Source organism: Bidens hawaiensis, unplaced genomic scaffold (genome assembly GCF_021521415.1).
Source record: "Bidens hawaiensis isolate Kalapana, Puna unplaced genomic scaffold, B.hawaiensis_p1.1 tig00027122_1, whole genome shotgun sequence".
NCBI lineage: Eukaryota > Viridiplantae > Streptophyta > Magnoliopsida > Asterales > Asteraceae > Bidens > Bidens hawaiensis.
In genome coordinates this window covers 98,881-242,615 of record NW_027494382.1, presented here as the reverse complement: position 1 = coordinate 242,615, position 143,735 = coordinate 98,881, and the positions used below count along the sequence as shown (strand labels likewise).

The window sequence follows — 143,735 nt, the reverse complement described above, 5'->3', positions numbered from 1 at the left end:
GTCTTGATTTGGTTTTGAAAATTGGGTGTTACGGTAACTCTCTTCTCTTCCCTCTTTGTAGTTTGTTAAATATTAGGTTGGGGTACACACTCTTCTTCCTTTACCCCTGAGTCCTCGCTATGGGCGGCGTGGGGGGTGGTGTTGGGGGAACACTGTCGAGGGGCGGTAAACAGCGGGCGGCAACGGGGCGGTTTAGGGAGGATTGTCGGTAAAGGGGGTGGGTGGCGGGCCCTCCTTCAATTTTTTTGGGTTAATAGTTTTGGGGTTTTAAAGCCTCCAGTGCCCACGTCACGTTGATATGGCACTGTGGAGAGACTTTAAAGGCCCCCGCCATTAGGGGTGTTCATCGGGTCAGCTTGATCGTTTCGGGTTAATCGGGTCGGGTTAGTCGGGTTTTCCTTAAAGAATATTTAACCCGCAACCTGACCCTATTAAGGTTTGGTTTAGTCGGGGTCGGGTTATTCGGGTTTCGGGTTGGGTTAGTCGGGTTAACCATGTTACTTTATAAATTTAAGTTGTTTTTGTGTCAGGTTGCAAAGTTTCTCATTCCACTCACATTTCAATTTCTTTTACAAATAATTATCTTATCTATAATATATATAAACGAAGATCCAAAAATCCTAGGTGTCGCGATGTGGTCGCTCCCCCTTTTTTTGGAGTCACCATATTTGCTTGATTTTTAAATGGAGGCTTCTCATGCATTTGACCCGAATTCATAGGTATGGATCTTAGCAAACCCAGATATTCCTTAAACGGGTTATAACATCTCATTAAATAAAAAATTATTCTCACCAAATTATTGATGTAAAAATCCTATAAAATATGATACACTAAAAATTAATATCTTATTTATTTTAAAAAAGATATATACATTATTTAAATTAAAAAACCAATTTTATAGTAAAACAAATAAACGGGTCTTGGGTCTCATCAAACCATAAGTATATTATTAATTTTCATAAATATTATTTATAATTAAAAAAACCAATTTTATAGTAAAAAAAATAAACGGGTCTTGGGTCTCATCAAAACCATATAACTTTTAAACCGGGTTGTAACATCTCATTTATTTGTGAAACAATTTATCATCAAACCATAAGTATATTATTAACTTTGATACAGTAAAAAAATATAAATTCAAAAATAAATAAATATTAGAACAAACAATATAAAATAACCCCGTAATACGGGGGATAAAAACTAGTTTAATAAATAAAGCTTTTTAAATGCCGCATGTCATCACTATGTTGAGTCTTACAAAATTTGCCTTCCTCCCTCTCATATTAAATACATTTCTCTTTTTAATATTTCATTTACAATTTTTAATAATACTATCCTAATCTAATAAAATTAAATACCATCATAAATATGTTAATTTGTTTAATATAAAATATATTGCATTAGTTATTAATATTGGATTTTTTTAAGTGACCAATACAAAACGGGTGGGTTTCTTTAACCAGTTAAATTATCAAACATTGTTCATGTCAAAATAGTTTAAGATTAAAATGAGTTTTGGTCCACGAGTTGGTTTAAAAAAGTAGTCATTTACAACTAAATTTTGATATATAAAATAACAAAGAAAATTTATGATTTATGAATTTTCTAACAACTTTTTATTTTCAAATTGCGTAATGTGTAATATTTTACCGTATAATATATTTTTATATATGTGATACATTTTTGTATTTCACATTATGTTATTATTTAAAAAAAATATTATTTTAACCCGTGTGCTACACGGGTTACTAACCTAGTAATTACATATATAGGTCTCTAAACGAATCGAAAAGACTTGAGCAAAGGCATGCTCGTGTTCGTTCATTTAACTTTTAACGAACACGAACACTTAATCGAACACATATTTGTGTACATGTTCGTTAGTTAAAAACTAAACATGTCCGTATTCGTTTATGTTCGTTCATTTAAAATCTAAACGAGAATTTCACGAACATACATGAATATAGTTAAATAAAGATAAATGAACATGAGTGAAGGATCATATATGTACATACATTAGCGAACACAAACATACATAAACGAGCATAAATGAACGCATTTAAATAAACACGAGAAAATATCAGACATATTGTCACACCCCAAAATCGTTAACTTGGCAACGAAAGACTAAATTTTGTTAATTTGGGCGGTGACAGACGCTGTTCAGCCAATCAAATTCAAAATAATGAACCATTAGTTGGACTTTATTAAATATCAGAGTTTTACACGTTTCAAACATGCACGGTTCTATTTTAAATTACAAGTCCAACTATCATTCATTCAAAAGCACAACACCATTTTCCCGAATCCTTCACGAAGCATCCATTTTCTTCATTTACCTGAAAAGTATGTTAAAATAATTTTGTCAACACGAATATTGGTGAGTTTCTCAATTAAAAACCAGGATGTAACAATTCTCAACTTTACTCCCGTTTATTCATCATTATTTTCAATGATAAATTTCATTATTCACCATTCTTTTCAATGGGAATTTAATTTCCACTTTTCCAAACATAGCAAATATTTCTTAAACAAAACGTGTTAGTTGTAAACGAGCAAAGAGTACAACACATGTATGACTATCATTATAATAAACTCGAAACATACCAAAATCAAAATATTCCCACCTTTTCAACCAGAGCGACTGGAAGAGTGGGGGGCGTCGCCCCGATAGATCTACCAATATTTTTAGGCCCTTTCCCTAGGTTAACGGTTTTTCCTTTTATAATGCCTCATCCAATTTAACACAATTTGTAAAATATATAGCCCTTTCTTTACATACTATTCCCCCAAAAATATTTATAAATCATTAAAACATTTAAAAGTGGGGCTTTACGAGAAAACTCACCTTTGCCTCAGCTCAAATAACATTTATGTGTGATAATATGCCAATCAACGTCAAGATCTTATTAATAGTCATCCAAATGATAACCAGATTTCTATGTTTAATACCAAGTATATTAACACATAAACATAGATACAAATGGAATCCTATCGTAACTTAATTTATTTATCCTCACGTGTCTTATTTATTATAATTTTAATAACTAAATTACAAACTTTTATTGTTTAGGAAAAATCGTAACTGAATTGAATGTTTTAAAATATCTTATAAATATATTGGAACACCATAGTTTCAAATAATCGTTGTAAAATTAATATATGATTTTGAAACTACACTTGGACGTTATTTAATAAAAGTATATATAGTTATTTTTAAATATAATATTCTTTTATTAATAGACGAGTGTTTGAATTCTGACAAATATATTATATACCACTTTCTTAACAAAACATAATATAATCGTTATTATTATTTATACCGAAACGTGTTATATTAATATTCTTAATATAAAAACTTTTTTTCATATTTTATATAAAAATTTACATTTTCTAAAAGTATATATTTATTTTTAATATTAATTGTGGTCACTATCCGGGTAAACTATTTCAGTCCAAATATCGTGTTTATAAATATATACAAACGCACGAAATCGTACAAGTCTCAATTGTACCATTTTTATCACTCGATAGTATCTAGCGGTTTTCTAAATAATTATTAACAAGATTTTCATTGTCCAAGTTATTTTCGATAACATAATTATATTAATTTTCTTGTTATCAAATTCTTTCAACACTTAAAGATATAAACGATATACCTCTTCGCGTACGGTTCGAGTCTAGAAATCTGCTCAAAACCCGCATGCAATGCAATGCGATGCGGATACGTCAACGCATTCATTTTTGCGTCACGAACGTTTCTCCGGTCTCGGATCGTCCGTACGACATCTCAAAACCTACATGCAACTTGTTTTAAGAAACTATTTTCGTTCTATAATCTGACTAGTAACTTACTAATCTTATAACTATCTAAAAATCTGATCATAGATCCCTTCAGTGGAATCAAATATCTATATGTTAGAAAGGTTCACCGAAAATTTCAGCTCGATCCGATGGCCAGATCTCCGGGAATCTGCATTTCTTTAGAGCTGTGTTTTCAAAATCCGCCCAGCGAGCTGAACAATAAAACGGGTTTAGAAACCCAGCCTAAGCAACTCCAATCCTCATCTCCACCGTTCAAAATGATTATCTATGGGTTATGAACCCTCTGTAAAAATATCAAGATGATCGGACCGTTAGATCTTCAGTTATAGACCGATCTTTGCGGACATGCAAGACTAATACAATCTGTCCAGAATTTAAAACGAGTTTTTAATGAACTTAAGCTCAGATTTAGGACAAACGGAGCTTACCATCGCGTTCGAGACGTCGAAAAATGGTTCCGGGTAGAAGAAGGGCTTCGGCCGCCACCGGACCACCACCGGCTGCCGCCGAACCGCCATGCTCCACCACGAACCACCACCGGAATTCTCTGCCTTTTCTCTACTCTCTCTCTCTCTCGAATTGCATAAATAGGATGATATTATGAGTCTAAAGTGGGGGTTGGCCCACTTATATAGTGCGTTTATAAACGCGTTTTGTGATCGTGTTTCGATCTCTCGCTTCAACGAACCCGCTACTTAAAGTGACGTTATATTTTCCAAATATATTTCTTCAAAATGTTTATTTCAATCTCGACTTAAAATTGTCTTGATAGCTTATGATTTTCGCTAACAAATTATTGACGATCGTTACCGGTAGCCCTACTTTGGTGTTGGATTTACTCATAAACACGGTTCTTAATATCAGAGTTAATTAAAACATTCGCGGAACATTAAAACTTCAACCATAATATAGTACATAATCTTCAAATCTTGTCTTATAAAAACATTCATAGTCATTTAAAACAAAACAAGGTCTTTAAAACATCACAACATTTCTTCGAGATGCCAGTCTCTTCGATTCCATGCCATGTGTCTTCAATCACGCGAGCTGCCACAACCTATTTGCCTGCGTGCATACTAAAAGTCAGCTAAGCTGAGTGAGTTCTAGTTAATCACATCACTTACTTTACATACACATATACGTGCCCGAGGGTACGCATTACATACTTAACCTGTCCATCAATTATCATACGCAATCGTATCTAACCTTACGTAGAGCATTCGCCCTACATACCTCGGATATTATTAGGGTCCGGTACCCTCCATCCTCGGATATTATTAGGGTCCGGTACCCTTCATCCTCGGATATTATTAGGTTCCGGTACCCTCCATCATCGGATATTATTAGGGTCCGGTATCCTCCATCCTCGGATATTATTAGGGTCCGGTACCCTTTCTTCCATACCTCCTTAACATACTTTCTATATACATAATCGTAAGTTTGGCACATACATGCATCATTCATTCTTCATATTACAACATACATATAACATCAACCATTTCCTGGCAGTACATGCAATTTCTGAAGATCGTTCATGTACCGGCAAGAAACCATTCATACATTTCACATAATAATACATATATGGCATACACTTATCACTTAGGATAAGTGTATTAACTAATCACATCGAGTATGCACACAACCCCGAAAACGTAACAAGGAATGGGGCTAGAAACTCACGTGAATGCGGTTACGTTCACCGTTTATGGTTATTCCCTTCTTGAGCTGTGCACGACTAACTGTATAACAATTACACGTATCAATTAACTATCACTTTCTATAACGTCTTTCTAGTCTACTTATAACCCACAACGAACGGGGGTCCGGGGGCAGCGCCCCTGGCAGCGGGGTCTAGGGGCGGCAGCCCCTAGCAGGGTCCAAGGGGCAGAGCCCCTGGCTGGGGTCGAGCTGGAAAAATTTTATTTCTATTAACTGTCGTAACACATTTTCCATTAGGATTTTTAAATCATTATTTAATTCGCTAACTCAAAAGTTCAAGGGCTTAATTGTAATTAATTCATTCTTTTTCTAAGTTCAGGGACCATTCTGTCATTATGTTAAACCTCTAGTTCGTCCCAGCCCTTTAACGGATGGGGTTCATAGCGAATGAACCCATTCATTACTTTATAACGAATCAGACCTTATTCGTTTGGTCTGGTTAACGAGTTGAACCTTATGACGAATTGAACTCTTATAATGAACCAGTCCTCTTAACGAATTAGATCTTTTAGCGAACTGGACTCATAACGAATTAGTCCATAGCGAACCAGTCTATGCAACGAATTGGACCTTCCAATTCGTTATCTTTTAACTATAGCGAATAACGGGTAATTCGCTATCTTTTCTCCTTAACGAACTGAAGCTAATTCGTTATATTCCCTTACGAATCAGCTAGCGAATTATTTCTGATTCGTTAGTTCCTCCTTAGCGAACTAGGGTTAGGTCAGCGAATGTCAGAACATTCCCTGACACTCCTCTTAACCTCGTACCACTTTCCGGCACTGCCTTTCCGCGCCGTCATTGCCGGAAAAACGCGTTTTCGCCGGAAAAACATGTTTTAACTCGTTTTTCACCGTTTTTCGTCCCGTTCGATCCAGATCTGAGCTAGGGTGACCCCTAAGCTCATCTTAGGTTCGGTTTATACCCGATTCCACCCGAATCTCGTGACTTTAACGATGTAACGGTGTCGGCTCGTTGTTTCGTAACTAAATATAACGAGTTTAAGTTAATAAAACATCATACTGGTATTACCTTGGGTCGGTGCTCGGTTTCCTTCTTGGTTTCGGCTAGAGAAAAGGAAGAACTAGAGAGAAAGCTTAAGTGCGTGTTTTGGATGGTGTATGGAATATGTGAAATGAATGATTAATGGATGATTAAAGGTTTATATATTTAGGGATCATGGGCTCAAGCCCATGGACTCTACTTCTTTCTTTTATACCCAAAGTCCATAACCCATATCCATTTAACTCAACACTAGCCCAACTCATTTCTATTTATCTAAACCGATAACGACCCACAATAAAATAGACGAAATTTATATTATTATTATGATCAAAAGTAGGATGTTACAAGTTATATTTTATTTAGAAAACTATATAAGGAGTTTTACGGTTGGTTCGTTTATATATTTTATATATATCAAGTGAACATCGTATATATTTTGAATGAATATTAGATTAGATGTATAAAACACACTAAGCCTATGTGCATTATTCATTTTAAAAATTATTATTTAATTAAAATAGTAAGTATCCTTAGTCATATTGAATTCTGTTAAAAAAAATAAAAACAAACAGCATGCACAGTTGCTTGTTTATGTATTTTAATACATTGCATTCTTTGTGTATGTATTATTATCTTTAGTGTTTTAAGGTATTATTTATTTCTTTTTAAAAGAAAAGGTTTCATGTATTTACCAAACAATATCGGAATTCCTCTATAAACATTGACTGTATTATATAGTTTAAAGGATCTTTAAAGTTGGTAGGTAAATATATAATATGTAACAAAAAGATAACTCTTCAATATTCTCACTTTTATATGGTTATTAATTTGGGAAGTGAGTGCATATTATATTACCATTTATTGACATATAGAAAGAGTTCATAAATTATAAAACGAAAATTGTCATAAAAGTAAATAATTATATGAGTAAACAACTTTTATAGTTATTAGGTTATTTTACACATAACATTAAGTAAAAAGTGATCTTACTTATTATATGTATGATATCAATTTTGAGGAAAAAGTTGTTTAATAATAATAAAATATCATCCAACTTGTCTTATTCGTTTCAAGGATGATAGTAGCACATCACATATGTTTTCATATTTTAATCAGTATATTGAATTTGCATGAAAAGTTGGTGTTTGATCTCCTGTATATTAACTAATTATAAGAATTTAAACCATGTTGTATCCATAAGATGGTTTAGCTTAAACAACTGAGACTTATGAAGAATATAAAAGAGTATGCAGGGGATGGGTTTCAAACCCCTGACCATGTGTTTAAGAGTTTCGTGCTTAAACGATTTAACTAGGCTCAGATTTAATAAAATGAAGGAATGATAAGATAAAAAAAAAATAAATAAATAAATAAACCTTGCTACTACTCCTTCTTCTTCACTAGTTCGCCGGAGAAAACACAGGTTGGTCGGAATTCGTTTTGAGTTCTACGAGAGCTCCTTACGTTAAAGTTCAACGATGGTTCCGCTGTGATGTCGCGTGGTGGTTCAAAAGTGGTGGGGACTGGTTATGGAGTGAAGATGGTAATTGATGGTACTGTTGTGTTGTTGGGTCCATATCGGTTTGTCGGAAAAATTGTAAGTTGCCGGAATTTATAACCGTAAAGTATGAGTTGGGTAGGAGGGTGTGTGATTATTATTATATTTAGAATTACTATTCCTTGGTAATGAAGGTAAAGGATATGGATGGATGATATTACCTCCCTTGAATAAACTTAATTCTATTTCAAATTTACATTTGATCTTATCCCTATTGTTTTTTGAAGAGGTAGGTCCCAGCAGAGCCCAGTTGGTCCCGCAAGACTCACCTTGAACAGGGACGTGTGCGCAAAGGCCATCTGCTCCAGCAGGACCCACCATGCTCAGAGAACCTTACGCGCAGTACGCAAGCTGTACACGCAGGGAAAGCCTCCCAATGGTGAAGTACCCCGCCTGTTCCCGCAGTTGCGGATACAAGCCATCAGGGAAGGCTACCCGCAGACAGCAGGGCTACACGCACAAGACAATAGCTACTTCAGTAGTCACATGAAGGAATGAGCAAGGCGGGAACAATCCCGCCAAAATGAGCCAGTCCGTATGATTCTGAAAGATCTTTTGTACTATACCTACCAAGGTATGGATAGGACAGACAATCTGACCAGAACAGCCCATGAGCCAATCACAGGGTGACAGCTCACCGACAACAGTACGAGGAGGAGCACCCTCTAGTACTGTTTGTCACTATTAGCCGCTGCCTACTCACCAACTCTTACTGAGGGGCGTGCGCAGCCTACAGTTGGTAGAATAGTGTTACTATTGGCCGTAACCTATTCACCAACCAGCATGGCCTGCGTATAATCCACAGTAGGTGGGACGTGCATAATCTACAGTTGGTGGAATAGTGCAGCCGACTTTGTTACTGTTGGCCGTAACCTATCCACCAACCAGTATGGCCTGTGCATAGTCCACTGTTGGTAGAACAGGAATACTATTCAGCCGGCTGTACCTTCTAGGAAACCTACCTTCGGCTATAAATACTCCAACATCTTGGAATGGTAAGATCATCTGATATCTCAATCTTATCTAGCAATCTCTTAATATACTCTTATATTCAGAGCAACCTAGTCTGATTCTCACGCCGGAGGGTGGTCACAAGGAGGAACCCCCCCCCCTTCTCAGTGACGAGCTTACGGTGTTTGTTTTGCAGGTCCCCTGAAGAACAACCGTCTCTGTTGGACCTCATTCTCGTGGGAAACATTACTTAACCCCCAGATTATCTATAATCTGTCCAGGGTTCACTTAGTGTTTCTTCATTGGCGCCATCCGTGCATAAAAGCTAGAACTATTTTAGTTTTTTCAAAATTTCTGAAGAAATGGTTAACGTTACTCCGGTCCAAAGGCCAGTAACCGACCAAGAAACCCCGATAACCACAACCCCAGCAACTGGGGGGAACACCGGCGGTTACACAAATCTTACGAACACTACCCCGACTTCCCAAGCCGGGGCAAGTGCAGTAAATATTCCACTGGGGTTCACTGACACCCAGTTGGAAAAACGAACAAGGGCCCCTCGCCAAACACTAGATCAAGTGAAGGCGTGGGCCGAGGCACGTTAAAGAGAATTCCAAGCCGAATTGGATGAACGCTTGCGTTCAGCCCAACAGGCTGACGAATTCGGTAGTACTCGCCAACACCTCAATATGAGCAGTGAGTGCGAGTACTCAGACGACGAGAGGGAGTCCGATACCGACGCAAACCCTCGCCATAAGGCGAAAGGGAAGCGTAAGGAGACGGACGTCCAACCAAAAAGGAATTTTGGGGAAGCTTTTAAACCAACTGCGGAGAGAAACCCGCGTGACTTCTCCAAAACCTTTAGACCAACTGCTACAAATGCAGGAAAGTCAAAATTCGCAAGGGACATTGCGGAAGCAATCGCCCCGAGAAGTGCCAAACAGATGTCCAACATTGGCACTTATGATGGTCTATCCGACCCAGACGACCATTTGAACAGGTTCATTGCGGGGGCTACCGTCAGCAACTGGACGGAACCCACGTGGTGCTACATGTTCCAGATGACTCTGGTCGGAGCGGCCAGGGCATGGTTCGATCGTTTACCGATCCACCACATATATGACTGGGCGGACTTTCAGAACAAGTTCAGCCAGCACTTCAGCCAACAGAGGAAGTACACTGAAGAGCAGTCGACGATCCTCAACTGCGTGAGAGAGGAGGATGAATCTTTACTAGACTTCATCACCCGCTTCAACTCCAAAAAGCTAAGTCTCGGCAACATAAGTGAGGATCTGGTTCGCGCCGCTTTCATCCAAGGCGCCGAATACCCAGAACTTATCCGCACATTGACGGGTAAGGATGGCATGCCATCAACATGGGATGCCATCATGACGGCGGCAAAGCGCTTTGCCGAGACGGAAAAGCAACTGGGAAGGGATCTTCCCCAGAGTACACACCTCTACACGCAGAGGACAAGAGAGAACAACGTTAGGACCGCCCGGCAGTACAAAAAGAGGCGGCTAGGTATTTGGCAGTCAAGGGTAAACTTTGACACCTCATCCAGCTCTCGCCCTCTTGTTGGCGGAAGGGACAACACACACCCTTCAAACCGAAAACACCGGTGGACGCCACTCACCAAGAGCATCACGGAGATATTTGCCACGGAAAAATTGCCATGGCCAAAAGCCCCATTGATCCGGCAGAAACCTAATGCGGATCAAAGCAGATCCTGTGATTTCCACGGGACAAAGGGTCATGGTACTGAAGAGTGCACATCCTTGAAGGATATTGTTGAGACATTTGTCAAGGATGGAAGACTTGCACATCTCGTGGCATCAATCAAGAAGGGAGGAAGGAATGACAACCGGTACAGAGGTAACGGACGAAAGCCCGTCGACATCAGCATCAACATGGTTCATGGCAAGGTCAGAGGAAGAAAAAGACGAGTGACAGAACCATGCGCGTGGAAGGAAGCTGATGTGCGCTTCCCGCGAGTGCTAGGAGGCTCCAGCAAAGAAGGCCCCATCGTCATCAGAAGCCAGCTGGGGCATTACATCACTTCCCGCACTCTTGCTGACAACGGCGCTTCGTCGACAGTGATGTACAGGCAGTTCTTTGATAAGCTGGATGATGAAGACAAAGAACGCTTGGAAACGGTCTACGCTTCAATGGAAGGGTTTGACGGCAGTACAGAAACCCCCCTGGGTATCCTATCTTTCCCCGTTACTCTTACCGATGGGAATCATTCACGCACAGAAGACGTGGATTTTGTCGTGATGAAAAAGCCACACCACACGTACGACATCCTATTCGGAAGAGACGGGATGGCAAGATTCAACGCCGTGGTATCTTCAGTCCACGGCATGATGGGATGGCCAACAGCTGAGGGTGTAGCGATGATCACTGGCATTCCCCAGGTATGCATCGCATCTGTCTCATCTAAACCCAAACCGAAAATGGCTAAACCAACCATCACCGAACCGGAAAAATGAGCCTTCAATGGCAAATACCCCGACCAGGCCGTTACCATTGGACCAACAATCGTTGATCCCACCCGCACCCTACTCAAACGCTTACTGCAGAAAAACGCTGACATCTTTGCGTGGGCACCAGCTGACATGACTGGTGTACCCCGAAGTAAGGCGGAGCATAAGCTCAAGTGCGATCCGGCTGTTACGCCAGTCGTACAAAAGCGCAGAGTAATGGGGCCTGAACAAACTAACGCGTGTAGAACCCAAGTCAAGGAACTCCTTGACGCAGGCATCGTACGCGTTAGTAGATATCAAACATGGGTTGCAAATCCCGTAATGGTACCGAAGAATGACAAACAATGGCGCATGTGCATAGATTTCAAAGATTTGAACAAAGCATGCCCCAAAGATTGTTATCCGTTACCAGAAATTGATCTTAAGGTGGATTCGTTGGCACCATTTCGCCTTAAATGCTTCTTGGATGCGTATAAGGGGTACCATCAAATCCACATGGCCGTAGATGACCAGGACAAAACCGCATTTCGGACGCCCGATGGTACATTTTGTTATAAAATGATGCCATTCGGACTTAAGAATGCAGGGTCCACGTACCAACGACTGATGGATAAAGAGTTTCATGCCCAAATCGGGAGAAACTTGGAAGTCTATATGGATGATTTGGTCATCAAAAGCCCCGAGCCAGAAGCGATGTTGAAAGACATTGAAGAAACTTTCAACACGCTCAGAAAGATAAACATGAAGCTCAACCCGAGCAAGTGTTCATTTGGGATGGAAGAAGGGAAGTTTTTGGGAGTCATTGTAACTAAAGATGGCTTCAGAGCGAACCCTGAAAAGGTCGAAGCCATTGTTAAAATGGAATCACCTACCACCATCAAACAGGCTCAGACACTGAATGGACGACTAGTCGCACTTAATCGCTTTTTGGCAAACCATGCGGATAAGTCGTTTCCTTTCGTGTCAACATTGAGAAACTGCTTAAAGAAAACGCACTTCCGCTGGACACCAGAAGCGGAAGCAGCTTTTCAGGAGATTCGGTCACGCCTGATCGAACTCCCAACACTTACAGCACCACAAGCGGGAGAGGAGTTAATTCTATACCTTTCCGCAACAGATAGAGCAACCGGGGCAGTCCTGCTAATAGAACGAAAAGGCATCCAGATGCCAATCTATTATGTTAGCCGTGTACTAACAGACGTAGAAACCCGGTACTCTACCCTCGAAAAATTGGTCTTAGCACTTATACACGCTTCACGCAGGTTAAGACGATATTTCCAGGGCCACCCAATCACCATTCTCACCAACTTCAAACTCTCAAACGTTCTAGGCAAACCCGAATTATCGGGACGTCTAGCCAAATGGGCAATTGAATTGGGAGAATATGCAATTAAGTACAAGCCAAGACCAGCCATAAAAGGCCAGGTCCTGGCCGATTTTATTGCAGAAGTCCCCGCTTCGCGGGAGAAAGAGTGCCAGGAGGAGGCTCAACCTTCCCCAGCACAGGACATCAATGATGTCTGGCGACTCTACACTGATGGAGCAGCAAGTAACGAGGGTTCAGGCGCATGGTTAAAATTAACCAACCCAGCAGGCCAAGAATATACTTACGCTATTCGGTTGGATTTTCCAAGTACGAATAACGAAGCCGAATATGAAGCATTCTTGGCCGGATTGAGAATTGCACGTAAGATGGGAGTGAAAAACTTGGAAGCCCACGTGGATTCCATGCTGGTGGCCAACCAAATAAATGGGACGTACACGGCTGTGAACGACACAATGGCCCTGTACCTCGCCCAGGCAAAAACCCTTATGCGTGATTTTAATGATTGTAAAGTCATACACGTCAAGCGCAGCGAAAACAAATCTGCGGATGCGTTAAGCAAGCTTGCATCACTAGCCTTCACCCATTTGGGAAAGGACATCCGCATTGAACTCCTCGAAGCACCATCAGTCCCGCACAAGGAAATTTGTGTCATCCAAACCGGTACAGAAACGTGGATGACACCAATAATAAATTACCTTGCAGCAGGAACACTACCAGAGTCAAAAACACAGGCAAGAAAACTACGCTGTAAAGCACTGAATTATCAACTCGTCAATGACATCCTTTACAGACGTAACTTTCTTGGCCCACTCTTAAGATGCGTGGACAACCAAGATGCTGACTACCTCCTAAGGGAAGTACACGAAGGCATCTGTGGAGTACACGCAGGTCCCCGCGCTGTTGTAGCCAAGCTAAACAACGCGGGATACTTTTGGCCGGGGATGCATAAGGATGCACTGGCATACATCAGAAAATGCAGGTCTTGCCAGCTTTACGCACCCAACACGCACCGCCCGAAGAATGAACTGGTTCCAGTCACTTCTTCATGGCCATTTCAGAAGTGGGCCATCGATGTGACAGGCCCATTTCCTACAGCAGCAGGAAATGTTCAGTTCCTAGTGGTAGCCATCGACTACTTCACCAAGTGGATAGAAGCAAAACCTTTAGCCCAAACAACCGCGAAACATATCAAAAAATTTATTTGGGAATTTATTATTTGTCGTTTTGGACTTCCACAGAATTTGGTGAGCGATAACGGCACCAACTTTGCTGACAAGAAGCTACAACAGTGGCTAAAAGAACTTCAAATCACCCACACCTTTACCTCAGTGGCACACCCGCAAGGTAATGGTGAGGTGGAAAGGGCAAATAAGAGCATTGTCGAAGGCATCAAGAAGAGACTATCGGAACACAGATCCGGCTGGGTGGACGAGCTTCCGCACGTCCTTTGGGCAAACAGAACGCTGAAGAAGGCCAGTACGGGAGAAACCCCGTTCAGCCTCACTTATGGCACTGAAGCCATGGTCCCGGTCGAAATTGGTCTACCCTCACCAAGGGTCTTGAGTCAGCCAGAAGACAATGATGCGGAAAGACGGTTGGATCTTATGCTAACCGAGGAACGCAGAGACTTAGCCGCAGTGCGTGAAGAGAACTACAAACGACAAATGCAAAAGTACTACAACACGCGGGTAAAACTCTGCAACTTCAATATAGGAGACTACATACTGCGTAACAACGAGGCTTCAAACCAAGAGCGCCCGGGAAAGCTGGCCCCGGTCTGGGAAGGGCCATACATTATCAAAGAAGTCCTGGGAAAGGGCGCATACCGGCTCGAAAGGCTCGATGGCACTCCCATCCCAAGAACATGGAATGGAGCTCAATTACGCAAATGTTATATGTAGATCAATTCCAAAACTTGTAAAGAAAAGGCCTAGAGCCACTTCTAATGGAAATGATTCTCCTTTCATAATGTGTTTACCTTTATACTTATGAACTTCCCACTGGTGCCGGTATTTACCGCATCAACGGGAAGAAGTAAGTCGTTACGTGTGGAAGGCGGCAAAACCCGCATAAACACAACGTTAAAAATAAGGGAAACCTACACGCAGGTCAGATGTAAGTAAAGTTTAGCCATCCTTGTAAGTGCAAGTGACGGTCTTACCCGCACAATCACGAACAAGGAAGCAAAACTTCAACCTATCATCTACCACGTTCAAAGGTTATCCTAAAAAAAAAAAAAAAAAAAAAAAAAAGATGAGGAAAACCTACACGCAGGTCAGATATGGGTAAAGTTTAGCCATCCTACTAAGTGCAAGTGACGGTCATACCCGCACAATCACGAAAGAGTAAGCAAAACTTCACACCTATTATCTACCACGTTCAAAGGTTAACTTATCCTCAAAGATGAGGAAAACCTACACGCAGGTCAGATGGTAAAGTTTAGCCATCCTACTACGTGCAAGTGACGGTCCTACCCGCACAATCACGGAAGAGGAAGCAAAACTTCACACCTATCTACCACGTTCAAAGGTTAACTTATTCTAAACACTTGGAAAATTGCTAATTTAAACTAAAGTATGTAAGTCATATAACGTTTATAAAGCAAGGAATCCAATGAATCAAGCGGTCTTAGCCGCGCAAAGATTTACATTTCATAAATATTCGTTACAAGAATGGCCGGGTAACTACCCGCCTACAAGAAAGTAAATCTATACAAACTAAATCTATCCTAGCAGCGGGAAGGGATCTTCAGGATCAGGCTTCAGGGCCACTTCCACTTGGACCAGCGCCGTCAGTAGAGCGTGGCTGTTCAAGGTAAGCCTTAAGGATAGGTAGCCCATCATCAGCAGCAGCAATTTCATTCACCTTCTCCACCACCGGATGCGGGAAGGCGGCGTATTGATTTACTGCTTGGTCATATATGGCTTCGGTATCTACATTGTACAAAGGGAAGTTGGATGGCGGGACGCCTTTCTCAACAAACCCTAGACCAAGCAGGAAGCCGACCCGTTCCCCATCCTCGTGAGAAGCGTTGAGGGCTGCGCTCATTGCATCGTCGTAAGATGTCTCTGAGAAGACCCGATGCACAACCTACATAAGAAAATATACAAGTGTCAACTCCCTATTTACAAAGAAAAGCGTGAAGACATGAAGATAGACTTACCTGAGACAACGCTTCTCGAAGAAGCCATTCCTTGGCAACCAGAGCTTCTTGAAGGGCGGATTGAGCTTGGGTGCAGGCGCGTTCGGCTTCGCTTTTGTTAAGGTTGGCAAGTAGAACTTCCTTTGCGGCAGCCTCTTCGACGCCCTTAAGCTTCCGCTCGGTATGGTCAAGCACGCCCCTCTGGTCCAAGATCTCCTGGAGCTTCTTGGCATCTTCCATCGCCAAGGCATCATGAGCACGTTGGAGAGCCTCTAATTTGGCCTTGAGCTCCTCATTCTCCACGCGTAAAGGCTCAGCAACGGCTTCAGCCTTGGTGGCCCTCTCGGTTGCGTTCCTCGCAGTCTCCTTAGCCAGCCGAAGCTGTTCGTTAACAGCTTGGGCAGCCTTGGAGCGGGCCTCGAGTCGCGCTTGAACCTCAACCTCGAGGGCCTTGAAGGCCTTCTCCTTCTCCGCAGCAGCTGCGGACAGCTTTTGGTTCTCCTCCCGAAGAGCCCGCGCTTGAGATACTTCCTTGGCGCGAGCTGCTTTCAACTTGTCGTTTTCACGACAAAGCAGCTCGACGCGCGGCTGCATCCGGGCTTGGAGAACCCGAAGCTCGTTGGTTAGCCTACCTTCCTGGTAGCTAGCCATGGCTTCCCCCAACGCACCATGGGGAGCAGCGTGGCGAGCCCATTCCACGCACTCCACAGGGGTACGAAGGGTTGTTCCTAAGCGTATGTTCCATCGCGGAACATACACTTCATTGGAATCCGACACTGCAGAAAACAAAAAGCAGTTAGGAAAAGATGATAAAAAATATATGTAGAAAAATGGGCCAAAAGAACCCTACGCACCTGTAGGGTCAATTACAGACCGATTGCCGCCGAACCCATCACCTGAACCCAATGGAAATCCATCCAAGAGGTCAGGCAGATGGGAAGGTGGCGGAGAGATGCGAGAAGCCCCACGCGTACCTGATGGGCCGGCCGTCGTTGCCGGTGGCGGAGGCATAGTAGCGGCCGCCGTGGTCGCCATCGTGGTCGCCGCCGCAGAATCTGCGGCAATCGTAACCGCCGGCTCAGTGAAAGATGCTGTAAAAATTGCACTTACCACCGGCGGCGACGTCATCTCGGCTGGAACAGTCGGCTCAAAGGAGTGAGCAACTGAACCAGCGGAAGCAGGCGCAGGCGCCTGGGTCGACGCCTCAGGTAGGCTGACCAAGCCTACCGTCATTGGCGGAGAGGTAATACTCGGCCCCTGACCCTGGAATGCGCCAACATCCACGCCTGCGTAAAGAAGAAAAGTGTTAAAAGACAAGGATTAAACTACGAAGATAAAAGCTAAGAGAAAGTTGTACTTACGGGTTTTCTTGAGCTTGAACGTACGGACGGGCGGGGACGAACCCGATGGAGCCGGTCTCTTGATGCCGGTCACCGTCGTCGTCATTGGTTCTCCGGAGGTAACAGTCGTAGCCTCCGGAACAGTGGTCTTCTCACCACCGGGGTTCCCCGCCACCTCTTCACTATCTGACTCAGTGTCAGATAGAAGCACTGGATCGGCTGTGGAGGCCGCCTTCTCCTTCCCTTTCCCGCCGGCAGCCCTCTTCTTCCGCACTAACGGAGGACCATCTGCGGATTCCTCAGAAGAAGACAGGATGTCAGGAATTCCAGCAGCGGGTACAGCACTGAGGGGTGGAGGAGAGAATAACGCCTTACCTGGCCGCCGGTGGCTCAGGATCTCGTGGCCCAGCGGATAGACCTCCACAAACCGATCCGCTGTTTGCTCCAGGATGGGCAACTCGTTCTCGTCAAGAGCACGAGTACCCACCCGCACCGGACCATCAGCTTCCCGCGGGTACAGGAGCGACTCCAAATCGTTCCCCTCTGAAAGAAAAGGAACAGTTAGAAGACAAACTCATATCAGCAAGAAAGACAAGACATAACATAAGGAGTAGAGTTCAAACCGTATTCGAGAAGGATGGGAACCTGAGACGCCTCCTTCCATACCCGGCTCATCCCCAGCATCACCATCCCGGACTCCGCAAACCGGTAAACCGGAGATTGGACCCGGGATATCTTCGCAAACCATTCCGCCTCCTGGTAGTTGGTGGCGTGGTGGCTCAGAATTGCTTGGCCATTTTTAAACTTCATGGCAATGGGGATGGCGCGGGCAGAAATGTAGAAGAACTCCCACTTCCACGATCGGAGACTGCGCTCGGTCGCGCAAATCTTCAAACCCTTGATCCGGGTTGTCAGGGTGTACCACCCCTGGATGCACCTCCAAGTATAGAAGGTCATCAGGCGGTCCACATAGGGCTCAATGCCCAGAATCCGGCACACCCACTCGAAATGGCGAATCTTGGCGATCGCCATGGGGTGCAACTCGGTCAGATGAACACCATGCCTCTCAAGGACACGGTAAACAAACTTTGTCAATGGGAACCTAAGATTCCCATAGACAAAGAATGCTGCATAAACCCCGATCTTGCCTCTGGGGGCATTGTACACGGTCTGATGGGGTTCAGGAAACTCAGGCTCGAAAGGATCGAGCATGAACTTTCTAACAACATACCGGTACTGATCGCCGGGCAAAGCACACTGGCACTCACCAGCAGTACTCTTATCATCGGCCGAAGACTCAAGATCACGAGAAGACATTTTGCAGAAAGAAAGCGATTTCGGGAAAATGCTTGCCTGAAAAGGGGAGTATTTGCCGGAAATCGCTAGGAAGAAGAAGAGAAGGGTGAAGGTGTGGATTGCAAAGAGCCCTCTCCCCCTTTATATACTAATCGCAATTAATGCGATGAATTTAATGCGGAGGAGAGAGAAATCGAGGGTGCAATGAAACTATGACACGTGGCAAAAAGCAGGCTGGCAACAGCTGTTGACAGGACGCGTACCATTAATTTCGCGGCCACGCGCCCGAAAAATCGCGCCCACGCGCCTGAAAAAGCGTCTGGAATGACCATGTACTGTCACGTCACCATAACTTCCTGCACGTCCTGACACAGTCAGAAGAAACCGTCGCACGACGTTTCAGATGTTTGGACTGTTCCTATCTTTCCACCAACTCTTCGAATTTCGAAATTCAAAATTCAAAAAAGATTCAAAAGTAAGCGGGAAAACACCCCTTACCTTGGCAAACAAGTAACCATAAGCCGGGTGCGGGTACAGTGTTAAGGCAAAACCCTTCACATACCTAGCACCCGCAGGGAATTGAAGCCAAAAATACCTTGGCAACCAAGTAACCATAAGCCGGGTGCGGGTACAGTGTTAAGGCAAAACCATTCACATACCTAGCACCCGCAGGGAATTGAAGCCAAGAATACCTTGGCAACCAAGTAACTATAAGACAGGTGCGGGTACAGTGTTAAGGCAAAACCCTTCACATACCTAGCACCCGCAGGGAATGGACCCCAGTACCTTGGAAGTAAAGTAACCGTAAGACGAGCGCGGGTAGTGTTAAGGCAAAACCCTTCACATACCTAGCGCCCCGCAGAGAATTGAAACCAAGAAGGATCTTCTGGGCAATGCTTGCGGATAGAGGAATAACACCCCCGCATAACGGGAACGTCGAGAATTATATTGTTTGAAACTCCGTGATGGAATTGGTGGTCTTAGCATAATTGATCACTATGTTGAAAACCACCAGAACCCCATGGAGACTATATACAAGTAAGACTCAACGCTCCTGACTTGCGAGAAGGTTACATACCTACCCGCATCATACCCAAAGATCAAGCAAAAAAATCGGGAATTTTTGCAAGTGACATTAGGAAACCCGCGGGAAGAATCCCCACGGAGAACCTTAAAACTAAAAACCTTTTTCAAAACCCCTTGCTTAAAGTCCAAAAGTTCACCTCACTTTATTAAACATTCATGAGAAGAACATTGGACTGGGGGGACTTGAAGAGGTAGGTCCCAGCAGAGCCCAGTTGGTCCCGCAAGACTCACCTTGAACAGGGACGTGTGCGCAAAGGCCATCTGCTCCCGCAGGACCCACCATGCTCAGAGAACCTTACGCGCAGTACGCAAGCTGTACACGCAGGGAAAGCCGCCCAATGGTGAAGTACCCCGCCTGTTCCCGCAGTTGCGGATACAAGCCATCAGGGAAGGCTACCCGCAGACAGCAGGGCTACACGCACAAGACAATAGCTACTTCAGTAGTCACATGAAGGAATGAGCAAGGCGGGAACAATCCCGCCAAAATGAGCCAGTCCGTATGATTCTGAAAGATCTTTTGTACTATACCTACCAAGGTATGGATAGGACAGACAATCTGACCAGAACAGCCCATGAGCCAATCACAGGGTGACAGCTCACCGACAACAGTACGAGGAGGAGCACCCTCTAGTACTGTTTGTCACTATTAGCCGCTGCCTACTCACCAACTCTTACTGAGGGGCGTGCGCAGCCTACAGTTGGTAGAATAGTGTTACTATTGGCCGTAACCTATTCACCAACCAGCATGGCCTGCGTATAATCCACAGTAGGTGGGACGTGCATAATCTACAGTTGGTGGAATAGTGCAGCCGACTTTGTTACTGTTGGCCGTAACCTATCCACCAACCAGTATGGCCTGTGCATAGTCCACTGTTGGTAGAACAGGAATACTATTCAGCCGGCTGTACCTTCTAGGAAACCTACATTCGGCTATAAATACTCCAACATCTTGGAATGGTAAGATCATCTGATATCTCAATCTTATCTAGCAATCTCTTAATATACTCTTATATTCAGAGCAACCTAGTCTGATTCTCACGCCGGAGGGTGGTCACAAGGAGGAACCCCCCCCCCTTCTCAGTGACGAGCTTACGGTGTTTGTTTTGCAGGTCCCCTGAAGAACAACCGTCTCTGTTTGACCTCATTCTCGTTGGAAACATTACTTAACCCCCAGATTATCTATAATCTGTCCAGGGTTCACTTAGTGTTTCTTCATTTTTGTATTTGTTTTTCATCGCCTTTTGTAATAAGATTTCTTTCATTCTATGCATATTTTATTAGTATTAATATATATATCTACGGTGACTAACCATTGTTTTCCTTAGACATTATTATTATTATATTATTATTATTGTTATTGTTACTTTAAATATAAATATATGAAAGTAAATATTAAAAGTTTTGGGCATTACAGGTCCACCCCACAAGATTGGTCCATCCCACCATAACTCTTTCTCCACAATGAAAATTGTCAAAGTCTATTGTTTATTATCATAAGCAACGAATTTATTCTTTAGTATCTCACAACATATACATACAAATAACCGATTAAACCGACCAACAAAGTAATAACCGAACAAAAAAATACATTTAACAAAATAAAATTGGCACAACTTCAAAACTGAGTTAATTAAACAAAAATCCAAATCACTATCGAAAAACTGATAACCAGTTTAAATTAAACATATTTGTTAATTTTACTAATAACTTAAGTTTTTGGTTTTTGGCTCGATGTGAAGCAATTAAATAACCTAACTGGCTCACTCTAGCCCCTACGACAAAGGTACTCCGCTAACCATGGAGTAGAAACCACTAACAACTAGGACAAGACTAGAACAAAAAATTGACACGACCATTTGGAATTAAGGATATTTGCCATTGCAAACACGGAACTCTAAATGATTAATTTTAATAAATGCGTAGTTTGGTGCAACCTAAAATCTCACGATGGGTACGATTTTAGCCTTCATGCGGACCATTTATTTTGGCATCATAACTAGGCTACACCCCTACGTGGTCATCTACCTCGATGCATATGGTACAGTGTTCTACAGTTCGATTGTACTCCATTATCTTCAAAATAGGGACCATTTACATGTCCTTTTTGCTTGAACGAAGCAAACATGTAACTTTTTATATATTTATATCTGTCTTGTTTTAGATTTCTTTCTTCTTGATATTTTTATATGAATAGAAATTTCAAAGATTTGGTAAAAGAATATACCTCAAGGACAAACCAACTTTGTTAGAAAATTAACTTTAAAATGGGCAATAAAAACCTGACCCAAAGGTACCTAAATCCTAGTTATTCCTAGTTCAAGTTTTACAATAAATCTTATATTGTGGCCACACTCGGTCCAATTGAGCTCACAACTCAAATTACTTCCATACATTCTATGCTTAGTATTGCTTACTTCCTACTTTTCAAAATTTTTGAATGTTTGATAACTAGAGTCCAAGAATTATGCTTAAAAACGTAACTTTCTTTCCTATTGTGGAATGGCTGGTGTATGAAACAATATACGTGGTATAAAAACCGTTATACGTAGTAATAAGAAAGAGCGGATGCGTGTTATATATGTGAAACCGAACCAAATTTCATACATTATATACACATACATATATATTTGAGAAAGATATTAAAAGTTGAATCATAACATAATATATGTGATTATCATTGTGTGTATTTCTTGATCCTAAATTGTAAACCATTAATAGAATTTTAGTTAATTCCCCCCACTAGAACGAAAAAAAAAATGCTTAACATTTAAAAACCAAAACATTGTAATACGGATATACATTTTTTAAATCCACCGTACTAATAAGATTTGAACTTGGCTTCTATTTTGTTTTGAAAGGTTATTCAGATCACTAACGTGTCACTAACTTACCCGATTATTTTCATTTTATCCTCAGGAGAAAACTCACTATATACGAGAAAACCCCCTGAATCCCTGACCTAACAAAGTTTTTTGTTTTGTTTTTTTTTTGGTCAAATGTGATACTTGAACACAAGATCTCTCTTTAAATTGAAATCTTTTGATGTCCTACTCAATCAATTGAAGTAGAGGTCGACATTTTTGAGCGTAAGCTACTTGCTAGAAGAAAATTCCAAGAAAGAGAGGTTGTTGCGTGAGACCCAAAATCGATAATGTTTCCTTCCATCCGTGTGATGTGCCGGGTCCTTTATTAGATGTATACTCTTCATTTATTTTTTTATTGGGATTGATTTTTTATTATAAATTCAAAACATCAACTTTGTTCTTAGGCATTCTGTCGGTGGCCAAAAAATCTATTCATGGCTTTCTAAAAGATAATAATATTATATTTGTATGCATAATGAATATCCATGAATGTGACTTGTCTATCTGATCTCGATTGATATTACACAAGTCAGAAAGGTTTTATTTAATATACTTAAATATGTTTTAAGTCTCACTTGTAAATATATAATGTTAACAAAGAAACTTGTACATGATGTTTTAGAAATTGTGTCTTTGGCTTTAAAAGTTGTATGTACTGCATTATATGATGTATTATTTGTTGTACATTTTAAGTTGAGTTTTGAGCTTTACACGTGTTGTGTGTTGCTTTTATAAATATCAAGATGCTTAAATATGTTAATATAAAACATAGTCGGTACATCTATAATTATATACATCATATCAGAAAACTAATAAATTAGGCAAGTGGGAACTTTTCATTTTCAAAACACGTCTTCTAAAAAATTCTCGAGTTTTAGCAAATTGTTGGCAGTGACGACTTGATAACCGCAAAAGTTAGCGCCATGGGATATATCAAAAGAAATTGTCTAAATTGTTAATCGGATTTGTTTTGCGTTCAGACCATTAAAAAGTACTTGGTCGGTCTGTTTAGAAAGTTTCAAATGAAACCGAACAATTTGTTTTACGAATTACATTATTAAAATTAATGTCTAGACCGAATTCTAGGATTTTTGGCTATGTAACTTATATATTCTATTTAAATGTTTAGTTAATTTAAACCGGATATATACTATCGTGCTATGTTTTAAGACTACATTACATGAGAGTCGGTATTATTTGAATGACCAAAAAGTTTGATTTGATCAATATTGATTTTGTTATATATCGCGAGATATTGTCGGCGTCGTGACGATGAAACAAATGGATCTGGAATCCGGTAGGCGAGTATAGAAAGCAAATTGTCGTGACACGTGTGAGGGTCGCAATGGGCTGTTGTTTAATACGTGGTGGAGACCACTGGTGGGTTGCATTTATTGACTGTTTCATTTCTGCCAGTCGGACTCGACTTCACGTTCGGTTCGAATCTTATATATGTACTACCTTACATGCAGTACGTACATCTCTTTTGTTTTTTTTTTCCTGTTTACCATTCACCTTATTTTTTATTTTCATTATTAGTTTTCATCTTTCATAGAAAATAACAGTTTAGAAAGTGTAAATACAAACACACTTTTCTTATCCAATCATGATTGATTTCACTTTTTACTTTTTTTTTGGTTTTACTTAATCATGAGAATTCTCATTGATTCAAGGATGTTTATAGGATTAACTTTGTATAAATTAGGGCTTCTGATGGTATTGGATTAACTTTTTTAAGAACTGACAGGTATTGGATTAACTAGTTCAATTATGTATAAACAAACATAAATTTACTTGATCCCAACCTGAAAATGATTTCTTTATTAAACGAGTTAAAAGTGTTAACGAGAAAATGACTTGCATATTAGCATGTTAGACATAATAAAATAAAAGTCGATTGTTTTCTTGTGTTTTAGATCGTATAGGAAATTAACATCCTTGTTATGAAAATGACATAGTGAGATTATGACTTTTTGTTTATATATACTTTTCCTCTATATATAAAAACACTAACAAATTTCAATGGACAATGAAAAATTTCTAATCCTATTCATTTATATCATCAGCTAAACTGTAAACAACAAATAAACATACTAATTTATACTCATAGCAACTTATTGATACTATCTAAAAGAGAAGAATGAGCTCAAGCATGTCCTTTATTACTGAAGATACATAAACTGTGTCTCTTGTTCCATTTTGCTATAGCTATAAACAAGTTATACTCCCTCCGTCCCATTATGAGTGTCATAGTTTGATTTTTCAAGTCTTTTTTGTTTAACTTTGACCGACAATATTTTTGTTTGTGTTATATAATACTTGATGTAAAATATATGAATTGATTGAGTTTTAAATGTATTTTACATAATATAATTTTCAACAAGTATTATATGACACGGACAAAAATATTTACGGTCAAGGTTGCAAAAGAAAGACTTGAAAAGTCAAACTAGGACACTTATAATGTGACGGAGGGAGTATATCTTAATAGTTCTATGATCAATATGTTAATTACTTAATTATGATCATATGTTCTAAAGCACTTATTTAATTATCACTTAACTAATTAGCTAGGTTTCGATTATCACCGTTTCGTTTCCTAAAATACAATAGTTTACTTTTGAGCAATAAAAGATATACACCATTTATTAGTAAACCCGTAAATGTCAAGTTGATATAAATTGGTGCAGTTTCAACTTTTCAATTTGGTAAATCATTAAATTTAATTGTAATAATGTATGTATTTTCTTGTTTGGTATTTGTTTATTGCAATATCTTTTTATTCATCATATAATTGAGCTCCTAGTTTCTTACTTGGAGGTTCCATTTTTGGTTAATATATTTGGCTTTAAAAAAATATAAAAATAATGAATTGTAAATCTGTAATTAACAAGTTTGATAAAAAAACAATTAACATATCTTTAAACTAGTTTATTAAATTGTACAGACTTCAATGGTATATAAGTTGACATAGATCCTTTCCACCCACTGATATCATTACAAAGCTACACGTTGCAAACGCCTGTGTCTTCCCATTCACCGGCCACCGACAGTTTCTATTTCCGGCAACCTCTTTCCGCCATAACCAGCACCACTTAATTTCAATTTTCCCTTATTATTATTATTATTAAATTAAAAGATATGGTAAGACACGCTACAATTCCTCCTAAAAGCTAGAGATTTTGTGGTGTCTAAATGATAGGGATAACGATACAGCATTTTACCCACAATCAATTTCGCCTATAAACCTGCAAATTCTGCTTCTTTTTTGGTTGACTAGTCTGCCGTTAAAACCCATAACTAATCCATCCGGATCCTTGATCCATTTTGTTACGCCGACAATTTATTTCAAGATCTTAGGGTTTTGAGATTAATAATAATAATAATAATAATAATGTGTAAGGTGGATAATAACAATAATAATAATAAGAGGAGGAGGTTTGCAATTGGGGCAATGGGGTTGAGGAAATTGGGGGAAATACGGGTCGAGAAGCTGCGGAATTCGATGGCGAACGCGAAGTCTCCCAAGATGAAGATGATGGTCATTCGGGCCGTCAGTACCGTCTTGTTGTGGACTTGTGTGGTGCAGTTGACTGCTTTTGGTGGCACTTGGGGTCCTAGGGTTTTGAAAGGCTTGCCTTCATGCTTTACTCAAGATCCTCATTCGACCGCTGCAGCTGCGTTGGATCTTAAATTGTTGCCTGCTGTTCCTGCAAGAGTTCTTCCACCAAAGAGTGAGTTGTTTTTAAATTATTTATAGTTACAGTGATGGTTATTTAGATCAATCAAGCAATTTAATTTAGATTTTATATGATTATAGTATTTAAATTGATTAATGATTGTCTAGGGGTTTACAAGAACAATGGTTACTTAGTGGTTTCATGTAATGGAGGACTCAATCAAATGCGATCCGCTGTAAGTGTTATTATCTTTTTATCTGGAGCTCACAACTTTGTTATGTAAATTACCGTTTTTATTTAACGGTTTCTTCGTTGTGTAGATTTGTGATATGGTCTCGATTGCTAGATATTTAAATGTTACTCTTATAGTTCCTGAGCTGGATAAAACTTCATTTTGGGCTGATCCAAGGTATGCTGATGTTTTCGTATCTTGATACTTGTTAAAGTTTATGGATTTTGATTTTTCTGATTGGTATGATTAATGAATTACAGTGATTTTGAGGATATTTTTGATGTTGATCATTTCATTACGTCCTTGAGAGATGAAGTCCGGATACTTAAACAGCTTCCACCGAGGCTTAAAAAGAGAGTTGAGTTAGGACTTGTGCATACCATGGCTCCCGTTAGCTGGTCTGATATTTCTTACTATCATAACCAGGTATTGTTTAGTGTTTATATTCTTTGTTTAGTTATAAAATGTTTCTGTATATATGTGTGCGTTGTAATTATGGTTATGATTTTGGGAATGAATGCAGATTCTTCCTCTGATTCAGAAATACAAAGTTGTGCATTTAAACAGAACCGATGCTCGTCTTGCCAATAACGGTCAACCCCTTGACCTTCAAAAACTTAGGTGTCGAGTAAATTTCAATGCTTTGAGATACACTAGTCAAATTGAAGAATTGGGTAGATGTAACATCCCGAAATTTAACCCGGTGACCAAAAATCTATCTTTTGTAAATAAATGATATTCTCATTATTTTAAAAGATTTCAGATATTTTATTCAAAGTTATTTCATAAAAGTTTATAGAAAAATGTTTCGTTTTACAAAATTTATGGACTCGGCTAATCTCGACCCGTAGGTAGCCAACCCGCGCCTAACCAAACCCGTAGTATATAAACGAAAGTTCTTGACACTTCCACCATTTTCACCCAACTCTTTCACTTGCACCCACCCAAACTCTCTCATTTCTAGAGAGAGAAGCTAGAGAGAGAAAGTCCTCAAATCACAAATCCGAGCCCGGAATCTTGTTCCTAATCGTTTTTGGTAAGTCCCTTTCGAAAATCATCCGTTTTCATAACCATTTTCGGCCTCAAATCGAGCAAAAAAACTCCCATTTTCGTAACTTGAGTTTTCGGGTCAAAAACCGACTTGTTTTGGTGTCAAAATGCAAGCTTTTGTGTTTAAAAGTACTAGGAATCGATACCCCTTTCAATCCCGAGCATTTCCATGTCAAAAACTTCGATTTTGGGTCAAAAATCTGGAAAATCTGGAAAACCCGTAGGTTTCTCCGTCGCCCAGCTTGAAGGAGTCGAATCAGACTCATTCGATCGAACCAGTCGATCGAACCAGTTCATTCGATCGAAGGAGTCGATCGAACCAGTCCAGTCAACCGAATAGGAAAGCAACCGAATGGTCTCCAACTCATTCGATCGAATGAGCTTCGTATTCGATCGAACGAGTGTCTATTCGATCGAACAAGTTCCATGTCCGACCGAACGAGTTTTCCCAAACTGGTTCGACCGAATGTGTTTCTGGTTCGATCGAGTGTGCCTCAGATTCGATCGAATGTGTGTCTATTCGATCGAATGTGTGCCTGTTCGACCGAACGTGTTCCTATTCGATCGAATGTATTCTTATTCGATCGAATGTATTCTTATTCGATCGAATCAAGCCGGAACCAAGCTGTTTTCATCTTTAAAAACCCAGTTTTTGCTCGAGGTCGCGTAAACTCGTTTTCTTAGACTTATAGCACGTTGTTAACCTTATACATATGTCCAACTCTAGGCTAAGGAGATCTTCTGTAGCACCATCCTAACCCGAGATCAAGGTGAGTTCATAAACCCCTTTTCAACTGTTTTTACTTTATCAAACCACGGGGTGGAAATATGCAAAACACTTTACTTCAAACCTTTATACACTGTTTTACTCTGCTTTTACTCGCTTTCACTTATAACTTAACGTAATGTAAACACCATCACAATTACTTTACTTACTCTATAAATTTGTATCACTTTATGAACTGTTACACTATGAACCGTTGTACTATGAACCGTTGCTCTATGAACTGTTGCTCTATGAACCACGGTCACTATCTCGACTGCTTTGGGTACTGCGGCACCCATGTAAGTCTCGCACACTCGACTGCTTTGGATACTGCGGCATCCATGTAAGTCTCGCATACTCGACGGCCTTGGATTCTGTGTGAATCCATGTAAGTCTCGCCTCACACTCGCGTGACCTCTATGTGTACTATGTGTTATTACTTGCTCTTTGGTCTATCTGTTATGTGCATTTATCTCAAGAATTGTGAACTATTGTATTGCCTTATACACGTTGTAACTCAATGATCCACGTACACGCTTTTCACACACTATTATGAACTGTACCGAACCATGTATTATACACTACGCTTTTACTTATGAACTGTCTTCTCACTTTGAAACTCATAAAACAATAAGCACAGCAAAATATGTTGTAGGAGTGGTGGGTTAGCCGCTGGTACACCCTATATATAAACCCCTACAACATGGTCTAACATGCTTGTGTATGAAGCCTTTTCCTTTTACAACAAACTTATGTTCTCACTCAACTATTTTTGTAGTTGACGCTTTCTTGCATATTTTTCAGGTAATGCTAATAGATGAAGAACAGGGATTTCTAGATGGCCTTAGGAGATGACTGAAGGCGTAGTACTAGACTTAGTATCTGTTGGACTATTGTGGTTTTATTTGTATCTTTTGAACAATGTAACTTGATTATCTATGTATGCATTTCATTTAGACTCTTAACCTGTGTTATGGCTTATTCAATCTGAGACTTCGTCCACGCCCTTGGCATTCCGCCTCTGGCCGGGGTGTGACAGATTGGTATCAGAGCCCAAGGTTATAGAGAATTAGGTATGACCTAGACTATAACTTAGGGACCATACTCTGGATAGTATCATGCATCACTTGCACATATCACACTCGCATACTTGTTAACTGTTTACGTACTACTTGCTTACTTACCAAATATTTACGTGTTACTTGCTTACCTGTTTATCTGTTTAATTAACGCTTGTCTCTCCACCCTGATCTATGTTCGAGCATGATGCCACATATCACTATATCGCCTCTTGTATCACACCTACACATTGTTCGCTTATCTTGTGATCGCCTTACTCTATTGCTATATCCTCGATGTATCTCCTTTGCACTTGTCTCTCATTTTGTCTATTCCCAGAATGCCTCCCCGACGCGCTGATAACTCTGACTCTGCCGAGCTAGCCAACATTATCGCACAACAGATAGCTGCTGTTCTTCCTGGAATGGCGACTCAAATCGCTCAGACCATGCGAGAGGGAGTTCAACCCGCTGCAAACCAAGACCTGAACCCGAACGTTAATGCAACCGATCGACACTACAAGGCCTTCCAAAGTGCCCGACCGACGAACTTCGAAGGATTCGAAGGCGCTGCTGGTCTTCTTCAATGGTTCGAAAAGATGGAAGTTACGTTCGATATCGTTGCTTGCCCGGAAAATCTGCAAGTCCGTTTTGCTGCAAGTATGTTTCTCAAGCGCGCCCTGAACTGGTGGAACAACGAAGTCAGAACTCGTGGCCGTGAAGCTGCCAACGCTTTGTCCTGGACCGAATTCAGGGAAGTCGTCACTCGAGAGTTCGTACCCCGTAGCGAGCAGCAGAAGCTTGAAGCCGAGTTTTGGGAACATAAGATGGAAGGAGCTGATTACCAAGAATACACTGAGCGTTACCACGAGCTCGCCCTTTTGGTACCACATATGGTTACTCCCGCAGAACGTGCTGTTGAAGCTTACCTCCGTGGCCTTCCCGATTGCATGCGCGCTATCCTCATCGCAGCTGATCCCCAGACGGTCCAAGCCGCTGTTCACCTCACCGCTCTTGTGGCCCAAAGCCTAATCAAAGCCGGTCAACTATCTGACGAGCCGAATCGCAAGAAGCAGAAGGTCCTTGCCGCCACCACTACTGCCACTCAAGCTGTTCCCTTGAACGCAGTTGCTCCTGATGCCTCCAACAGACCCCGAGCGGGATACGCCGGTGCCCATCCCAAATGCCACACGTGCCAACGACATCACCCCCAGGGAGTCCAATGCTACAGATGCACCAATTGTGGACGACTCGGCCACCTAGCTAATACCTGCAGATCTGCACCTGCCGTCGCCAACAACGCCGCCCCCAACGCGAGAGCATGTTACGAGTGTGGAGCCACCGATCACCTCAGAAATCGCTGCCCCCGCATCACCGTCGAGATTCCTCCTGCAACAGGACGCGTTTACAGGATCGGAGCCGCCGCAGCCCAGCTAGATCAAGACGCCGCTCCAGGTATGTTCTTTTCCTTTCCTTTCGTCACGATTCTAACCCTTTTCTCCTTACTCTCTTCTTACGACTTTAACCCTCGCCGGAACTGCTCGCCTTTAACCTCTACACGCCCGCACGACTAGTTCAACTCGAATTCTTGACAACACCACTTATGATCAACACACTTTCCACTATTATTATCACTATTACACTTTGTACACTAAGCACAATTACACGAACCACGCACAAACGCAATGCTCTTGTATCCCTTACGCAACGACCAACGAACAAATGTGTTTCACGACCGATTGAACTATTTACGCATTTATACATTTGCTACTTATGTGATTGCCTGATTATGTGATTATGTGTAGAGTTTTCCCTTAAGCACTTACGCGATGGGGTGACAATTGCAAGGACGACGCAAGGTGAAATAACAATTATAGTCCGGAATATAATTGTTAAGTCACAGGTGCGTACGTATGCAAATGTTCCATCATGGTACTATGAGTCCTGAGCCCAATATTCGTGGAGTAAGGGCTACTCAAAGAATGTCGGAGGGGTGGTGGGTTAGCCGCTGGTACACCCTATATATAAACCTCTTCGGCAGGGCGTGTGTAGTTCTGAAGCGGGTATTGGAGGTAGGGACTTGTGGTAGTAAAGTGTGTCGCAAGTCTTGAACCCAATGGCAGTTGAGAGAGTATTCGAGGAAAGTTGTAGGAGTGGTGGGTTAGCCGATGGTACACCCTATATATAAACTCCTACAACTGGAATTGAATATGATCGAATACGAAAAATTGGAATTTAGGGCTTGTGAGGGGATAGGAGTGTCACTGTGAGCCCTAGTCCAAGATCAGCGGAAAGGAGCATTCGGGTAAAGTTGAAGGGGTGGTGGGTTAGCCGCTGGTACACCCTATATATAAACCCCTTCAGCAGTACATGAATGCGCCCGAAGCAAGTCTTGGGTGAATGCTCATAGCTTTGTGTTTGAATGAACTAAGTTGCTCTAATCACTAGAATCGCGAATGAACTATTTGTGCTCATGAACTCACTATTAGAACCACTATGCGCAATTTGTTTTCTCTCTTGGATTGATTACTCTATCTCGAACTAAGTTATCTCATGCTCAAAATTTCATAATATTTAAAAGTTAATATAGGCCATTTGGACGTTATGCATGGAAAGGGAAATTCTCAAATTACGATGAGGGAGTGGTGGGTTAGCCGATGGTACACCCTATATATAAGCCCCCTCCTCGTTAATTTGCGAATCCCTGGAAGTGCACATCAAACGAATAACCTGTATTGATTTGGTAGAATCTATTTCATAAGTTGGACCGTGTGCTTGAATTTCGGGACGAAATTCCCTAAAGTAGGGGAGACTGTAACATCCCGAAATTTAACCCGGTGACCAAAAATCTATCTTTTGTAAATAAATGATATTCTCATTATTTTAAAAGATTTCAGATATTTTATTCAAAGTTATTTCATAAAAGTTTATAGAAAAATGTTTCGTTTTACAAAATTTATGGACTCGGCTAATCTCGACCCGTAGGTAGCCAACCCGCGCCTAACCAAACCCGTAGTATATAAACGAAAGTTCTTGACACTTCCACCATTTTCACCCAACTCTTTCACTTGCACCCACCCAAACTCTCTCATTTCTAGAGAGAGAAGCTAGAGAGAGAAAGTCCTCAAATCACAAATCCGAGCCCGGAATCTTGTTCCTAATCGTTTTTGGTAAGTCCCTTTCGAAAATCATCCGTTTTCATAACCATTTTCGGCCTCAAATCGAGCAAAAAACTCCCATTTTCGTAACTTGAGTTTTCGGGTCAAAAACCGACTTGTTTTGGTGTCAAAATGCAAGCTTTTGTGTTTAAAAGTACTAGGAATCGATACCCCTTTCAATCCCGAGCATTTCCATGTCAAAAACTTCGATTTTGGGTCAAAAATCTGGAAAATCTGGAAAACCCGTAGGTTTCTCCGTCGCCCAGCTTGAAGGAGTCGAATCAGACTCATTCGATCGAACCAGTCGATCGAACCAGTTCATTCGATCGAAGGAGTCGATCGAACCAGTCCAGTCAACCGAATAGGAAAGCAACCGAATGGTCTCCAACTCATTCGATCGAATGAGCTTCGTATTCGATCGAACGAGTGTCTATTCGATCGAACAAGTTCCATGTCCGACCGAACGAGTTTTCCCAAACTGGTTCGACCGAATGTGTTTCTGGTTCGATCGAGTGTGCCTCAGATTCGATCGAATGTGTGTCTATTCGATCGAATGTGTGCCTGTTCGACCGAACGTGTTCCTATTCGATCGAATGTATTCTTATTCGATCGAATGTATTCTTATTCGATCGAATCAAGCCGGAACCAAGCTGTTTTCATCTTTAAAAACCCAGTTTTTGCTCGAGGTCGCGTAAACTCGTTTTCTTAGACTTATAGCACGTTGTTAACCTTATACATATGTCCAACTCTAGGCTAAGGAGATCTTCTGTAGCACCATCCTAACCCGAGATCAAGGTGAGTTCATAAACCCCTTTTCAACTGTTTTTACTTTATCAAACCACGGGGTGGAAATATGCAAAACACTTTACTTCAAACCTTTATACACTGTTTTACTCTGCTTTTACTCGCTTTCACTTATAACTTAACGTAATGTAAACACCATCACAATTACTTTACTTACTCTATAAATTTGTATCACTTTATGAACTGTTACACTATGAACCGTTGTACTATGAACCGTTGCTCTATGAACTGTTGCTCTATGAACCACGGTCACTATCTCGACTGCTTTGGGTACTGCGGCACCCATGTAAGTCTCGCACACTCGACTGCTTTGGATACTGCGGCATCCATGTAAGTCTCGCATACTCGACGGCCTTGGATTCTGTGTGAATCCATGTAAGTCTCGCCTCACACTCGCGTGACCTCTATGTGTACTATGTGTTATTACTTGCTCTTTGGTCTATCTGTTATGTGCATTTATCTCAAGAATTGTGAACTATTGTATTGCCTTATACACGTTGTAACTCAATGATCCACGTACACGCTTTTCACACACTATTATGAACTGTACCGAACCATGTATTATACACTACGCTTTTACTTATGAACTGTCTTCTCACTTTGAAACTCATAAAACAATAAGCACAGCAAAATATGTTGTAGGAGTGGTGGGTTAGCCGCTGGTACACCCTATATATAAACCCCTACAACATGGTCTAACATGCTTGTGTATGAAGCCTTTTCCTTTTACAACAAACTTATGTTCTCACTCAACTATTTTTGTAGTTGACGCTTTCTTGCATATTTTTCAGGTAATGCTAATAGATGAAGAACAGGGATTTCTAGATGGCCTTAGGAGATGACTGAAGGCGTAGTACTAGACTTAGTATCTGTTGGACTATTGTGGTTTTATTTGTATCTTTTGAACAATGTAACTTGATTATCTATGTATGCATTTCATTTAGACTCTTAACCTGTGTTATGGCTTATTCAATCTGAGACTTCGTCCACGCCCTTGGCATTCCGCCTCTGGCCGGGGTGTGACAGTAGACGTGTTGTTAATCTTTTGAGACAAAACGGGCCCTTTTTAGTGCTTCATCTCAGATATGAAATGGACATGTTAGCATTTTCTGGTTGTACACAAGGATGCAATGCTGAAGAGGTTGAAGAGTTGACCAGAATGAGGTTTGACTTTCCTACATCAGCAGTTTTAGAAACGGAAAACGTTTTCCCCATTTGGATGTTTGACTCGTTTTCTGTATGCAGGTATGCTTACCCCTGGTGGAAGGAAAAGATAATAAACTCTGATTTGAAACGAAAAGACGGGTTATGCCCCTTGACTCCTGAAGAAACCGCTCTTACACTTAGAGCGCTGGATATTGACCGTGACATCCAGATTTATATTGCTGCTGGTGAAATATACGGTGGAAAAAGGAGATTGGATAGTCTTGCAAACGCCTACCCGAAACTGGTTAGTACAACGTTATATATACGCGTGCGCGTGTGTTTATGTACATATATCTTTATTTCTCAAAGATTTATCTTTTAACAGGTACGGAAGGAGACTCTGTTAGGGGCGGATGACCTTCAGTATTTTCAAAATCACTCGTCACAAATGGCAGCATTGGATTATCTTGTGTCACTAGAGAGTGATATTTTTGTACCCACATATGATGGAAACATGGCCAAAGTTGTAGAAGGCCATCGTAGGTAAGCCGTTATTAATTTGCTATAACTTTTTAATGGTTGCCTATTTTGTTATTAACATTAATTAATAATTATTATAATCTTTTTCAGATTTTTGGGTTTCAAAAAGACAATACAGTTGGACAGGAGGGTTTTGGCTGAACTAATAGACAAATATACAAGCGGGTCGTTGAGTTGGGAGGAATTCTCAAGTGCGGTTAAGGATACACACGCGCAGCGTATGGGGAGCCCTAGGAAAAGATTGGTTGTTCCAGATAAACCCAAAGAAGAAGATTACTTTTATGCAAATCCAGAAGAATGCTTGCAGCCGTTAGAGGATGACGAACTTGTGAACGCTCTGTGATTAAGGATTTGCGGTTAGTTTGGCGCGTTGGACTATGAATTTTCAAGATTATGATTCTTGATCCTTGACCTTGTCGGTGTACAATGAGTGTTTGTTAAAAATACGAGGACGCAGGCCGACAAGAATGTTTTCACGACCGTTATTAGTGTCTTGTTACTTTTATTTCGTGTGTAGAAAATCGTGTTGAGATCGCAGGGTTGTTCAATACTAGTGATATGTACACAGAGAGGAGTTGAAACTCGAAATTGTAGGGTGTTTTTGCTGGTGCTCCAATTTTTTTAATTTTATTAATATTGTTAGTATTATTTAATGTCCATTGTGGCATTTGAGTGTATGGTATGCAAGGTGTAGGTTTTGTTATAATAATAACATAATTTTTGTTTAATATGCTGTTAAGAATGATTGATATTGGTATTTTGGATTAGCTCCCTGCTAATTCACTGCTTATAATATTATTTGATTTTGCTATTAAAAGAAAAACGTGGGCATTAGTCATTAGTGGAGTACCAAATGATAGCATTTCTGGAATGATAGAAAACCAGAAATCCACTCATATGTCATTGGGCTGACTCTTTTTACATGATGTGATGTTGTTTGGCCTAAATTTCAACTTACCTAACAATTTACAGGATCTTTGTTCACTAAATATATCATAACATTTTAACAATATTCAACATTTTGACAAATTCTGATTCCTTTGACAAATTATAATTTGATAAAATATAAATTTTGTAAATCAAACACCCAAACAAGAACCAATTATTAAAACATTAACAAGAATGGTTTTTAACATATGAATGACTCATATGAATGATTTTGAAAACTCATCCCAAAACATTAACAAGAACCAAAACATTAACTCAACCCTCTTCGATTTTCTTTATGTTTCCCTTTCTTCGCGTAGTAGACACCAAGTGTTATAATGAGCCAAAGAGGTAAACAACTCTGGTGTCCCCTATCCGATTAAAATCAAATTATTGTAGCCGATTAAAATCAAATTATTGTAGCAACACCGTAGTTTAGATCACATATATGGTAAATTGTTTATTTCTGTGCAACTAGACGGGGTTAACGATTTGGACATAATTGGCAAGAAGTGATATACCTTAACGGTTCAGTGGCACAAAACAAAGGTTTTAGATGAAAGTCGAATAATTCACCTCACCTCATGGACGATCTTGGGTTTTTGGCACTTTACTCTCTGTCCAAACCAAAACAAAGTTCTCATAGTGATGCATTTATATAATTTACCAAAATTAATAACAAAAGTAACACAACAAGTTACAGTATTGGGCCTGTTGAGCCTTTTATCCAAGCCCAATCACCGGAAACAGACCCAGTTCAATGGTGAAATAAAATTCCCGCGAAAACTGATTTAACATTTTCGAAACCCTTACTAGGCATAAGAGTTGACAATATTCACAATAGACAATAATACTGGTAAGCCAATTGTAAGTCCCCAAACAAAATATCAGCCATGAAGATCAGATCAATGAAGCTGCGAGAAGCTCACAAGAATGAGGACGGTGTGAGCTCCTACTGTACGGTACTGTGGGACCGCACCGCCGAGCACATCGTTACCGCCTCGTCTTCCGATCTATCCATTTCAATCCAAGACGCTCTGTTACCGTCAGTTCCTCCAAAGTCTCTTCGTAATCATAAAGACGGTGTCACGGCGTTGGCTCTGAGCCCTAATTCCACGTGTCTAGCTTCCGGATCTAGTGACCGATCCGTCAAACTATACAAGTTCCCTGGTAAATATATATATATGTTACTTTATGTAATCAATTAGTTAGGTTTAGATTATATTGTTACTAAGGCTGTTGTTTGCTATATTATGAGTTTTGGAGGTGTTGATGGCTTGTAATAATAATAATGTACTTTCACTAGTTTTGTTATTTGTAATTTACGGATGGGCAATTGCTTACAAATATTTGTTTTTTCATGTTTTCTGTATTGATACCATTTGGTTTTGGTATTTTTAATGGTACCGGTAGTAACAGTTGCTGAATTAAATAAACTGGTATGGTTTTTGTTTATAGTTACACTGGTATTCTTATTTATATAGGTTATAATTATTCTTTTATTTTTTTAGTTGTACTTGTAAATGTGTTCTGATCCAGGGAGTTCTGCAACTGAAAATGTATATAACCTGTTAAACTTATACTTATGTAACATGTAATTGAGTAGCAGAAACCTTTAGATGATGATTAATTGATTGTACGTAAATTAGTACACTTGTGAAGATTACTTGTTACATGACTAATTTATTCTGCATGAGCACTGATGTCATGTGTCAAAAAGGAATATTTTGTATTTGATCTAATTTGAAGTGTTTAAATTGTTTTTTACCAGGAGGCGATTTTGAGTCCAATATTAGCAGATTTACACTACCAATTCGTGTTTTATCCTTCAATAGACAGGGTACACTGCTGGCAGCTGGTGGTGATGATGATGGTATTAAACTCATTAACACAATAGACGGTTCAATTGCTAGGGTTTTGAAATCACACCGTGGGTCCATCACAGGCATAGCTTTTGATCCAAAAAGCGAGTTCTTAGCTTCTGTTGATTCAGTTGGAACTGTTATTATCTGGGAGCTCCAATCCGGTACAACAATCCATACCCTTAAAAACATTGCTCCCAGCACTTCCTCTGACTTTTCAACCCTAACTGCAATTGGCTGGAGTCCAGATGGTGAAATGCTAGCGGTTTCTGGTTTGAAAAACGATGTGGTTATGTATGATAGAGACACCGCTGAAAAACTCTTCACATTAAGAGGTGACCACACGGAACCTGTTTGTTTCTTGAGTTGGTCACTTAATGGAAAGTATGTTGCGACATCTGGATTGGATAAACAAGTTTTGATTTGGGATGTTGTTAAGAAACAAGACATTGAAAGACAGAAGTTTGATGAGTTAATATGTTGTATGGCATGGAAGCCACATGGGAACGCGTTAGCTGTTATTGGTGTTATGGGAAAGTATGGTGTTTGGGACTCGGTTATACCATCGTCCATGAAGTCTCCTACTGAAGGACTTACTGATTTAACTTCACAAAAGAGTGATGGTTTATTATTATTTGACGAGGAAGAACACGAGCCGAGTGTATCTGGCAGTTTAAGTGATGATGGCGAAGATAGCCTTGCTGGTTCTGAACCAGTTAACAGGAAACGGTTAAGACCGTTTAAATACGATGAAGATTCAGAGGATGATATGCAAATTGAATCTTACAAAAAGCCTTATGTTTCTGGCAAGGAAAGTGTGAAAAAGCGTGCCACGTCAGCAGGTCCGGTGGCTGTCGCGGGTCCAGTAATGCAGGAAGCTTTTCAGTCGGGTTGTACTCCTGTACAGCCCGGTAAAAGGCGGTTTTTATGTTATAATATGCTTGGAACTATAACCTCAATGAAGCATGATGAATACTCCCATATAGAGGTATTATTATCTTTTCAAATAAAAAATTTTGGTCATATATTTTCATGAAATGTACACATATACTAACTATTAGAGGTATGCATGGGTTTGTTTGGGTTTTTAAAAAAGTTTGGTTTCAGTTTTTATGGTTTTTGGTTTTCACATTTGGTTCATTTTTTGCCATTTGTGCTTGAAAATTTTTGGGCTGAAAAAATGGTACGGAATAATGCATTGATATTTAAGTTAAAAATAAATCATATGGTAAAAAAATGAAAGCGTTATTAGCATCTTTTATTTTCTCCATATTATTAAACAAGTCTTCTAGTTCAGTCTTTTGGTTGCCCATAATCGACACCAAGCTGTAAAGTTTGGTTGTTTTTTTGGTTGTTTGGTTTGGCTGACTATCTCCAACAACCAAAAAAGCGAACCGCACAACTGAAAAATCCGATTTGTTATCGAAAAGGAATTTGACTATCTTTTATTTTTCCAAAATTGGTTCATAATCAACTGTGAACCGTAAAATTTGTTTTTTAGTTAGGTTGGGTTTTTTAGGTTTTCAAAAATACAAAACTGAAACCAAACCAGAGAATTTGGTTTTTTTGGTGTGTTTGGTTCGCTTCCTCTCTTTTAAGTAAACACAAAACCAACCGTAAAATTCGGTTATCAGAAAATACAAAACGAAACCAAATTGTAAAAGTCAGTTTTAGTATGGTTTGATTATTTTGATTTGGTTATGTTGGTTAGTTTTATTTTGATTCATATAACCTCTTTCGGCTCACACCTGTTATTTATGGCATGCAGATCGATTTTCATGACACTGGCAGTGGGCCTCGAGTGCCTGCCATGACAGATCATTTTGGTTTCACTATGGCTTCCTTGAATGAAAATGGAAGTGTGTTTGCAAATCCATGCAAAGGCGAGAAAAACATGAGCACCCTCATGTACCGCCCTTTCAAAAGCTGGGCAAATAATAGCGAGGTTTGTTAGCTTCTGTTATTTTTTTACTTTAAGTTATAGTTTACCAGTTTTGAAATACTTAAATTATGTTACGTGATACATGTATTCAGTGGTATATGCGATTTGAAGAAGAAGAGGTAAGAGCTGTAGCACTTGGATCTTCTTGGGTTGCTGCTGTTACAAGCTTAAATTTTCTTCGTATTTTCACCGAGGGTGGTTTACAGGTATTCTTTTTTTAATCTTATTATATGTTCAGTTTGTTTTAGTACTCTTATAATACTATTATACTGAAATTGATTATTATTTGTAGAGGCACGTTGTTTCGCTTGATGGACCAGTAGTGACTGCGTCAGGCTTTCGTGATGAACTTGTGGTTGTCACACATTGTTCGCCTGCTCTTCCATCTAATGATCAGATGCTAAAGTTTGAGGTCTTTAATGTTGTTAATGGAACCGTACCTATCAAAGGGAGGTTGCCTTTGACTCCTGGTTCGTGTTTGACCTGGCTTGGTTATAGTGAAGAAGGTCATCTAAGTTCGTTTGACTCTATGGTATGCCTTGATTTAATTTATTCACATATATAGTTATAGAAAAGTAAGAAACTTGATTTAAATGTCCAGGGTGTTCTTCGTGTGTTTACTAATCAATACGGAGGCAGATGGGTCCCGCTCTTCAGGTAAACATTACTTGAATATAGTTAAGAGTTACTTAGAAATGGTTTTTTTATATAATTATAATTATTTAATATCTAATTATGCAGTGCCAGTAAGTTGAAGAAGAAAGATGAAAACTATTGGGTTGTTGGATTGAACTCAAGCAAGCTGTTTTGCATTCTATGCAAATCTCCTGATAAATTCCCACAGGTAGTATCAACTATCCACATGAAATCAACATGTTTCATGTGTGTTTTTTTGTTGTTTTCTTGTCAATTTGTCTTTTGAAACTAACATTGTGTTCTTTGTTATTCAGGCTGTTCCAAAACCAGTTCTTACCCTGTTAGATCTTGCAGTCCCTCTTGCATCATCAGATTTAGGAGCCGAAAATCTTGAAAATGAGTTCATTCTCAGTAACATGCATCTTTCTCAGGTAAAGTTGCTTTAATTTTTGTATGTTTCTTGATCAAATAATGTGAAAATGACTTTTTTTGGGTATTTTCGTTGGTTCTAAATGATATGATGCGTGTTTACATATTAATTACAACTGGGATTTTTAATAGATTCAACAAAGGATTCAAGAAACAGAAGCACTGGGTCAGGATGCCACGTCACTCGATGACGAGGCGCTTGAGTCAGAAGCAGCTTTGGATAGATCCATCTTGAGGCTCATTGCATCCTGCTGTACTGGTTAGCTCTATTTCCCTGTTCCAAAAAAATATATTAACACTCATCTATAACTGGTAAAATAAACTCCCATCTAATTTCTCAAACTTAAGGACCAAACTTGCAATAAGGTCATACGACAAGGACCATCTTAGTAATCAACTAGAGTAACTATATTAAATAAAAATGATACTTTTGAAAAACCATCTAGAATTGTAAACAAGATTACAAAGCTTATGGTTTCCATGATGTTTTGTATCAGGGGATAAACTTGTGAGGGCTATAGAACTCGTTAAACTTCTTTCAATGGAGAAATCCGTTGGAGGTGCAATAAAGCTTGTGACAGCAATGAAGCTACCAAATTTGGCAGAAAGGTTTAACGCCATATTGGAGGTAATCAATTAATTACATGACACAAACATGCACATTTCAATATTATTAGTATTAATCACAACCATTGTTTTGTTTTTACAGGAAAGATTGCTTAAACAAGAAGCCAAAGAGACACTTATTAAAGAAACAACAGAACCAAAGACTGCTGATGCTGATATTCGCAAAACGTTTACAGCATCAGAAATCTTTAAGGCTCCAGAACCGGTGAAGAAAAAGAAGACCGAAGAGCCAGCTAAGGTTGAGAATGTGCCAGAACCGAAATCTGATATTAAAGGTCAACTGTCAACGCCTTCTTTAGCGAAGAAGGATGCAGAGCCATCTAAGGTTGTGAAACCGAAATCTGGTAATATATCTGAAAATAACGGTTTAGCAAAGACAAAGATTGGTGAGGTGAAACAAGCAGAGGGTCAACGGTCAGCTAACCCATTTGCAAAATCCTCAAATAATCAACAAAAAACTTCGGTGTTTGGCTCTCTTAAAAATTTGAATAAGAATGAGGGTGCAAGTAATAAATAAGTCATGGAGTAAGAGTTACAATCGAGTTGTTTGCATTTGTATATACAAAACTTCTGTTACAATGGTTTCCCTGTATTAGTAGTCTTTAAAGTGTTATGGTTTCCTTGGTATGAATCTGTTTTGAGATGGATAATATTTGTTTCGTGCTGGTAATAGTTATTTTTACATGGATTGTTTTTATGTGCGACCATTGCTTGGTTAATATTTGGCTTTTGCAATAGGCTAGATCGTGATTTTTGGCGTGCTTTTTTTCTTGTTTAATAAGTGATGTATATTTGTAGAATGAAAAGAAAGAACAGGCTCCTAGAGTGTTGATTTAGGTTTTAACACGTGTCATCTATGTTGGTATGGTTCATATGTAATCGATTTTTACTGGTGTCTAAACACCTTCTACTCTACATCTATTTAAACCCGCAACCACTTGGTTGAAGACAAAATACATCTCATATACCAGGGGTGCAATTAGACAAAATACACCAAAAGTTCCAAATAGACAAATAGTTATAGAAATTCAATCACAATATTTTATAAATTCAACAGAGACAAACGAGTTTAAACGCTACCAAAAAAAACCATGTTTACAAACATAAATCAATTTAAGCCAACATATTTCAAATTTAGACAAAATATCCAAAGTTTATGCAAATATGATCCATATTTAAATGAAAATAACATACGCTGATTTTTCACCGTAGTGGCGAGTGCCCTTTGCATTTCACACGTAAATGACTCATTCATCTCGACATTTTCAGAGCAATGCAAATCGTCAAACTCCGAGAAGTTCTGAATAAGCTGTATGGAGAGATCAAAATCGCTGGAAGTTGATTTTCAGTGATCTCTACTTTTTATCCTCCAAGCCCTTGTGATCATGATCCTTATATCATTCACTTTTAACAAGTGATGATATCAAGAAGGCAAAATGCTTTTGATCTTGGTAACACCGTAAAAATCTTATAATATGTATTATGCTAGAGGTGGCAAGACGGGTTGGTTGAGTAAAGTAAATAGATAACAACAATCTGTTAACTGGGATATTATTGGCATATCTTTTGTATTTAAATGTATTTATTAGTTTGTTAGAAATGGATTATGTATTCCGTAGTTAGCTCCTTAAATCACTCACCTCATTGTATCTATTTATTCATTGGTATTATTGTAAAGATAATTAACATAGAATATAGTTTCTTTCACAATCGGCTAGCATAAAACAGGATCATGAAGTGATGCCTTGTAAGATCCAATCAACGGTGACTTAATTGACTAATCCACTGCCAAATTCTGACTAGACGTCTGATATGCAGCGCTTAACACATGATCTGCATAAACCATCCTAGAAACCGCAAAATCCCATGAATCTTTGGCCAAATCATAGCTAAGCTCAAATGTAGTCAACCCTCCATGAACAAAAGTGTACTTCAACTTGCAAGTTCCTGAACCAAGAATATAATAAACAGATACTTTGTTGTCTGAATCAATCGTGAGTGTCCCATCAAGAATAATTTTATGTATATAAAGAGACTCCTAATCATGTGTATAGACAGAATTTTGTATATGAATCACCTAACTTGTTCAAAACACTGAAATCTAGATTCATAAGTACACCACAATGCACATGGTATATATTTACAAACAACAATATATGTAGGCAAAATTACCTCTCAAGCATGATCACAAGTGTTAAGGCCATTAGGCCAAAATATTTAACAAAAAAGTAGTTGGTCGAAATTTAAAGAGTAAACCAATGCATCAATCGTTTACTTATATAAGAAGTAGATTAGTGGTGTAATAGCATAGGTTTGTATGGTAAAGTTAAAATACAAAGGTTGACAAAAATAAGAAGTGTGAAAATGATTTGTGACCACACAAAAACCCTTTAAAAATAAATTTAAAAAAAATAATAAAAAAATCATAACTCAAAAATTAAATAAAAAACGAAAAAAATTAAAAAATTAAAAAACTAAAATGTTTTTGCCATCATTCCCATTAAAAAAATATATAAAAAATACGAAAAAAATATAAAAAATGACGAAAAGACACAATGACGAAAATATACATAAGACACAATTATAACTAAAAAAAGACACCATAGATCACAAAACATAACACAATGCTGAACAAAATATAGCACAATGTTGAGTAATATATCACAATATAAAGAAAAAATGACACAGTTTCAAGAAAAAAGACACAATCAATGACGAAAACAAACTCAAAACACAATTATAAATAAAAAGACACAATGACTTTTTTCAATCACCATTGTGTTTCTTTTTAGAACGAGAAAAATGATGGAATCATTTTTGTGTTTTTACTTTTTTCGTTTTTTTTATCAAAGTTTTAGTTATGATTTTTTTATTAATATTTTTTGAGGTTTTTGTGTGTCTAGAATCCTTCTCATCTTTCTCATTTGTGTTCCACTTTGTAAAATAACTTGACCCAAGATTTGTAGTCATATATAGGACTTCAGATTAATTAGTCATGAAAGTGAAAAAAGCAACTAGGAAAGTGTTTACCCCAAACCCATGTTCGACTAGGCTCGAGCTCGATTTTTATTTACGGGAGCTATAGATTGGCTTGTTTCGAGCTCTTTTTTAAAGCTCGGGCTTGGGCTCGTTTATTAAACAAACCTAATTTACGGCTCAAGCTCGTGCTCTCAGGCTTGTATAAGCTCCTTTAAATTCGAGTTTTTAACGAGCCGGATTGACTCATTTGCATCCATAAATTCGAGTTTCATTGTCATCCCTAATTAGACACTACTTTGTAGCCTAGATCCAAATCGTAACTATCTAGAACTGAAATGATGCCATGCCAGTGTAAACTGTAATATCCGGATCGATCCATGCTATCTTGGTCTGATTCTCGCATCTTGTATATGCCCATTTGGTTCCAGTTGATGTCTGAGTCAGGTCGGGAGATCCCGTGTTGACCCGATACACAATTCTAGTCCCACTCCGGTCCAAGTTGGGTTAAGTTCGTTCTATTTTGTGAAGAACATGTACTTTTGTCTTCTCACCGAAAGTTAATAGTCTAGCTTGCTCTTAAAAATTGAAACAACTAGAGGTTGCTTATAGTAAAACCTCGGCTTAAAAGTCACATATGAACATGAAAAATATACAGAAACATATTATGCTAGTCATGAAATCTAAAGATCAAGGAACATTAAAAACCTAGTTTCAATAAACTAACAATAACAAGAAAATGGTAAAAGATTATAATAGCTACAAGTAACAAGCCTACAACAGATAATACATTATAGAGATATTACGATTACGAAGACATAATAAAGTTAAGAAAAATATGTATCACTCTTTAAAATTTTCGCATACTAAAACGAAAAACTTAATATAATATTTGTTTATTTTTTGCCAATATATTATCTTAAATAAAACATATTTTAAAACGACGATTTTTTGTGTTTAGGCTGTCGCACTTTTTAAATTAGAGACTCGTTGTCTCACGCCGGTTTCAGAGTTTGGTTTGGGCGTTCTCTTGATAAACCATATCACGGGCTATCACTTGACAGTCATTGTGCCGTCATAAAATCAAAACTCTCTTACATAAGAGGCGATAAAATGAAAATCCGAATGAAGTAGTGAATTTAACTAACAACCTCTCGAGCCCCCTTTATCCACCAAAAATGATAATTACTTGAGGCAAATAAATTTATTGGCAACAAAACCATCCAATTTTATTTTGACCCAATTACGCGATTTGCACACGTTCCCTGAATCACCCTCTGATCCCTATAACAATAATGGCGGATCTTCACGAACAAGACGACGACGATCACCACCACGTTCCACCGTCAATTTCATCCCAAAACAATAATAATATTGATCAATTCATCATGAACCACCAACGCCGTCAGCAATATCAAATACAATCTCAACCCCATTCCCATCGTACTGTTAGGGTTATTCAAGATAATAATAATAATGATGATGATCATATTGTTTCCAACCAATTCGACCCGGATTTTGAGCCTGGCTCTGGGTTAGGGTTTCTTCTTGATAACTCCGATAACCCTAATTTTGAAAATGATGATAATAATGATAATAATAATTCCAGGTTTTTAATTGCCAATTGCACCAATTCATCCCAATTAAGCGATTTGAGGATAATTGATGAGGCCCGAGAAACCGATATCGTCGAGGAGGCCGAAGATGGCTTTTCGTTTCGCTGGGATGTTTTAGAAGACGAAATCCCAAACCCGAATGCAAATTTAAATGTAAATGCATATGAGGATTTTGAGTGGGAGGAAATGGATGATGATGATAATAATAATGATGATGATGATGATGATGCACTTGTTTCACCAATGCTCCTTACCGCCTTTGAAGAACCGATCGAAGAACCCGATGCAGTCGAGTGGCAAGTGTTATCAAATGTTCATAATTTTGACCCGGACCCGGACCCGGACCCAGAAGAAGATCAGTATGAGGATTACAATTACACGGAGTACGAGATGTTTTTCGGGCAGTTAGCAGATAATGACGCACCCTTATCGGGCCGGCCTCCGGCTTCAAAATCCGTGGTGGATAATCTTTCGACTGTGGTTATGAGTCAAGAACATGTTTGTGCTGTTTGTAAAGATGAAGTGGTGGTGGGAGAATTGGTGACTCAGCTTCCTTGTGGTCATGGTTATCATGGCGGTTGTATACTCCCGTGGCTGGCGGTTAGGAACACGTGCCCGGTGTGTCGCCATGAACTGCCGACTGATGATGTTGAATATGAACGCAGGAAGATCGAAAGGGGTGGTAACGCGTGATGGAAATATGAAAGGTTAGATGTGATTTTTGAAGTATATAGATACAGTTTTGAGTTGGATATAGTGACATGTTTGATGTTTTTGTATGTGGTTTTTTGGAATAATATGATTGTTAGAAAGATTACCCTTAATCGAATTCCGATCTAGATAGATTCGATTTGGAACCGCACTTGAAAACTTAGCTTGATTGATTTTGCCAGACTTGAGTTCAGGTTGTTGAAACTCAAATCGAGCCGGAGTTAATTGAGCTCAAGATTATAGTAAAGCTAATATATTATAAGTGACCTCGAGCCTGAGTTTCACATATCAACTATCAAGCTTGACTAGGCTTGTCAGAAGAAAAATAAACTCGTTATTTATATAGTTTACAGATTGTGAGAATTTAAGGATTTCGAAAAAATCGAGATCAGGAACAATATATGTGCCTTGTTCATATTTTGATGATCCTGCTCAAACAGTCTGATCAAACCCAACATAATTACCAGCGAATTATTTCTACGATCTAATGAGTTTATTTTCATTGCTAATATTTTGTGGGTTTGTAGAGTATATATATTAGAATGTAGAATCATCAAGATGGCTTATATTGGATTGATGATTTGTTTGGTTTATTCAGTTGGTAATGGTATTAAGATCTTGAAATAAATCATGTGTGTATTTTATTTGTAAAAGATTTGAAGAGAAATGAAGAAAAAAAAAGGAGAGGATGGGGGCGGGAGGTAGTTAATGAAGAAAAAATAGTGTTGGGAACTACAAAGGTTATACATTCATTATTCATCTCCCACATTAGGACACAACCAAACCATTAGGCTCCTTGTTGTGGGCTGCAAAGGAGGTAGCATGGGTGGCGTGGCCCGGCTTTAACGCCTGGTACCCGTGCCAAGGCGTTAAAGCCCATGCTGTAAAGGGGTGTTTGGTAGCACGTTAACGGCCAGCAGGGGGTGAGAAAGGTGGGCCCACAATGATTTCCAACGGTCCGTTTGATATTAAATAATAATAATAATAGTTTTCAAAATTATTTATATATATACTACATAGTATATATATGTAATTTTCAAAATTATTTATATAACTACACGTCATCTTCTTCAACAAAAAATCATACCCCCAAATTTCTATATATTTCATCTCTTTAATATTTCTTAACACATCGCATCAATGACTTCCTTGCAAAAGATCTATCGCATTTGTATTCGACAACCCGGTTTTTGTTGGAAACAAAAGGAAAAAATCAGAACAGGTGTGTTCAAGTAATTTTAATTAAAGTAGTCTTATATTTTTATCTAAATTTTAATTTATTATTAATTTAAGTAGTTTTATGTTTTTGTTGGTTTTTATTTTAATTTTAATTTAAGTAGTCTTATATTTTTATCAACACTTTATTTTGTTATGTTGATTAATTTTATAAAAAGTTATACTCCGTAATTTAATTTAACGCGAACCGGGTTTTAACTAGAGATGATCAAATAAACCGGTTTCTGGAACCGAACCGGTGGAACCGAACCGGACCCGAACCGGTTCCTACCCGTTTTTGTAGGAACCGGACCCTATCTGATTCAACCCGATGATCCGTGACCGGTTCTTGCATTTCTGAGTGGGGGCGGGTAGGAACCGGAACCGAACCGGAACCGGTTCTGGAACCGAACCATCCGGAACCGGTTCCTAACCGGTTCTAGCCGTTGGATCGAGTATAGCCGTTGGAAATCGATTTTTTGGCCGTTTTTTGACCGTTGGGGTCAAAAATAGCCGTTTTTTGGCTCCCCCAAGCACCCCACTACTAGTATAAATAGGTATTTGGTGTCATGGGTTCATCACAACACTCAAAACGCAAACCCGAACGCAAAAAAATACAAAAAAACGCTATTACAACGTTTTGAGTTCTCTAATCTCTTGTTTTCTCTTCTTCTATATTCATATTTGTTGTTATGGCTGCCTCACAATCATCGGTTGGTCAAGGTTCCAACGCCGAACCAAGTTTCGTTCGTATTGTACCTCATAATCGTAATCAAGAGATTTGGTGCAATTGGGATTTGGTTGATGAATTGAGTGACCATTCATTGAAGGCTCGGTGCAAGTTTTGTGGGGTTTATTTAAACCCACTTTCGAATTCAAATTTGAAGAAACACATCGAAAAACCGTATTGCAAGGCGTTGAAAAAGAACGTCGATTCGCAACAAACGCAAATGGATAGTGAAGGCGGAATATTTACATACCAAATTGATCGAGTTCAAGATCGTATGGCGAAGTTTGTGATTCAAGAAGCTTTGCCGTTTAGCCACTTCGACAACCCTCGCTTAACCGCCATGATTCGAGATACGCTTCAACCACAATACACTCACGTAAGTCGTCATACTCTTAAACGTTATTGTTTAAAATTGTGGAAGAAGGCCAAAGAGGTACTAATTGCATATTTGAAAATATAAATACGGGAATAAACTTAACTAGTGATGTTTGGTCGGCTCCACATGGTCTACCCGAATCTTATCTTTGTGTCACCGCTCATTGGGTAGACCCGTCATCGTGGGAAATGATGAAACGCACCATTGCTTTCGAACTCTTTGAGTATCCACATACGGGAGATAATTTGTTTGAAATTTTAGATTATGTTATAAAAACTTATAAACTAGAAAATAAAATATTTTCAATGGCATTTGATAACGCGTCGGATAATACATCGGCGGTTGATAAATTAAAATTAAAATATACGCCGATTTGCAATGGTGTATTTTTTCACTCAAGGTGTGTTGCACATATCATTAATTTAATCGTGCAAGACGGACTTGCTTCGGATGAGGTTACATCGGTTATAAACGATTTTAGACTAATGATACATGAAGTTTTTAAGAAAAGTAAAAAAAGACAAATGGAATATAGAAATTTTGTAAAGATACGGGAAGAAAAGCTTTGGGAGCTAATTGGGATGTACCTCATCGATGGAATTCCACTTGCATAATGTTTCAAAGTGCTTTGGAACAAAGAGAAACTTTACAAATGTTTCATTCTAGTCTTGCCGAGAATGATTTGGCAATCCCCTTTTCAAATGAGAAATGGGAAATTATCAATGACTTATCGATTTTTCTTGAAGTTTTTAAAACATCAACTACGAAACTATCGGGAACGTATTATCCGACAAGTCCCTTGGTTCTTTCGGAGTTATTTTTAATGGTTAACAATCTTAAAAATTTGAAAATAAAAGTCCAATGTTTTCAAACATCATATTACCAATGAAGTTTAAATTAAAAAAAATACTTTCTTGAATTGCCACCGGTTTTTACTTGCGCCGCCGCTTTAAACCTAATGTTAAATGTTACGGGGGTTGAATGTGTGATAGACGAAATTTTTTCAGCCTTAGATATGCATGAAGTTGACCCAAACTTTTCAACAGAGGCAAAAAATTATTTTAACTTGAATTTTAAATTTATGTATGACTTTTATTTAAATAAATATGGGTCAAACATACACATGCCTATGCCGGGGGGGTCTTCATCAAGTTAAAGTAGAGGTGTTCAAAAAAACCGGTTACGGAACCGGTTTGGCCGGTTCAACCGGAAACCGGTTTTTTAAAAACCGGTTTTTTTAAAAACCGGTTTAACCGGTTTACGTAACCGGTTTACGTATCGGTTATACGTTTTGGAGCCAAAACCGGTTTTATAACCGGTTATAAAAAAAACCGGTTTTTTTAAATAACCGGTTATTAAAAAACCGGTTAACCGGTTTTTAAAATAACCGGTTTATTACCGTTATAAAAAAAACCGGTTAACCGGTTTTTTAATAACCGGTTAACCGGTTAAACCGGTTTTCGAACGTTACCAAACGGCTTTATAGCCGTTTTTTTTTTTTTTTTGACCGTTTTTTAGCCGTTTTTTTTTTGTTTTTTTACCATTTTACCCCCACAAACATCTATATATAGTTTAGGTTGGGTATTGGTTAGATCACACTTGATTATACAACTCCAAACGCTCTAAACGTTTATTTCATACGCGATTATACAACTCCAAACGCTCTTCTTTCGTAGTCGTTTATTTCATACTCGAGTATACCACTCTTAATTCGTAGTCGATTATCATGGCCTCCCAAAGTGCTGCTTCATCGGTCAACATGGGTGCCTCGAACACGGGAGAAACCGTCGTTCGGGTCATCCCCACGAAACGAAACCAAGATATTTGGCAACATTTCGACCTATGCGAAATGTCTAACGGAACCCAAAAAGCTAGATGCAAACATTGTTTGAAGTTTTATAACAAAGAAGCAAACTCCAGTTTAAGAGCTCATGTAGAAAAGCCCTCTTGCAAGGTCTTGAAGGACGAATCCGGAAGTAGTTCGCAGCCGGAGATGACGAATCAAGGAACGGTGTTTACGTACGACCTTGAAGCGGTACGTCAACAGTTTGGCAACTTTGTGATTCAACAATCACTTCCTTTCAACCACTTCGACAACCCTCAATTCACGGAGATGATGCAAAAGTATGTTCAACCACGCTACCAACACGTAAGTCGTTCGACCCTTAGAAGAGATTGTCTTAAAGCATGGAAAAACGCTAAATCCGAACTAATTTCATACTTTTCAAACTTACAAACTGGTGTGAACTTAACAACGGATGTGTGGTCGGTACCTAATGGTTCGCCCGACTCATACATTTGTGTGACGGCTCATTGGGTTGACCCCCGGTCGTGGCAAATGATGAAACGAACCGTTGCGTTTCAATTGTTTGATTACCCGCACACGGGTAGAAATATTTTTAAACTCTTGGATAAAGTCATTCGACAATACAAGATTGAAGATAAAATCTTTTCAATATCGTTTGATAACGCGTCCAACAATACGGCCGCGGTTGGCCATTTAAAATTAAAGTATAAACCTATCTGTGATGGAGCGTTTTTTCATAGCCGATGCATTGCACATATTATCAACTTGGCCGTGCAAGATGGGTTAAACGTGATCGAAACGCAAAGAAACAATTTTAAAAGAATGTTACGAGATGTTTTTAGCAACAATTCAACATTTTCAAGATACAAAAAATTTTGTGAAGAAGCTAACTGTCAATGGTTGGGGCCTAATTGGGATTGTCCAACAAGATGGAACTCGACTTGTGAAATGTTTGAGAAAGCCATCCAACAAAAACAATCGTTAATTGCGTTTCATCAAATTTTGTCAAATAGGGGTAAATGTGCACCGTACGATCCTAGAAACTGGTTATTGATTGAGATCGTTACGGAGGTTCTTCAAATTTTTAAATCTTGCACAACTAGTTTATCCGGGGTTTACTATCCAACAAGCCCCATTGCTTTACCAAAAATTGCTGTCATGTGCACAAAGTTGACTGAAATTCATTGTAGGGGTGCACCTTATTTTGATATGGGTGCAAAAATGAAAGAAAAATTTAGAAAATATTTTCAACAACTACCCGCTGTTTTGACCTGTGCGGCTGCGTTAAACCCTTGCATCAATGTTGGTGGTGTTGAAGCTTTAATAGAAAAAATTGTGATGAGCTAGAGTTAAACGACGATCAAAACCCCCATTATAACCAAACTTTAAAGAATGCTTTCAACACCACCTTGGCAAACATGTATGATGTTTACCTTACAAAACACGGGTCGTCTTCCCAAATTCATGACTCGTTAAGAGCTGTTGCCCAATCCCAATCCCAAACCGACCTTGAAATGGGGATGTACTACATGATTTGGGAAGACGCCGGTAAACGTCAAAGGGTAAACACCCCAAGCAGTGAACTTGGAAGGTATGGTGGTACCAACTTTGTGAAACACATGACTCCGGATGAATTTAGAAGTCTTGATTTGCTGGCTTGGTGGAGAGGTAAGGAGGATGAGTTTCCGATCCTCGCCGCCATGGCCAAAGATTTACTAACGGTCCAAGCTTCCACGGTAGCTTCGGAGTCTGCTTTTTCTGTTTCTGGCAGGGTTATATCGATTAGGAGGACTCGACTCACTCCACCAGCTGTAGAGATGTCGATTTGCTACAAGGATTACTTGGACTCTTTAGATAGGGCACAACATCAACGCTCACTCGAGGGGGAAATGGAGTATGAGGCGGCCTTGTATGAAGACGAGGTCAATCAAGGACACACTCAACCAATGACCGATGAAGAAGCCGCGTACGACGATTACCTAAGGAATAGCTCGGGATCGGGTAGCGAAGAAAATGAGTAACAAACATCAACTTGTTAATGTAATCGTGTCTAAGCATTCTTTAATGTTTGTATTTTTGAGTTACGAATATGCGATAACGATTTAATGTTTGTATTTTTAATGTAAAAGCTATAAATGAAAGTTATGTGTTTTTAATCTTCCAAGCAAAGAATGCTAACAACGAAACCCTAAACCCTAAACCCTAAAGCAAAAAAAAAAAAAAAAAAAAAAAAAAAAAAAAAAAAACCGGTTAACCGGTTAGACCGGTTATTAAAAACCGGTTATAAAAAAACCGGTTTAATAACCGGTTCTAACCGGTTTCTAAACCGGTCCAAACCGGTTTGGCCGGTTTGAGTTTTCATTGATAAAAACCGGTTAATAACCGGTCCGGTTATTAACCGAACCGGTTTTTTTCTGGATAAAAAAAACCGGTCCGGTTAATAACCGAACCGGTTTTTTCAAAAAAACCGATTTGTGCACCTCTAAGTTAAAGTGCTACTAGAGTACGAGATCCCATGATTAGCCTTATAAACACCGTTCGCAACGTAACGGCTAAAAAACAAAGGGGTAACACCCCTTCAAGCGAACTAGGAATGTATAGTGCAAATGAGTACTCTACCGGTTTATCCGAAGAGGAATATGGCACTTTTGATATTTTGGCTTGGTGGAAGGTAAAGGAAACCGAGTTTCCGATTCTTGCCACCATGGCCCGTGATTTACTAACCGTCCAAGCTTCTACGGTAGCTTCGGAATCCGCTTTTTCTCTTAGTGGTAGGGTAATATCGGTGAGAAGAACAAGACTAAATTCGGAGTCGGTGGAGATGTGCATTTGCTTAAAGGATCACTTGGACTAATCGATCGTATTCAACACGTAACCACTCTCGAAGATGAAACACCACTTGATGTTCGAGTGCACGACGAACAAGAAGGCATTTCTACAAGTAATTCCGAGGAAGAAGTCGCCGCTCAATAATTACGACGAACAAGAAGGCTTTTCTAGAAATAATATGTCACAACTTTATATTTATAAGTTTAATGTTTTGTTAGTTTGTTTTTGAAGATTTTAAAACATGTAACCTTTTTTTTTGAACTTCTTAAAGTAAATAAAATGAATTTTATGTTAATTGTTTTTTTTATTTTTCATGTTATACAAATACGAATCGTAGTTTAGAATCCAAATCGCAAACGAAAAACGAAAAAAAAAAAAAAAATTTTACACTGTAACCGGTTGGAACCGGTTACAGTACAGGAACCGGGTTAGGAACCGGTAAGAACCGGTTTGATAGGTTAGGGGTCCGAGGGTGGGAGAACCGGTTCGGTTCTCTAACCGGTTCGAGCCTGGAACCGGTTTAAAATAGGGTTTTGAATATAGGAACCGGTTTCCTAGTCCCAAACCGTTTTGAACATCTCTAGTTTTAACCCCTAAACAAATCTTATTGGGCCTAATTTGGTGTGTTCAAGCAACTGGACTTTTTTAAGCGTTAGTGGGCCTATTGAGTGGGGTCTTTCCACCCTAACAGTCTGAACATACAATACGCCCGCATGTGTTGATGGTAGTGAAGCACCCGATAACGGACAAGTGTCTCGTAAGCAGAAATGATAGGCAAAACGGAACATGGAGAAATGTAACAAACGGTGTTTGGTTGGTCATTTAACCTAACCGTTATCAAAACACATCAAAATCATTTAACCTATATATAATTTTTCTTATTTCACCCTACTTTCTCACACCATCACGGCATCACCTGACAACCACCACCACAACCTAGCTACCATCAGAGCACCACCACTGTCACCGTCGCCGATACCACCGGCCACCTCCGTTACCACTTCTTTATTTTAACATTTTTATTGAGGTAGACATATTTTGTCATTCGCTTATTTGTATTTTATTCCTTCATCTTTTCCTGCATACAAAATATAAACAAAAGTAAGAGCATTCCCAACTAATCCATCAAATTTTGTGAGGGAAGTTTTTATAACATATGGAGTGATTTAGAGTTTTGTGAGTTTCTGTATATTTGAAAAGTTACTGTAGCACCCTATAAATTTTATTATTTAATGATAAAGTAATAAAAAATATTATTTAATTGAACAGAAGAGAGAAAATACCGTGAGTTTTAGTGTAATTTTGGATTTAGGGATATGGGATTGGATGTACATGATCTAATGGTTCACTCTATTCCCATAGGTTAACCAAACAAGACAATGAAATTATATTATTCTATTATCTCGTCAATTCCATTAATTCATCTATTTCATTACCCCATACCGAACATATTATCGTACCGGTCCACAAACAAGGCTAAAGTTTAGCTTCCCCGCATGCTGAAAATCAGTCACTGGGTGCCCCCCTGCTCTGCGTTAATATTGTAAGTTCTTTTTGATCAATTTTAGTTTTTGTCTTTAAGCTAAAACTGTTAATGTTTTTTTTTTTTGTCTTCATAATTTCTGTCTTCATATTAAAGTGTTTGCTTATCTTAAATTGTTTGATTCTTTAAATTGTTGTTTATATTCATTTGTTTGTTTATTACCTTATCTGTATATATTAATTTCATGTGGTTGTTTATATTAGGAGAAGAGGAGTTATGGGGAAAACAAGTAAAAAGGAAAGTGTAAGTTTCAAATGAAATTCCATATAATAGCATTTTCTACCTATATTTACTCTTATATGCCTAAAGTAGTTGATTTGTATGGTTCTTCAACGTTTGCGTAATGCGTGACGTATTATGCGTGACCTGTTTTTATTTCTCCCAAGCCAAAATTTCTTGTATGTGTCATTGTAGCAAGCTGAATGGAAACGGTTCAAAAAGTATTCAACCAGACCGATTTGTAGACAAATTCTGGTCAAGTAGGTTCAAAAACACTTGTTCCATGTTAGCTCTCAATCATTAGGCTATATAACCTTAGAGAATTCATACGTTGTCCGTTATAAGAAAGAAATAAGTCGTCTAGATAAAACTATATAGTAATAAGAAAGAGAAACAAATCGTCTAGATAAAACTTTTTATCGGCAATGCAAAATCATACACGTTGACGCAAGCTAATTAATGAAAGTGATTCTTTTAATGACCAACACAACACGGTTCTATGAATTAAGCTTTTAAACCTTTTTTTGCTTTGGAAACACGCAAATGAACATTAGATTTATGCTATAATAAACAATATTTTAATAGTACTACGTACTTACAATAATAAACTACAATTAAGCTCATAAAGAAAAGCATATACATGTTAATCCTTATCTACTCAGCCCAAACCTTAATTAGCAAAAATAATTAAATTAGTTATGATAATTAAGGAATGGATCATGTGCAGCATGAGATGGTTATGGTGTAACCTATCTGTTAAGTTGGGTGTTTGAGCTGTGGCTTACCTTCATGGCATGTGCTTTACCAACTTTACAAATGTTCCATTTTACCATCTCATTGTACCATACAACTCTTTCATTCAAATATATCTTAGATATTATGAGACTAAAAAACATAAGATATAACATAAGATTGATCTTTCATATTTCATTAGATTTACAGGAACCATACGCACAAAAAAAATAATAATAGTATGATTCCTAATATTAATCAAAAGCTTTAGCTAGCTAATACACTACCACCAGCCTCGTGCACCGGGATTGCCCTGCCTGCTAGTGGTTAGTGGTTACCACCTACCACTGCCACCACCATCACCGCCGCCAGATTTTCACTTTCGAGTACCCAAAAACCAAGCCATATTGCCACTTTGAACAGTAGTAATCACACCTCTCTTTTCATTAACAAAACTCTCATCTTTCTTTCTTGATTCTTGATCATGTCCATCTTTCTTCTTCCTTGCTGCTTTCTTGTTCTTCTTGCTTAAACACTTGGAGTTTCCTTTATTATGCTTCACATCTTGTTGCATATGCAAATGGCTTGGACCAGAAGAAGCATCAGAAGTCATTGAATCATCAGTATCTTCATCTTCATCCTTTGTAACACCATACTTCACATCACCACCACCACCAGTATTATCATCATCATTATTATTATTAATATTATTATCATCATCATCATCCATGGAAGAACCAATGTACATTGTCCAACCAGATTCACTGCTCTGACATTCTTCTGTTCTATCTCCATGTACTTTGGAAGATGATTCCATATTTTCTGCCTGATAATAATCCAACAAAAATATGAAAGAAAGAAGTCAAGAACACAAGATAATAAGAGTTTATTCTAGCTCATCTTATGATTCTTATATATATATATATATATATATATATATATAAGTACAAACCAAGTAGCTAGCTGGATATTAGCCCCACACCACCCCACCTTTCATATAAAACCACAAAGAACAAAGAACAGACATACCTTTTGGAAGTTGGACAAAAAAACCTTGGTAATATGTAACATAATATAAAGGTGTAAATATGTCATTTATTTTATTCTTTTACATGATTAAATTCTATCTTCTCAACCTATCTAGCAAACTAAATAAGGTCATAACTCCTCTGAATTTTCACCTGTTTACCATCACCAGGCTGTCAAATAACTCTAATAATAACAAGATAAATTATTTTTTTTATAAAGCAAAAGGTATGATTGACACAAGTTCTTGAATATTGAAAGAAGAGGGGAGGTGGGTTGTTCAGTGAATATCCAATCATATTTACTATTACACTGCATTTCATTTAATACAAAGATGTAAACCTTGCTTTTTCATGACTAAATAAATGCATATACAGATGAACATGGATACATACAGGCTATATATATATAGTCTTGATGTGACAAAGAGTATATGTTTTATAATGCATGTGCATGACCCTCTAAACCTCTTTCTTCTTAAATGTCTTAATTAGAGAATGGCATCTTCAGTTAACACTAATTTGAAGTTAATTAACTTTTTTTTGTTGAAGACTTTTGTTTTTTCGGGTTTGTTTTACAATGCATATGCCGTTCAGAAAAAAAAACGCATATAATTATTAGTCGATTTTAAATTTGGAAGTGAGTGAAAACACATGTCTGTAGAGTAGGCATTAAACATGGCTAAAACACTTGTAGACAAGACCAAATGACTAATATGTTGTTGTTTGTTTGTCACCGTGTCTAATTATACATTTTCTAAAAAAACAAACAAATTATATTATTCAAACCACTTAAATCAAATGTCTAATTTTTGCCTATCTTCAGGTTACAGGTTATAAAAAAAGCTAGAAATCAAATATACAGTACTTTTAAGAACGTGTCGCAGTGGTAAGGTTTATTTTTAACATGCATCAAAGATCATTTGTTCTCATTGGTTAATAAGGTATTGATAGAACTGATAAATTTTACGGATTAATGATTATAAAAAGAGTAATTTTATTTTATATATATATATATATATATATATATATATATATTTGTGTGTGTGTTTTATCGTTATTAAGAATGCCAGAAATTGAATTAAAGATGAGGTGCTTTCCAGTGGAAGATATTACAGCATAGCCAACAGGAGACTCACTCTGACTCTATCCTTTTTCTCTGCATCATTCATCATCTCTTTTCAAACAATTTAATGAATATACCTTTTTCTTTTTTACCTTTCTTTGGACTTCTAAAGGATATGGCAAAAAAAGAAAGATTTGTCCAATTTACAATTCAATTATTTTCTTAAAAATGAGATATTTGGCGGGCTTCATAAATGGGTAAAATCACTTTTAGCTATAATAATAACAAGTGTAACTTTATTATATATACTTATAAAAATTTTGTATCATTATTTAAAATAATTGCAAAATTTTTAAGCTAGTAAATATAGTTAGAAACTTTGACTTGTTTAACTAGTTTCATAGTCACAAGAAAGAAAATCATTTTCGTTACACATGTGATATTTAAAACGTACTAACTTAGAAACACGTTAGAGCATTCGCAATAGAGTCTACTCATACCTAACTTATAAGAAAAATATGTATATATGTTTATTTTCACTCATATATTAGAGTCCCGATACCCTAAATTTATATGAGAAACTAAATTAAAACCTCATATTTGGATTCTCATTATTCACCATCATCTTATATATTAATATGGTTATGTATAAAAACGTGTATTATTTAATTGATTATGAATATACATGGAGAATTAGATGCGAAAAATATTTAAAAAGTGAACAATTTAAGAATACATGTGTTTTTTTGTTTAAAGTTTATGGTTGGGCTCGGGATTTCGTTAATTATATATAATTTAATCAAAACTTTTTATTGAAATATATCCATTTTTCACCATATATTTATTTTAGTGAAAAAAATATTACTTTTCAGTAAGACTTGTGCATGATTTCCCACTAAATAGTTAGTTAATTTAATAAACAGTTTCTTTTCGTTAGGGGTGTGTGCAGTTCAGTACGGTTTTAAGTCTTAACCGAAATGTTTGGTTATTAATAAAATTAACCATCCGTCTTTTGGTTAAATGGCTTCCTTTACTCGGTTTTTGTGCTGGTTATGGCTCGGTTTTGGTTAATCTGAAAGTTTGAACAGTTTGTACCAAAGTCTAATATTAAGAAAGACCATGGACACACATCTCCATGAGGTTCAAGCCTTTTCTCTTGGTAATGAAACTGCAACTCTTAAATCAAAACCAAAGGAAATGAAAACTTAACAAACTTGTTGATTTTCATTTTGATCTCTACTACTCCAAAACGATTTCAGGTATCATCTCAAGTTTAATGTTACTCATATTTCTATTAGTTTTCCTATTCATGTCTAAATTCAGTTAATGCAGTTTGATTATATTGGTTATGATTCGGTTATTTGGTTACCCTTACTTTTCATAAATAGTTAATTGTAAGATTTCATCAAATCCTATTAACTTTATAGTCAATGCTCTAATTTAACTTTTTTTTATAGAACTCTCACATATATAAAAATATAATACACTAATATAAGTGATAATCATAAACCATTTATCAAAAAGATATATAGAGTTAGATAACAATAAATTATTAATGTGTTTATTTAGGCCATTTCAATTCTATTAATAAGCCAATCTGGGTCAAACTAAATTAATCAACCGATCAAAACTAATTCTTATAAACATGTTAACTTAAAAGTGTTCAAATGAGTCTTTAGGGCATTCATAGTGATCCACGCCCAGTGGCATGGAAGAAGCCTATTCAGCAACAACGTGGCAACACTTTTGAGGCGTGGATGGGCATTTTGCGGGAGCTACACCACGCCTATGAGCATGGAGAGGGCATGGAAGGCGTAGGTGTGGTTCTAACCAAAGGATGAAGGGGCAATTTGTTGCTCCTCCTCGAACATGGTGTTGAGGGGTCCAACATGGTGTGGTTCCAACCCATGAACGCGGAACACTACACACCCTTGTGAAGTATGAATACTATCAACATATTAACTATAGATGCTATCGATATGTGGATCCCATCTTATTGTTGAGTTAAAATTTCTGCTACATAAAAGTTAAATCTAGGGAAAGTCATAATAAATCAAATGATAACCAAATCTAATACAATTAATACATCTTACCTTTTTCTTGATTTTTAGTAAGATAGTCTTACAACAATTTTTTATTATGAAAGAAGAACCAGTAAGTCAGACGCGATTAAGACCAAATAATGTATTTTTTTTTCAAAAGTTACTAAAGTGAAACTTTTAGTTATTAAAACACCATCGTTTAATTTACTCTTGAAGAAAACCAAACCATGATATTATAGTGGCCCTATAATAATACGTATAAAACGTGTCCTCTATATATATTAATAAAGTTAATGGGTGATTAAAAAACTAATAAGAAAAGTTACCAAATTATGGTTTTGTTAATTGGAAAAGCAAGAAACCACATGGAAGTAGGGTCTCATTAAGATGTTCTAATGTCTTTGGTTCACCTATCAATTTCAACTAATTCCCCTCATTAGTTGGATTTATGTCAATCCGTTTTTCACGTTTAAATTTGTGACATTGAAATGACTCTTGACTTTGATTGAATTCATGTATGTGTTGTTTGGAATGTGTTTTTCTATGTTTCTATAAAGATGATACAAGACATGATCATAAGAATATTTTATGAAAAATTTATCTCTAACTAAGTGAAGTTGATGATACAAATCAAATCTCATTTTAGTTTTACCCCCCAAAAACATATAGTTTTTAAAAGTGAAGATAAGATAACGAAAAAGAAAGCAATTCATCGGTCATTTCACATGATAAAAACTTGCACTAGAACTAGTATTTCCAATTAATTAATTAATATAAGATAATAGAATTCGAAAAATCAGCTGAATTATTATCTTATCCAGGTATGAGTGGAAAGGTATATAACCAGACCTCTCATCCAATATAATCAATGAAATAAAACATCTTTTGGTTGATACCGGTTCCAACTAATGAATTAGCTAATAACGATCACATCTTTTATCATATTCATTCCCAACGGTCCGCAACTAATAGAATTATAACGCCGTTTGTTACAGGTCGTCAAAAAAACGTTTTTTACCAGAAAGCTCACAATTTTTTCCCAAAAGACGTTCTTAATTTTGGCTTTATTTTTAAATTAACATAAAGCAATTTGATCACATTCAACACTTAAGTTAAAGGAATAACATGGCATATTTCTCATCAAACTTTGATAGCATACAAAGTGAGTTGTAACATATAATGATAAAATATCTAATTCCACACTCTATTTAGCTTTATTTGACGCTATGATACCTCCACTGATTCTTTCAACCTATTTCACAAGGCCAAGACCAAGTGGCATGGAATCGTTACTTATTGTTATCAACACTTATGTGCGCATTTAAGGTTTTCACCACTTTCACTGGTCTCAACTTTTACATTGTTTGTTTTCGTTGGACCCGCGTTAAAAAAAAAAAAAAAACTTAACGGCGTTAAAATTTTCCAAATTTCAAATTGATGTTTTAGGGTTTTCGTTCGGAATGAGGATACGAGTCGATTGATGTAAAACTTACTTCAAAATGGTGGTCCAAACGACTAAAGTATGCTTCAATTCCGGTGTTTAATCTTTTAATTAACAAATTTCAAGTTGTTTGGAGTACCGTTTCAAGGTAGAATTTACATCAATCGACCCGTATCCTCATTGCGAATAAAAGCCCTAAAACATCAAGTTGAAATTTGGAAAAAAACTTAAAGTCGTTAAGGTTTTTTTTAACAGAGGTCCAATGAAAACAAACAATGTGAAAGTTGAGACCGGTGATAGCTATTTTCTAAGTTGAGATTAATATAGACCAACTGTATTAAGTTGAGATTATTAAAATTCAATTTCTCTTTACGAGACGGACACCTTACTTAACCATTCATCTTTTAACATCTGTATGTGCATTTTAAGTAAGTCTATCTTACGTAACTAACCATATGTCACCTTTTATTTTGTCACTCGAATTATGTATTGGTGTCATTTTCAAAAACAACCTTGTCATTCAACCATTAAATACTAATATAACACATATAAAAAGTTACCCACCTCATGTAGCATCAGTCCTTTAATTATGTTGTGTTGTTAAATATGATTCTAGGTTGTTTTGTGGTTTTAGTTGATTAAACTTAGAAGCTCTTGAGTTATTTTATTTTTATATACACTAAAATGAAATAAATAAAATCATAAATATTTAGCATGATCAACTTCAAAAGGTAATAGCATCAATAATGTGAAGTGTCACTTTTATGTAAATTTATCATGTTGACCAATTTAGTGAGACAAAGTGATGTCATTATATTAGTATATTTTGTTTGTCCGTTTGGAAGTATGTGATGAAAAGTGTCCTAAAATTCCCTCTCTAGGGGGAATTTAACAATGTGAAGGGACAAACAAACCTTTGCAAGCTGTAAAGATCTCTAATATTATTTCTTTTTTTTAAACAAATTCATCTATTTTTCTTTTAATCACACAAGTATGATAAGCTAATGTAAAATAAAACTATTAGAGTTAATAAACTGCAAAGATGATTGAAGTCAAGACCACATATCATCAATATTAAACAACTATGAAAACATGTTACCGGAAAACTCATAGGACCAGTAAATACTATGAGTCTATGAGAATTCATTACCATATAGTGCTCATGGGACCCTGTCAATACTCTACTAACAAACGGTGAAGGTCAATCAGCAAAGACATATACAGTCAAGAGATTATGACAGGAAAATAAAATTTGAGTCTGACGAGATGATTAAAGTTGAGGAAATCTAAAGAGGATTTTAGATGAGACAATACACGACTATGAGAATTAATAACATGTAAAGATGATTAAAGTTAACCAAATTTCATCGAAATCAAATGATTTAAGTTGGGTTGAATGTTATAAACATCTAACGAGTTATATTATACGAAGATGATATAAATTAATATAAAAATATATATTGCACAAATACAGTATATAATAATAATAATAACAACAACAACAACAATAACAATAACATATATTAAGTTATCTAAAAAAGTTATAATTATAAAAACATATTTATATAAATAAACTAGTTATATAATTAATAACTAATAAACTATTTATTATATTTTGTCATTCCCACTCTGGTGGGATGGTAATGTGGTTTGAGTGTGTATTTGATGGTCAAGGGTTCAATTCCCATAGTTTAGTTGTTCAAAAAATAAAAAAACAAGCTAAGCTCGACTTTTGGATACAAAAATCGTGTGAACCTCTAGATAAATCACCGAAGGAAGAAGTTGTAGTTGGATAGTCAAATCTGGTGATGTTGTAGTAACAAATGCAACAAGACGGGTGTCTCGTGGAGAATGAGCCTGAGACATCACTAGTGCACTCAAGGTTCGTTGCTATTGCCACATCCCTTGTACAGTCTCAAGTTGTCTACATGGCTTGAACTTGAATGGGGATGCGTACACATTGTATAGATAAGCATTAAATGGTTTTTAGATACATTTTTAGCATAAAAATAAAATGTGAAACTCTAGGAGCTAGATATTAAATAGTTTGCTTAACTTATTATTAAAATTCATTGTATAATAATTTTTTTTTTCTATTTTGCCTCTTGAAGATATTCATGCACACCTTCTAGTACCCTACTACCATTTCCTCCTCAACCAGCCATGTTCATTATGTGCTACACCACACGTAACACGGTTGGTTGTAAATGGATGTGCATATTCCACTTGATACTCTACTCTTGGTTGATATAAATCTCGGCTCATTATTAAAGGCGTTCATCATGCTAAAGGCATTAAATACAATCACACTTTTGGTCTCTTAGTCGAGTCAACGACTATTCGTTTGGTGTTGTTGACTGCCTAGTCATGCAGATGGGATATCGTTATGTAGATGTCAATAATGTCTTTTTACATGAGTCACATTTAACAATAGCATAACAGTAACAAAATTATGAGGTTATTCTGATTACGTGGGCTATTCATAGGGTTCATAGAAAATCATTTTAGTCTGGATGAATTTAATATAGTTTAGTTGGGGAGCTAGTTGGACTTTATTACAACTATTTGAGCAAGACAGCCTCGAACTCGGCTTAAAAATAATACAAACCGGCTAAATTATATGAGCATAAAATGCATGTCAAAGTTAGAGCACACGCACTCAATGCATGATTGATGTTAGAATAAAGATGCATGAATATAGGACATGTGAAAGAAGTTAAAAGAGATTTGTTCATTATTTAATATAAGTTTGAGCTTCTGAAATGTATATTATCATAACTGAAGCAGATTATTCTAAGCATAACTTTCCAAAGCTAAACACCACCATTGCTGCCATTTTGAAGTGGCTTAACCATACCGTTAAGATGTGGATCAGCGGGCTGCTGCTGTGTTATACAATGAATGTTACCTCCTCCAAGAACAATCTCCCTTGCGCCTTCAACTGTTACCACCTAAATAATAACAATACAGAACTCGATTAAAAGACATTTTCATCTCTGGTCTTTTAACTTAAAACGAAAAATGACCGAACATGAACAACTAAATGAACGGGGTGTTCTTGTTTATAGGGATTAATAAGATTCAAATTTTATATGTAAATTTTCGAAATTATTTACTTCAAAGACTTTGACCAATTTTGACCGGTTTTCACTGGCTTTGACTAACTTTGACAGTAGAAAGTAATGCTTACTTCACGATCAGGGAAGGCCTTAGACAAAACCCGGACCGCTTCCCCATCCCACTTCGGGTCTCCAAACTGTGGTGCAATAATACCTCCATTCACAATGTAAAAGTTAACATATGAAGCAGCAAGCCTTGTACCCGGAAGTCTCGGTTTCGCCTCACCCACCTGTGATGCATAATATCTTTTAATCAGTATATCTTATCATTATTTAGACAAACTTACAGAAAAACGTCCTTAACGTGTATAAAATTGCAGGTTTCATCTATTATCTTGAAAAAGCACGCTTAACATCCTTTATGCTAACTTTTTGTAACAGATTACGTCCTTTACACTAACTGTCGATAAAAACTTCAGTTACTTTTATGAAAAAGACAATTTTACCCTTACTCTAAAGGATCAAATACAAAATTTTATATAAACGTAAAAATTAACTAAAGTTTCTAATAACAGTTGGTGTAAAGGACGTAATATGTTTTAACAAAAAGTTAATGTAAAATGTAACCAAATGTAATCTTTTAGGTCAAAGCAACTCATATTGTTCATATTGTTACTACCATATATAATCTTTTGAAGATAAAGTATGAAACCTGCAAATTTACATAAGCGTAAAGAACGCTTTCTGTAACTTTGTCAATTATTTATTAGTCAAAGAATAACAAAAAAAACACACACAAAGAATCTAAACTTACCTGAACAAATCCTGCAGCCTCTTCATCTGTCATATACAGAGGTCCCGGTACATGAAGTTTAATAATTTCAAATTTTCTGCCATTAGCATCAGTTGAATTTGAGAGAACATTAACAGCTTCTACAGCTCGTTCATACTGAGGATCTGACTCATCATCTGTCCAAGATAACAAGACCACACCGGGCTTCACAAAACAGCACATATTATCAATATGCCCATTTGTATCATCATCACCATATAGCCCACGTGGCAACCAAATAATTTTCTTGACTCCAAGATACGATTTGAGCACGTCTTCTATTTGTTCTTTGGTCAGATGTGGATTCCTGTTTTTGTTCAACAAGCATTCCTCAGTAGTAAGACAGGTCCCTTGAAAATTAAAGTTTAGAATGCATCAGTCAGTAAAATTTAACCTAAAAGATTATATTTCAAAGTAACAGTATGAACAATATGAAATAAAGATGTTACCTTCACCGTCTACGTGTATACTTCCACCTTCAAGAATTATAGATTGTGGAAAACGAGGGACCCTCTCCATTGAAAGAATCTAACAAGTAATCATAATGGATATTGTCAAACTTTGAAGTTGCAAAGTTATGTATGTGACAGTAATTATTGTCATTGGCGGATCCAGCATACAAACGGGTGGTTCCCCGGAACCACCCGAGTTTCGAAATAATAGTGTACGGATATATAGAAGACGCGTAGGAACCACCTTATAAATTAAGAGGGAACCACCTAAAAAAAATTCCTGGATCCGCCACTGATTATTGTGAGTGATAATTAACCTTCCGTGCAACGAGAAGATCATGACTCCAGTCTATGTAGCAACCATCATCAACACCTAAAATAACAATACCCAAAATGTCAACGTGGTCAAACCAAAAATCTACAAGCACAAACATTTACAAGCAAATAAACGGTAAGAATAAAACAACTGTTATCTGCAAATAGCTTACCGCCCCAACTGTTGAAGTTCCAATCAATACCAGCAACATTGTGGTTTATTTTATCTGAACCAGATTTCCCATCACGTACAACAAACTATATAGTAAAAGAAAATTATTATAAAACAAGAAGCTATAAACAAAGTTTATAATCAAAAGACAGTTGAAATGAAAGAACTTAACAGTTGGGCCCGTGTCACGAAACCATGAATCATTCATGCTCATTTCTACAACCCTTATATTATGAGGTAACTGCTTGCGTGCATTAGCCCACTGCAAAAGAAGAACAAAAGAAATTTCATGAAGAAATGTAATTTTAGCATGTGCAACTCCAAACTGAAAATAATCGAACTAAACAATGAAAACCAAGATTCAAAACCTTGATGAAGAAGATAACAGAAAGAAAACACAAGTTTTATTTTTTTTTTCATATTCTCCTGGATGGTTCACTGAACTAGATTTGGTACCATGATTCAAATGCACTTCCATAGATTAAATTATTCAATATCACTAAAGGAATTATTATGAAATGATAGAAATCATGATGAACAACATGATTGATGAAAAACAACAGGAAGATTCTGCCCTCTTAACTTTTTATTCAAAAATTGTTGAAACCTATCACTATGCACTAACACTTGAACCACAATGATTTGCATTCTAGTCTTTGAAATGATTTACTTGCTAAGTAAGTGAAATTTAGACACAAATCTAGGAGTGCAAACAAACGAAGCCGCTTGCAAGCTACCCGAGATCGAATCGATACAAACCTCGAGCCTGATCCTCAAATAAAGCTCATCTAGTTATCAAGCTCGAGCCTAGTGTACTTAAGTTTTGACTCTTTTAACCTTATGTATTAATTTCTCACTGGCTCACTGCATACACGAGCTCAAGCTGAGCTTAGACTAGTAAAAGTTTTCCTCAAAATATATAACAAATTAATTAACAAATAATAAACGAGCCTGATAGATAAGCTAACCTGAGAGGCAGTGGCGCAGACGGTGACAGGTTCGAACATGGAAATGGCAGAAGCGACTCTAGCGAATGCAGTTTGGCCATTAAGTCCGTTGTTTCGCCAATTATCAGGACGCTCCTGAAAATCGACTTAATAAATTAGGTCATAATCTGGAAGAATTATTAAAAGTATATATAATAAGTTACAGAGAGAAGAGGACTGACCGGCCAACCGAGCCAGGTTTGAGCGTGTGGTTCCCATTCGGCAGGCATCCGGAATCCATGGCGAGCCGGTGCTCCTTCTGTTATGTCCATCGATCTCCGATGGATTATTGTGACCAACAGACACCAACTTTCTTCTTACTGGCTGCTATCGAAAGGGGTAACTTTAGTTATGACAATGGAAACATAAGTTTTTCATTTTTATTTTGGGGAAATTCTTAAAATGAGCCAACGAGGAGATAGAAAAAAAAATAATCCTAAAAGAATCCAGTTTTCTAAAATAACCCATTAAATTTGTAATGCTTTGGTAATATAAACGACGAGATTTTCCAACAAATTAAAACTTGACACTTGGAAAGTTCCTGACAAACCCGACGAGATTTTTAAAAATCTCGGGGGTTCCGTCCATATTTCAAAGTTAAAACATTTTTTAAAAAGCAATCTCTCCAGACGGTTTTTTTATGTTTCTTATCTGGTCCGTTCAAATTATATTTTTCTTGAGGTTAGTTTTTTGAATTTCGTCTTCCAAGATGCGTTTTGATTGGATTTGTTCTGAGGAGCTCATATTGTTTTGGTGGATAATGACTGAGTGTATTAATTATTTACTTGGTTTTAAAGAAATTAATTACCTGCAAGATATGTGAGTTTAGGGTGCTAATGATATTATTTTTAGTTTGTAGAATATAAAGTTGCAAGAATGACAAAAGTAACTCTTGAAGTTTTTGATGAGATGCAAATGCAAGCTGTTTTGTCCGTATCAACCGATGTGAGCTTTAAATCAAATAAATTCCTTAAATATAAATTAGGGCCCGACTATCAGATTCTTGATAAAGCAATCGTGGAGAATAAAGGACCACCATTACTTGAATTAATTATTGTTCCAAGACTCAAATCCGATCCGAAATATACTTTAAGTTGAAGATGAAAAATGAAACAAGATAAAGATAATTATTATTAAATATAATTGATAATTGGATAAAATGTTAATGGTGGATGATGGATAGGATAATAAGAGAGTAGGTAAACAACAAGAATATATAGGAATAATATTATGGGATTTGAACTTATCAGATAAAAAAATTAAGAATATAAACTCTTTGGAACAAATTCAATCAAAATGCGTCTTGAAAGACGAAATTAAAAAAACTCTATTCTCAAGAAAAGTATAATTTGAACGGACCAGATAATAAACATAAAAAACCGTCTGGGGAGACTGCTTTTTAAAAAATGTTTTAACTTTGAAATATGGACGGAACCCCCAAGATTTTTAAAAATCTCGTCGGGTTTGTCAGGAACTTTCCAAGTGTCAAGTTTTGTTTGGTTGTCGTTTATATTACCAAAGTGTCGGTTCAATACAAGTTTAACGAGTTATTTTGGGAATCTGGGTTCTTTTAGGATTATTTTTTTTCTCTCTCATCCTTTGGGTCATTTTGGGAATTTCCCTTTTATTTTTTACTCATTCCTTTTATACATAGCGAATTTTGTAACGTGGTTCCTTCAGATATAAGAAACTGACAAGAAAATAATAACTTGTATTCGTTTTTTGTTAATAGAAAATATTTCCACCCCAAAATCATTGTATTGTAGTTAATATTTGAACCCATCACTATTATTTCGAAAGGGTGCAATACCATATCATTAGATCATTAGGGCATGGATAGACAAGTTGTATCCTAATTGGCTTATTTACGTGTTTAATTAAGTATTTTTATAATTCAATCTCTCTCTCTCTCTCTCTCTCTATATATATATATATAGGGGAGGGTTATCCTAAAAATAAGTAGTTTCCTAGGAAGACTAAGAATAAATCATAGTCATTAAGTCATGTTAATCAATGGTTGAGATTTAAAATCACCAATAACCGACATAGTTTCCTAGAATTACTCTTTCATCATTATAACCGACTAAGTTTCCTAGAATTGTTCTTTCACCATCATTTGTAATGCCAAATGTCAAAAATTTGTTGGTTCTTACCATTCTTAGGAAACTCCTTATTCTTATTTGAACCATTTTCTATATATATATATGCGTGTGTTGTGGTTAATTTGACTACGACTAATCGTAATCCTATCAATTCGTTTCAATCATTCAAATAGATGAGCTATGCAGAATTGCAAACGATATCATATTCTTGGTCAATCAAGTGTGGTCATGTCGATATTGGTCAACCCATTAGAATTAAGCTCGTCATTTTTTCATTTTAAAAGCCACCAGATTGGGATCCTCATCTTTCGCCTTAAAAAGAGACTCCTACTTGCCTCTGCATATGCTTAACATATTTACATAATAATCATGGTTCTTTGTATCTTGTATACTTGTATAGATAATTGTAAGTGCGGGTGAGGCATCCTAGTGGGCCCATCCGAGTAATATTTGGTTCAATGAGCAAAACACCGCAATTCTCATTCACTTGACTTTTTACTCCCAACCAAGAGGATGGACTTAATAAAACTTGAAAAAAAACCTCTATAAATATACTACTAGTCGATCTTTCATTTAGGTGACCAAGAGGATGAAGAACTTAATAAAACTTCATAAAACCACTACAAATATACTAATAGTTCAATCTTTCATTGAGGTGCCGACTCAATGTGAACTTGGTTAGTGGGGTAGAAGCTTGCTCAATATTCACTCTTGGAGGGAGGTGCCAACTCAATGTGCACTTGGTAGTGTGTAAGCGGACTCAATATTCACTGTTGGAGGGAATGGGCCATGCGACATATCTTACCCTACCGTCCTCTCAAAATCGTCGGCATATTATACGCACTTTGTTGGGGCAGGCATAAGCATAACTGCTTTAATTGTACGCTCATTAGTCGGGATTTCAAATTTCAATGGCTCAATGTGTCATCAGTGAATTATGCTCATTCAAATAAAACGTCAATGTAATGTGCTTTAAGTGACCTTATTTTGCTATGGTGCCACCAAATCATTGTACTAGCGTTGATTCATACCATGTGTCAAGTTTTAGGGGTTGTTTGTTTGCATCTGAATAGAACCATTCAGATGTAAACATCTGTTTCATTCAGACTTCAGACTTTTTGGTTCCAAACAGAAAAACATCTGAATGGTTAAAATTATGTCTGAATCATTCAGACTCATTGTTGTTGCTGAATGGGACAGAGGCTCATTCAGATCTGACTCATTCAGATCTGAATGAACCAAACAGCCCCTGTCTGTCAATATATATAAATGAAAACCAAAATTAATGTTTATTTATCAAATTTTGCATCTTTCAGTGAATTCCCTTTTACGTAATCCCCTTGTCGTTTTAGAAGTTAAGCATAAAGTCAAGAACCGATTTCATTGTTAGAAATGTCTTGTAATGGACTCGTTAGGTGTCAACAATCAATAGTTACAATGTACGGATCTGAATCTCTTTATACATGGGCAATCACAACAATGTAGCAACCATCTTTGAATAAATAGTAAAGCAATTATACCACATTCACTAAGAAAAACGCCACGCTATATAACACATCTTTAACTGTGGGTGGGTTAGTAAAAACAAAGTTTTGAATAAATAATTCGATTGAATGTATTTTATCTTGAGAGCTTGCCTTACAAGATTCACATAAATAAAACCACTGAGCATACTAACACAACATTACATAAAATCTTTTATATCTAAGAAAAATACCACTTCATCAACACTAAATCTTCATAACCAAATATGAAAAATTCTCAAAGGTCTATAACACATGTTTAGTTGTAGTAGACTTGTAGGTAGGCTTAAAACATACCAGCGGTGAGTTCAGTTACTTCTGAAACAACTTGATCATATTCAGCTTTTAATGGTTGCCCTTCTTCACCAAGCTCACCTTTTGTCGGCTTGGTTAAAACCAAAACACAGCATGTTGGCCTCTTGGTGGCACCTGCATTCGCAAGATCCTGAAACCAAATGCCACAACATTAGAAAGAAAAGCGGTGGCAAAAACATATAACATGATAACAGAGCATTAAGAATGTGATAACATTAGACAACGATGACAACGATCAAACTTACTTCTTTCGATGAAACGTAAACATACGGTATCTCAGCCTCCTCGCACAATATTGGAACGTGAGTTATGACATCAATCGGAGTAATGTTCCCAGCAATCACACACACCCTGCATTTACCCAACCAATCGAACAGTTAAAGACCCAAAAGAGTCGCTCTTACAACTTATCCCGTGAAGCAAAAACATTCCTAGGTTTATATTTAGTTCAAGTTAAGTGCCATTTTCATATACGAGGTTTGTCCACCTAAGCAACTTCAGTACAATTTTTAAATTTTTGCAACTAAACTTGTCTATTTTGGTCGTTAAGTCAGGGATAAAACGGCTATTTTGTATTATATCAGTTTATCACGTTAACTAAAACCCTAACACAAAATTCATTCCTCAAACTCAATCGACTGCGTACACCATCAAATAATTTGAAAACAAATTTCATCTAGACAGCCTTGTAACTGTTCTAACTAACTTAAAATTTTAATTCAATAATAATTGACCTTATTAGACAATCAGAATGTGAAAACTAACCCTTTGTTACCACGTCTGATGCTCTTGACAACCTCTTTAACTCCTCGCTTCAAACACTTGTGTTCAGCAGCTGCATAACATTCAAAAATTAAACAAACTGAAAACTAATAACCAAAATTGGACAGTGAGATTGATCGGACCTTTTCGGACGAGTTTGAGAGTGCGTTTGGAGAGCTTTTTGCCGGCGAGAGGCTTAGCGATGGGAGCCAAAGCTAATAACTTCTTCTTCTCTTTTTCCTTATGTGCTGATCGATCTCCTTCGCTATCGCTTCCTCCCATTTTCTCTCTTTCGTAATCGCAGAGGCAGAATTAGGGTTTTGTGAAAGTCTGGTTTCTAGGGGTTTAGGAGATCGAGTGCCAGGAGGAAGAAGAAGAAGAAGAAGAGGGGTTGTGCCTCCCACGTGCTAAATTATTGGGCCGATTAAACTAAAAATTGGCGTAATGGGCCATTGGCAAAAGGTATGTTGGTGCCGGGTGGTGCTTTGCTTACACGTGTGTCTTGCAAATATGCAATTAGTTTATGCTTTCACGTTTGAGTTTGCTACCCGACTGTATTCGTATAAAAAATTAATATAAAGCATGTATCGATACTCGTATCAAGTTTTTTGGTATAGTATGAGTACGCGTACGGGTAATTCGGTACGGTACCTATTTTTGTACCATTCTGTTTTTTTTCTTTATATTCAAATCTTCGACGATCTTGAACCCAATACCAGTGCTAGTAACAAACAACCTGAGTTAGTACGGGTATCTGTACTTGTACATGTACGTGACGGGTACCAAATTAGTACAAGTACCAAATTGATAGCCGATTTAATAATAAGATAGTATTGAAGAACCTTAATTCGGTCGACGACTTTACGTGATTTGTTTGTTGGTTCGAGTCTTGGTATATTATTTAATATTGAGGAAACGTTTGATACTTGTTCAATAATAACATGGTTGGGGAATTTATTTTATTTATTAAATATGAAGAATCTCGATTAAACCCATATATATTCTAAACAGGTACAAAATATCAAACGTACCCGTACCATACTCGTACCTGTACCCAATTGTACATGTGCCGAAATTCAACAAAAATGAGTACCAATACCCATACCAAATAGGCTAAATCGGTACGAGTACGGATACGAGTTCGAGTATTTGGGACAAAATGTTTATCCCTATTTCACGTTGTGTTCCTGAGTATCATTTAGGGAAAGAAATGAAAGGAAAAGGTAGAGAATAAAAGATTGGTTGTGTTCCCAAGTTTTATTAAAGAAAAGAAAGGGTATGAATTGAAAGGAAAAGTAAGAATAAAATGGAAAATTTTGTTTCCTTCAAATTTAGAAGGAAATTGATGAAAAGAAAGTGAAAAAAAGAAAATGAAATGAAAAGATTCTATTCCTTTTCTTTCGTTCAATAATCTCAAGAATCCAACATCTATGTATATACTAAACCAATCATACATAAAAAGTACTTTTTTTTAATCATTATTTACCATTGTCTTTTACGCTTTTTATATACATATTTTTGAACAGTTAATTTTGATCACTGACGAGCAGTTATTTTAACTACTCATTTTCATTCCTAAGTATCGGAAACCACCCTCCGGACTATATCATGTATTTAATCTTTTAATAATTTGTATGATATAATACCTTGTTCTATACTGGTGTATTTAGTATGTGTTATATTATTTTTAAAATAATCAAAATCAAACATCCACTTTGACTCCATCAAAGGGAAATCTATGATTCTCTATCAACATATCAACACTAGCCATCGCCTAACCTCACCACCAACGTCTAGAATGACGGCCAAGACGGACCAAAATGTCATTGATACAATACAAACACAAATCAAAGTTTGATACATACAAAATGATATATCGTTCTTTGATAAAGATATATCATTTTCTTTGATGTATTTGTAAGAATGTTAACAAGATAATCATAATAAAATATCTTTTTTGTACCTAAGAATCAATCCACCTGCCATGTTGGACCAAAATCCAATGTGAAGGTAAAACCTCCATGAAGCAGAGTAGCAAACTTCAGTAAAAAAGTCATAAAAGGATCATAATACAATAGTTATATATTATTTTTATACAGTTCCAGAAACCAATCCATTATTGGACCACTGACTACTGAGGCAGCCAGTTCGAATTTACCAGGGCATAAAATTATCAAAAATATGTAAAAATGTATGAAACACCAGAAAATTCATTTGCATATCTTGGGTTTATACAATTAAAATACAAAAGGAGAATTCTTACTTCTTACTACTAAGATATAATGAGCTTGAAAACTTCACAACCAAACTCATTGAACAACTTAAGTTCACAGCGGTTTCATACATGCAAGAATTTCTTCAATATCTTCAGGCTTTGTATTGGAGAAGTCTGCATCATATTATGAAAGCATTTCACTATACACACAATAGCTATGTATATAAATCATGGAACCCTAAATAAGAAACAAAATTGCCATAAATATTACCATTTCCAGCAATAATACTCAATAAATCTCCATTCAATAAACCCAATCTATCCGACCGAGCACGTTGAATGTCATCTGCTCTTTTTGTCTGTAACTTCTCGAATTTTGCACGTAATTCCGTTGCAAGCTTTTGTAACTCTGCATCAACCAATAATACGCTTAGCAAAAATTTACTCAGGATTGAGAAATGAAAAGCTTTCAAGTTTAGTATTATCATTAATTTATTCATATTATCTTATAAATGTTTTGTATTATCTATAACTTTTTAAGCAAAATAGTGTACTTAAAAAATTGTTCATATTACTTTATTATCCAAAATATGAATTAGAAATTTGTAATTAGATTTATATCAAATGGTTGATTATAAAAAATTATGTATAAAAATAACAAAGATTTATATGAGATTCACAGTCAAACTTCTTGATCCAATTCAACAAAACAGATCACTGAAAGCTAAATTGCAAACTGTATTGTTGATTTGTTTCTATATTTTAAGCCATGTCACACTTCATTTAAAACAGCATGTTTGACCCGTGCCCATTTTTGTCAAAACCATTCCGACCAGAACCAAAATGACTACTTTTTAAAACAGCTGGATTGACCCGAATCTTACCCTGCCGACCCGACCCGCCCGTTTTGCCAGGTATACACAAGATTGAGAAATGAGAAAGCTTTAATTAGCAATGTTATATCTCAGCAGGATAAGCATATTTGTAATACCTTTGTGGGCATTATCCTCAGAAACTTGTTTAGACGACTTCATTAACTCATCAAAAGAGGCTGCTTTATGATTGCGAATAACAGATTGTCTTTCCAATGCCTGTATTTCTTGTTTCAATTTAACAGACTCTTGTTCAGCCTGTGTAAAAAATGCAAAACTTTGTACATCAACTATAAAAGATTATATATAATCTGCAATAAACAAGATTTGCATTACCAAAGTAAGTTTTGCTCTCAAGGAATCCAACTGTGTATCAAGATCAGAGTTAACAACAGCTTCAACATCCATTATATCAGCATCAGATGCTTCATCCTGAAGACAGATAAAATAGCACAAATCTTATAATAATATTGTTATTATCTTGTACCGGAGGGATGAAAATTATACAATTTTCACCTAGATTCAAACCAATGCATTTATATTAAAGCTTGTAAACTCCATTTTAGGGCACGGTCTCAAATCATGTTAGTTTATATCCAGTACTGAAAAAATCATATTTAGTCGGCGACTGGTCGCTGATCGGAGGTCTACTGAGTAAACTATTGGGTAACCGGTGAGAAAATCAGTAGTCTGACCAGATCGGTCCTAGCCGGGCCTAATCAGTCAAAGCTGAACCAAATTGGTTCTAATCAGCCTTAATTCCAGCCATTTGCAGCAGTTTCAGCCAATTTCCGGCTACTCTAGCAATTTCCAGTCAAACTCCGACACTTTCCATATACATACATAAAAATGTGTGTGTATGTATAAAAAACTGAAAGTTACTTTTGAAAATGTGTGTGTATAAATGTGTCTACCCCACCACCCGAGCTCGGCTCATTTTGACTTACGACAACTTAATCTTGGCTCATTTCGAGCACTTTTTCTAAAGCTTGAGCTCAGCTCGTTTATTATTATATATATTTTAATTATTTTTATATACTTTGAGAAAAAAAAAACCTTAAACGAGCCTAAGCTTGGCTCGAGCTCGTGTAGTACATTAACCGAGCCAAATCTTGGCTGTGTAGTGTGAAATTAATGCATGGAAGTCCAAATAATGTAAAACTTAAAAATACACAAAGTTCGAGCTCAATAGCTGAACGAGCTTTACTTGAGGCTCGGGGTCAAAAAAGCTCGGCTGTGATTGATCTTTTTATCGATCCGAACTCGATTAACTCACAAGCAACTCGGCTCGTTTGCACCCCTAGCTACTAGCGAGTTCTACAACATTGTTCATATCAAAATATCCCATTTCAATGTTGACTTTCTGATGTAATCAAATCACACATTTACATTTCAAAGCAGAAAAGCAACAATTTGAAAGAAGTGGTACAGAGGCTTACATCTTTGGGAAGCGAAAAGCCTTCCGGAACGACAAAAACCCGAAGGAAGCAATACTTCTCCCAGAGAGTCAACCGTTTGTCGAGAGCAGATTGAATCATGTTCCGAATATAATCCAAACCCTAAATAACATAATTAGGGCATGCAATTCGAACCTAAAATTGAATGAATTAACGAACCTGGATTAAATCTTCGGATCTATCTGAAGCATCGACCTTGAGTTGAGTTGATGACTCCCTGTAAGAACATAATTAATATATGCATAGTGAATAGAAATTGTTAGAAAATGAGGACATAAAGAGAAAGTAACTGGTGAAGATAAGTGAAGGCACTGTCGATTAACTCGTCAACGATGTTTAGTGCAGCGTTGATGAACAGCTGGGGGTTCAGGTTCAGTGAATCGAAAATCGCCTCGCTCTCACTGCCCTCCATCTGCAACTGTGTTGCTTTTCTAATTTTCCCGCCTTATGTAATCCGAAATTTTGGGGGGTTTTTTCTCATTTGTTACATAAGCATTTTTTGAAGGGTTTAAACTGTAAATATGGTAAGTTTGTTTCATAACTTTCATTAGCTACAGGTCTAGTCCCTGGTGTTTTTTAACTTTACTATAACACTGTTAGTGTTTGTCAATTTGAATTTTGAGGTTGGATGTCTTTTAATTTGTTTAAAGTTTGACCAGAATACCCTTGTATTAAAAAAAAGAAAGAAATATGAAAATAAAATAGGTGATTTTTAAGGCCACTTTTATGATTTTAAAGCATTTTCAGCAGATTTACGTACATAAGTGTGATATGTTTCAGAACCGGTGAAAATAGTGTCTTTAATGGGTTAAGCGGGAGTGTGTTTTGTGTGTGGGGTTTTGGGGATGTTTTGGTAGATGATTATGATCAGGTTATGCTCCTTAGTATTCTCGTCTTAGTTGTGTGTTCTAATGTTGTGTTGTGTGTGCCGCTTGGTTATACAAACAATTGTTGATTTCTTTGATTTATAGCATGATTTCTATGTGGTTTGTGGGGGATACTGTGGTATAGAGAATGACAGTGTTTGTTATTTTGGAATGATTTAGGTAGATTTGGATTTGTAAGTGGTTTTATGCATACATGTTATGTTGGTGAGTTAATTCGGCTAAACTTGTATATGTGAATGTGACTTCACTGTTTTCATATTACTGTTAAGTATTATTTGGAAACTTTGGTTTAAATCTTTTTTTTATTCAAATCACGATTAAACAAATGCATACCAGTCAACTTATAAATTGAGAAAATATTGAACCTTTTATATATAACACAAACCGAACTACATCTGGATAATGGGTAAGCGAGCAACAAGCTGCGCCGCTATCCCCTTTTGAATCGCAAAGCCTATTCTACTAAATATAAATCCTTGGTTCCTCGGGCTCTGCGAGTCACTGTGGACCACCTTCTGCACCCGCTCAAAGAAGCGAACCGCCTCGGGAACTAGGGATCCAAAAGTGTCGAAGGCAAATGGAATGAACACGTGCTGATTCTCCAAACACGATGTCTCATGCTTAGCAACCTTCCTAGACTCCGCTCTCAAAACCGCCTGTCCAGTACGAAGCCACTGTTTCTCAGCCCCACCAACGGGGACACCCCAGTGAGGTCAACACACGCATGCTTACCCCCTGCCCAGCCAAACACAAGAACATCCGCAGGACGCAGGGTAGATCTTCTCTCACGTGGATCAGTCAAAAAGTTAACAGGTGCCTCTTTCTTGGCTGAGATGCCGGCACGTCTAAGCACATCTCATAACACATCTCTAACCCAGTCATGACGATACTTGAATCCCGACAATTCCTTACAGTGAAGGGCATGCTCACCAAATCTATCCAAACAAGCTTTTTTAAATACAATTATATTACTTATTAAGGTTTATGATTATTTATTAAAAGACTAGTTAGTTTTAAATGTTTTAATTATCTAAAATGAGTGACCGGACTATAACTTTTCAACAAAGGTTACAATAGCTTTTTTATATTCACTTCAAATACTAACACCATTGTTACACACATACAATTCGAAGAAAAAAATAATAATCACTCAGAAAGCAACTTGGTTGAGCTCGTAGTACCGAAACTTCTCACAGCAGGAATCACTCGTGATGGTGATAATACACGCGAAAATGATACGTTATAGGAATCGGTTCCTAACCGGCTCTGTAACCATCCCTTGCTACCCGAGAACCCGTCAGCCACGATCCAGCAGTTTTGGAACCCAAGCGCGGTTAAATATTTAGCAACTATCTTGGCCAAATCCGTGTACCTTATGAATTAAAAACATATAAAACTTTATCTGAACCTTTATAAATTAAAAGAAAAATAATATTGTACGATGAAAATTAGAAAACTAACGTGTCAAGAATCACAATCTTGGAGCCCTTGTTGATTTTCTTGAGATATGATATCTTTACTGCAGCGATTTCGGCTTCTAGTTTCTTGTTGTTTCTAACAAGTCCTTTTAATTTGCTTGGTAATTCTTCCAATCTGAAGATTATAATTTAATTGACAAAATGAGTCAAATGTTAATGATGATATTAGACTGTTTGGAGAAAACTGGTACTTACGGGACGGCAATCAATTTGTTTTTGGCGCTTGCAGGAAGGCGTGGAATGCCTGATTTGTCCTTATCTTTTTCGGATCTGATATCGATCAAAGTGTAGTTGTTTGAAGATACAAGATCAAGAACTTGAGCAGGGGTGAGGTCACCTGAACATTGCAATTACAAATAAAAATAGTTTCATATATGAGGAACACTTACTTAGCACGGGTGACAATTCTAAGACGAATTGAAAATAACCATTATTTGGGTTGTCATGTACACGTTTAATAAATGGTTTGTGTTCTGGTAGAGTGGTAGGCCTGGTTAACCCATTTAAATAGGAAGATCAGCTAACCTGTTTAACCCATTTTTACCACCGACCAACCAAATTAACACAACATGGCTACTACTCGCCAACCTGGTTGAAACGTTAGATAGATAGGTTAAACGGTGTATAGGCTAGGATTGATGTTATTGACACGAATAAAAATATGTTCAAGTTTGAACAACTCAACTACCAACCCAAAACTCGCCACCCTGTCATCTTGACACAATTGACACCCCTACAATGCGCTAAGGTGGTAATTAAATAAAAATTTTATTATTATGTTTTGTTTATTTTTCTTTATTTGTTACAATAAATTGTTTTCCCTTAGTTTAATATTGTTTAATCAAATTGTTAATTATAAGTTTTTAGAATCTAGGTGTGTGGAAGTGTAGATTTGTATATATGAACTTCAATCCATTTAGTAAGTTTATGAGCCCAAATTAACTATGTTATGTAATCGAGAATGTATGTATCATCCATTATATTAGAACCACTCTATTTCGTGATTATAACATGTTAGTTAATGTTACTTTAGTAACCTAGCTCATTTTGATATATGCATATTACTATATTAGTGATCTCTAGTTAAACATATATAGAGTCAATGTGTTGAAATTTTGTAAAAATGAACATTTGAGGTTCAAACAGTCTAAATTGTCAGAAACATGATTTAGTTGTTTAAATGTCATCACATAAGGTGTTTAATTGTTTGAAATTTTACCTTTGTACCCACGAAAGTTGAAAGAGATGACGGACAAGACTGGTGGCAGTAGAAAATAAGCTAGCACCAAAACTCCACCGGTGACAGCAATGGTGGTCGGATCAGCTGATGAGATGGTCTCCACTGTTGTTGATGCAATCGGCTTAGCCTCCTGGATCACTTTCCCTGTTTGCTCTGCCGCGTCTACTACTGTCTGAAACATAAGAGAATGATCAACTGCATTTTGTATTCACAACTCATACAGTGTATATATACAATGGAGAACAAACATATCCTAGCCTATAATGGATACTAATAACAACATTTTGACTAGGACTTTGACTAATAAATACATATTCAAAATATACAATTAATAATGGTGGGAATTGGGTGTATCTCTAATATACACAAACAATTAATCGTTAACGGAATCAATCAAACTGTAACGATCATATTGGGGGTTTTGAATTTTGACTTTTGATGGAGTTATGGCATACCTTAGTAACAGACTGAGTATCAATCCCGGAGCTCTGAATAGCTTCTTGTGCTTTTTTCGACGCTTCTGAAATCACTGGTGTGGCAATCTTCACCGCCTCACCTCCGGCCTGCTTTAACACTGGCATTGCCACTTCCATCGCCGGCTTCAGAACTTCTGTCAGCGTTTTAATCGCATTTCCAGTTATCTCAAACACATCAGAACTCACCTTCTGCACCTGGTCAATCTTCTCTTCCACCTAAGATTCACCACCAAACTGTTAGGATCTCGGTTATGCAAAACATACACACGCTCAAACTAGATAAATTAACGAGCACGAAATGCAAGGATTTATGTGGTTTGGTTTAAGTTGACCTACGCCCACATTTGCAGTGGCGGAACTTTGTATTGAGCTATCAAAAATCAAATACTACTACTACTGAGACCAAAAACATTACTGAAATATGGGCTATATTAACCAATAAAATATGGCTATATTTAGAAGTTATAAGCCCAAAAACAAGGCCAGAACCCCTCCTTGCCCATATTAGTTCCGCCCATGCACGTCTGCAACCAGAATTTATTATTGCTTTATGTTCGTGATTAGAAATTACATCTAGAGTGAACTGCGGTTTCATTCGTGTGGTTTGTCTAAATATGATGTTAGTCCAATAGTTTTAAATTTGGGATTTCGTCCCTGCGGTTTCATTTCACTTGCAATTAAACCCGATCCCACTAACCCCGTTGAGTCTGGTCGCTAAACTCATCATCGTGCCCCTTGTCTACTCTTTGATTAAAGCGGATAAGGGCCATAAGCCTCCTTGTCTACTCTTTGATTTCCTTTTAAGTCAATATAGTCTTCATTAAAACCAGAGCCCAAAACCCGACGCCCGAGCCTCCACAAGCCCAAAAACAAACAATTTCATGAAATGATAATAACAACTAAAATCTAACAAAAATGATCAAACTATGAACTAGTTACTTGAGTAACAGATGAAACGATGTCGTCTTTAGAAATCGTGAAGGCATTGGCTTCAATAGGAGCTGTGAAGAGGGCTAACAAGGACAGAGAGGTGGATGTGGAGAGTGAAAGAGGAGATGAGTCGGGTCGGAGTTGGGTTTTGGGTGTGGGTTTGAATGGGATAATGGTTTTGGGTGGGGAGTGGTGGTGGAGTTTAGCGGTGGCCGGTGCTCGGAGGGCCATCATGATCAGTGGAAGATAATAATAATAAAATTGGAGGTGAGGAGCTTAGTAATAAGTTTCAGTTTACTTGGGAAGAGATATAAAAAACAGTGGAATGGTTGGTGGTTCAGGAAATCACAAATTCACCATTCATTTTCCATCTTCAATGAAGATTGGTCCCACCTGTTGTGAGCAGACATAAAACAACTAGTACTCGTAAAAGTACAATGCTATCTACAAAAGAGAAAAGCATAATCTATTATGTGTTTCGATGCATCGCATATATATGTCGTTCATAACAATTTTAAATATACGGTTGTAATACGAGGGTGTTTGGGAGCGTTTATTTTTTATTAATTTATAACTTATTAACTTTTGTAAAAGTTAAAAGTTATTTAAGATTGTTTATGTTATAAAAGAGTAACTTAATATGTTACAATATTGTAACTTATCTTTTCCAAAAAGTTATTTGGAGATAAAATAAAGAATCTCAAACACCCCTAGTCATCTACAAGTGTGGCTTTCCTCTTCTTGTCACATACTTGCTTGTATTTTTTACTTGTTTATTATCATTTACGTCTGATAATAGTATAAAAAATATGATAACTTCATGTGTTACCATGTATATAATTAATTACGCATCTATTGACGGTGCTGTATGTAACTTTGAAATAGACAGATATGTGACTCGTATCCGTGTAGAGTATGAAATATAAGTAAAGGGCTTGATTTTGTCATACGAAAATATAATTAAAGTATGAATATCACCTGTGGTAGGTACATAATGAGGTGTTTTGAGTATCTAATCTTTCCTCTTATTTGTGTTGCATGTTAGCCTTCAAATATAAACTAGTTTAGGTCTTTGAAACTATTAATTGATATAATAAACTAGACATTTAGTTTATAATTTAACAATGTAAATACTAACTCTCTTGTGACTCATCCATTCTTGACTTTCCTAACAATGGTCACAATATTATTAGAGACCCTGATTAATTAATTAATTATCCGTAAACAAATAAATTTTAGGAGGTTTTTAATTCATCTATTTCTATGAAGAAATCACGAGTGTTTAACGTGACATTGCTTTAATCGGATAGTAAAGAGGCAAATGCTTAATATACTAAACATCTCCCTTACACAATTTGACTTATCTTTTATCTCTTTCCCTTTCAAAGATTTATGCTCTTTTACATTATTCTTTCTTATTCAAATCATTTATTAGTGTGTTGGAACATTTTTTTTTAAATCCACTTTTATGTAAATTATCATCAGGACCATATCTAAAAAGTTTCAAACATAATTTATTAGTAGTTAGCTAGAGTGTACTGGCCAAAAGTCATCACTTGGATGTATTTGTAGATAGAAACACCATGAGAGAATGGTTAGTTTGTTCAAGACTTCAAGTGATGTTTATTGAACCCTTATAACACTTGTAGATGATGTTTGAAACCTTTCTTTAAGCTTAAACACACCCAGTTTTGGGTTCTCTCCTTTTCTTTTTAGACCATAAGGAGGAACACACAAACAATCACCTTTTATTTTCTTTAGCTTTCCTTTTTTTATGCATAGACCAATATAGTCCAACAATGACCAACACCCATATGTGTAGATGAATTTTCCTAAGTGTTAGCACTTCAATTCTTTTGGCCCCTAAACTTTCCCCTTTTCAAACTTTGCACCGTTTCTAGTTCTTTCTTTTAGTTATTATCATTTGACTCAAGTAATTGAAATTTTACACGACCACCCAAACCATTATTATTATTATTATTACTACTACTACTACAATAATAAATTGTAGATCCCTTTAATATTTTAATAATGTATTTTCTTTCTCTTTTAAAAATTTGGGTGTTACGTAACAGTGTAACACTAAAGAGTATGCAGGGGATATGTCATAGACACCAATTTTCATATTTCTATTTTAGAAAACTCTTTCATAATATTTTGTTCTAATTTTTATATCGTAATTTTTGGGTCTTAAAACTTGTATATTCATTTAGTATTACGTTAATTACGTGTGATATGTATTTTCAGATGAAAGAACTTCTCAACACGCGTAAAGACATGATGGATTTTGTAGCTCGCAAGGATAACTATTAATGTTTATAATGACTCTTGAATCATCATTTGTTAAGCATCAACTATATATGTACACTCCACTTTTCATTTAAGATCTAGTTTTTAGAATATGATCTTGTGACAAAAACTTTAAACCTATAACTGCTAATTTGAGAAGCATGAAATCTTTTTTGTATAACGTTTTGTAATTATGGTTGATATTAAATTCCCAATAAATCATGGTTGTTGCCTATTTACTATTTATTTAGTCACGACTTATTGAATGGTGATCATCCAATCCATCGCATAATTCTCCATAAATCCATGCATACCATGAATCATGAATCCATGCATACCATTTTACCACCAACATCAACCACCACCCACCGCCCTCTCTTGCCACCGATCCAAAACACCCACCCTTACAACGCCACCCCTCTAATAATCACACCTCCTATAGATCAACAATACCGCGGCCATCATCGTCATCATCATCACCATACAATCACCATCATGTCAAAGTTGCCGGAGGACCAACTAAAACAACTTCGGGAAATATTCTCCCGATTCGATCTAGACAAAGATGGGTCCTTAACCCACCTCGAGGTAGCGGCCCTCCTCCGCTCCCTTGGCCTCAAACCCTCGGGCGATCAAATCCATAGACTCTTCAACCACATGGATTCGGATGGGAGCGGGTCCGTGGAGTTTGATGAATTGGTGAGTTGTTTTTCTTCTCAAATGATGAGTGACGATATATTAATGAACCAACAACAACTTCTTGAGATTTTTAAGTCGTTTGATCGTGACAATAGCGGGTTCATTACACCGGCTGAGCTGGCAAAATCAATGACGAAAATGGGACAGCCGTTGTCGTACCGTGAGCTGTCTGCGCAATGGTTCGGGAGGCGGATACGGATGGGGATGGTGTGATTAGTTTTACGGAGTTTCAAGGGATCATGGCTAGATCGGCAGCCGATTCACTTGGGTTCTCATTGTGATAAATTTGATATTGAAGGGTACATACATACATGCATGCATGCCTGAGTTTTGTAAATGATTGTTTTGGCTTTCTATATACTTTTTCTTTCTTTTGTTAATTAACCTTTTAATGATTTGAACAAAATTCACACACTCTAGATAATTATGATCAGGCCTCAAACATGATCAATTATGAGATATATTGCCAATTAAATGAGTACGTAATCGACGTCGAAGTACCGATCAAAATCAAGAGATCGAAGTTGTTGTCCTAGATACCTTAATTAGTAATGACAAATAGGGTATCCAATCACCCAGTGGCGGACCCAGGATTTTTTGTCAATAGGGTCCCAATTTTTCCTGTTTACAAAATTTTTAGGTCGGTCGTTATTCGGGTCGGGTCGGGTCGAGAGGAGGAACATAATAAAACACGAAAATATGGTGTCATCGGATGCGAGTAAGTAGAAAGAATATAGATTAGAAACTAGATAGAACATACACTTTTAATTCATTTTTATTCATACCCGAAAAACATAAGCGTAAGCTATATATATATGGTCTTACATGAATAACCAAGACATGAAAAACTAACTCTTACACAAATAAATGATTAATTATAATATACATACACAAGATAAATAATTTAAGTATATGTAAAACTCATGTTGTCATTATATATGTTGCATGGTGATAATGGTTATATGAGATAAACTAAAGTGATAATGGTTATATGGGATAAACTAAAGAAAAAACACAAATTACCTAACTAAATAACTAATATTGACTAGAATATTAAAAAAACAACAAAAACTGGGTATGGTGAGGCTTGAACCTGCAACCTCTCGAAGAAAAAACAAGAGACTTTCCACTAGACTAGTTCAGCATTAATAGTATGGGTTCCAAGTATTAATTTTTATGGGGTCCTTACAAAATTTAATATATCGTCTCTAAGTAATTTTTGAAAAACATTGGTGTCCCGGGACCCCGATGGAAACTATGTGGGTCCGCCCCTGCAATCACCACATTAACAATTCATCAGATTGATGTAGTATACTAGGGTTGGCAAAATTCCTAACCCTCTATTTTAAAAATCTATCATGACCTATACCCAGTATAACCCATTATCCAAATCCAACCCAGCCCAATCAAATTGCCACCTCTATAGTATATAGTACGTATAGTCTTCAGTCTTCACTACATACATTGTTAAGTTTATCATAATCATAAATTGGATAATTAGTAACTCTTGTATATTGTGTGATGATGGTCCACCAATTATCAACTCATCGATCGTCTAATATATATACCAACAATTATATTCCTGTTCAAGAATGAACTAAAGTAATTAATATGTTAGACGTGTTACATGAATGATCAAAAGAAGATCCCCTTTTCATGGAAAATAAAATATAATTAGATAACTTTAGTGATTTTTTACTTTCACAAATAATCAATTAATTTTGTTAGAATCATAGAACCGCAACATCCTTATTGAGTTGTTGATCATGTACTCCTGGTGGGTTTTTTAATTTAGCATGATAGTTCTTATTTCAGAACTGCTAAATCGCGTGTTTTTAAAACTTACCATTAAATTTATACCTTAATATTGTTTATCTTAAACTCACTTTTTTTTCAACATCTGGGTATCATTAAGCCAAAGGCTTTTTGAGTGCATGATGTTAGTTACTTAAAAAGTTCACGATTTATTAAAAACGAGAGCCATGATGCTATTTGATACAAATTATTGATAACACGGTACAACATATCGTGAAGTTCATCAAGAATAGATTACTTCATTGCTATTTATGAACTATACACACTAGCTCAAATCCCTTTAACTTGGGCATTTTTTGTCACATCCACACCTTTGGCATCTTTCTTCATCACATCATCAATTTCAAAAGCCGACACCGGATAAGATTTAGAAATGCCATAACTACTTTTAAAAGTGACCTTTCCAGTGGGCGGATTGTCAACAGTTATCTCACTTACTGGTATCCACATTAGTAACTCCTTAGCTTTAACACCTGTTAGTTTCTTGATCTTGAACCTTTCTATGAAAGCAGTTACTTCTGTTGCGTTTGATGAAAGCTTCCCGATCTTTTCATTTTTGGTTTTGTTTGGTTTCTTTTGTCTAAGCCACACAAAGCCGGTGTCTTTAACGTACCCAACTTCCTCAATGTCTTCTAAAGTGAGAAGACCATTGGTTAGTCCCATTTCCGTGAGCAGAAGCTTCGATTGTTCTTGACAAATCACATCACCATGGTAAATGTGAGTCGCACTTGCCCTAATTTCATTTGTCACGAGAGACATTTTGGGTTTATATGGTTTGTTGTTATGGGTTTATATGAATGAATGATGAGAGCATATATATAACTAAGTAGATGTGTAATTGGCTTTGTTTTTTTTTTATTATTTTATTTATTTATTTGGTCAAAATACTTAAATGCCATTTTCAATTTTATTTTCTTGGGAGCTGCTAATGTATAGGCGGTGTGATAGGCACGTCTCTTTAAGAGCTTGATGAAATTAAATTTATAGTTGCTATCATCAATTCACCATATCAAATGAACTATATGCCAAATTCAACATAAATCTTGTGTTGGTTATTTTTAGTTCCATATATAGTTCGATATGCATTAATTGCTAAGTCGAAGAGTTTATGGTGTTGGTCAAAAACTGGTTTCTAGAAATTTAAAGTGTCCCTTTCTAGGTTAGGTTGTTAGTAAGGTGGGTTACTAGGTTGGGTTCTTTTTTTAGGCGGGCTCTTACAATTTAGGTTAGTTAGGTTAATTTTATAATGTGAGCTCTATTAGGGTGGTCATTGTGGATCGTGAAAGCCATTGGCGTTAGGCCCAGTTGGCATGTGAGGCGGCATCGCTTTTACATGTTACCAACGTTAAGCGATGTTAAACACCGCGTCAGTACGGCATTTCCAGGCGGTGTTATGGTTGTCGGTGTTGTGTTAACGATGGAAGGGGTTGATGGGAGCAACGTTAAGGTGAGTTGCTAACGTGGAGGGGGTTAACGCCGACAATGTTAACCCACAACGACCGACCTTAGTTTTTTTTTTGTTTAGCCAATTTTGACCTAATTTCAAGCGAGTTGGAAGTGTTCTAAAATTGATCTTAAGTAACAAACCATATTAATTTATATTGTTTTGTTTTTGGTACTTTGGATTGGTTTTATATAAAGGTCGATTCTAAGCAAATATTGGAACCACTCCGAAACTTCATTTTTTTATAAGTGTTTTGTCTTCTAATGATAAACACCAAATAAATAGAACACTTAACACGGTGTATCTATGATAACAAAATATTCAATACAATACTATGTTTAAAACATGTGTAAACACTTAAAACATCAAGTACTTAACACATCATCATGGGAACACATATCAAGTACATTTACAATTGCATATTGAATGTCAAATGATATCAAACACTGAACATTGGTGCAACCATGAAGGAATTACCAAATAATGGTTGTGCAAAATGATGCAGAAGTATGAAACTGAAACTGAAACAGAAAGACATAAATTGGGGTTCGTATTACTTGTGTCACTCAAATAACTCACCCTCACGTCGTCTTTTGTCTCCTTGAATGATGCCTGAACGAACAATCCTCGAAACTCATGATATTCACCTAATTTTAATTTTCATCCAACCCCATGATACCAAACACTAAGCTATACATGATGAAATATATATTATTTGCACCCAATGAGCGAGGCCAAAAAGATATGAGCAAACGTATGAAAGAAATGTTTCCATATAAATATTCGCTAATGAGACGCAAACCTTATTGCAAATGCATGGTATTACTTAATGCTTTGCTCGGTGATTAGAGATGTCAACACCTTTGCATAAGTAAAGCTCCGCTAGATTCATTACAATGAAGGGAAGACATGGAGATAAGTAAAACTCTTGTTCCAAATTCGGAGGAACTGGAGGCTTGAAGTCATGGATCTTCATTTTGAAGGTTTGTTACGGATCTGCAGTACAAAGCTTGTGTTCAAGTTACTTTTGACCCCGAGATTGAGATTGAGATTGAGACATGCATGATAATTAGGGTGTTACCCTTCAAGAAACATACGATGTATAGGCATCATGAAAATACATAGAAGCTATATGATCACCTATAAAGTGAAATATATAGAATCCATATAACTACCCATAAGAGTAAGCATATAGAAGCCATTATTTGGAGATAAAACGGTCTAAATTGAACATTTTGAATAATAAGCATTATACTATATATAATAGCACAACAATTTGCTACGGTGAAATTATGGAAGATAACAATGTTAGTTATATATTAAACTTCACAAGGAGATCACTGATGAAGACTTGAAATACTCTTATACTCGTCAATAAAAATGTAAGTGTCACATATTCTACTTTAACTACTCTAATTTACAGGTTTGATTATGTTTATATTGGTCTGTTTTGACCTAATTCGTTTTGACCCAACCAAATATTTTAACATTTTCTTTGTTAAATTTTCTTCTCGGATTGGGGGAGGCGAAGATAAATACGGGGCGGTGGATATTGATGGAATTCGAGAACAATGGTCGACTTATGTGCCACAATTTATAATAGGTGATTTATTTTGTATTGTCAATTAACCAATATTTTTGTTAACTCGTGAATATTTGTAATATTGACTTAGGATCTCTATTTATGAAATTAAATTTATAGTTCTGCTATATTTGTATTTTCTGTTGTTTGTCATAAGAATTTAATTATTGTCATTAATGTAAAAATTAGTAATTATGCAAAAAATAAAAATATATTTGAAAACAAATAAATAATATGATGACACACATAAATGTAAGTCGTAAATCGGGGTCATAAATGTGAGTAAAGAAAGCATGTCATAAAACATGACACGCGGGTACGTGTCATTTTCAATTTATGACTGAGGCTTCGACGACACACATTTGTTTGTCACATGTACTCTTTAAGACATGTAATGTGTGTCATTAAAGGTGGTTTCTTTTAATGGTGAGGTCTAATAATGGGCAATCACTGATTATTTATTTTAACTATGTAACATCCGCCGCGTTGCGGCGTCAGTGTAATTTCACAAATTCGGTCGGTATCATTTAATTTCGTAATGACAACAACACTAAGTCCAAAAAATATTTTTGCGAGCACCTAAAATAGTATCTTCACACTTATAACTTATGATCAATGTGTCACAAATAAACTCTGTATCGGTTAGCTTCGTTACGGTGCTAGCACTAAACCCTACAATTAAATTAGTAAATGCCTAAAAAAGTCATATAGCTTATGATACAAAAAAAGTAACATATTTAAAACGACGTTTATTCGGCCGGTAAAACCAAAGCGTTGTGCGACGAGTCGACGTGAATTCCCTCAGTTTTGGTTATGTTTATTACGGTACCGAAACTAAAAAAACTTGTATAACTTATGATAGAACAAAACATATCTAAAATGATGTTTATAAGGTTGTAACACTCAAGCGTTGCAGCTGCGAGCCGATGTGGATTTTTTCGGTTTAATAACCTTCGTTACCACACTGGAACTACAAAAACAAAAAAAACATATATTATATACTATAGATAAATATCAAGTTGTCGGTGCCACATAATTCAGTGTAGCCAAGCTTCACTATTTATCTATACAATGTAACAAACCATCCGCATTGCGGCGGCGAAACACAATTTCATGTTGGTGTTGCTTAAGTTTGTTACAACACCAAGACTAAATAAATATTAAGTTTGTAAACATCCAAAAGAGCATCGTAACACATAGAACTTATAATCAAAGTGACAAATTTGATCACTATCGACTAAGTTCGCGCATTAAACCCTAAAAGTAAATTAATAGACGCCCAAAATAAAACTGAAATTCATATATGATACGAAAAAAAAACCATATTTAAAACCGCTCGAATTCGCATTGACTCGTCGCTGCAACATCCATCTTTTGTCGACCGAATAAGCATTGTTTTAATAAAACGATGCTTATTCGGTCGGTAAAATACGAACATTGTAGCGGCGAGTCAATACAAATTCGAGCGGCATTGGCTACGTTTGTTATGGTATCGAAACTAAACCCAAAAATGAATTTCGTCAAGTAAACATATTTAAAAAGCACGGCATTGCGTCAGCGTGTTGACGCGAATTCGTTCGGTATCATTTAGGTTAATTACAAGTATAGAACTAAACCTAAAAACAATTATCATATATAAAAAAAAACATACTTTTATGTATAAATAGATAATAAAAAGTACATAAAAAACAACTAAAAACTTGTAGCCAAAGGAATTTGATTAAAGAAAGAAGAAGCGTTATTATAACAATTAGAAGATAACTAAAAAACAAAACATTGCTGAGGTGGTTCGAACTCATACAAAAACTCTTTAGAAGAGTTACCAAAAATAGCTAAAGCCATCCAACCAAACTATCAACTTACTCTTATGTTGTAATTAATTGTAAAAAAAGGTCAAAAAATTGGTGCTAAAAGGGATTCTTGTGGCACCGACATTTTGGTATTAATAATTAAAAGTATTAGTAAATTGGTAGATTGATGTGATGGTAATTGGTAAGTCAAGGTGTCACCAATGGAAGATCACGGGTTCCAAACTTAGTATCCTTTGCATTTTGTTTTCTTAAATTTATTGTTTGTATATATATTGCTTTCAACCTAAAATAATTAAAAGTGGGTGCTTGAAACTTGTTTATACAATATGTATGATCTAAGGCATTGCCGCCGCTACCACTCACCACCATATTTATTTTATTTATTTGTTTTTTTCTGGCTTATCAAACAACACAATATAATGATTCGTTTCATTCCCACATGATAACCAAACATGTCAATAGAATTGTAATGATCAATTCCATTACTTTGTTCATTATATTATCCTGTCCATTTCATTTTATTGTTCATTCTATTACCCCACACCAAACAAAACTTAACTTAACTGTTATCATAATATCTTGTATTCGTATTTTTATTTATCAATTAATATTATGTAATCATTTTCAAATCCATGTGGCACACAATTTATAAGGCATCGACCGCTCGAGAATCGAGTATTTTTAGGAATTGGAATCGGATGGGAACCTATTAAGAGTATGACCAACAAAAGTCAAAACTGGTCAGGTAAGAACCGGCTACAGGTGTGGTAGTGGTTTTGACCCCTGGGTTTTTATCGGGTTTCGGGTGGGTCAGGTTTTGACGGAATTTCCTTCGGGTAGGTTCCAACTCTGGGTATGGTTCCAAGGAGAAACCCAAAGCCCAATCAGCACTCGTAGGTCTGGTATGGTCAGGTCTGATTCTGGGTAGGAATTGATGGGTCGAGTCTGGAGCCTTTTTTATATGCACCTATAGGTGTCTGTATGAGCAAACCATCTTAAATGTTTGGTTGTAACCCAAAACTCCGAGCCTAATTTACAACGACGTGTGATCTGTTAGTGACCCAAATGAACATGAGAAAGCAAAGAAAGAGACCCTCTCATCGGTATCATCCAATCCAAACACCACCACCTCTTCATTTACGGCCATCCTTTAATACTTCCAACACCTTAAATCAAACCTATAAAACCCAAACTCAACGAACCACACTCACTCTCACCCAATCCCACGCGCCTATCCCGCGTCACAACAACATCCAAGTCAACACCCGACGCGCTACAAGCGCGTCTACAATCCCCACCCACGCGCCCTGGAGAATTTTGCCCTAGTCGCCTGCGAACTCAGCCTCTCTATATCGGGCACCATCATCATGCCTCATCGTTCACGCCTCCGATACCCGTCTTTCGACCCGAATCCGACCCGGTTCAAGACCTTCGATTGATCGGATTATTAATAACAGATCTTCTCGGTGAGTTTCCACATCCTTAATTTTTATTCGTTATTATTCAGATCTTTGGTTATTTGTTAAAATAATTTGATATCGATCTGATTATTATTATTATTAATGATATTATAGTTGTGGATTGAAAGATGGAACCGATGGATATTGTTGGTAAGGCCAAGGAAGACGCTTCACTACCCAAAGGTTCGTTTGATTTCATCCTTTTTGCACTTGTTGTATGTATCTGATGATTATTTAAATATACATATATTGATTAAGGTTTGATCTGGATCTGATGAATACCTGATGTTGCATCTGGTTGTTCTGCAGATCCAACTTTTAGATGCTTTTGCAGTGTTTTTTTGAATAATAATAATTGATGATTTTGTTATATTCTGATATATATTTAGTAATTTAGGTTTGTTTATCATCTGAATGAGATCTGAGTGTCAGAACTACTGGTGTCAATCTTTTTAATTCATTTTATCATGAGGCAGACATAGATACTGTATACATGCTATAATAATAATAATAATATGAAAGCATGTTTTTGTATGTCTCTTATCGACCAGACGGATGATGAGCCGGTACCTGTGGTTGTGTTCCAAACGTGTGTTTAATTTTGGGGGAAATTTTTTCGATTGTTGATTTTGGCTTTATTTTGCCTACTAAATCGCTGTTATGTTTTCTCTATATGATTGGGTCAATGAGTCGATTTTTATGATTAAATGACTAGCTTTATAACTTGTTCTTGTTTTAACCGCGATAGTTTAGTTAAATTTTACGTTAATTAATTTTTAATGTTGTGTAGTTTCTATCATATAGGATACCAATCCCTATATAGTTTAAGTTAATTACATATAATTTGCGGAGTCCTAGGTCTACTTGTCGTATGTTGTTGCCAAATTTGTACGCATGTTTTTGTACGTCTTATATCTACCAGGCAGATTCTGCGCGGGAACCTGTAGTTGTGTTTCAAAAGTGTTTTTAATTTTGGGGGAGTGTTCTTTATTGTTGATTTTGGCTTTATCTGCCTACTAAATCGCGTTATTTCGTCTACTAAATCGCTTTTACGTTAGATTTTATGTTTGGGTCAATCAGACGATTTTTATGAATAAATTATTAGTTGTATATTGTATAAACCTTTTTTTATATCACCTGCGCAGTGCGCACTATGCTAACTGTGGATATGCTGTAAAGTTATCTTTTTGGATGTATGCGTAACTGTTTTATATATCGGTGAACTCAGGCAGTGATCTGTTGAGTCGCGGAAGCTTAGTTTACGTTAATTTGGTAATTACGTATGATTTTATGAATCTTAGGTGTAATTGCCATTTGTTGTTGCCAAATTTGTTGCAATATTCTATATCTGTTGTCTTAAATATTGTCCGTACGAACGACGGTTTCTTATTTATGGGGGTATATTTTTTTTTGTTTTAAATTTGTATGCAGCTACGATGACGAAAATAATTAAGGAGATGTTGCCTCCAGATGTGCGCGTTGCGAGAGATACTCAAGATCTTTTGATCGATTGTTGCGTAGGTGAGATTCTCAATTCTTTACAATATTTATATTTTTTATATAAAAAATAACTGTGCTTTAAACTTCACTTCTCTTATATGTTTATTTATTCTTTTGCAGAGTTCATTAATCTCATTTCATCAGAATCTAACGAAGTCTGTGGTAAAGAAGATAGAAGAACTATTGCACCAGAACATGTTCTCAAGGCATTAGAGGTTAATCACTTTCATAATCATTAACCACATATATTTTCCACATTTTATATCATTATTCGCACGTGATGAAGTTCAGTACTGATCTATTAATTTCTTTAGGTTCTTGGTTTTGGGGAGTACATTGAAGAGGTTTATGCTGCGTACGAACAACACAAACTTGAAACAGTGGTAATCATCTATTTCTTGATATTAATATGTATGTGTAGGGGTCGGTCTGGGTTGGTTTTGGTTCAAACCGAGCTATTAACCTAGAATTTGGTTTTTGAGTTTCTTTTTTTTAAACACCAAGAATTTGGTTTTGGGGATTTTGAAAATGTTTGGTTTTGGTTTTCAAAGTGGGTTCGGCTGGTTTCTGTTTTTCTGTTTTTACCATTTGTGCTTGAAAATGTTGTGTCGAAAATAAAAGTGGTTCCAAATAATGAAATTTGGGCATGATACTTTGTGACTGATTATTTTTGTTAGTTAATGATTAATTCACCATCACATGTTTGGAACTAAGTAAGCCTCTCTATCCCTATGGGGTAGAGGTAAGGCTGTCTACATCTTACCCTCCTCAGACCCTACCATAGCTTTGCTATTGGTGGGATATACTGAGTACGATAATGATGATGATGATGATGTTTGGAACTAAAATTTTGTGCATATCATTTATTAATTTCTTATAAATACTTAAAATCGATTTTTCCGTTTCGGTTCAGTTTCAGCTGGCTCGCTTTTTTCAGTTTTTGGTTGACGGAAAAACCGAATCGAGGCTTTGTCTTTTAAAATTTCAAATCCAAATTTTTGGTTTGTTATTGGAATTGGTTATTTTGTTTCGGTTACGTTGGTTATTCCGGTTATGGTTTTTGGCTATTTTTGTTTCATTCTATATGCTGTAACATTACTGTCTTTTGTAACACAGTTAAATCAACACGTAGTTATTTACATGTGTTTATTCGTTCTTGTAGTTCTCTGCTTAAAATTTATCTGTATTAATGTGGGGCCCATTCGGTGCTAACATTTATCAAAATGATTAAACAGGACACTGTTAAAGGTGGAAAATTCACAAATGGAGCAGAGATGACTGAAGAAGAAGCATTAGCGGAACAACAGAGGATGTTTGCAGAGGCGCGTGCTAGAATGAATGGTGTTGCAACTGCCCCAAACCCCCCCGGAGCGGAAACAAGTTTGACCAGTCAGGTCTTAGAACCCTTTTAAAGAATTTAAGAATAGGCAAGCTTCATTAACCCCTATTATGTACAAAGTCCCTTTGGCTTAGTTTACTGCTACCTGTTTCAATGTTAGTGTAATTTGTACTTTTAGTTTTTGTCTATATGCTTGCTGATTAGTAAGATTTAGTCAAAGTCAAAGCTGCATCTTATTTGTTAGACATGATGTGGCTGGATGGTTTATTATTGGCAGGGAAATGAAATAGAAGGCTGCTTACATTATTTTCATGATATTTTGTTGACATGGTAAGTTGGAAATTTCAATCCCAATTAGTTATTTTAATATAATTATTAATGCCATATAAATAGTCTATTTTCTGTTGGTAATGCTCATGGAATAGAGTGTTATTTTTGCCCTCTTTTTGCATCTGTTAACAAAAAATTGCAAATTTGCAATGGGAAAAAGCACGGTTTTGTGACGAAATGCAACTGTGGAGAGAATGGAATCTCCATGGGAGCTGGTGTACTGCCTGCAGAGAAACCAGGTGATGAAGATGATGAAGGTAAAATGATGTTGATGAGAGTTAAATTTGTAAGTGTGGGTTCAAGAGATGCAGATACCCTCTATATGGTGAATTAGCGAGTCGTCCCCTCCAGCCACCATCGTCGCTGCCACAAGTGCCTCCGATGTCGCTACTAGCCACCATAAAAAATATAGCGGGGGAACCTATTTGGTACTCTTTTTTGAAACAATTCATTTCAACTCGACTCAATATTGCCCACAGCCTGTTTCAACCTGAACAAAATTGATAATTTTTTAAGCGAGCTGTTTTGAGTCGAAACTCATTTAGTCCCGAACCCGTATTAACCCAAATCCGTTTTAACCTGTGACCTGAACCTGCGCTGCCCAGTTTTCCAGGACAATAATAGTGTTAAGACATTAATTTATTACATCATTTTTGCATGCACAATAGCTCATAAGTTTATGTGGTTGGGAACCTCGGTTGCTACCTTACACAGTTGTTTGCAAGGGTTTACATAATGCTAATGTAAACCTTACTGTATATCCTTCTAGAACTTCTGAAAACGTGGAGGCAGGTGAAGGGTTTTCTACTAAAACCGATAACTATGACCATACATCCCTGGTTCCAGAATGTATGCTTTGAGTGGCTAGAGTTGGCCTGTGGGCTTTCGATACAACTCCACGGCCTGTGTAGTTCGTTAGACTTATCGGACATCTAGAACTGACAAAAACAAGGCTGCTTCTTAGATGGATAAAACATGTCATGTTCTAGGAGTTTCTAATACTGAAAATGGTGAAAAGGAAGCAAGGAATGTGAATATAAGCGCCACATCGTCAAATAGCTTCTCAGATCCACCCGTTGATTCGGTTAAAGAGCTTCTCAGACCCTGTCAACTTAAAGAAAGAAGTTCCAGCTAAAGAAAGCACACCAGTAGCGTTAAACACCAATTAAACATATGTGGTTGAAGTACGATGTTTTTTTCATTTGTTTCAACTATTATTATGGTGCCTGCAATTCCCCTGCTTAGGATACAGCTAGAAAGTGAAGATTTAGATTGCAGTACAACAATGTACACACAAAAATTTTGGCCTTTTACATTATCAAACATACAAAAAGATTCGCGATGATGTACAACTCTCATGAACATATCTCAAATTACACCATTATCCCACAATTAGTTACAATTACTTTCGAATAGGGTCGGTTAAACCCTCGCTCTGCAACCACCGCTCTTTTATCTCCAATCAACTTTGCCACCCTGTTTAACAAGCACACGAATCGTATCAGTCTTTAACAACATTCATTTATAGTTTACTCATAAATATACGCAAACCAGTGTTTGTTTACAGTACCTGAAATATGGAGAACTGGTATTATCTTGCACAGTTTTAACCTGACCAATCTTCTCAGCAACCTCCATACCTTCTAAAACTTTCCCAATAACCAATGTTGATGCATCCAACTCTGGTGAATCTTTTGTTGAGATCACAAACTCCGTCCCGTTCGGTTGCTTCCCGATTTCCTCTTCATCAATCACCAGCTTGCCGTTTCTGGCTACCAGCTTTTGCTTAGGTGGTGGTTTGAGCGGGTCCCGCACGATAATCCCGAAACTCCCGGCAACATTCTTTGTCCCAGGACATCTTCCGTTTTCTGTTTCCAATTCAGTAACGAGATTGTCGACTGCAAAGTTCCTTCCGGTACTGGCTGCAAGTTCAGCATCGACCCCGTATGATCTAACCCCGCCATGTTGTACGTAATTTGGCGTGATTTTTATGAATTCTTTTCTTCTGTAACTAACACCTGTCAAGTATGTGAATGCAAATAGTTTTAGTTAAGTGAAATTGCACTAATTTTGACGTTATTTTACTAATCTCGTGAAAATAACGTTAAAAGTGGCGGAAGGTTAATCAGGCATCATGTGGTGGCGTTGATAGCCGAAAGACGAGGGTACATGCACCAATCAGCCGGTATCCCGATGATTGAGTGCTATGTGCTTTATGTCCAAGGCTTGATGCAAAACTACCATCGAGCCGGGGGTCTCACCGGAAGCAGCCTCTCTATCCCTATGGGGTAGAGGTAAGGCTGTCTACATCTTACCCTCCTCAGACCCTACCATAGCTTTGCTATTGGTGGGATATACTGAGTACGATGATGATGATGTATTTTGAAGAGTATAGAGTATTCAAGAACCGGATAGTAGAAATTACCTGCGGCTCCACTAACGAAATCACTGAACTTAGCAGTCCCATTGGGTACACTGTTTCCATATAGGCCGACGACAATTCGTCCAATGGGCTTCCCGTCGATCGATATGTCTAGAAAAGCCCGCTTGGTTAGAACTTTGTCTGTGCAACTGTCTACTTCAGTTGTGGCGCTTGTGTCAGTATTAGTATTACTGTCAGTTTGATTCTCTTCAGTGGTGGTAGTAGTAGTGCCACTAGTTTCTTTGGCGTTTTCTTCGGTGGCATTGGCAGTGCTGCTGGTGTCAGACGGGTTCTCTTCGGCGGTGGTGCTAGTTTCTGCTTGGTTTTCTTTGGTGGGATTGGTGGTTTCGATAGTGTCAGGCGGGTTCTCTTCAGTTGGAGTGGTGGTGGTGCTACTTTCCACTGAGTTATCTTCGGTTTGATTGGTGGTGTTGCTAGTATCGATCGGATTTTTGTCTATAGGACTTGTGATTGTGGTACTCTCGGTGGGAATGTCGGTTTGAGGATTATCTGGTGTTATAAGGTTCTGTTCCTGTGCTCTAGCAATGGGCAGATGGAAGTGGTCTTGAAATTGGGAAGTGAGGAGTAACAGCAGAGATGACTTGGTGCATGTTGCGAGTTGTCTGCGTGACAGTTTGATGGCGGCAGGGGACGCTGGGATGCTTTGAACTTGTATCGGTGGTGGTGGTGGTGGCGGTTGGCGGTGTTCAGCTGTTGAATGCAGGATGTTTAAGTTTTGCCATATCTTCTCCATCAATGGCTTCTTTCTTGTGTATGTGTGAGGAAAAGAGAGAAAGATAGAGACACAGATGGAGATAGGGATGATGTGTGGGGCTGGAATGAGTTATTATGTGGACAATAATAGAGTGTGATCACAGATTCCCATCCACAATGGCTAGAGGAATGTTCATATATCAACCACAACCCACCCTCGTGGTCTGGTTTGTGTTTATATATATATGGGTTCATTTCAACGATCATGATGCATTCTTAGAATAATCGATTGGTTTTGTAAAAATCATAACTAAATGGGTTCATCTGGATCAGACACAAAGTAGACATTGGGTTAATTTTGGTTACTAAAATTATACAATAGCACAAACGGGTCAATCTTTTAAATTAAAACTTGTTAACTTAAAAGAGGTCCAAATGGGCTAGCAACATTTGTCATCTACACCTCTGAGACACCACCACGGCCACATCCACGGCCACAATAGACAGTTAGACACTTAGACACCACAGCTGCCACCATCAACTCTACTATTACAGCCACAATTCCAACACAACAAAACATGTTTTTTTAGGATGACCATACATTGACATTAAGTCTTTGGTAATCAGAAGCTGAACCACAAATCGAACGACTGACCCGAAGTAAAACAAGCTAATTGGTTTATAGTTTAGAAATAACATACCGTTTTAGTTTAGTTTCTCAGGAAAAGACAAAGCTATATTAAACCGGCAGGCCTAAACTTTAACAAACTTCCAAAACAATGTTAAACCACTTTAACCATTTGTGTTTGTGTTAAGCTGCTATGTATTAACACGAGCAACAATGAACTGTTGGTCTACACTTTGAACTTCTGCAGATCATTATAGGGTTTCCACAAGTATTATTGGTTAATTACGGATTTGAAGCTTGGACCTTGTTTAGGTCAGGCATTGATTAGTAATTTTCATCTGCAGTAAAGCAGTCATTTTGCTACTGTTGTAATTGTAAGTTTTGAAATTAAATCCAACTTTATTAATAAACAAAACATATTCTAAACTAAACAAATCCATTTATCAATAAACATGCTGAAAAAAACAGCAATCAACTGATTTTCCCCATGGCTGCTTTCTATCAAACGGTGTGTACACATGCTCACTAATTCACAATGTCATAAAACACGGCATGCAAAAAAGTAAGCATAAATCATGATCATCCACCTGGAATGGAAACTCGAAAATGCTAATTATGACCTCAGCAACAAATTTATCAGTTTTCCTTCAACCTTTCAGTAATAACCGACCCCCTTCAGTTCTGCTTGTTGGGGTTCTTGGCCATCATTCCCCTTATCAAGAAACACTACACGACCTGCAATTCAATTATTAAACTTGTAACATGATCAAATGAATACTAATAAAAAATAACACCATCATATGTTTTAACTAAGCATTTAAGAAACTAACCATCTCCACGAATGGCAACCTCTCTCACACGCCGAGTTAGACCTGTTATCGGATCATTAAAAATCTTCGTCTCCAGATTCCCCTCCAAATACAAGATTGAACTACAACCAAAAGCTGACAACTGATTATAAAAAAGCATCAACATTTAACAATTATATCAATAAACAGTAAAATCTAAAACACAATCAAAGAAATGTGTTCAAAACCGACTCAAACATACCCGGGAACCGCATTCTTAGCTACAAGCGCACCCAACCTCTCAGCATAAATCGAGACACGGTGCCACTGAACCATACTCCGATTCGCAAAATCCCTCGGCTCTTCGTTCTGCAACGGCCTGCGGTTATTCCTCATCCCCCCGGTCCCAATGGACAGCATAGTGACCGCCCTCCCACTCCTCAGTTTCTTCTCTATCGCATTTTGACCCACTACCCCAATCAAAATCGCCTATTCAATACAACAACAAAAAAAAACCCTAATTATCAAATTCACAATCAAATTCAACACCTTCATGCAATACACAGATATATATATAGACTCCATGTATGTATGTATTTACCTACCTTGTAAATGCCAGCATCTAAACCGTTTTCCAAGGGCCGGTCTACGGGGCTCCTTTGGCGGGAACTGGAATCAGTAGATTGAGGTAATGGAGGTGAATCGGAATCGGAATCGGAGGTTGAGTCGGTAGAGAAACGGTGGACGGGAACTAGTAGTGATTTGTGTTGATTGAAATTAGGGTTTTTTAACTGTAAAGAATGATAGATTCTTCTACATAGTGTAGAAGCCATTGAAGAGAATTAGTAGAGTTTGAGTGAAGTGTGTTTTCTTCTTCAAACGCTAAACCCTACTCTGCTTGTTAGCGTTGCTGATCTAGAAACCCGGTCGGGCTGTTTAGCAAACATTAAACATACATCTTTTTTTTCATAAAAATATATATAAAATAAAAAAAATGGGATCTAACGGGTGTCGGGCCGGGGTCCGTCGACCACCCAGCCCTCCCTTAGAGCCGGTCCTGGTTGGAAACTAGTTCTAGATGGAAAATACTCGATCTTACAAATACCTATTAGGGTCATGTTGTAACTAGCAAACCGGTTTTAGTGTGATATCGGATCGGTCATAAACAGGTTTACCGAGCCCAAACTAGGGATGAGATCGGGACCGTACCCGTACCTATACCCGTACCTGTACCCGAAAGTACCCGTACCCAAAATTAGTAAATCTTGATAGCCATACCCGTACCCGAATTATAAGGTACGAGTACGAGTACCGGTACTGGTACATGTACATGTACTTTGGGTACGGTACTCGCTTTGGTACCCCTTTGTTCGTTTTTTTAAATCTCCACTAAGCTAGGTATCGGTAACGGTACGGTACCGACAATCAATAATCTATAATACCAAAACCGTAATACCATAATCAAAACCGTAATGCCGCGACCAAAACTAAAAATGAAACAAATCAACCATCATATAAAATCCATTCCCTTTTCCTTTTCTTTGTTTATTGCTTCCTTAATTTCTATAGAAAACCAAGCGAGAAAGTTAATACATGTTATTTAATGATATACACAATTACACATACATGAAATAAAAATATACGAATACACAATATATATGAATATACACATAATATATGGAGAATGAACTTATTCAACTAAGTGAAAATATACATCCCGCTTGAAAGTTAAGTAACGAATGTTGGAAATCTAATAAAAGCCCCTACATATTCTAAACGGGTACAAGTACCCGTAATACCCGTACTTGTACCCAAAAGTACCCGTACATATAATCAGTAAATTTGAGTACCCATACCCGTACCCAATAGACATGTACGGGTACTGAACAGGTACGCGTATTTGGGAAAAAAATCTCAACCCTAGCCCAAACTAGTTATTTTGTTCATCTTTAGTATCAGCCATGTTTACTTTTGTGTTTTTTATTTCTTAAATGTGTTTTACGTTGCATATTTTACGTTAAAAGTTAGCTAAATTAATATGTCAACCTACGTATACGACTCGTTTAACACCCTTGATTGATACTCGTGTTGTTTCAACATGATTCGATCATCACTTAATCGAATCATCACTATGCTTTCTTCGCATATTCACTAATCTTTGTGTTAGGCTTTCGAAAATGGCCGTTTAAGCCCTCAAGATTTGAGGAGGCACTAATATGGTTGTGATATCATATACAATAGTTTATCAAATAAAAACAAATCAATAATTTCATATTCGTGGTAACCGGCAATGATTGAGAATGCTATTTGTAACTATTTTCATATTTGTACAAATAAAATACCACAAATCAAGAAATGGTCCAAACACAAATATCCTACGTTACAAAATGTTAAACCTATGTGACCACACGTGTTACTGTTCCATGTCTGCTTGCCAGTTACCAGTTAACGTGTCCCTGTATTGTTTTCCGATTAACCTCTTCACCCACACCCTCATCACCCTCATATCTCAGTAATGGCCGATCGGCCCAAACCCACCGGCCGAGACCAGTTACCAAAAGCCACCATCATCATCCATGGACGACCATACTACCGTAAGAAAGCGCGGTTACTCCGCTCACCCGAATCAACCCGACTCAGGGGCCTTATGGCTCTACTCGCCTCCACCGGAATCTTGCTAGTCCTTAGTGGCACTGCCGTTACCACTGCTGTTACCAGCTTCATGCTTGTTGCACCCATAATCATCATTACCAGCCCCATATGGGTTCCTGTTGGTATCTTAATGTTGTTCTTGGTAGCAATGGTATTGTGTGTTTGTGGGTTGGGTGTAGCAGCAGCCGTTGTCTTGGTTATTCAGTTACTTATAAAAGGCCGGTGATGATCGTTAATTTAATTGTGTGTACAAGTAGAGAAGTCTTGCTTATGATAATATTATTGTAAAAATAATGATGCTTCAGTGAGCATGTTAATTTTTTTGTGTAATTTTCTTTTATGTTTTTAACTGCTTTGAGATGCTAAAAGTCTAATAATTTCATTTTAACCAATAGGCAACAGCTATTAAACTATGGGAACTGGGATCATGAACTTAATTCTTACCACAAACTGTGTATCTATGACTGTCATTTTGGTTTTGAAATCTATCTGTGACCAAATATGGTGGTGTCACCTAATATCACTATGTTAAATTCAGTTTAACTAGGAAATAAATAGGTTTTGCAATCTATTTGTGACCAAAATGGCGGTGTCACCCTATACGCGTCACTCCTTGTATTGATTCCTTCATGGCTACATAGCGACTAGGCTTAGGGTAGTGGTCCGCTAGCACCTAATTTCCACGATTTTCATTTTTTACACTAAACTATACTTTGCTGACATTGATGGTTAGTCCATGTACGATCAAAAATGACATTTTGGTGTTAAAACAACTTTTTCGTTTTCTGAAGTTAGAATGACAAGACATGTTGCTACCTTCAAAAGTAAAGACACTTTTAAACACAATTAAACTTTAAGAGTAAAACTCCAATTCAAAGCTAGAAAATATATTACAAGGAGATGAAGAAGAAGAGTTACTAATCAAAACACGCAAGTGTAAAACTCCAATTAAACTTTAAGTGTAAAACTCAAATGATTTGAAATAATGTTTAAACTAAACAATATGAAGTTTCAAAATTCTATCCACTATTTCTTATGCAATATACGGGTTTCGTACATAGACCGTACAACCCGAAATGTATATATATTTTGACATATTGGCCTAAAAATACACACTAGTTCAAAACTTTAGTAAATAAGGATCAAACACTCATATTCTTGAAGAATATTAATAGCTCAAGAACTTAAAAAACACAAACACAGTGTTTTGCTAAAGAATTATATCGATAAAGCATCAAAACTTATCTCCACCAAAGTAACACAAGAAGACTGGCCTTTTAGGGCATCATGGTCTCAACATTATATTCAACCAAGTGAAAGGTAGATAAAATACTTCATGAATACTGGTGATTGATGAATAATTCTCTTTTAAACTTTAGAATGGCAACTTAGAACATTGGAGTCTTGCTCTGGAAATTGGTGATAGAAAAAGTATGAAACTAGAGAAAACATAAATTTAAAGTTAAAATTCGTGTCAATCGATTACTGTTGGGAAAAACGACCACCTAGCCACGAACGGTAAACAAAAATTGCGGAATTAAACTTCGTTTGGCTAAACATTTTCCCGACCCGAATGAACCAATGAGGATGTAAACAAATAGGGTAAATAAAAGTAACTAATGACACAATAATTTTAGCGTGGAAAACCTCTCAAGGCGAGAGTAAAAAAACCACGTGACTATTAGAGACGCTTCAAATCCACTATAACCAATAATGAGCAATACAAAAGTTCTTCTCTAGGTAAAACTAGAGGCATACACAAATCATCATATACTTGGTATAAACTAACATCAAGTATATGGAATAAAACAAAGCATAAGAGGTAACACCAAACGAGAAAATACCGGTCTCTGACACGTCTCTTATCTTCTTAAAAACACCAAAACTCTTTCTTTGACTCAGGTTGTCTTCGTCTTTGGCAGTAGCAAAAGGAACCGAAAAAACCCCAAGATTTATGTTTGTGTGTCCTCGACAGAATAGGTTACTTCACAAAAGAAAGTAAAACCAAATAAATATATATATATATATATATATATTTATGTTTCTTGTTGTCCTCACCAAGCCAAGGCGGCCCAAACCAAATTCACCAAATTAGTTTTGGTGTGTACCGTACACTAACAAAAAATATATATTATTTTTTTTTCTTTTTAAACATTATAATAGTAATAGTAATAAATCCCATGAAGGTTAAGATTATTGTCGGGTTTTCTCATGGGCAAAAATAACCCAACAAATCTCCCCATTTTTGTCTATGAGAAAGAACTCACCGCCCCTGCGAGCGAGCAACATATCTTTAGCTTCTCCCTTACCAAAGCTTTGGTCAACATATCAGAACAATTATCAACGGTGTGAACTTTATCAAGTTCAAACAACTTGTCTTCAATAGCATCTCTAATCCAATGATACCTCACATCAATATGTTTTGTTCTCTTATGATACATAGAGTTCTTAGCAAGGTGAATAGCACTTTGATTATCACAAAGAACCACGTAGCGCTGTTGCATAAAGCCAAGCTCTTGCATAAATCTTTTCAACCACAATAATTCTTTGCATGCTTCTGTTGCTGCCATATACTCCACCTCGGTAGTAGACAAAGCAACACACTTTTGCAGTCTTGACTGCCATGACACGGCTCCCCCCTGCAAATAACATCAAATATCTAGAAGTGGACTTCATGTTGTCCTTATTTCCTGCCATATCAGAATCCGTGTAGCCAACAAGCATCGGCTCTCCATTTCCAAATGTTATACCCAATTTGGAAGTACTACGTAGATATCTAAGAATCCACTTAACTGCTTCCCAATGGTTCTTACCCGGATTTGACAAGAACCGACTAACAACACCAACTACATGGGCAATATCAGTCAGTGTACATACCATTGCATACATCAAGCTTCCAACCGCTGATGCATATGGAACACCATCCATCTCTTTAATCTCTTTCTCAGAAGTAGGGCAATCTTTTTCAGTTAACTTAAAGTTGGGACTTGGGAGTAAGAGGTGTACTAACCACATTAACTTTAGACATCTTCAATCTGCTAAGCACCTTTTCAATGTATTGCTCTTGTGACATGTGCAACTTCTTTGAAGCTCTATCTCTAGTAATCCGAATGCCAAGAATATTCTTAGCTGGCCCCAAGTCTTTCATAGAAAACGACTTGCTTAACTCTTTCTTCAGTTGGACAATTCTTTCTGCATTCTTGCCAACAATCAACATATCATCAACATAAAGCAATAAAATGATGAAATCATCATCACCAAACCTCTTAAAGAAAACACAATGGTCAGACGCAATCTTTCGGTAGCCTTGCTTCCCCATAACTGACTCAAATTTCTTGTACCACTGTCTCGGTGCTTGCTTCAAGCCATAAAGACTTTTATGAAGTTTACAAACATAATCTTCTTTACCTTTAACCTGAAAACCTTCAGGTTGCTCCATATAGATTTCTTTATCCAGATCACCATGAAGGAATGTTGTCTTGACATCCATTTGCTCAACCTCAAGATCAAGACTAACAGCTAAACCAAGGATCACCCTGATGGAACTCATCTTCACAATTGGAGAAAAAATCTCATCAAAATCAATACCTTCTCTTTGACTGAACCCTTTGACCACCAATCTTGCCTTGTACCTAGGTCGTGAGATATGCTCTTCAGTCTTCAATTTGTAGAACCACTTGTTCTTCAAAGCTCTTTTGCCCTTAGGCAACTTCACTAACTCAAAGGTATTGTTCTCATACAAGAAATTCATCTCATCTTGCATGGCTTCAAACCACTCTCTTTTATGCTTATGTTCCATGGCCTCTTTATAATACTCGGGCTCTCCCCCATCAGTGAGTAAGACATACTCACCAGCCGAATAACGAGTAGAAGGTTGACGATCTCTCGTAGATCGCCTGAGTGGGACAAATGCAGGCATATCAACTGGTAACTCGAGATGAATATCCTCATCCAACTCTACCTGCTCTTGATTATCAACATTATCGGTACCATGTTGTTCGTCATTTTGAATATCATCATCGTGTTGTGGCTCAAAATGCTGAGTAGGAATAGGATCCAAATCAATGGGATCATCATTATACTGAGGAACTACCTGTGTCTTCTCAATATCTTTCAAACTCTCGTCTTCCACAAACACAACATCAAGACTTCTAACAAGCTTCTTTGAAACCGGATCATATAGCCTATATCCAAACTCATCTTGCCCATAACCAAGGAATATACACTGTCTAGACTTCACATCAAGCTTTGATATTTCATCTTTGGGGATATGCACAAATGCTTTGCATCCAAAGACCCGAAAATGACAATACGAAACATCTTTGCCACTCCAAACCCTGTCTGGAACATCATTATGCAAAGGAATACAAGGAGTAAGGTTAATAACATGTACCGCTGTATGTAAAGCTTCTCCCCAAAAGGAATTAGGCAACCCTGCATGTGAGAGCAGACACTTAAACCTTTCAACCAAGGTTCTGTTCATCCGTTCTGCTAAACCATTCAACTGTGGTGTCTTTGGAGGTGGCCTTTGGTGTCGAATTCCTTTCTCTCTACAATAAGCATTGAAAGGACCAATGTATTCACCTCCATTATCTGTACGAATACACTTGTGCTTCTTCCCAGTCTGTCTCTCAACTAGGGCATGAAACTGCTTAAACACATCAAATACTTGATCTTTAGACTTTAAAGTATAAACCCATACCTTCCTCGAATGATCATCTATAAATGTGACAAAATATAAGCAGCCCCCAAGTGTTCTAGTCTTCATAGGACCACATACATCTGAATGCACCAAGTCAAGTATACTTTCTTTTCTATGAGGCGGATGACTATGAAAAGAAACTCTCTTTGCTTACCATTCATACAATGAGAACACTTCTTCAAATGAACATCTTTCACACCGGACAAGGCATCTTTCTTCAATAAAATAGACATCCCATTTTCACTCATGTGAGCAAGTCTCTTATGCCACATATCGGTCGCATCAGAATTCGTCAATGAATTAACCGAGTCTCTGGAAATCTTTGGATGTGCCATGTACAACTTTGAAGTTCTTTCACCTCTTGCCACGATCAACGAACCACGAGTGAGTCTCCAAATTCCACCACCAAAGGCACTATGGAAACCATCATCATCTAATGTGCCTGCGGAGATCAAATTTAGTCTAATATCTAGAACATGTTTCACATTGTGTAAAACCAAATCCATCCTTGTATCAAACTTCAAACAAACATCCCCAACACCAACGATCTTTGATAGCCCATTATTACCCATCTTGACATTCCCAAAATCACCAGGAGTATAAAATGAATAAAAATCCCTTTGTGATGTCACATGACAAGTAGCACCACTGTCAACAACCCAACTCGAATCATCACGTGCAATGTTCACCCTATCATAATCACAACAAATATAAAACTCTTCGGTGGCTGTGTTAGTTTCAGAAGTACCTTCATCACCGTCATCTTTCTTATAGTTATTCTTTTTATTGTTGTAATTAGCCTTCTTGTTCTCCCTTTTCAATTGTCTACAGTATTTTATTGTGTGCCCTTTTCTACCACAATGATGACACTCATATTCTTCAAACTTCCCTTTGGACTTACTGTAGTGCTTTGCTTTATTACTCGGACCTCTGCTATGGCTTCTCCCCATACTTTCGATAACCAAGGCATCTGAATGTGAAGAGGAACCTTGTGACTTTCTTCTCATCTCTTCATTTATGAAATTACATTTAGCCAATTCCATAGTAATAATACCGTTAGCTGCGGAGTTGGACAATGATGTCCTAAAAGTCTCCCAAGAATCCGGTAAAGTACCAAGAAGCCACAAACCTTGTATCTCGTCTTCAAACTTAATACACCATACCTACAAGCTGATTAATAACACCATGAAAAACATTCAAATGATCAGTAACAGGAGTTCCATCACGATATTTCAAGTTTATCAACTGTTTAATCAAGAACAACTTATTGTTCCCGGTCTTCCGAGCATACAACTCTTCAAGCTTGGTCCATAGAGTACGAGCATGACTCTCCCCGCTAATATGGTTCAAAACATTATCATAAACCCATTGCCGAATATACCCGCAAACCTTACGATGCAAAATATTCCATTCTTCATCAGTTTTATCTTCAGGTTTATCGGTACTAAAAACAGGAAAATAATAATCCTTCACATAAAGAAGGTCTTCTATCTTGCTGTAACATCCCCAAAATTTCGATCCAAATTTGACAACTTAGGAAAGTTGAAGGATCAAAAATAATAGTAAGACAAGTCATGAGAAATATTAAATAAGGAAATATGAAAAAAATAAGGAAATAAAAATATTTCCTAAGTTAAGTTTACTTACATGAAAGAAATTTCATCCCACATTGGAAGATGTAAGAAAATGGATGCATTCCACTAAGGTATAAATATGGAAGATGGAATCCATCCCACATGAGAAAGTGGTAAAGAAATGGAAGCTCTTTATAAGGAAGAGATTTTCCATAATAATATTCTTTTATGAATATCATGCACCAAGTGGTTCTAGCGGAGGGTGCGTAGCACCCGACGCGCACGCGCTCGGGCTCGGGCAAGGACGATGGCGATGGCGAAGGGCGTTGGGCGCAATGTGGCGTATCGCGATGAACCGTGATGACTCACAGACACGTGTCACGTTCGGGTGACACGTGGCAGCGTACTAGGACACGTGTCAGACCACGTAGCGACACGTGGCACACGTGTCAGGCCACGTGGCAACACGTGTGATGTACATATAAATATACATCTTTTTGGCATCAAATAATCTCTAAAAACTTCAATTTCTATCTAAAAACATAGCATAAAAGGCTACTTATCATAATAAAACATAATTTCAGGTAAAACCAAGCCTCAAACGAAGAAACAAGCAAAAAGACGAAGAAAAACAGAAGAAAACACAAGAAAACAAAGAAACACGCCCCCATGCCTCAAGAAACACACCCCCATGCTTCTGACACAAGAAAAGACAAAATCTGGAAACAAAAGCACGGGGCCATGCTCATCATGCACGGGGCCGTGGACGAGAATGCAGAAAAGACAAAGAAGAATTGAGCACATGTCACTAAAAAAACACGGGGCCGTGCCTACCAACCACGGGGCCGTTGCCACCTCACAGAAAAGACAAAACAAATCTGGCACATGTCATAAAAATGCATGGGGCCATGCTCATCATGCACGGGGCCATGCCTCACCATCCAGATTGCCTATAAATAGTGGCTCATGTTGCATTCATTTGGTGTGCCTTGAAAAGAATTCTCTCCGGTTTTCACTTATAAAAACACACACTAACACTCACTTTGAAGATCTAGTGAAGAGTTTGAAGGTTTGGAGGTCATCACCACTAATCATCATCATCAACCATCATTACCATCATTAAGAAGAAAGATTCATCTACATTTGGTTAGATTGTTCCAAGTTTAACCATGTATTTGTTATTATCAATCATCTTAATGTTTATCATCATGCTCATTATGAGCTAAACTCCTTTTACCATCTAAAATCTATGAAGAAGCTTTGTTTTACTTGATAATTAACCAAGACATGTGATGTAGTCTAGTAAAGTACATGGTTATATTACAATTATCTTTTGATGAGAAATGTTTCACCATCTTAAATCACTAATTCAAAGTTGGTGGTTGTCAATCCCATTGGCAATCGTTCATGATCGATTCATGTTCTTGAAAGACATAAATACTTTGATACATTATCGAAACATGGATCCTTATATTGTACTTAGAAACGATGAGATATAAGTTATGGTGTATTTTTCTAAACCTTGGTAATCCGAAAATGACTTTGCTTAGGATATCAAATTAGTTAAAGAAACCATATGTTAACGGAATGTGTAATTATAACCTACTTAAATCAACCAAAGGGAGGTTGTGTGATGAACTACAACCACCCGAAGTTGTTAGAATTGGTATTCGAGAAATTGAAGTCAATCATAATCTTTCTACTTTACGAAACTACTTGCCAACTTAAATTGACATCATTGAGATGGTATGACATTAGGAAAGGGTGGACTTTATAATGCGCATATCACCTCCTTCGTGCCAAAGATGCTCACTTAAGGTTTAAGGAGCTATCTATCATATATTTCTACGACAAGTTTATCACATGTCTATATATTAATTATCAATGCTAAAATGGAGTGGATTCTTGATCTTAGATGGTAACCTTCGCATAATTGAATAACTCGTTTTGAATTTCTTATCTTGGTCACCTATATATTATATATAAGTATCAACACTTTATAAAAATTTCAAAAAAATTAACCTCAAAATGATTAAAACCTCCGACTAAAGTAAAACAATGATTTATTATTAGAAACCTTTGTGTCCACGGATCGATACTTGGTTCTTACCAATACTATTCTACATATACGATAGGTACACTTGCCTATTTTGTGTGTGTTTAGTCTTTTTAGAAATCACTTTTATAAATTTAAAACACGATCTTGTGCAAAAGCAAATCATCCCACCTATCACAATTATAAACAAAATAGTACTGTCTGCACTAAGCAGCACGGTACCGTTCTTCCTATTGCACGGGGCCGTGTTTTCGGTCAAACAGCAGTTACGAGTTTTTAACTTAATAAAATAACTTTAACACACATCCAACCCTAATTTCACTGCGTTCTGAACTGAAAACCGCCTACCTTCAATTATTTTGCGAATTTCTTCATCAAATCTTCGATTCTAAACCTAAGGTATGTTAATTTAACAATTACATTGTCTAAATTCGTCATTTTAGGTTTAGTTTAATCCTAAAATCGACCAAATCGGGTCAAAACCTGAAGAGGGTATGGGTTAATTTGCTTGTATATGATGAATAGATTGTTGAATGTTTGATGGTTAGGGTTTAATTGAAAGAAAAAAATCGGGTATTGGGTGTTAGCATAAATACCCGACACACCATTAAACCCAATTGATATAATCGGTTAGAGACGATGGTTCGAGTCTGAGTAAGTTAGAAATCGATATTAAAAACACGAACCGTGAACAAAACAACACGAGTCGTGATCAAGCAAAAGTCAAACATCAAAGAAACTGAACCAGAAGCAGCAGCACGGTACTATGCTTCTGGAAGCACGCCGCCATGCTCTGCTCTCTGTTTAAGCAAATTGCACATTTTTCACAAATCTTGAATAATTTAAGTGTAAATTGCAGATGGCCGAGTATGGGGAAGACGTTCATCCATTTTTAGTCTTCACCGGATCTGATACAAGAGACAGACAAGACAATGTAAGGCTACGCCACTTAAACAAAAGAATTCCCGAACCAAATTTCTATGCTTGCCAAGACACCCTACGCCAGGTTAATCAATGAAACAAATACAACACATGTGGAAAAAGGTCTTTGAGCAAACATGGGAGGCGGTAACCGAACTAACAAGGGAATTCTTGGCATCCTTTAACATAAAGAAGAAGAATTTGGATATGTGGGACGGATATGCTATTGAGTTCCGATGTGGAGGCGTGTGGCGCACAACGTCTCTTACCCAACTTGGGATTGATATGGGAATTTACACGAAAGAAGAAACAGAACGAGAGATCTGAGCCTACGCAAAGCATTTGAAAAGGAAGACGATAATGAGATCGGTGATACAAAAGCACGGGCATGGGAATTATTAGGTTTCGAGGATGAAACAAACTACGTTAATGTATCGAGAAGCACAGCCTTACGAGATCTGCTGATGAAATATATTCACCAGCTACTAAGCAAGACGATAACAGCATGAAGCAAAAATAAAGGAGTGGTGAATTTACGGGATCTGTGGGCACTTTACTGTATAAGGAATAAAGTTGACAGCAACATTACTTATCTCTTTTGTCAACTTTTCAGGACCAATGCAACCACTGAATGTACAAGTACCCCACTCTTCGGCGGTGCATGGATCTACAAGCTTTACGAAGCTTATGACGTAGACACGGAAGGAACAGAAAGCCCGAAACCTATTGCTCTTAACCTCAAACTCTGTTACAAATTGCAGATAGCTCAAATCTTTAGTGCAAGACCAGAAATTTGGAGGTTCGTCAACAGCCGCGGCCACATTTGGGACCCGGAAAGCCAGTTAGAAATGATGATGGAGGACGAACGAAAAGACAGAATAGAAGCTGAGTACGCACGAACAAGGATTCGTAAGCCATACACGGGTAACTGATGACTGGCGGCACTGGTAGGTCGGGCATGGGCACGGGTTGGTAGTACTTTATGAACTTATTATGTGTGTTTTGAACAATTTACTTTTCGTCGTACTTGTTTGTTTGTTTTTATGTTGGTTTGGATAATTTTATGACCGTGGGTGCCAAAGACATTATGCTAGGTACTAATTTAGCCCGATAGGGCAAGGGATGGATGATTCCATACCCAATTTTCAGCAGTTTATGCTTGGTGGTTTGTGGATGTTTGCAGTTTTATATTATACAGGTACAAAAACAGGAAAACGGACGAAAAACAGGGGACGCTCTGTCGAAATTTTGTTAACCCATAGGGAAGTAACTCTCCATTTTTACCCAAGATACTCAATCAGGATTTTTATATTTGCATGAATCTTGACACATTGAGGACAATGTGAGATTCAAGTGTGGGGAGGGGAATTACTTGACCAATTGTCTGTTCAACTAATTATAAAAATTTTCTAAAACAAATATTTTTGCAGCAAACAAAGATTACTTAAAAAACCTAAAGAGATAACAAAGAAATTTTTTTGCAAACAACCAATCATTACATAAAAGTGAAAAAGTAAGAAGAAGTTTTGTAATATTGAGAGTAAATTTATGCAAAATAAAACTGGTGTCACACCCTCGAAATCCACTAACGGAGTTTTACCGTCAGAGGGTGTGAACTAACAGGATCGGAATCATTAGTTATAATCGAACACCAAAAATAAAGTTTTCAAACAACCAAGACATCAAGTCAAGTAAAAATGCGGAAGCGTAAATCGTAAACCAAAACAGTTGCGCCACACAGGACGACTTAAAAACACAAGTTGTCAAGACAGAAATTAAAAGCAGTTTTTAAAACAATGATGTTTAGCGAATACATGTCCTAAACCGCGCGCCCGCCTCGGCTACCTGAGAATAACATACTAAAAGTGTCAACACAGGGTTGGTGAGTTCACAGGTTTATATAAATAAAGTGTTTGCGTTTGCGTTTGCGTTTACGTTTTGCGTTTGCGTTTGCATTACCAGATAGTGTTAAGTCAATTATATATCAATAGGTAGCTAGCCTATAAAACAAGTATTACTAAGTGTTCGACACCGAAGCTGACTGTTTATCATATGCCTTGCCACCATGTCAACCACGACCATGGTAATGTGTTAGCCAAGATTACACCCATCGACCTCCAGTCGAGTTTAGAGTTGGGTGGGGTTTGTCAAACCCAGTAGTACTACTCAACAGTGACTCGCTATTATCCAAATATTAACCGGTTCGATGTTATGAAGGACTTTAGTTGGTTTATTTGCCACTTAGCCTTACAAGTGATATATAAAAACTAAAAAAAATCTATAGCGTTGAAGTATGTTATCTCCCCCAAATAAAAGCGTTTAAAAAGAGTAAAAAGGGGACGTGAAACTCACTGATTGCGAAGATAACCAAAAGATCCGAGAAAATGTGTGCGTCACAGAAAATCCTCACTAGTGTTCTTAAAACAAAAACGAGATTTTCTAAGTATTTAAACTACGAGTGAGTCCCTAGACTCGACACATACAACTTATGCATGAGATGCGTTTCGTGTTTCGTTTGTGAAATAAGTGCGACTCGACAAACACGTTGGTGATACGTTACATGCGTGAACAACTACTTAAGTGTCAAGTATTAACATTTTACATTACTAGCAATTATTCCCCACAAGGGCAATTTAGTAAAAAACATAGCAATTATCTATCAACAAGCACATTTCATGTATTTTCACATAGCTCAGCAGCTAGTTTTATCAAGACAGATTTCTACTTGGAAAGATTACTCTATTCAACAGATCATAACATATCAATTAATTCACCAAAAATCGTCACAAAAGAACACATGAGTTAGGTTTCCAGAACTATTTTTGTTGTATTTTTATTCCACATAGTTTTCTCACAATGATCAAAACATTACAGTAAACTCCCAGCAGTCAAAATCATGCGCAACAGAATGTTATTTGTTATTCCAGTTAAATGGTAATTCCAATCAATGATAGAACAATTGGGTTAGCTTCTTAACTCAAAATGTTAACTTCCAGAAGTAGAACCAACCCATTTGGTCTTGTAGTTTATGAGATATGATAATTTCAAAACAGCCTAACAGCAGACCCCATAATTCAGACTTGCACTACAGTTTTGTAAAATAATAAAAGTTAACTTTTACATGTCCAAAAATTACAAATTTGGACTTTTTAGACACTAGACTCAACCTAGTACACAGTAGTATTAATAATTTCGACCAATTACCACATTAACATCCAGTTACAGTCGTCTAAACATCAATTCAATGATCTGTCCAGTACCAGTTTACATCAAAACTCAACATAACAACAATCTATAAATCATAACTCATGCATATATCACTCTAGACACAAGATTTACCAACCATGCATATCAATTTCACGTTACACACATAGTTAGGGTTTTACTTGAAAGTTCAATTTCAAAGAACAAGTAATTAACAAGCAACAATAACTCAACTAGTTATCAATTCACTAGCAATTCAACATCAAACATACAATCAAACCTAACTTATCTTAATCATCACTTTCAAGAATTAGGGTTTTTATTAACCCATTCAATATCAAAATTAAACACATAGAATGCATAGAGAAGTTGTTAATTACCTATCTAGCACCTTAATTCCTTTGATGAAGCTTGGAAAAATACTTGTGTGTGTGTGTTCTTGCTTTCGGCCGTCCAAAGGGAGGGGGAGAGGGGAGCCGATCGATTAAGTGGGAGGGGAGGGAGTTTAGGGTTTTATTAATATTATAATATTAAGTATGTTTCACAAAGGCCCCTCTACTTTTAGTTATTGAATTTCTCGTGTAAACAATAACTCTTGTCTCTTGTGTTTAGTATTACACATAACTTATCAAGTAACATATAGATTAACACATAATTATCAAGTATTTTTTGTTTTGATATTTGTCGTTTGTTCACCAATGGTTTGAGTCGAATCATGTGCGTTTCGGTGCAATCCCAAAAGACTACATGTGTAGTGATTGTCAAGCGTCATTTAAAACCCTAGTTTAAATGTAATGAGATGTGCGTTATAGTTCAAGTGATCTTAAGTTTGAATTGACGGAGTTCGGATTAACGGAGTTAACCTGAAATTGACGAGTGTCACATCATTCCCATGTTGAAAGAATTTTCGTCCCGAAAATTTGAGTCAAGTCGCGATGGGTGTCTGAAAAAGCAAGAAAAAATTTTCAGTTTGTCATATCATCCCCTAGTAGAAAGAAATTTCGTCCCGAAATTTAATTCATACCTCTGGTGATTCCTGACGGTTTGACGGCTTTCGCGGTTTTCGGTGTTTGGTCAACCCTTCAAAAAGGTGAGGATACTTTTTCATCATTTGGTCCTCGCGTTCCCACGTGAACTCTGGTCCACGTCTCGAGTTCCAACGAACCTTAACGATTGGAATTTTGCTGTGCTTGAGTGTTTTGGTTTCCCAATCCAAAACTTCGACCGGTTCTTCGATGAAGCGTAGCTGTTCATCAACTTGCAACTCGCCCAGAGGAACTGCTTGGGTTTCATCGGAAAGGCATTTCTTCAAATTGGATACATGGAATACATTGTGTACGCTACTGAGTTCCGTTGGTAAATCCAGTCGGTATGCTACCGGACCAATGCGCTCAGTTATCCGGTAGGGGCCAACGTATCGTGGATTGAGTTTGTTTCGCCTTCCGAAGCGAACTACACCTTTCCAAGGTGAGACTTTGAGTGAAACTTGGTCGTTCACTTGAAATTCAAAAGGCTTTCGGCGCTTGTCGGCGTAACTCTTTTGGCGATCTCGTGCTACTGCCATGCGGTTTCGGATTTGAACAATCTTTTCAGAGGTTTCAAGTACTAATTCTGGACCAGTGATTTGGCTATCACCCACCTCTGCCCAGCAGAGAGGTGATCGACACTTTCGTCCGTACAACGCTTCAAACGGCGCTGCTTTAATGCTTGAGTGGTAGCTGTTATTATACGAAAACTCTTCCAAAGGCAAGTGAGGTTCCCAACTTTTTCCGAAATCCAACACGCATGCACGCAACATGTCCTCCAAGGTTTGAATGGTGCGCTCACTTTGCCCATCCTTCTGAGGATGGTATGCTGTGCTCATATCAAGGCGGGTGCCTAGTGCACTCTCTAGTGACTTCCAGAAGTGCGAAGTGAAACGGGAATCTCGATCAGATATGATTGAGACAGGCAATCTGTGTCTAGACACTACTTCTTTCATATAGATGCGAGTCAGTCCTTCCATTTTGTCCGATTCCTTGATTGCTAAGAAGTGTGCAGACTTAGTCTACCGGTCAACGTTCACCCAGATGGTATCGCATCCCGTCGGTGTTTTGGGTAATCCCGTGATGAAATCCATGGAAATGTGTTCCCATAAAGAACAAAAGTTCTCTCTTATTTATCACTAACATAAAGATTGGTTATTTTGTTTCTTCTTGGAGCTCACTTAAGGGATAGCTATAATCTAAGTTTGCTGTTTTTAGAGGATATTTATAATAAGATTGCTTGAGGACAATATAAATATACATCTTTTCGGCATCAAATAATCTCTAAAAACTTCAATTTCTATCTAAAAACATAGCATAAAAGGCTACTTATCATAATAAAACATAATTTCAGGTAAAACCAAGCCTCAAACGAAGAAACAAGCAAAAAGACGAAGAAAAACAGAAGAAAACACAAGAAAACAAAGAAACACGCCCCCATGCCTCAAGACACACGCCCCATGCTTCTGACACAAGAAAAGACAAAATCTGGAAACAAAAGCACGGGGCCGTGCTCATCATGCACGGGGCCGTGGACGAGAATGCAGAAAAGACAAAGAAGAATTGAGAACATATCACTAAAAAAACTCGGGGCCGTGCCTACAAACCACGGGGCCGTTGCCACCTCACAGAAAAGACAAAACAAATCTGTCACATGTCATAAAAATGCACGGGGCCGTGCTCATCATGCACGGGGCCGTGCCTCACCATCCAGATTGCCTATAAATAGTGGCTCATGTTGCATTCATTTGGTGTGCCTTGAAAAGAATTCTCTCCGGTTTTCACTTATAAAAACACACACTAACACTCACTTTGAAGATCTAGTGAAGAGTTTGAAGGTTTGGAGGTCATCACCACTAATCATCATCATCAACCCTCATTACCATCATTAAGAAGAAAGATTCATCTACATTTGGTTAGATTGTTCCAAGTTTAATCATGTATTTGTTATTATCAATCATCTTAATGTTTATCATCATGCTCATTATGAGCTAAACTCCTTTTACCATCTAAAATCTATGAAGAAGCTTTGTTTTACTTGATAATTAACCAAGACATGTGATGTAGTCTAGTAAAGTACATTGTTATATTACAATTATCTTTTGATGAGAAATGTTTCACCATCTTAAATCACTAATTCAAAGTTGGTGGTTGTCAATCCCATTGGCAATCGTTCATGATCGATTCATGTTCTTGAAAGACATAAATACTTTGATACATTATCGAAACATGGATCCTTATATTGTACTTAGAAACGATGAGATATAAGTTATGATGTATTTTTCTAAACCTTGGTAATCCGAAAATGGCTTTGCTTAGGATATCAAATTAGTTAAAGAAACCATATGTTAACGGAATGTGTAATTATAACCTACTTAAATCAACTAAGGGGAGGTTGTGTGATGAACTACAACCACCCGAAGTTGTTAGAATTGGTATTCAAGAAATTGAAGTCAATCATAATCTTTCTACTTTACGAAACTACTTGCCAACTTAAATTGACATCATGGATATGGTATGACATTAGGAAAGGGTGGACTTTAAAATGCGCATATCACCTCCTTAGTGCCAAAGATGCTCACTTAAGGTTTAAGGAGCTATCAATCATATATTGCTACTGCAAGTTTATCACATGTCTACTTATTAATTATCAATGCTAAGATGGAGTGGATTCTTGATCTTAGATGGTAACCTTCGCATAATTGAATAACTCGTTTAGAATTTCTTATCTTGGTCACCAATATATTATATATAAGTATCTACATTTTATAAAAAGTTCAAAAAAATTAACCCCAAAATGATTAAAACCTCCGATTAAAGTATAACAACGATTTATTATTAGAAACCTTTGTGTCCACGGATCGATACTTGGTTCGTCTCCAGATTCCCCTCCAAATACAAGATTGAACTACAACCAAAAGCCGACAACTGATTATAAAAAAGCATCAACATTTAACAATTATATCAATAAACAGTAAAATCTAAAACACAATCAAAGAAATGTGTTCAAAACCGACTCAAACATACCCGGGAACCGCATTCTTAGCTACAAGCGCACCCAACCTCTCAGCATAAATCGAGACACGGTGCCACTGAACCATACTCCGATTCGCAAAATCCCTCGGCTCTTCGTTCTGCAACGGCCTGCGGTTATTCCTCATCCCCCCGGTCCCAATGGACAGCATAGTGACCGCCCTCCCACTCCTCAGTTTCTTCTCTATCGCATTTTGACCCACTACCCCAATCAAAATCGCCTATTCAATACAACAAAAAAAAAACCCTAATTATCAAATTCACAATCAAATTCAACACCTTCATGCAATACACAGATATATATATAGACTCCATGTATGTATGTATTTACCTACCATGTAAATGCCAGCATCTAAACCGTTTTCCAAGGGCCGGTCTACGGGGCTCGTTTGGCGGGAACTGGAATCAGTAGATTGAGGTAATGGAGGTGAATCGGAATCGGAATCGGAGGTTGAGTCGGTGGAGAAACGGTGGACGGGAACTAGTAGTGATTTGTGTTGATTGAAATTAGGGTTTTTTAACTGGAAAGAATGATAGATTCTTCTACATAGTGTAGAAGCCATTGAAGAGAATTAGTAGAGTTTGAGTGAAGTGTGTTTTCTTCTTCAAACGCTAAACCCTACTCTGCTTGTTAGCGTTGCTGATCTAGAAACCCGGTCGGGCTGTTTAGCAAACATTAAACATACATCTTTTTTTTTCATAAAAATATATATAAAATAAAAAAATGGGATCTAACGGGTGTCGGGCCGGGGTCCGTCGACCACCCAGCCCTCCCTTAGAGCCGGTCCTGGTTGGAAACTAGTTCTAGATGAAAAATACTCGATCTTACAAATACCAATTAGGGTCATGTTGTAACTAGCAAACCGATTTTAGTGTGATATCGGATCGGTCATAAACAGGTTTACCGAGCCCAAACTAGGGAAGAGATCGGGACCGTACCCGTACCTATACCCGTACCTGTACCCGAAAGTACCCGTACCCAAAATTAGTAAATCTTGATAGCCATACCCGTACCCGAATTATAAGGTACGAGTACGGGTACCGGTACTGGTACATGTACATGTACTTTGGGTACGGTACTCGCTTTGGTACCCCTTTGTTCGTTTTTTTAAATCTCCACTAAGCTAGGTATCGGTAACGGTACGGTACCGACAATCAATAATCTATAATACCAAAACCGTAATACCATAATCAAAACCATAATGCCGCAACCAAAACTAAAAATGAAACAAATCAACCATCATATAAAATCCATTCCCTTTTCTTTGTTTATTGCTTCCTTAATTTCTATAGAAAACCAAGCGAGAAAGTTAACACATGTTATTTAATGATATACACAATTACACATACATGAAATAAAAATATACGAATACACAATACATATGAATATACACATAATATATGGAGAATGAACTTATTCAACTAAGTGAAAATATACATCCCGCTTGAAAGTTAAGTAACGAATGTTGGAAATCTAATAAAAGCCCCTACATATTTTAAACGGGTACAAGTACCCGTAATACCCGTACTTGTACCCAAAAGTACCCGTACATATAATCAGTAAATTTGAGTACCCAAAAGTACCATCAACTCTACTATTACAGCCACAATTCCAACACAACAAAACATGTTTTTTTAGGATGACCATACATTGACATTAAGTCTTTGGTAATCAGAAGCTGAACCACAAATCGAACGACTGACCCGAAGTAAAACAAGCTAATTGGTTTATAGTTTAGAAATAACATACCGTTTTAGTTTAGTTTCTCAGGAAAAGACAAAGCTATATTAAACCGGCAGGCCTAAACTTTAACAAACTTCCAAAACAATGTTAAACCACTTTAACCATTTGTGTTTGTGTTAAGCTGCTATGTATTAACACGAGCAACAATGAACTGTTGGTCTACACTTTGAACTTCTGCAGATCATTATAGGGTTTCCACAAGTATTATTGGTTAATTACGGATTTGAAGCTTGGACCTTGTTTAGGTCAGGCATTGATTAGTAATTTTCATCTGCAGTAAAGCAGTCATTTTGCTACTGTTGTAATTGTAAGTTTTGAAATTAAATCCAACTTTATTAATAAACAAAACATATTCTAAACTAAACAAATCCATTTATCAATAAACATGCTGAAAAAAACAGCAATCAACTGATTTTCCCCATGGCTGCTTTCTATCAAACGGTGTGTACACATGCTCACTAATTCACAATGTCATAAAACACGGCATGCAAAAAAGTAAGCATAAATCATGATCATCCACCTGGAATGGAAACTCGAAAATGCTAATTATGACCTCAGCAACAAATTTATCAGTTTTCCTTCAACCTTTCAGTAATAACCGACCCCCTTCAGTTCTGCTTGTTGGGGTTCTTGGCCATCATTCCCCTTATCAAGAAACACTACACGACCTGCAATTCAATTATTAAACTTGTAACATGATCAAATGAATACTAATAAAAAATAACACCATCATATGTTTTAACTAAGCATTTAAGAAACTAACCATCTCCACGAATGGCAACCTCTCTCACACGCCGAGTTAGACCTGTTATCGGATCATTAAAAATCTTCGTCTCCAGATTCCCCTCCAAATACAAGATTGAACTACAACCAAAAGCCGACAACTGATTATAAAAAAGCATCAACATTTAACAATTATATCAATAAACAGTAAAATCTAAAACACAATCAAAGAAATGTGTTCAAAACCGACTCAAACATACCCGGGAACCGCATTCTTAGCTACAAGCGCACCCAACCTCTCAGCATAAATCGAGACACGGTGCCACTGAACCATACTCCGATTCGCAAAATCCCTCGGCTCTTCGTTCTGCAACGGCCTGCGGTTATTCCTCATCCCCCCGGTCCCAATGGACAGCATAGTGACCGCCCTCCCACTCCTCAGTTTCTTCTCTATCGCATTTTGACCCACTACCCCAATCAAAATCGCCTATTCAATACAACAACAACAAAAAACCCTAATTATCAAATTCACAATCAAATTCAACACCTTCATGCAATACACAGATATATATATAGACTCCATGTATGTATGTATTTACCTACCTTGTAAATGCCAGCATCTAAACCGTTTTCCAAGGGCCGGTCTACGGGGCTCCTTTGGCGGGAACTGGAATCAGTAGATTGAGGTAATGGAGGTGAATCGGAATCGGAATCGGAGGTTGAGTCGGTAGAGAAACGGTGTACGGGAACTAGTAGTGATTTGTGTTGATTGAAATTAGGGTTTTTTAACTGGAAAGAATGATAGATTCTTCTACATAGTGTAGAAGCCATTGAAGAGAATTAGTAGAGTTTGAGTGAAGTGTGTTTTCTTCTTCAAACGCTAAACCCTACTCTGCTTGTTAGCGTTGCTGATCTAGAAACCCGGTCGGGCTGTTTAGCAAACATTAAACATACATCTTTTTTTTCATAAAAATATATATAAAATAAAAAAAATGGGATCTAACGGGTGTCGGGCCGGGGTCCGTCGACCACCCAGCCCTCCCTTAGAGCCGGTCCTGGTTGGAAACTAGTTCTAGATGGAAAATACTCGATCTTACAAATACCGATTAGGGTCATGTTGTAACTAGCAAACCGGTTTTAGTGTGATATCGGATCGGTCATAAACAGGTTTACCGAGCCCAAACTAGGGATGAGATCGGGACCGTACCCGTACCTATACCCGTACCTGTACCCGAAAGTACCCGTACCCAAAATTAGTAAATCTTGATAGCCATACCCGTACCCGAATTATAAGGTACGAGTACGGGTACCGGTACTGGTACATGTACATGTGCTTTGGGTACGGTACTCGCTTTGGTACCCTTTTGTTCGTTTTTTTAAATCTCCACTAAGCTAGGTATCGGTAACGGTACGGTACCGACAATCAATAATCTATAATACCAAAACCGTAATACCATAATCAAAACCGTAATGCCGCAACCAAAACTAAAAATGAAACAAATCAACCATCATATAAAATCCATTCCCTTTTCCTTTTCTTTGTTTATTGCTTCCTTAATTTCTATAGAAAACCAAGCGAGAAAGTTAATACATGTTATTTAATGATATACACAATTACACATACATGAAATAAAAATATACGAATACACAATACATATGAATATACACATAATATATGGAGAATGAACTTATTCAACTAAGTGAAAATATACATCCCGCTTGAAAGTTAAGTAACGAATGTTGGAAATCTAATAAAAGCCCCTACATATTTTAAACGGGTACAAGTACCCGTAATACCCGTACTTGTACCCAAAAGTACCCGTACATATAATCAGTAAATTTGAGTACCCATACCCGTACCCAATAGACATGTACGGGTACTGAACAGGTACGCGTATTTGGGAAAAAAATCTCAACCCTAGCCCAAACTAGTTATTTTGTTCATCTTTAGTATCAGCCATGTTTACTTTTGTGTTTTTTATTTCTTAAATGTGTTTTACGTTGCATATTTTACGTTAAAAGTTAGCTAAATTAATATGTCAACCTACGTATACGACTCGTTTAACACCCTTGATTGATACTCGTGTTGTTTCAACATGATTCGATCATCACTTAATCGAATCATCACTATGCTTTCTTCGCATATTCACTAATCTTTGTGTTAGGCTTTCGAAAATGGCCGTTTAAGCCCTCAAGATTTGAGGAGGCACTAATATGGTTGTGATATCATATACAATAGTTTATCAAATAAAAACAAATCAATAATTTCATATTCGTGGTAACCGGCAATGATTGAGAATGCTATTTGTAACTATTTTCATATTTGTACAAATAAAATACCACAAATCAAGAAATGGTCCAAACACAAATATCCTACGTTACAAAATGTTAAACCTATGTGACCACACGTGTTACTGTTCCATGTCTGCTTGCCAGTTACCAGTTAACGTGTCCCTGTATTGTTTTCCGATTAACCTCTTCACACACACCCTCATCACCCTCATATCTCAGTAATGGCCGATCGGCACAAACCCACCGGCCGAGACCAGTTACCAAAAGCCACCATCATCATCCATGGACGACCATACTACCGTAAGAAAGCGCGGTTACTCCGCTCACCCGAATCAACCCGACTCAGGGGCCTTATGGCTCTACTCGTCTCCACCGGAATCTTGCTAGTCCTTAGTGGCACCTGCCGTTACCACTGCTGTTACCAGCTTCATGCTTGTTGCACCCATAATCATCATTACCAGCCCCATATGGGTTCCTGTTGGTATCTTAATGTTGTTCTTGGTAGCAATGGTATTGTGTGTTTGTGGGTTGGGTGTAGCAGCAGCCGTTGTCTTGGTTATTCAGTTACTTATAAAAGGCCGGTGATGATCGTTAATTTAATTGTGTGTACAAGTAGAGAAGTCTTGCTTATGATAATATTATTGTAAAAATAATGATGCTTCAGTGAGCATGTTAATTTTTTTGTGTAATTTTCTTTTATGTTTTTAACTGCTTTGAGATGCTAAAAGTCTAATAATTTCATTTTAACCAATAGGCAACAGCTATTAAACTATGGGAACTGGGATCATGAACTTAATTCTTACCACAAACTGTGTATCTATGACTGTCATTTTGGTTTTGAAATCTATCTGTGACCAAATATGGTGGTGTCACCTAATATCACTATGTTAAATTCAGTTTAACTAGGAAATAAATAGGTTTTGCAATCTATTTGTGACCAAAATGGCGGTGTCACCCTATACGCGTCACTCCTTGTATTGATTCCTTCATGGCTACATAGCGACTAGGCTTAGGGTAGTGGTCCGCTAGCACCTAATTTCCACTATTTTCATTTTTTACACTAAACTATACTTTGCTGACATTGATGATTAGTCCATGCGATCAAAAATGACATTTTGGTGTTAAAACAACTTTTTCGTTTTCTGAAGTTAGAATGACAAGACATGTTGCTACCTTCAAAAGTAAAGACACTTTTAAACACAATTAAACTTTAAGAGTAAAACTCCAATTCAAAGCTAGAAAATATATTACAAGGAGATGAAGAAGAAGAGTTACTAATCAAAACACGCAAGTGTAAAACTCCAATTAAACTTTAAGTGTAAAACTCAAATGATTTGAAATAATGTTTAAACTAAACAATATGAAGTTTCAAAATTCTATCCACTATTTCTTATGCAATATACGGGTTTCGTACATAGACCGTACAACCCGAAATGTATATATATTTTGACATATTGGCCTAAAAATACACACTAGTTCAAAACTTTAGTAAATAAGGATCAAACACTCATATTCTTGAAGAATATTAATAGCTCAAGAACTTAAAAAACACAAACACAGTGTTTTGCTAAAGAATTATATCGATAAAGCATCAAACCTTATCTCCACCAAAGTAAACACAAGAAGACTGGCCTTTTAGGGCATCATGGTCTCAACATTATATTCAACCAAGTGAAAGGTAGATAAAATACTTCATGAATACTGGTGATTGATGAATAATTCTCTTTTAAACTTTAGAATGGCAACTTAGAACATTGGAGTCTTGCTCTGGAAATTGGTGATAGAAAAAGTATGAAACTAGAGAAAACATAAATTTAAAGTTAAAATTTGTGTCAATCGATTACTGTTGGGAAAAACGACCACCTAGCCACGAACGGTAAACAAAAATTGCGGAATTAAACTTCGTTTGGCTAAACTTTTTCCCGACCCGAATGAACCAATGAGGATGCAAACAAATAGGGTAAATAAAAGTAACTAATGACACAATAATTTTAGCGTGGAAAACCACTCAAGGCGAGAGTAAAAAAACCACGGTACTATTAGAGACGCTTCAAATCCACTATAACCAATAATGAGCAATACAAAAGTTCTTCTCTAGGTAAAACTAGAGGCATACACAAATTATCATATACTTGGTATAAACTAACATCAAGTATATGGAATAAAACAAAGCATAAGAGGTAACACCAAACGAGAAAATACCGGTCTCTGACACGTCTCTTATCTTCTTAAAAACACCAAAACTCTTTCTTTGACTCAGGTTGTCTTCGTATTTGGCAGTAGCAAAAGGAACCGAAAAAACCCCAAGATTTATGTTTGTGTGTCCTCGACAGAATAGGTTACTTCACAAAAGAAAGTAAAACCAAATAAATATATATATATATATATTTATGTTTCTTGTTGTCCTCACCAAGCCAAGGCGGCCCAAACCAAATTCACCAAATTAGTTTTGGTGTGTACCGTACACTAACAAAAAATATATATTATTTTTTTTCTTTTTAAACATTATAATAGTAATAGTAATAAATCTCATGAAGGTTAAGATTGTTGTCGGGTTTTCTCATGGGCAAAAATAACCCAACAAATCTCCCCATTTTTGTCTATGAGAAAGAACTCACCGCCCCGGCGAGCGAGCAACATATCTTTAGCTTCTCCCTTACCAAAGCTTTGGTCAACATATCAGAACAATTATCAACGGTGTGAACTTTATCAAGTTCAAACAACTTGTCTTCAATAGCATCTCTAATCCAATGATACCTCACATCAATATGTTTTGTTCTCTTATGATACATAGAGTTCTTAGCAAGGTGAATAGCACTTTGATTATCACAAAGAACCACGTAGCGCTGTTGCATAAAGCCAAGCTCTTGCATAAATCTTTTCAACCACAATAATTCTTTGCATGCTTCTGTTGCTGCCATATACTCCGCCTCGGTAGTAGACAAAGCAACACACTTTTGCAGTCTTGACTGCCATGACACGGCCCCCCCTGCAAATAACATCAAATATCCAGAAGTGGACTTCATGTTGTCTTTATTTCCTGCCATATCAGAATCCGTGTAGCCAACAAGCATCGGCTCTCCATTTCCAAATGTTATACCCAATTTGGAAGTACCACGTAGATATCTAAGAATCCACTTAACTGCTTCCCAATGCTTCTTACCCGGATTTGACAAGAACCGACTAACAATACCAACTGCATGGGCAATATCAGTCAGTGTACATACCATTGCATACATCAAGCTTCCAACCGCTGATGCATATGGAACACCATCCATCTCTTTAATCTCTTTCTCAGAAGTAGGGCAATCTTTTTCCGTTAACTTAAAGTTGGGACTTGGGAGTAAGAGGTGTACTAACCACATTAACTTTAGACATCTTCAATCTGCTAAGCACCTTTTCAATGTATTGCTCTTGTGACATGTGCAACTTCTTTGAAGCTCTATCTCTAGTAATCCGAATGCCAAGAATATTCTTAGCTGGCCCCAAGTCTTTCATAGAAAACGACTTGCTTAACTCTTTCTTCAGTTGGACAATTCTTTCTGCATTCTTGCCAACAATCAACATATCATCAACATAAAGCAATAAAATGATGAAATCATCATCACCAAACCTCTTAAAGAAAACACAATGGTCAGACGCAATCTTTCGGTAGCCTTGCTTCCCCATAACTGACTCAAATTTCTTGTACCACTGTCTCGGTGCTTGCTTCAAGCCATAAAGACTTTTATGAAGTTTACAAACATAATCTTCTTTACCTTTAACCTGAAAACCTTCAGGTTGCTCCATATAGATTTCTTTATCCAGATCACCATGAAGGAATGTTGTCTTGACATCCATTTGCTCAACCTCAAGATCAAGACTAGCAGCTAAACCAAGGATCACCCTGATGGAACTCATCTTCACAACTGGAGAAAAAATCTTATCAAAATCAATACCTTCTCTTTGACTGAACCCTTTGACCACCAATCTTGCCTTGTACCTAGGTCGTGAGATATGCTCTTCAGTCTTCAATTTGTAGAACCACTTGTTCTTCAAAGCTCTTTTGCCCTTAGGCAACTTCACTAACTCAAAGGTATTGTTCTCATACAAGAAATTCATCTCATCTTGCATGGCTTCAAACCACTCTCTTTTATGCTTATGTTCCATGGCCTCTTTATAATACTCGGGCTCTCCCCCATCAGTGAGTAAGACATACTCACCAGCCGAATAACGAGTAGAAGGTTGACGATCTCTCGTAGACCGCCTGAGTGGGACAAATGCAGGCATATCAACTGGTAACTCGAGATGAATATCCTCATCCAACTCTACCTGCTCTTGATTATCAACATTATCGGTACCATGTTGTTCGTCATTTTGAATATCATCATCGTGTTGTGGCTCAAAATGCTGAGTAGGAATAGGATCCAAATCAATGGGATCATCATTATACTGAGGAACTACCTGTGTCTTCTCAATATCTTTCAAACTCTCGTCTTCCACAAACACAACATCAAGACTTCTAACAAGCTTCTTTGAAACCGGATCATATAGCCTGTATCCAAACTCATCTTGCCCATAACCAAGGAATATACACTGTCTAGACTTCACATCAAGCTTTGATCTTTCATCTTTGGGGATATGCACAAATGCTTTGCATCCAAAGACCCGAAAATGACAATACGAAACATCTTTGCCACTCCAAACCCTGTCTGGAACATCATTATGCAAAGGAATACAAGGAGTAAGGTTAATAACATGTACCGCTGTATGTAAAGCTTATCCCCAAAAGGAATTAGGCAACCCTGCATGTGAGAGCAGACACTTAAACCTTTCAACCAAGGTTCTGTTCATCCGTTCTGCTAAACCATTCAACTGTGGTGTCTTTGGAGGTGGCCTTTGGTGTCGAATTCCTTTCTCTCTACAATAAGCATTGAAAGGACCAATGTATTCACCTCCATTATCTGTACGAATACACTTGTGCTTCTTCCCAGTCTGTCTCTCAACTAGGGCATGAAACTGCTTAAACACATCAAATACTTGATCTTTAGACTTTAAAGTATAAACCCATACCTTCCTCGAATGATCATCTATAAATGTGACAAAATATAAGCAGCCCCCAAGTGTTCTAGTCTTCATAGGACCACATACATCTGAATGCACCAAGTCAAGTATACTTTCTTTTCTATGAGACGGATGACTATGAAAAGAAACTCTCTTTGCTTACCATTCATACAATGAGAACACTTCTTCAAGTGAACATCTTTCACACCGGACAAGGCATCTTTCTTCAATAAAATAGACATCCCTTTTTCACTCATGTGAGCAAGTCTCTTATGCCACATATCGGTCGCATCAGAATTCGTCAATGAATTAACCGAGTCTCTGGAAATCTTTGGATGTGCCATGTACAACTTTGAAGTTCTTTCACCTCTTGCCACGATCAACGAACCACGAGTGAGTCTCCAAATTCCACCACCAAAGGTACTATGGAAACCATCATCATCTAATGTGCCTGCGGAGATCAAATTTAGTCTAATATCCAGAACATGTTTCACATTGTGTAAAACCAAATCCATCCTTGTATCAAACTTCAAACAAACATCCCCAACACCAACGATCTTTGATAGCCCATTATTACCCATCTTGACATTCCCAAAATCACCAGGAGTATAAGATGAATAAAAATCCCTTTGTGATGTCACATGACAAGTAGCACCACTGTCAACAACCCAACTCGAATCATCACGTGCAATGTTCACCCTATCATAATCACAACAAATATAAAACTCTTCGGTGGCTGTGTTAGTTTCAGAAGTACCTTCATCACCGTCATCTTTCTTGTAGTTATTCTTTTTATTGTTGTAATTAGCCTTCTTGTTCTCCCTTTTCAATTGTCTACAGTATTTTATTGTGTGCCCTTTTCTACCACAATGATGACACTCATATTCTTCAAACTTCCCTTTGGACTTACTGTAGTGCTTTGCTTTATTACTCGGACCTCTGCTATGGCTTCTCCCCATACTTTCGATAACCAAGGCATCTGAATGTGAAGAGGAACCTTGTGACTTTCTTCTCATCTCTTCATTTATGAAATTACATTTAGCCAATTCCATAGTAATAATACCGTTAGCTGCGGAGTTGGACAATGATGTCCTAAAAGTCTCCCAAGAATCCGGTAAAGTACCAAGAAGCCACAAACCTTGTATCTCGTCTTCAAACTTAATACACCATACCTGCAAGCTGATTAATAACACCTTGAAAAACATTCAAATGATCAGTAACAGGAGTTCCATCACGATATTTCAAGTTTATCAACTGTTTAATCAAGAACAACTTATTGTTCCCGGTCTTCCGAGCATACAACTCTTCAAGCTTGGTCCATAGAGTACGAGCATGACTCTCCCCGCTAATATGGTTCAAAACATTATCATAAACCCATTGCCGAATATACCCGCAAACCTTACGATGCAAAATATTCCATTCTTCATCAGTTTTATCTTCAGGTTTATCGGTACTAAAAACAGGAAAATAATAATCCTTCACATAAAGAAGGTCTTCTATCTTGCTGTAACATCCCCAAAATTTCGATCCAAATTTGACAACTTAGGAAAGTTGAAGGATCAAAAATAATAGTAAGACAAGTCATGAGAAATATTAAATAAGGAAATATGAGAAAAATAAGGAAATAAAAATATTTCCTAAGTTAAGTTTACTTACATGAAAGAAATTTCATCCAACATTGGAAGATGTAAGAAAATGGATGCATTCCACTAAGGTATAAATATGGAAGATGGAATCCATCCCACATGAGAAAGTGGTAAAGAAATGGAAGCTCTTTATAAGGAAGAGATTTTCCATAATAATATTCTTTTATGAATATCATGCACCAAGTGGTTCTAGCGGAGGGTGCGTAGCACCCAACGCGCACGCGCTCGGGCTCGGGCGAGGACGATGGCGATGGCGAAGGGCGTTGGGCGCAATGTGGCGTATCATGATGAACCGTGATGACTCACAGACACGTGTCACGTCCGGGTGACACGTGGCAGCGTACTAGGACACGTGTCAGACCACGTAGCGACACGTGGCACACGTGTCAGGCCACGTGGCAACACGTGTGATGTACATATAAATATATATTTTTTTGGCATCAAATAATCTCTAAAAACTTCAATTTCTATCTAAAAACATAGCATAAAAGGCTACTTATCATAATAAAACATAATTTCAGGTAAAACCAAGCCTCAAACGAAGAAACAAGCAAAAAGACGAAGAAAAACAGAAGAAAACACAAGAAAACAAAGAAACACGCCCCCATGCCTCAAGAAACACACCCCCATGCTTCTGACACAAGAAAAGACAAAATCTGGAAACAAAAGCACGGGGCCATGCTCATCATGCACGGGGCCGTGGACGAGAATGCAGAAAAGACAAAGAAGAATTGAGCACATGTCACTAAAAAAACACGGGGCCGTGCCTACCAACCACGGGGCCGTTGCCACCTCACAGAAAAGACAAAACAAATCTGGCACATGTCATAAAAATGCATGGGGCCGTGCTCATCATGCACGGGGCCGTGCTCATCATGCACGGGGCCATGCCTCACCATCCAGATTGCCTATAAATAGTGGCTCATGTTGCATTCATTTGGTGTGACTTGAAAAGAATTCTCTCTGGTTTTCACTTATAAAAACACACACTAACACTCACTTTGAAGATCTAGTGAAGAGTTTGAAGGTTTGGAGGTCATCACCACTAATCATCATCATCAACCATCATTAAGAAGAAAGATTCATCTACATTTGGTTAGAATGTTCCAAGTTTAATCATGTATTTGTTATTATCAATCATCTTAATGTTTATCATCATGCTCATTATGAGCTAAACTCCTTTTACCATCTAAAATCTATGAAGAAGCTTTGTTTTACTTGATAATTAACCAAGACATGTGATGTAGTCTAGTAAAGTACATGGTTATATTACAATTATCTTTTGATGAGAAATGTTTCACCATCTTAAATCACTAATTCAAAGTTGGTGGTTGTCAATCCCATTGGCAATCGTTCATGATCGATTCATATTCTTGAAAGACATAAATACTTTGATACATTATCGAAACATGGATCCTTATATTGTACTTAGAAACGATGAGATATAAGTTATGGTGTATTTTTCTAAACCTTGGTAATCCGAAAATGACTTTGCTTAGCATATCAAATTAGTTAAAGAAACCATATGTTAACGGAATGTGTAATTATAACCTACTTAAATCAACCAAGGGGAGGTTGTGTGATGAACTACAACCACCCGAAGTTGTTAGAATTGGTATTCGAGAAATTGAAGTCAATCATAATCTTTCTACTTTACGAAACTATTTGCCAACTTAAATTGACATCATTGAGATGGTATGACATTAGGAAAGGGTGGACTTTATAATGCGCATATCACCTCCTTCGTGCCAAAGATGCTTACTTAAGGTTTAAGGAGCTATCTATCATATATTTCTACGACAAGTTTATCACATGTCTATATATTAATTATCAATGCTAAAATGGAGTGGATTCTTGATCTTAGATGGTAACATTCGCATAATTGAATAACTCGTTTAGAATTTCTTATCTTGGTCACCTATATATTATATATAAGTATCTACACTTTATAAAAATTTCAAAAAAATTAACCCCAAAATGATTAAAACCTCCGACTAAAGTAAAACAATGATTTATTATTAGAAACCTTTGTGTCCACGGATCGATACTTGGTTCTTACCAATACTATTCTACATATACGATAGGTACACTTGCCTATTTTGTGTGTGTTTAGTCTTTGTAGAAATCACTTTTATAAATTTAAAACACGATCTTGTGCAAAAGCAAATCATCCCACCTATCACAATTATAAACAAAATAGTACTGTCTGCACTAAGTAGCACGGTACCGTTCTTCCTATTGCACGGGGCCGTGTTTTCGGTCAAACAGCAGTTACGAGTTTTTAACTTAATAAAATAACTTTTTCACACATCCAACCCTAATTTCACTGCGTTCTGAACTGAAAACCGCCTACCTTCAACTATTTTGCGAATTTCTTCATCAAATCTTCGATTCTAAACCTAAGGTATGTTAATTTAACAATTACATTGTCTAAATTCGTCATTTTAGGTTTAGTTTAATCCTAAAATCGACCAAATCGGGTCAAAACCCGAAGAGGGTATGGGTTAATTTGCTTGTATATGATGAATAGATTGTTGAATGTTTGATGGTTAGGGTTTAATTGAAAGAAAAAAATCGGGTATTGGGTGTTAGCATAAATACCCGACACACCATTAAACCCAATTGATATAATCGGTTAGAGACGAGGGTTCGAGTCTGAGTAAGTTAGAAATCGATATTAAAAACACGAACCGTGAACAAAACAACACGAGTCGTGATCAAGCAAAAGTCAAACATCAAAGAAACTGAACCAGAAGCAGCAGCACGGTACTATGCTTCTGGAAGCACGCCGCCATGCTCTGCTCTCTGTTTAAGCAAATTGCACATTTTTTACAAATCTTGAATAATTTAAGTGTAAATTGCAGATGGCCGAGTATGGGGAAGACGTTCATGGATTTTTAGTCTTCACCGGATCTGATACAAGAGACAGACAAGACAATGCAAGGCTACGCCACTTAAACAAAAGAATTCCCTAACCAAATTTCTATGCTTGCCAAGACACCCTACGCCAGGTTAATCAATGAAACAAATACAACACATGTGGAAAAAGGTCTTTGAGCAAACATGGGAGGCGGTAACAGAACTAACAAGGGAATTCTTGGCATCCTTTAACATAAAGAAGAAGAATTTGGATATGTGGGACGGATATGCTATTGAGTTCCGATGTGGAGGCGTGTGGCGCACAACGTCTCTTACCCAACTTGGGATTGATATGGGAATTTACACGAAAGAAGAAACAGAACGAGAGATCTGGGCCTACGCAAAGCATTTGAAAAGGAAGACGATAATGAGATCGGTGATACACAAGCACGAGCATGGGAATTATTAGGTTTCGAGGATGAAACAAACTACGTTAATGTATCGAGAAGCACAGCCTTACGAGATCTGCTGATGAAATATATTCACCAGCTACTAAGCAAGACGATAACAGCATGAAGCAAAAATAAAGGAGTGGTGAATTTACGGGATCTGTGGGCACTTTACTGTATAAGGAATAAAGTTGACAGCAACATTACTTATCTCTTTTGTCAACTTTTCAGGACCAATGCAACCACTGAATGTACAAGTACCCCACTCTTCGGCGGTGCATGGATCTACAAGCTTTACGAAGCTTATGACGTAGACACGGAAGGAACAGAAAGCCCGAAACCTATTGCTCTTAACCTCAAACTCTGTTACAAATTGCAGATAGCTCAAATCTTTAGTACAAGACCAGAAATTTGGAGGTTCGTCAACAGCCGCGGCCACATTTGGGACCCGGAAAGCCAGTTAGAAATGATGATGGAGGACGAACGAAAAGACAGAATAGAAGCTGAGTACGCACGAACAAGGATTCGTAAGCCATTACACGGGTAACTGATGACTGGCGGCACTGGTAGGTCGGGCATGGGCACGGGTTGGTAGTACTTTATGAACTTATTATGTGTGTTTTGAACAATTTACTTTTCGTCGTACTTGTTTGTTTGTTTTTATGTTGGTTTGGATAATTTTATGACCGTGGGTGCCAAAGACATTATGCTAGGTACTAATTTACCCCGATAGGGCAAGGGATGGATGATTCCATACCCAATTTTCAGCAGTTTATGCTTGGTGGTTTGTGGATGTTTGCAGTTTTATATTATACAGGTACAAAAACAGGAAAACGGACGAAAAACAGGGGACGCTCTGTCGAAATTTTGTTAACCCATAGGGAAGTAACTCTCCATTTTTACCCAAGATACTCAATCAGGATTTTTATATTTGCATGAATCTTGACACATTGAGGACAATGTGAGATTCAAGTGTGGGGAGGGGAATTACTTGACCAATTGTCTGTTCAACTAATTATAAAAATTCTCTAAAACAAATATTTTTGCAGCAAACAAAGATTACTTAAAAAACCTAAAGAGATAACAAAGAAATTTTTTTGCAAACAACCAATCATTACATAAAAGTGAAAAAGTAAGAAGAAGTTTTGTAATATTGAGAGTAAATTTATGCAAAATAAAACTGGTGTCACACCCTCGAAATCCACTAACGGAGTTTTACCGTCAGAGGGTGTGAACTAACAGGATCGGAATCATTAGTTATAATCGAACACCAAAAATAAAGTTTTCAAACAACCAAGACATCAAGTCAAGTAAAAATGCGGAAGCGTAAATCGTAAACCAAAACAGTTGCGCCACACAGGACGACTTAAAAACACAAGTTGTCAAGACAGAAATTAAAAGCAGTTTTTAAAACAATGATGTTTAGCGAATGCATGTCCTAAACCGCGCGCCCGCCTCGGCTACCTGAGAATAACATACTAAAAGTGTCAACACAGGGTTGGTGAGTTCACAGGTTTATATAAATAAAGTGTTTGCGTTTGCGTTTGCGTTTACGTTTTGCGTTTGCGTTTGCATTACCAGATAGTGTTAAGTCAATTATATATCAATAGGTAGCTAGCCTATAAAACAAGTATTACTAAGTGTTCGACACCGAAGCTGACTGTTTATCATATGCCTTGCCACCATGTCAACCACGACCATGGTAATGTGTTAGCTAAGATTACACCCACTCGACCTCCAGTCGAGTTTAGAGTTGGGTGGGGTTTGTCAAACCCAGTAGTACTACTCAACAGTGACTCGCTATTATCCAAATATTAACCGGTTCGATGTTATGAAGGACTTTAGTTGGTTTATTTGCCACTTAGCCTTACAAGTGATATATAAAAACTAAAAAAAATCTATAGCGTTGAAGTATGCTATCTCCCCCAAATAAAAGCGTTTAAAAAGAGTAAAAAGGGGACGTGAAACTCACTGATTGCGAAGATAACCAAAAGATCCGAGAAAAGGTGTGCGTCACAGAAAATCCTCACTAGTGTTCTTAAAACAAAAACGAGATTTTCTAAGTATTTAAACTACGAGTGAGTCCCTAGACTCGACACATACAACTTATGCATGAGATGCGTTTCGTGTTTCGTTTGTGAAATAAGTGCGACTCGACAAACACGTTGGTGATACGTTACATGTGTGAACAACTACTTAAGTGTCAAGTATTAACATTTTACATTACTAGCAATTATTCCCCACAAGGGCAATTTAGTAAAAAACATAGCAATTATCTATCAACAAGCACATTTCATGTATTTTCACATAGCTCAGCAGCTAGTTTTATCAAGACAGATTTCTACTTGGAAAGATTACTCTATTCAACAGATCATAACATATCAATTAATTCACCAAAAATCGTCACAAAAGAACACATGAGTTAGGTTTCCAGAACTATTTTATTGTATTTTTATTCCACATAGTTTTCTCACAATGATCAAAACATTACAGTAAACTCCCAGCAGTCAAAATCATGCGCAACAGAATGTTATTTGTTATTCCAGTTAAATGGTAATTCCAATCAATGATAGAACAATTGGGTTAGCTTCTTAACTCAAAATGTTAACTTCCAGAAGTGGAACCAACCCATTTGGTCTTGTAGTTTATGAGATATGATAATTTCAAAACAGCCTAACAGCAGACCCCATAATTCAGACTTGCACTACAGTTTTGTAAAATAATAAAAGTTAACTTTTACATGTCCAAAAATTACAAATTTGGACTTTTTAGACACTAGACTCAACCTAGTACACAGTAGTATTAATAATTTCGACCAATTACCACATTAACATCCAGTTACAGTCGTCTAAACATCAATTCAATGATCTGTCCAGTACCAGTTTACATCAAAACTCAACATAACAACAATCTATAAATCATAACTCATGCATATATCACTCTAGACACAAGATTTACCAACCATGCATATCAATTTCACGTTATACACATAGTTAGGGTTTTACTTGAAAGTTCAATTTCAAAGAACAAGTAATTAACAAGCAACAATAACTCAACTAGTTATCAATTCACTAGCAATTCATCATCAAACATACAATCAAACCCTAACTTATCTTAATCATCACTTTCAAGAATTAGGGTTTTTATTAACCCATTCAATATCAAAATTAAACACATAGAATGCATAGAGAAGTTGTTAATTACCTATCTAGCACCTTAATTCCTTTGATGAAGCTTGGAAAAATACTTGTGTGTGTGTGTTCTTGCTTTCGGCCGTCCAAAGGGAGGGGGAGAGGGGAGCCGATCGATTAAGGGGGAGGGGAGGGAGTTTAGGGTTTTATTAATATTATAATATTAAGTATGTTTCACAAAGGCCCCTCTACTTTTAGTTATTGAATTTCTCGTGTAAACAATAACTCTTGTCTCTTGTGTTTAGTATTACACATAACTTATCAAGTAACATATAGATTAACACATAATTATCAAGTATTTTTTGTTTTGATATTTGTCGTTTGTTCACCAATGGTTTGAGTCGAATCATGTGCGTTTCGGTGCAATCCCGAAAGACTACATGTGTAGTGATTGTCAAGCGTCATTTAAAACCCTAGTTTAAATGTAATGAGATGTGCGTTATAGTTCAAGTGATCTTAAGTTTGAATTGACGGAGTTCGGATTAACGGAGTTAACCTGAAATTGACGAGTGTCACATCATTCCCATGTTGAAAGAATTTTCGTCCCGAAAATTTGAGTCAAGTCGCGATGGGTGTCTGAAAAAGCAAGAAAAAATTTTCAGTTTGTCATATCATCCCCTAGTAGAAAGAAATTTCGTCCCGAAATTTAATTCATACCTCTGGTGATTCCTGACGGTTTGACGGCTTTCGCGGTTTTCGGTGTTTGGTCAACCCTTCAAAAAGGTGAGGATACTTTTTCATCATTTGGTCCTCGCGTTCCCACATGAACTCTGGTCCATGTCTCGAGTTCCAACGAACCTTAACGATTGGAATTTTGCTGTGCTTGAGTGTTTTGGTTTCCCAATCTAAAACTTCGACCGGTTCTTCGATGAAGCGTAGCTGTTCATCAACTTGCAACTCGCCCAGAGGAACTGCTTGGGTTTCATCGGAAAGGCATTTCTTCAAATTGGATACATGGAATACATTGTGTACGCTACTGAGTTCCGTTGGTAAATCCATTCTGCTACCGGACCAATGCGCTCAGTTATCCGGTAGGGGCCAACGTATCGTGGATTGAGTTTGTTTCGCCTTCCGAAGCGAACTACACCTTTCCAAGGTGAGACTTTGAGTGAAACTTGGTCGTTCACTTGAAATTCTAGAGGCTTTCGGCGCTTGTCGGCGTAACTCTTTTGGCGATCTCGTGTTGCTGCCATGCGGTTTCGGATTTGAACAATCTTTTCAGAGGTTTCAAGTACTAATTCTGGACCAGTGATTTGGCTATCACCCACCTCTGCCCAGCAGAGAGGTGATCGACACTTTCGTCCGTACAACGCTTCAAACGGTGCTGCTTTAATGCTTGAGTGGTAGCTGTTATTATACGAAAACTCTACCAAAGGCAAGTGAGGTTCCCAACTTTTTCCGAAATCCAACACGCATGCACGCAACATGTCCTCCAAGGTCTGAATGGTGCGCTCACTTTGCCCATCCTTCTGAGGATGGTATGCTGTGCTCATATCAAGGCGGGTGCCTAGTGCACTCTGTAGTGACTTCCAGAAGTGCAAAGTGAAACGGGAATCTCGATCAGATATGATTGAGACAGGCACTCTGTGTCTAGACACTACTTCTTTCATATAGATGCGAGTCAGTCCTTCCATTTTGTCCGATTCCTTGATTGCTAAGAAGTGTGCAGACTTAGTCAACCGGTCAACGATCACCCAGATGGTATCGCATCCCGTCGGTGTTTTGGGTAATCCCGTGATGAAATCCATGGAAATGTGTTCCCATAAAGAACAAAAGTTCTCTCTTATTTATCACTAACATAAAGATTGGTTATTTTGTTTCTTCTTGGAGCTCACTTAAGGGATAGCTATAATCTAAGTTTGCTGTTTTTAGAGGATATTTATAATAAGATTGCTTGAGGACAATATAAATATACATCTTTTCGGCAACAAATAATCTCTAAAAACTTCAATTTCTATCTAAAAACATAGCATAAAAGGCTACTTATCATAATAAAACATAATTTCAGGTAAAACCAAGCCTCAAACGAAGAAACAAGCAAAAAGACGAAGAAAAACAGAAGAAAACACAAGAAAACAAAGAAACAAGCCCCCATGCCTCAAGACACACGCCCCCATGCTTCTGACACAAGAAAAGACAAAATCTGGAAACAAAAGCACGGGGCCGTGCTCATCATGCACGGGGCCGTGGACGAGAATGCAGAAAAGACAAAGAAGAATTGAGAACATATCATTAAAAAAACTCGGGGCCGTGCCTACAAACCACGGGGCCGTTGCCACCTCACAGAAAAGACAAAACAAATCTGGCACATGTCATAAAAATGCACGGGGCCGTGCTCATCATGCACGGGGCCGTGCCTCACCATCCAGATTGCCTATAAATAGTGGCTCATGTTGCATTCATTTGTTGTGCCTTGAAAAGAATTCTCTCCGATTTTCACTTATAAAAACACACACTAACACTCACTTTGAAGATCTAGTGAAGAGTTTGAAGGTTTGGAGGTCATCACCACTAATCATCATCATCAACCCTCATTACCATCATTAAGAAGAAAGATTCATCTACATTTGGTTAGATTGTTCCAAGTTTAATCATGTATTTGTTATTATCAATCATCTTAATGTTTATCATCATGCTCATTATGAGCTAAACTCCTTTACCATCTAAAATCTATGAAGAAGCTTTGTTTTACTTGAGAATTAACCAAGACATGTGATGTAGTCTAGTAAAGTACATGGTTATATTACAATTATCTTTTGATGAGAAATGTTTCACCATCTTAAATCACTAATTCAAAGTTGGTGATTGTCAATCCCATTGGCAATCGTTCATGATCGATTCATGTTCTTGAAAGACATAAATACTTTGATACATTATCGAAACATGGATCCTTATATTGTACTTAGAAACGATGAGATATAAGTTATGGTGTATTTTTCTAAACCTTGGTAATCCGAAAATGGCTTTGCTTAGGATATCAAATTAGTTAAAGAAGCCATATGTTAACGGAATGTGTAATTATAACCTACTTAAATCAACTAAGGGGAGGTTGTGTGATGAACTACAACCACCCGAAGTTGTTAGAATTGGTATTCGAGAAATTGAAGTCAATCATAATCTTTCTACTTTACGAAACTACTTGCCAACTTAAATTGACATCATGGATATGGTATGACATTAGGAAAGGGTGGACTTTAGAATGCGCATATCACCTCCTTAGTGCCAAAGATGCTCACTTAAGGTTTAAGGAGCTATCTATCATATATTGCTACTGCAAGTTTATCACATGCCTACTTATTAATTATCAATGCTAAGATGGAGTGGATTCTTGATCTTAGATGGTAACCTTCGCATAATTGAATAACTCGTTTAGAATTTCTTATCTTGGTCACCAATATATTATATATAAGTATCTACATTTTTTAAAAAGTTCAAAAAAATTAACCCCAAAATGATTAAAACCTCCGATTAAAGTAAAACAACGATTTATTATTAGAAACCTTTGTGTCCACGGATCGATACTTGGTTCTTACCAATACTATTCTACATATACGATAGGTACACTTGCCTATTTTGTGTGTGTTTAGTCTTTGTAGAAATCACTTTTATAAATTTAAAACACGATCTTGTGCAAAAGCAAATCATCCCACCTATCACAATTATATAAGACACGCAACACGCATCGACGTCTGACATTATGCGTCATCGCGATACGCGATGACCATGAAGAAGGGGCCCATCGCGTACCGCGATGGGATCCAATTTCAGCTATAAATAGGAGGGGGTCACGGCATTTCTCACACACACCTCTCCACTCTCTCTCTAAAAATTCACTCTCTACCTCGGTTTGCGTGCCGAACACCGTTTTACGTACCACTGACCCGAAAATATCACCTCGTAATCCGTACCGCAACCCGACGTTTCCTCGGAGTGCGCGCCACCCAAATAACCCGACATTATGTCTCGAAGTACGTGCACGACCTGGCGACATCTGAACATCATCTCGATTTGCATGCCAAGAAGGGTTGATCAAAAGCGTCTCGATAAACGTGATATAGACTAGGAGTGCCGCCCGACTAAACTTAGGAATATCTAACTCCGAATACCCGTGCGAGGTAAGGAGTTCTGCCTAAGTTATTATTTTATTATTATTTTAAATGGCTTAGATCATAGTCGGAGGTATAGCCAAACCTTGATTTACGATTAAGAATAATATAACTTTTCTTAAGCAAATGTTATAGTTAAAATAATATTTCTTTATTATTAATAAATATAATATTCAAAGAATATAGTTTGATCAATGTTTCTTCTTGAAGAAGAAACTCAGTATAGACGTTTCTTCCTGAAGAAGAAACGCAACCTATAATTGGTAAATAAAGAAAGGGACTAAAGGTCCAAATGTTTTATATAAACAAATGATTTTATCAAGATTAAAGCTATACAAAACGGACTAAAGGTCTGAAGCTAGATCGTTGATCTAGTTATTTATACAAAAGTTATTCTCGTAGTATAGTTCCGAGGTAACAAAACAAGAAGAAGGAAACAGAAAACAGGAATCAGTAACAGAAACTGATTATAAACAGAAAAGGTGAATACGCCCCAAACCATTTAAAGAAGAGTCTGAATGTTTGCATAGGATTTACGAATCCTTAAAACTTTGTGTTACAATAATAAGAAACGGACACTCTGATTGAGAGTATACATGTGTCTGGATCCAAACATACATGGTGACTCGGCATTCCTCGAGGCCGTGCATATCATCAACATGCCTTTGAAGGTCTACGGGACTGTTCAGAGAAATGATATTGTGTATATAATTAATTGTACATGGTACTTAGGGTAATTTGATCCCAATTTAGTTGGGTGCCTAATGAGTAGTCACAAAGGTATTATTGTTGGTTTCACAAAGGTATTGAAAAGAGATTTTAGAGTCAGCGTTATTCACCAACTTTGTGCTGACGTATTTTCCCACCCATGTTACAGGGAAACAAGAAAGGTTAGAACATACAAGCAAGAAGAAATAGAAGATTGGAGTTATAGTCATTAGATGCTATCTGGTGGCTCAGATATTTTATTTCAAAATATTACAAAGAGTTATGTTTTTCAAAGAAATGTATTGAAACATTGAACGGTTATTTTAACCCAAGAGTTTAATAAGTTTTCAATATAATAATATTTTATTTAAAGACTTCCGCTAAAATAAAACCCGCAACTCTGATGTATTTACAAAACATGTACCAACTTGTGGTCACACGCCTAGGCCCTAAGTCGGGGTGTGACACTTGCCTTTCCAAACATGATAATTGGAACCATTCAAACTCACCATCCTACCCGTATTAGCTTCCATTGTTCAAACAAGTCTTAACCCAAGAACAAGAGCCGAAGCTCTGATACCACTCTGTTGGGAAAAACAATCACCTAGCCACGAACGGTAAACAAAAATTGCGGAATTAAACTTCGTTTGGCTAAACTTTTTCCCGACCCGAATGAACCAATGAGGATGCAAACAAATAGGGTAAATAAAAGTAACTAATGACACAATAATTTTAGCGTGGAAAACCTCTCATGGCGAGAGTAAAAAAACCACGGGACTATTAGAGCCGTTTCAAATCCACTATCACCAATAATGAGCAATACAAAAGTTCTTCTCTAGGTAAAACTATAGGCATACACAAATCATCATATACCTGGTACAAACTAACATCAAGTATATGGAATAAAACAAAGCATAATAGGTAACACCAAACGAGAAAATACCGGTCTCTGACATGTCTCTTATCTTCTCAAAAACACCAAAACTCTTTCTTTGTCTCTGGTTGTCTTCGTCTTTGGCAGTAGCAAAAGGAACCCAAAAAACTCCAAGATTTATGTTTGTGTGTCTTCGACAGAATAGGTTACTTCACAAAATGAAAGTAAGACCAAATATATATATATATATATATA

At 37.3% G+C, this 143,735-nt stretch overlaps 14 protein-coding genes and 1 pseudogene across 14 annotated transcripts; 5 read left to right on the top strand and 10 right to left on the bottom strand.

Annotated features, from left to right (window-relative positions):
* The first annotated feature begins 25,717 nt into the window (after positions 1-25,717).
* Positions 25,718-35,663, top strand: LOC143574837 (rhamnogalacturonan I rhamnosyltransferase 1-like). Its single transcript, XM_077059356.1, has 10 exons — positions 25,718-26,333; positions 26,447-26,514; positions 26,600-26,688; positions 26,772-26,937; positions 27,035-27,185; positions 30,140-30,143; positions 34,377-34,511; positions 34,593-34,797; positions 34,879-35,036; positions 35,124-35,663. Exons 1-10 carry the CDS (start codon positions 25,994-25,996, stop codon positions 35,374-35,376), a joined length of 1,569 nt encoding a protein of 522 aa, XP_076915471.1. The 5' UTR covers positions 25,718-25,993; the 3' UTR covers positions 35,377-35,663.
* A 1,147-nt stretch (positions 35,664-36,810) lies between these two features.
* LOC143574836 (protein ENHANCER OF LHP1 1-like) lies at positions 36,811-42,055 on the top strand. The gene is made up of 11 exons (XM_077059355.1): positions 36,811-37,130; positions 37,732-38,810; positions 39,591-39,767; positions 39,857-39,970; positions 40,057-40,296; positions 40,366-40,421; positions 40,506-40,608; positions 40,715-40,831; positions 40,962-41,088; positions 41,327-41,457; positions 41,539-42,055. Exons 1-11 carry the CDS (start codon positions 36,854-36,856, stop codon positions 41,971-41,973), a joined length of 2,856 nt encoding a protein of 951 aa, XP_076915470.1. The 5' UTR covers positions 36,811-36,853; the 3' UTR covers positions 41,974-42,055.
* Positions 42,056-45,748: 3,693 nt separating this feature from the next.
* Positions 45,749-46,957, top strand: LOC143574849 (uncharacterized). The gene has a single exon (XM_077059366.1). The coding sequence runs from the start codon at positions 45,821-45,823 to the stop codon at positions 46,739-46,741; it is 921 nt and encodes a 306-aa protein (XP_076915481.1). The 5' UTR covers positions 45,749-45,820; the 3' UTR covers positions 46,742-46,957.
* Positions 46,958-55,915: 8,958 nt separating this feature from the next.
* Positions 55,916-57,527, bottom strand: LOC143574848 (uncharacterized). Its single transcript, XM_077059365.1, has 2 exons — positions 57,240-57,527; positions 55,916-57,036 (listed from the first exon to the last, which is right to left on the bottom strand). Exons 1-2 carry the CDS (start codon positions 57,303-57,305, stop codon positions 56,587-56,589), a joined length of 516 nt encoding a protein of 171 aa, XP_076915480.1. The 5' UTR covers positions 57,306-57,527; the 3' UTR covers positions 55,916-56,586.
* A 6,931-nt stretch (positions 57,528-64,458) lies between these two features.
* LOC143574835 (agmatine deiminase-like) lies at positions 64,459-67,889 on the bottom strand. Its single transcript, XM_077059354.1, has 9 exons — positions 67,783-67,889; positions 67,583-67,696; positions 66,787-66,876; positions 66,616-66,700; positions 66,445-66,500; positions 66,125-66,203; positions 65,658-66,025; positions 64,975-65,133; positions 64,459-64,735 (listed from the first exon to the last, which is right to left on the bottom strand). The coding sequence occupies exons 1-9, from the start codon at positions 67,870-67,872 to the stop codon at positions 64,598-64,600; spliced, it is 1,179 nt and encodes a 392-aa protein (XP_076915469.1). The 5' UTR covers positions 67,873-67,889; the 3' UTR covers positions 64,459-64,597.
* Positions 67,890-71,401: 3,512 nt separating this feature from the next.
* LOC143574847 (H/ACA ribonucleoprotein complex subunit 2-like protein) lies at positions 71,402-72,649 on the bottom strand. The gene is made up of 4 exons (XM_077059364.1): positions 72,446-72,649; positions 72,306-72,375; positions 71,786-71,891; positions 71,402-71,670 (listed from the first exon to the last, which is right to left on the bottom strand). Exons 1-4 carry the CDS (start codon positions 72,582-72,584, stop codon positions 71,512-71,514), a joined length of 474 nt encoding a protein of 157 aa, XP_076915479.1. The 5' UTR covers positions 72,585-72,649; the 3' UTR covers positions 71,402-71,511.
* A 1,752-nt stretch (positions 72,650-74,401) lies between these two features.
* On the bottom strand, positions 74,402-77,291 carry LOC143574846 (protein MIS12 homolog). The gene is made up of 7 exons (XM_077059363.1): positions 77,137-77,291; positions 77,006-77,063; positions 76,829-76,948; positions 75,726-75,821; positions 75,509-75,647; positions 74,789-74,926; positions 74,402-74,691 (listed from the first exon to the last, which is right to left on the bottom strand). Exons 1-7 carry the CDS (start codon positions 77,256-77,258, stop codon positions 74,630-74,632), a joined length of 735 nt encoding a protein of 244 aa, XP_076915478.1. The 5' UTR covers positions 77,259-77,291; the 3' UTR covers positions 74,402-74,629.
* Positions 77,292-78,801: 1,510 nt separating this feature from the next.
* On the bottom strand, positions 78,802-82,124 carry LOC143574845 (calcium sensing receptor, chloroplastic-like). Its single transcript, XM_077059362.1, has 6 exons — positions 81,867-82,124; positions 80,907-81,143; positions 80,431-80,623; positions 79,407-79,548; positions 79,195-79,326; positions 78,802-79,105 (listed from the first exon to the last, which is right to left on the bottom strand). The coding sequence occupies exons 1-6, from the start codon at positions 82,089-82,091 to the stop codon at positions 78,880-78,882; spliced, it is 1,155 nt and encodes a 384-aa protein (XP_076915477.1). The 5' UTR covers positions 82,092-82,124; the 3' UTR covers positions 78,802-78,879.
* Positions 82,125-84,473: 2,349 nt separating this feature from the next.
* LOC143574844 (putative calcium-binding protein CML16 pseudogene) lies at positions 84,474-85,311 on the top strand (annotated as a pseudogene).
* A 1,619-nt stretch (positions 85,312-86,930) lies between these two features.
* Positions 86,931-87,419, bottom strand: LOC143574838 (uncharacterized). Its single transcript, XM_077059357.1, has one exon. The coding sequence runs from the start codon at positions 87,417-87,419 to the stop codon at positions 86,931-86,933; it is 489 nt and encodes a 162-aa protein (XP_076915472.1).
* A 5,206-nt stretch (positions 87,420-92,625) lies between these two features.
* On the top strand, positions 92,626-96,108 carry LOC143574834 (protein Dr1 homolog). The gene is made up of 6 exons (XM_077059353.1): positions 92,626-92,963; positions 93,072-93,140; positions 94,389-94,478; positions 94,578-94,672; positions 94,772-94,840; positions 95,693-96,108. Exons 2-6 carry the CDS (start codon positions 93,086-93,088, stop codon positions 95,867-95,869), a joined length of 486 nt encoding a protein of 161 aa, XP_076915468.1. The 5' UTR covers positions 92,626-92,963; positions 93,072-93,085; the 3' UTR covers positions 95,870-96,108.
* Positions 96,109-97,174: 1,066 nt separating this feature from the next.
* On the bottom strand, positions 97,175-99,334 carry LOC143574833 (peptidyl-prolyl cis-trans isomerase CYP26-2, chloroplastic-like). The gene is made up of 3 exons (XM_077059351.1): positions 98,552-99,334; positions 97,697-98,144; positions 97,175-97,602 (listed from the first exon to the last, which is right to left on the bottom strand). Exons 1-3 carry the CDS (start codon positions 99,300-99,302, stop codon positions 97,500-97,502), a joined length of 1,302 nt encoding a protein of 433 aa, XP_076915466.1. The 5' UTR covers positions 99,303-99,334; the 3' UTR covers positions 97,175-97,499.
* A 945-nt stretch (positions 99,335-100,279) lies between these two features.
* On the bottom strand, positions 100,280-101,546 carry LOC143574843 (single-stranded DNA-binding protein, mitochondrial-like). Its single transcript, XM_077059361.1, has 4 exons — positions 101,284-101,546; positions 100,941-101,167; positions 100,721-100,821; positions 100,280-100,625 (listed from the first exon to the last, which is right to left on the bottom strand). Exons 1-4 carry the CDS (start codon positions 101,509-101,511, stop codon positions 100,546-100,548), a joined length of 636 nt encoding a protein of 211 aa, XP_076915476.1. The 5' UTR covers positions 101,512-101,546; the 3' UTR covers positions 100,280-100,545.
* An 18,104-nt stretch (positions 101,547-119,650) lies between these two features.
* LOC143574832 (uncharacterized) lies at positions 119,651-120,441 on the bottom strand. The gene is made up of 3 exons (XM_077059350.1): positions 120,181-120,441; positions 119,840-120,066; positions 119,651-119,720 (listed from the first exon to the last, which is right to left on the bottom strand). The coding sequence occupies exons 1-3, from the start codon at positions 120,406-120,408 to the stop codon at positions 119,651-119,653; spliced, it is 525 nt and encodes a 174-aa protein (XP_076915465.1). The 5' UTR covers positions 120,409-120,441.
* A 1,470-nt stretch (positions 120,442-121,911) lies between these two features.
* LOC143574842 (single-stranded DNA-binding protein, mitochondrial-like) lies at positions 121,912-123,151 on the bottom strand. The gene is made up of 4 exons (XM_077059360.1): positions 122,916-123,151; positions 122,573-122,799; positions 122,353-122,453; positions 121,912-122,257 (listed from the first exon to the last, which is right to left on the bottom strand). Exons 1-4 carry the CDS (start codon positions 123,141-123,143, stop codon positions 122,178-122,180), a joined length of 636 nt encoding a protein of 211 aa, XP_076915475.1. The 5' UTR covers positions 123,144-123,151; the 3' UTR covers positions 121,912-122,177.
* Between the last annotated feature and the right edge of the window lie 20,584 nt (positions 123,152-143,735).

Excerpts from the sequence above, each read along its gene's own strand:
- LOC143574837 (XM_077059356.1), top strand. The coding sequence starts at position 25,994 with ATGTGTAAGGTGGATAATAACAATAATAATAATAAGAGGAGGAGGTTT. Across the intron at positions 34,512-34,592 it reads GAAGAGTTGACCAGAATGAG|GTATGCTTACCCCTGGTGGA; the intron begins GTTTGACTTTCC and ends TTCTGTATGCAG. Across the intron at positions 35,037-35,123 it reads GTTGTAGAAGGCCATCGTAG|ATTTTTGGGTTTCAAAAAGA; the intron begins GTAAGCCGTTAT and ends AATCTTTTTCAG.
- LOC143574836 (XM_077059355.1), top strand. The coding sequence starts at position 36,854 with ATGAAGATCAGATCAATGAAGCTGCGAGAAGCTCACAAGAATGAGGAC. Across the intron at positions 38,811-39,590 it reads ATGAATACTCCCATATAGAG|ATCGATTTTCATGACACTGG; the intron begins GTATTATTATCT and ends TATGGCATGCAG. Across the intron at positions 40,297-40,365 it reads TAAGTTCGTTTGACTCTATG|GGTGTTCTTCGTGTGTTTAC; the intron begins GTATGCCTTGAT and ends TTAAATGTCCAG.
- LOC143574849 (XM_077059366.1), top strand. The coding sequence starts at position 45,821 with ATGAACCACCAACGCCGTCAGCAATATCAAATACAATCTCAACCCCAT.
- LOC143574848 (XM_077059365.1), bottom strand. The coding sequence starts at position 57,305 with ATGACATATTTACACCTTTATATTATGTTACATATTACCAAGGTTTTT. Across the intron at positions 57,037-57,239 it reads TTTTGTCCAACTTCCAAAAG|GCAGAAAATATGGAATCATC; the intron begins GTATGTCTGTTC and ends GATTATTATCAG.
- LOC143574835 (XM_077059354.1), bottom strand. The coding sequence starts at position 67,872 with ATGGACATAACAGAAGGAGCACCGGCTCGCCATGGATTCCGGATGCCT. Across the intron at positions 67,697-67,782 it reads AAACCTGGCTCGGTTGGCCG|GAGCGTCCTGATAATTGGCG; the intron begins GTCAGTCCTCTT and ends GTCGATTTTCAG. Across the intron at positions 66,501-66,615 it reads GAACTTCAACAGTTGGGGCG|GTGTTGATGATGGTTGCTAC; the intron begins GTAAGCTATTTG and ends TTGTTATTTTAG.
- LOC143574847 (XM_077059364.1), bottom strand. The coding sequence starts at position 72,584 with ATGGGAGGAAGCGATAGCGAAGGAGATCGATCAGCACATAAGGAAAAA. Across the intron at positions 71,892-72,305 it reads ATCAGACGTGGTAACAAAGG|GGTGTGTGTGATTGCTGGGA; the intron begins GTTAGTTTTCAC and ends GGGTAAATGCAG. Across the intron at positions 71,671-71,785 it reads TTTACGTTTCATCGAAAGAA|GATCTTGCGAATGCAGGTGC; the intron begins GTAAGTTTGATC and ends ATTTGGTTTCAG.
- LOC143574846 (XM_077059363.1), bottom strand. The coding sequence starts at position 77,258 with ATGGAGGGCAGTGAGAGCGAGGCGATTTTCGATTCACTGAACCTGAAC. Across the intron at positions 77,064-77,136 it reads GCCTTCACTTATCTTCACCA|GGAGTCATCAACTCAACTCA; the intron begins GTTACTTTCTCT and ends ATGTTCTTACAG. Across the intron at positions 75,822-76,828 it reads GCTTTTCGCTTCCCAAAGAT|GATGAAGCATCTGATGCTGA; the intron begins GTAAGCCTCTGT and ends ATCTGTCTTCAG.
- LOC143574845 (XM_077059362.1), bottom strand. The coding sequence starts at position 82,091 with ATGATGGCCCTCCGAGCACCGGCCACCGCTAAACTCCACCACCACTCC. Across the intron at positions 81,144-81,866 it reads TCGTTTCATCTGTTACTCAA|GTGGAAGAGAAGATTGACCA; the intron begins GTAACTAGTTCA and ends GGTGAATCTTAG. Across the intron at positions 80,624-80,906 it reads ATACTCAGTCTGTTACTAAG|ACAGTAGTAGACGCGGCAGA; the intron begins GTATGCCATAAC and ends CTTATGTTTCAG.
- LOC143574838 (XM_077059357.1), bottom strand. The coding sequence starts at position 87,419 with ATGTCTCTCGTGACAAATGAAATTAGGGCAAGTGCGACTCACATTTAC.
- LOC143574834 (XM_077059353.1), top strand. The coding sequence starts at position 93,086 with ATGGAACCGATGGATATTGTTGGTAAGGCCAAGGAAGACGCTTCACTA. Across the intron at positions 94,479-94,577 it reads TTTGATCGATTGTTGCGTAG|AGTTCATTAATCTCATTTCA; the intron begins GTGAGATTCTCA and ends ATTCTTTTGCAG. Across the intron at positions 94,841-95,692 it reads AACACAAACTTGAAACAGTG|GACACTGTTAAAGGTGGAAA; the intron begins GTAATCATCTAT and ends ATGATTAAACAG.
- LOC143574833 (XM_077059351.1), bottom strand. The coding sequence starts at position 99,302 with ATGGAGAAGATATGGCAAAACTTAAACATCCTGCATTCAACAGCTGAA. Across the intron at positions 98,145-98,551 it reads TTTCGTTAGTGGAGCCGCAG|GTGTTAGTTACAGAAGAAAA; the intron begins GTAATTTCTACT and ends CATACTTGACAG. Across the intron at positions 97,603-97,696 it reads ACCAGTTCTCCATATTTCAG|GGTGGCAAAGTTGATTGGAG; the intron begins GTACTGTAAACA and ends CTTGTTAAACAG.
- LOC143574843 (XM_077059361.1), bottom strand. The coding sequence starts at position 101,511 with ATGGCTTCTACACTATGTAGAAGAATCTATCATTCTTTACAGTTAAAA. Across the intron at positions 100,822-100,940 it reads GCTAAGAATGCGGTTCCCGG|TTCAATCTTGTATTTGGAGG; the intron begins GTATGTTTGAGT and ends TTTTGGTTGTAG. Across the intron at positions 100,626-100,720 it reads GGTTGCCATTCGTGGAGATG|GTCGTGTAGTGTTTCTTGAT; the intron begins GTTAGTTTCTTA and ends ATTGAATTGCAG.
- LOC143574832 (XM_077059350.1), bottom strand. The coding sequence starts at position 120,408 with ATGGCTTCTACACTATGTAGAAGAATCTATCATTCTTTCCAGTTAAAA. Across the intron at positions 120,067-120,180 it reads TAGATGCTGGCATTTACATG|GCGATTTTGATTGGGGTAGT; the intron begins GTAGGTAAATAC and ends TGTATTGAATAG. Across the intron at positions 119,721-119,839 it reads GCTAAGAATGCGGTTCCCGG|TTCAATCTTGTATTTGGAGG; the intron begins GTATGTTTGAGT and ends TTTTGGTTGTAG.
- LOC143574842 (XM_077059360.1), bottom strand. The coding sequence starts at position 123,143 with ATGGCTTCTACACTATGTAGAAGAATCTATCATTCTTTCCAGTTAAAA. Across the intron at positions 122,800-122,915 it reads TAGATGCTGGCATTTACAAG|GCGATTTTGATTGGGGTAGT; the intron begins GTAGGTAAATAC and ends TGTATTGAATAG. Across the intron at positions 122,454-122,572 it reads GCTAAGAATGCGGTTCCCGG|TTCAATCTTGTATTTGGAGG; the intron begins GTATGTTTGAGT and ends TTTTGGTTGTAG.